Below are 112,283 nucleotides of genomic sequence, written 5' to 3'. Positions count from 1 at the left end.
CATTCAACAAATATTTATTGAAGCCCTACTGTGATCTTAACACTGATCTAGCTGCAGAATAGACACAGTGTACTTACAAACAAATGATTGGAACTCAATATAATGTGCATGATTAAGGGTTGGGGAGGGAATAGGGAGCAGACAGAGAAAGGTTTATTAGCAGCTAGAAGGATACTTAGCTGATATGGGCAAAGAGGGGATTCAGGAAAGGCATCCTGGAGCTGAGCTCTGATGGATAAGTAGGGGTTAGCTAGGCAAAGAGAAGTAAGGGGAGGTGGGAGACAGGAAGAAGAAACATGCATGCAGAAGGAATTCCTGTGCAAAGATCAGAGGTGAACGAGAACATGGCTTCTAGTGGACGAGAGGCATGTGGCAGAGAGTAGGAGGAATTTGCAGAAGAGGCTATTCAGGAAACCAAGAAGAGTACAAAAGTAGAGTGGTAGAAACCCTCAGACGATAGGTGTGTTAGGGAGAAACTAGGAAGACTGTTGGCACAATAGGAATAAGGAATTTGGTATTAGAAAATGGAGGAGGCAAGGATGTAAAGCTACATGAAGAGCCACCATAATCACTGTCACTCAGTGAGCAAAAGAATAATATCTGCCAGCACTTCGCTGGAGCCGGCTCTGTATCAGCCAAATGAAGAAAGTTTTGTTATCATCCCCATTTTGGAAATGTAGAAATAGGCCCAGAGAAAGTAAGGTCGCACAAGGTCAGAATGCTAGAAAGAGGCAGAACACGGATCCGAGCCGAGGCAGACTCTGGAGCGTGTGCCCAAAGTATATTCCAGGTTGGGAAGGACGTACCTCAAACACTTACTCTGCAGACTGCTCCGGTGGGAAGAGATCAGCACCAAGGGCTGCTATAGTTTAAGCTCTAGTCACCACAGGGTCAAAGACTTGAATTTGAATAATAATATCTACAATTTAAGTGCTTACTATGGACCACAGATTGGGATAAGTCTTTTCCCACTTATCTCACTTAATCCTTCCAATAACCCTGTTTTATTGGTATGTATTATCTCACTTAATTATCTCACTTAATCCTTCCAATAACCCTGTTTTATTGGTGAGGAATCTAAGGTTTCAAGAGGCAAACTAATGTAATAAATGTCACATAACTAGTAAGTGGTAGAGCCAGGATTCAAACTAGTCTCAAACTGAGAAAAGTCCATGCTCTTAACCAGCCTGCTACTGCTCAGTCTTTTTTTTTTTTTTTTTTTTTGCGGTATGCAGGCCTCTCACTGTTGTGGCCTCTCCCGTTGCGGAGCACAGGCTCCGGACGCGCAGGCTCAGCAGCCATGGCTCACGGGCCCAGCCACTCCGCGACATGAGGGATCTTCCCGGACCAGGGCACGAACCCGTGTCCCCTGCATCGGCAGGCAGACTCTCAACCACTGCGCCACCAGGGAAGCCCTACTGCTCAGTCTTAAAGGTTTTTGTAGCTTAGGAGGCCCTCAGAGTACATTGAATTTGTAATTGAGAAAACTGAGACTCAAGAGGGGAAGGGACTTGTCCAAGGTTGCAGAGGAAATAGTAAAGGTGAGAACAGGACCTGTCTATCCTGATGTACAGTGGTTCTCCCCACTAAACCGTACGACTTCACACAGTACAGAAGCGTCATCCAATGTCTTTCTTCCGGTGTTACAGACTCGGACATCTCGGATATCCCTGGACTCCCTTGGGAATCCCTCACAGACACCTTCAGACACCTGATCCACCAGGGCCCCCTCGATGAGGTAATTGTTGAGAGGCTGATTCAATCCATCCTGGAGTTTTTTAATGGTGAACTAAAGGTATGCACAGCAATTCTCTGAGTCATCCAAATTATTCTTCTGTTCCAACACATATTTTAAACATTTATTATATAAATAATTTATAGTGTAGAAGTTATTTATAAAAAAATTTGTAAGATTTATTTATATTTATACTGTCAACTGAAAAAGAAATGCACAGCCTACAAGTTAAGAGTTACGTTTTTTCGGAGGCCTTACTGAGGACTAGAGCCTGGGATGACAGTGTCTCTGACAGCTCTGAGGGACTCTTCCAAAAAAGTAAGGGAGGAGCCAGGATAAGAAGGAGTTTTTGCTGGAAAAAACAAACAAACATGTAGTGAAACATCAAAAGATGACTGCTAATCTCAAAAACAGACATCTCAAGTTTATGATTTTAGTGCTTTTCTACATAGGGGAAGATGTGGGACAGCTGATGGCTTCAGCATCCTTGGTTTACTGAAATGGCAGGTGACATTCTTTGTCCATAGTACTTTTATATTTATTTTTATATTTATAATAAATATATTTACATATTCTTATAAATTATATTTATGTTTATACTTATGTTTATAAAAATTATAAATTTCCTATAAAAGCAAAGAAAACTGTAATAAAAGTTACAGGTTAATCTTCCCTAATCCCCCTCTCCTAAGATAACTCCTGTTAACATTTTGGTATATATATTTTCAGACTTTCTTCTGTGCATACGAATGCATGTAATTATAGAAAAACACACGTCAGAGATGGTGGGAGGAAAAAATTTTTCTAGGTCAGTAACTATAGATCTGTATTATCCTACTTAATACAGTATTCCTTGTTTAGGTAAAACACTCGTTCATTCTATGGGAGCACATAACAGAAGAATTTATCTTGACCTAGGGATAAGGGAATGCATTTCTGAGGAAGTAACCCTTGAGGAGCTCAAATCTAAGGAATGAATAGGAGAAACTAGGGGAAGTTAGAATTGGAGGGAGTGTTCCAGAAATAGGAAATGAAATGTTTAACAACCTTGTGGCAGAAAGGAGCAGAGCATGTCTGATGAGCTCAGAGAAGCCTGGTACATCTTAATCACAGTGTCAACGGTGTCTGTCATTTGTCAACAGATACTTAGGTTGTTTCCATATTTACTGTGAATAATGCTGCAGTGAACATGGGAGTGCAGATACCTCTTTATCCAGATTTCATTTCCCTTGAGTGTATATACACAGATGTTTTTGGTTTGTGAAAATTCAACAAGCTTTACATCTTCTCTATGTGTAATGCCAATAAAATTTTTTTAAAAAGACTTAAAGCCAGAATGTTGGTCTTCATTTTTGACTTGGACTATTCTTTATACTTCATGTCAGCAGGGCTTTATAAAGGATTTCTTTGTAATTAATAAAGGGGATGGATTGCTGCAGTGAATTTTTAAAAAAAGTCCATTCTGTGCCTTGACCTAAATCCACAGCCAGCCAGGGAAATAGATGAATAAGAAGGTAATTTTATCAGAGTATCACAAATACCATGTCAGCAATATGCACATGTGGTTTATGGATACACTTAGAAGGATACCTGACCCAGCTTCAGGAGAAAATGCATGATCCAAGTCTTGAAGCATATATAGATTTCAGTCAGTAAACAAAAAGTGTAGAGAATTCAGAAGGTGAAAAGGCCCAGAAGCAAGAAAGGGAAGCATGAAACTTAACTGGGCTAAAGCTCAGAATGCTACCAGGCAAGGCAAAAGATGAATTTGAAGAGGTTGGCTGCCATCACATTGAGAAGGGCCTTGACCTCCATGAGTGCTGTTGAAAAGAGTTTCAGTAGGGAGTTACCTGATCAAATTTGCATTTTATAAATATGAAACTGGTGATAGCTGGACAAATAGATTGGAAGGGGGCAGAACTGGAGCAGTGGAACCCAATGTTGGCTTGCTATACTAATCCAGGTGAGAGTCAGGCCATTAAAGTCAGCTTCTTGCTATATTTGCTGCTTACTGTCCAGAGAGCTTATCAGTTTATACCATCTACATGCAGGGGAGAAAAGACTGGAAGAAATTTTCTCAAGATATGTAGAATTATTGGTGTCTTTTATTTTCTTCTTTATACTTTATTTTTTCAAAGTTTCTACGACAGATACTGTGTTTATAATCAGAAAAAGAGAATAATACAAAAGATTTTATTGTTCAAATCAGGACTTGCATTTTAATAGGAAACAAAGACTCAAAATAATGACTTTAATGACATCAGGAGAGCTGGAAGTAATAGCATCAGAGGTCACCTTTAGGACCTTAATCAGACAGCAGTACACAGGGTGGGTAGGTGGGGAAGCAAAGACTAAAGATGGGGAGAGCCATCATGGAGTGCTTGGTAAAATCTAGCTGAGAGGGAAAATGAGGGCCCAAACCCAGGCACGACCAGTGGACAAGGAATTTTATCCTCTGTAACTTATTCGTTCCTTATAATAAAAAACTAATCTTGGATTGAATGAGATGTCAGTTGTTTAAAACATTCCAAGAAACTTTTCAAAAGCCTTTACAACTATAAAATGAGATTATAATGCATAATTGTGTTTTTATCATTTTTCTACAAACTCAGAGTGAACCTGAGAAGCTGACATTCCTAAGATCTTTGTCTTCTCTCAGCCGAACTTTACCTTATGATGAAACCACAGAGTCATTCATTCTCAGCCACATAATAGACATTGTGCATATGCTAATTGTAAGTATTGTGACCTTATCACAAATTATCGGGACCATGCAAATTCAGTGACTTGGCTAACAAATTTTAGTGGCTTTACCTATATTATCAATTCCCTCAACCTCTTCTCATATCAGTATCTCTGCATAGAGGAGAAATACTCAGGGTACTCCACAAATATAGTCACCCTTGAAAACCAATTGAAAGAGGAGCAGAAAGGCGAGCAACAGCATTTAAATTTCTCAGTAAGGGGCTTCCCTGGTGGCGCAGTCGTTGAGAGTCCGCCTGCCGATGCAGGGGACGCGGGTTCATGCCCCAGTCCGGGAAGATCCCACATGCCGCGGAGCGGCTAGGCCCATGAGCCATGGCTGCTGAACCTGCGCGTCCAGAGCCTGTGCTCCGCAACGGGAGAGGCCACAACAGTGAGAGGCACGCGTACCGCAAAAAAAAAAAAAAAAAATTTCTCAGTAAGGACAATGCTGCATAATCAAGCAGTACTTTTGAGGCAGACTCTAATCAAATGCCTAGGTTCAAGTGCGGTTCTGCCTCTTTCTAGCTGTGTGAATTTGGGAAATTACTTAACTCCTCAGTGCCTCAGTTTCCTCACCTATAAAATGAGAATAGCTGTATCTACTTCACAGTGCTGTTGAGAGCATTATATAAATAAATGTAAGCCACATAACACGGTACCTAACACATATTTTGCATTTGAGTAACATGATTGTATCTTTTTTATTATTGTATTTTGTCCTATTTGCACTCAACTCCAGCCACACTCTGCCACTAACTCATTCATTCATTGCCTTATTAAGCACTTGACAGTTCCAGGCAGTGTCCTGGGAATTGGGGCGACAAAGACATAATCCCTGTTCCTGCAGCCAATCAATTGTCACAGGGACTGTAACAAAAGTTTAAATAGGTATAGTAAGGGCACAGAGGAATAGGTATGTGAGTGGTTACTTCCATGTCAAAGGATCCAGAAGGCCTTTAGAAATGAGGTGATGCACTTCGGCAAGCACTTAACTTTTTTTTTTTAATCGTTTTTTAAAATTATTTATTTGTTTATTTATTAGTTGTGTCAGGTCTTAGTTGCAGCACGCGGGATCTTCATTGAGGCATGTGGGATCTTTCGCTGAGGCACACGGGCTTCTCTAATTGTGGAGTGTGAGTTTTCTCTCTCTAGTTGTGGCGCACGGGCTCCAGAGTGCGTGGGCTCTGTAGTTAAGGCACACAGGCTCAGTAGTTGTGGCGCACTGGCTTAGTTGCCCCGCAGCATGTGGGATCTTAGTTCCCCGAACAGGGATTGGACCTGCGTCCCCTGCATTGGAAGGCGGATTCTTTACCACTGGACCACCGGGGAAGTCCTGCACTTAACTTTTTGATGCTTTGGTTTTCTTTTCTGTGTAATGTTCCCTTCAGTTTCTCTAGAGCTGTAAAATTCTGAATCTGAGATTTCTTATACACTTCAGAAAAATGAGCAGCTCACTTTCAACCCACAGATCTGTAAGGCTGATTACGCTGATGATTAGTTTTCAGAATTGAAGGTTAACCAGCTAACAGGTTTGTTAAGCAATAGACTGTATCAAAGACCTTCCGTACACAGAACACTGTGGTGCTTTGAAAAGGATACAAATTTCCTGGAAGTGTAATTCCTTGCCCTCCAAGGGTTTACAATTAGTTTGGAAGTGACTACACCAGATAAATAGGTTGAGAATGATTCCAAGAATACATCAAGGAGAACAGAACGATATAATGCAGATTAGAGAATGAGTGCAGATTTCTGCTTGGCTCTACTCCATGGAAAGAGGATTCTACGCAGTCATACAACTCAGCCAAAATGGCATGACTCCAAAGTCCCACTTCCACAAGAATTGGCAGCAGTGGGTTGCCACATGGTTCAACCAACCAGCTCAGAAGATCCACAAGGAAGTCTCAGACAACGAAAGCACACTGAATTTCCCCATGCTCTGCACCTGGACCTCTCCAGCGGGTAAAATACCCACCGTCAGGTATCAACCAAAGTTTGGTCTGGCAAGGGGTTCAGCCTAGAAGAATTAAAGATAGTTGGTGTCCATGAGAAAATTGCATGGATCATTGCATGATTGTTCAAGTCTGTAGCATCCCTGCAAGACCGTGTGCAGGGGCTAAATGAGTGCTGCTCCCAAGAACCAAGAGGAGAGGCAGTTCTGCTGAGGAGACAGCCAGGGCCATCATAAAGAGAGAAGAATTTTAAGGCATTTGCCAGTCTTCTCATGACCCATCCCAGTGCATGGCTCTTCAATATCCACATTAAAAGAGCTGAGAACAGAATGTGGAAAGGAAGGGAGAAAAATCTGTTACAGCACTTCGCCAAAGGAGATTTATAAATACGCGCATGAAGGAACTTCCCTGGCAGTCCAGTGGGAAAGACTCCACGCTCCCAACGCAGGGGGCCCGGGTTCAATCCCTGGTCGGGGAACTAGATCCCGCATGCATGCCGCAACTAAGAGTTCGCATGCCACAACTAAAGATCCCTCATGCCTCAACAGAGATCCCACGTGCTTCAACTAAGACCTGGAGCAGCCTAAATAAATATATAAATAAGCACATGAAAACATGCTCCATCATCATGATTAGGGAAAAGCAAATTAAAACCACAATGAGATTCAACTATACACCCACTAGAATGGCTAAAATAAAAAGAAAGGTAAATGTTGGTGAGGAGGATATGGCACAACTAAAACTCCCATACACTGCTGATAGGAATTTAAATGGCACAACCATTTTGGAAAATAGTTTGGCAGTTTCTTACAAAGTTAAATATATACTTACCATATGACCCAGCAATTCCATTCCTAGGTAAAATGAAGCATATGTCCATGCAAAGACCTGTACACCAGTGTTTCATAGCCATTCTATTTGGAATAACTAAACACTGGAAACAGCCCAAAGGTCCATGAACAGATGAGAGGATAAACAAATTTTGGTATATCCATATAATGGAATACTACTCAGCAATGAAAGGGAATGAACTATTAATACATTGTACAACTTGGATGAATCTCAAAATAATTATACTGAGTGAAAGAAGCCAGATAAAAGAGGATATACTTTGTGATTCCATTTATATAAAAGTCTAGAAAATTTAGGCTTATAGTGACATCACATCAGTGGTTTCCTAAAGGTAGGAGTAGAGTGGTTCAGGCAGGAGGGAGAATTTACAAGGTAACACAAGAGAACTTTGGGGAGTGATCCATATCTTGATTGTGGTGATGATTTCATGCGTGCATACTTATGTCCAAAATCATCAAAGTATACACTTTAAATATGTACAGTTTATTGTATGTCTGTTACCTCAAAATCAGAAAAGATGCAAACAGTATTTTGAGAACTTTAACAGAAAAGAGAAGAACTACAATGACAACTGGGATATAAAGTAATGACAAGATTTGAGTGAAATTAATCCAGATAGATCTTCTGATCTAAGCCTCAAAGGATGTGATGAATAGGGTTGAGAGAAGGAATCAGTGAGTAGGGGCTTTGATTGGTAAATTAATACCTGGTTATGCAAGGCCAGGGTTGTACATCCTGAAATACGGCAGAATGGCCGGGGGTGTGGTTTTTAGGTGCTGTTGTTAGCTAACAGCAGACACAGGCACCGGTACTACTGTTACAGAATTTTAATGTAGCCAGACTTGTCCTTAGTGCCTCTTAATTCTCCTCTGCCAGCTTGGGGCTCCACCCTAATTCTGCATTGAGGTCCTCCACCAAACCCTACCACTATGTTGTTGTTTGGTAAATAGTTAAATGGTGCACTCAGCATTGAAGAGTCACTGTGTTACTCGAGCACTGAGGCAGGAAATGGATGAGAATGATGTTTCAGGAAGACTCTTCAGTGATACGAACAATAAATGCTGAAGGAGTTCAGAGGACAGACAGTTTACAGTGGACTGAACTGATATGAAAATAATCTGTCCAGTTGGCCTAAAGCAGAAGGAGTTTGAGCTCCCTGAAGCAGAAGGATGGAGAAGAAAGGGAGCTATAGGAATCAAAAGACGCAATTTCTAGTTCTAGTTCTGTCAAGCACAACCTGTGTGATCTTAGACAAATCACTTTGCTTCTCTGAACCTCTAGCTCCACCCGGAAAATGGAGATAGTAATATCTGTATGGCTTTCATTAAGAACTTTGAGACAAATGTCTCATTTTGTTGATTGGTAAAGATTCTTCTTGAGGCAAGCAACAAAAATCAACTCTGGCTCACTTGAGTTAGAAACAAAAGGATGCTGGGATATCTCCCTTAGAGTCTAAGGAAGATGTTTAACAATCAAGTCTCTAAAGGAGTCTGTTCCAGGACACCTCCAGGAATTTCAAAGGCAGGGGCTGATCTGCCATCACTATGACCCTAACCTCTGGCAGCTCCCAGTCTGTGTCTGTCACTCTGTAATTCCAAATTCTGGGAGAGAGAGTCTGATTGGCCCAGACTGGGTCTCTTCTCCACTCCTGCGTCAATCAAGTGCGTCTGAGGGCAGCACTGTATAGTGATGACATGACTTCTGGGCATCCCTCCCTGTGTATTAGAGGCAGTTCCCAGAGAAGGGGTGATTGATTGCTATGGTCTGGAAAGTCACCTCCCAGGAGGTCCCTGCTACACAAATACTTTACAATCAAAAAATAGCCTCTCAACTTCTGATTCCCCACAGTAGTTAGCATAATTGTGAATATCTAATAAGCCATTCATACCTAACTGATTAAAAAAAGAAAACAAAAGGCATACTGAGTGAAGTAAGTCAGAGAAAGACAAATATATGATATCGCTTATATATGGAATCTAAAAAAAGGGTACAAATGAACTTATTTACAAAACAGAAGTAGAATCACAGATATAAAAAACAAACTTATGGTTACCAGGGGGTGGGGGGCAGGGATAAACTGGGAGATTTGGATTGACATATACACACTACTATATATAAAATAGGTAACTAATAAGGACCTACTGTATAGCACAGGGAACTCTACTCAATACTCTGTAATGACCTATATGGGAAAAGAATCTAAAAAAGAGGAGATATATGTACATGTATAACTGATTCATTTTGCTGTATACCTGAAACTAACACAACATTGTAAATAAACTACACTCCAATACAAATTAAAAAAAAAAAAAACGAAAGATTATTCTGACAGAAGTGGTCAAGTAGATTGAAGTCAGAAAGAATTGCAGGCCTGGTGGTTTAGCTAAGATGTACCGCCTTCATCCACATGTGAGGAGTATGGCTACAGGAATGGAGAATCAGAATCTGTGCAGAGCAGGGAGGAACTATCACTGTGATTGATTGGATGTGGGGAATAAATAAAGGAGTCATAAATCATCTATCTTATGAGCCCTGGGAAAGGGCACCATCAACAGCAATTGAAGGCAGAGAATGTATGTCCTTTGGACTGGGACAATAATGAGCTCACCTTTTAACAGCAAAATGCCAGGTTGTAGCTGTGATCTTAGTGGCGATGCCCTTGAGATGACTAAATTTGGGTGAGTAGAGGCCTGTCAGGCTGAAGGCAGAGTCTTATGCTTTATCCCTTCCAGACTATAAAACCATAAAAATAAGTAAGCTCCATGAGGAAATAAGGAAGAAAAGCAAGCAGGCCACCTGCAAGGTCTGACCAGAGTTGGAAAGTGAGGAGAGAAAGAGGAAACTCAGAAAGGGGCTCAAAAGAAAACCCAGTAATGTTTGCTGAGCACTGCCTCCTGGGCACCATGCTAAGTTCCAAAGGAGGTCTTTTTGGTGGCAGGTAAGAGAAATCTACTAGAGGCAGCTGAAACACAAAAGGGGAGATTTGTTCTTAGGTTAACTGAGTATTCCCTAGGATCCTGTGATAGGAAGAGCAGCCTGCTCCAGGAAGGGAATGAAACCAGAAAAAAAAATTTCCGAATGCTCATTGAGAACTTTCCATCTCTTATCTTTGCTCCTTTGCATGCATTTCCAACTCCCTCCCTCTCCCTCCCTCCCTTCCCCTCCTTCTCCCTCCTTCTCCCCTTTCCTCTCTTTCTCCCCTTTCCCTCTCTCCTTTCCTCTCTCTCTCTCTCTCTCTGTTGCCAAAATTTGTTCTCTCAGTTCCCCTGTCCATAGGGCAGTGTTCCCAAATTTTAAGTTGTCTCCTTTTAATAGACCAGCCAAACTGAGATTAAGGCTCCTTGTCTCAGTTCCAGATTCCTGAGAGACAGAATCTAGTGGACCTTGGTGTGTACTCCTAGACAGATGAGTTGTGGTTAGTGGGACACAATGACTTAGCAGAAATGTGGCTGTGAGATGCCCATTCCTGATGGCCAAGGGCAGTTTCCAGAGAGGCTGGGTAGACAATCCAGTAAGGCGGCCACTACAACCATTTACATTTGCTCTTCACATCAACTCCTGAGATGTAGCTCATCTCCTCCATACAGATAAGGAACTCAGGCACAGAGAAGTTAAATACTACACACAGGGTCACACAGAGTGAGAGGCAGAGCCAGTGCTCAAACCCAAGTGTGTCCAGCTCCAAAGCCTCTGTTTTTCCTATCACTCTGCAGGTTTATTCAGCCGTGCAAAGCTACTTTTTCTCTGCCAGTTTGGAATTTGGAACGTTGTTCCTTTTTTGGGACAACTAACTTAGAATAATATTAGGCACTAGAGGAGAAATGGCTGGTGTAGTAGAAAGAGGAGTTAGGATTCCTAAACTGGAAATAATCACTAGTAATGAAAATAATGACTAACAGACACTATCACAGTTACTGTGGGCCACTGGGTATTATGAATTAGTTCATTTAATTCTCACAACCAACCCATGAAGGTAAGTAGTACTGTTATCTCGTTTTACAGGTAAGGAAACTGAGGTACAAGGAGGTTACATAACTTGTATCAGCTCAAACAGCTAGTAAGAGGCAGAGCCAGGCCCCAGGAACTAAACTAGCCTGGCCACGGTCCTGCTGCCAGTCCTGTGAAGCCCAGGAGCAGGGCCTGCCGAAGGACCTGCCATTGTTCTTGCAGGCCATCCCTGTCTCCTGTCATCTGGCCTAATGGCTTGGCCCATTTCCGACTCTCTAAAGTTCTTTCCCTTTCATTGCAGACGCTGGTGGAGAAGGAGCCCCTGCATTCTCTCTTCAGCCCTGTGCGCTAGGAGATCTTTGTCACTATCACTAACTTCAGGTGATGCCCATATGCCCCCTACACGTGCATCCTGGTTTCTCGTTCAGGGTCAATACCAGAGCCAACAGATGTGTTTCATATTTTTAACTTCTGAAAACTATTTAGATAAGGTAGGGGAAGCCAAATCCATGTTTTTATGTAAGAACTTGGATTTCATTTGTTCTACCATCTATATCTCAAAGACCCACTGGAACCTCTGTGGAGTTCAGTTTTGTCCAGAGTATATTCAGTGGAAAGTTATTCGCATATACGCATCCTAACAGTAGAGGCCCATGGCCTGAGAAATTTGGAAGGGCTGCCTGCTGTTTACCTCTCTTAGAGATTAGTACTGCACATTAACTGACTAAAGGTCCCAAGAAGTCCTATAGTTAAAAGGTTTTGAGACTTGGGTCAGCCCACCCAAACTAACAAGCATTCAGCAGAACACACTTTGGAAGATCATGGTTGACTATACCAGATTGTAGCAGCTTCCCTCTGTGCTTGAATTGGAGGAAAGCCTGAAAGATGTCACTCTGGTGACATCTTGTGGATGGAGAGGGAAAGGGGACAAGGGTAGAGGCTCTGAGCCTGAAACTCTTCCTCTAACCTTTTGCAAGATTGGTTTATACAGAATGACAAACATGCCGTTTATCTCCTCCATCAGGATGATACACCATTCAGTCTCTCCTTCCCTTTTGGGTTACTTGGATTCCTGCTTATCAACTTCAAACCAAACTCCTCCAGCTTGCTATTCCCAATCTGTCTTTTCTTAGTTACCAAGATGTCTATTTGCTGTTTGGCTCTGAAGAGCGAGCTGACCTGTTCAGTCTTGTCATCAAAAGTGTAATTGCCCTCTGTAAAGACTCTTACCCAGCTGCAGGAAATCATGCCAGGTGGATCCTACAACTCTGAGGTAGCTCACACCTTGCTTTAGTAACTTGCCATCCACAAGGTCAGCTGATGCTGACCTTTTGAAAGTGCATTTGATTTTTTGGAACTAGCCAAAAAACCATTTAAGCCAAGTCTGGTGAATAAAATAAGTGGTTAAATTAAATAGCTTTTTTATTCCACTTTATTTTATTCTTCTTTCTTCTTCCCTTCATTCCTTCTTTCCCTGCTTTTGGCTTTAAAATAAGGTAGGAAGGACTTATAATAAGGTGGTTCAGTGGCTAAGACTCCGCGCTCCCAACGCAGGGGGACCAGGTTCGATCCCTGGTCAGGGAACTAGATCCCACATGCCACAACTAAGAGTTCACATGCCGCAACTAAAGATCCTGCATGCCGCAACTAAAAGATCCCTCATGCCGCAACTAAGACCCGGAGCAGCCAAAAAAATAAATATTTAAAATAAGGTGGGAGTGTTCATATGCTTAGCAGATATATAGGGTTATCATGTACTGATACCAAGCATCATGACAGGCAGCAGAAATACAGCAGTACGCTGTCTCATCAGGGAGCTTACCTTCTAGTGCAGAGATACAAACTACTAATAAATAAATATAATATTAGGTGGTAAGAAATACTATGAAAAAATAAAACAGGGAAAGAGGAGGATACATAGTACTGTGTTTGGGAGGCACAGGGGCTTTTTTTTTTTTTTTTTTTTGCGGTACTCAGGCCTCTCGGTGTTGTGGCCTCTCCTGTTGCAGAGCACAGGCTCCGGACGCGCAGGCTCAGTGGCCATGGCTCACGGACCCAGCCGCTCCGCGGCATGTGGGATCTTCCCGGACCGGGGCACGAACCCTTGTCCCCTGCATCGTCAGGCGGACTGTCAACCACTGCGCTACCAGGGAAGCCCAGGGGCTTTTTTTTTTTACATAAGGTGGCCAGAGAAAGCCTTCCTGATGAGATGACAGCTGCAGAGAGAGGGCGTGAATATCTCTGGAAGAGATTTTAGGCAGAGAGAAGAGGAAAGAAGTGCAAAGGCCTGGATTTCCTTCTGCAGCTGGTAAACTGGAAGGTGAAGCAACTGCCCAAGGAGACTTTGTTCCCCTAGGTTTCAAGGTGTCAGAAAGACTCACAAGTCAAACTTTGAAAGTGTTTTCTTGACCCATAAGTAATTTCTCAAATGTAGTGAGAGTCAGTTAACTGTGTTCCCAGTAAGGCTGAGGTATCCTTATTTTTTTTTTTTTTTTTTTTTGGTACGCGGGCCTCTCACTGCTGTGGCCTCTCCTGTTGTGGAGCACAGGCTCCGGACGCGCAGGCTCAGTGGCCGTGGCTCACGTGCCCCGGGGCACGAACCAATGTCCCCTGCATCGGCAGGCGGACTCTCAACCACTGCGCCACCAGGGATGCCCCTTCAAGGTATCCATTTGAAATGAAGATTTATTGTTTCATCTCAGGTCACACACTGCCTGCTAGTACTGTACTCAAAAGTCCTTCACCTCTGAGTAAAGTCGAAGATAACAAGGAGAGCCTTACAAGTGTACAGTGTTGGGGAACTTCACAGGGTGGGGGGCGGTCCTCACTAACCCTGTGCCTTTGCAGTGTCTCTACAGGCAGACGTTTCAGGCGTTCTCTGAGATGGCTCCAGAGTTTGGTGATAAAAGACCCACATTTGAAAAATCTTGACATCATTTTTAAGGTAAACAGGATATCAGGAGAGAACAGGAAACTATTGCTACTAACTGGTGAAAGTGGAAGAAGAAAATATGGAAGGATTAAGTTCTGGGAGACAGCATAATAGTGGAGTATCAGCTGTCCATTTTGAGTCAGACTTGGGCTCAAATTCTGACTCCCTGCCATTCATCGGCTATACATTCGCAAGGAATTTAATCTCTCAGTCTTTTCACCTTTAAATGGAGATAACAGTTACTATGAGTGTTGAATAAATGGCCTTCAATAAATGATTTAAGTGGTTGCTATAATTATTCCTTAAATTATTATTGCTTATTATTATAGAAGGGTTTCAATCAGTGACCAGGAGAACAGTCAGCCTCGTGAGTGAGTAAATAGGCAGCTGCCTACCCTGCGAGATTCAAAGGTTGTTAATAACCACCTGCCCTCACCTGTACCCGTTCCAGTAGCTGCCATTCCACCAATAGAGATTTATTCATTGGAGTGCATTCACTGCAGTTCAAGCATCTTGCTCACTTTGCCCTTTTTAAGATGCAAATATTCCAGAAAGGGATAACCCTTTAAACTATTATTAATAATTTGTGCCTTTATACAGGTGGACATTTGTCTTTGCCACACCAACCTTAACGTTATTTCTCATTCCTCTTCTATTTATATATCAACACTCCAACCAGATTGGGTTTCTCTCCTTTATCTGCTTGTGTCTTGTACTTTCCTGTCTCGGCAGCTTAATACAAGCCGTTTCTTCTACCTGAAATGCCACCCTCTTTATGAAGCTCCCGCTCATGAATATTATTTCCTCCATGAATCCTTCCCTGTTTCAGGCAGATGCAATTTCCCATCCTCAGAGTTCCTTTATAGCACATCATTAATTTTATTTCTTTCCAAAGTAGATTTCAGAAGGCTAAAAACATACAGAAGAATAGAATAAATAATTGAAGAAAGGTGGATGAAGGGAAAATAAGTCTAGACAATAAGCCCCTGTAGAAGCCTGACCACCTGATGCCCTAGATCTTTGTGCCTTGTTTGTCATCCCACTACTTTCATTTGCAAACAAAACTGGTTTATCATTTAGGAAGATATTTTCAGACATAGTAGTGACATGTGGGACTTCTCCCTCCACACTTTCTTCCAAAAGAATATAGGTGTTATCCCAGATCATCCTGATAAACCATTCAGGCCCCCTTTATTTTTCGCAGCACATGGACCCCTGGTTACAGTCAGTCAAAGACCATGAGCGGGAACAGGCCACAGCCAGCATGGCTCAAGTTCTGAAGTATTTATCCAGAAATCTCAGCCTGAAGGTAAGCAGCCCTTTAGTTGAGGATGAAGGATCCAGAGCCATCCTTTTACTGCCTATTTCCCCTCCTGTTTATGACTCCCCAAACTGGTGACTTCTTGGTGCTTACATAATAGCCCTTAGCATTATTCACATATCTGCTCCTCTCCCATAACTGAACAGCTTGAGGCCAGCTACTGTGTATTAATCTTGCATCCTCATGGGGATGCACAAGAGCTGGTACATAACAACAGAGTATACGTTTTCATATGAATGCGTAAATAAATGTAACCTGAAAATATCTGAGCGCCTTCAGTGGCCTAGTCTCTGTACATTGCTTTTTTTTTTTTATGTATCTATTTTATTTATTTATTTTTGGCTGTGTGGGGTCCTCGTTGCTGTACACGGGCTTTCTCTAGTTGCGGCGAGCAGGGGCTACTCTTCGTTGAGGTGTACAGGCTTCTCACTGCGGTGGCTTCTCTTGTTGCAGAGCATGGGCTCTAGGCATGTGGGCTTCAGTAGTTGTGGCACGTGGGCTCAGTAGTTGCAGCTCGCGGGCTTAGTTGCTCCCCGGCACGTGGGATCTTCCCGGACCAGGGCTTGAACCCGTGCCCCCTGCATTGGCAGGTGGATTCTTAACCACTGTGCCACCAGGGAAGCCCTCTGTGCATTGTTATATTTGAAGTAGTAAAGTCCAGCAGGCAAATATAAGTGTATGAATCAATTTAAATATCTCCCAGCATCAGATCAGCTCAGTGCTTTGTGACCACCTGGAGGGGTGGGATAGGGAGGATGGGAGGGAGACGCAAGAGGGAGGAGATATGCAGATATATGTATACGTATAGCTGATTCACTTTGTTATAAAGCAGAAACTAACACACCATTGTAAAGCAACTATACTCCAATAAAGATGTTAAAATAAATAAATAAATATCTCCCAGCACCTCAAAGAAAATGGTTCTATTGTACCTCTCTTTAAATCCCCTCATTTCCCTCTTTCACTCTCTCACTTCTCACTTGTTCTGAATCTTCTCCCATAACTCCCAAAAAGAATTCCCCAAAACTAGGATCCTCCCTCCTAATCTGTTCCTTTTTTCATCCGCAAATCTCTTTCTTCTTTCCCCAGTAGATCTTCTAGGCACTGGAGCCTCTTCTGTTCTCTATCCATCATTTCTCCAATCTGCATAATAAGGCCCAGGAACTGGAAGAGAAGTTGGGGGGTAGGAATACTAGGTCTTTATGCCAGAATTCCTTAGAGAATTTGCCCTTGATATAAATATTCTAACAGTCATGTTTAAAAGGACAGCATTCCACTAACTTTCTTATTTCTCCCATTGAAAGCATATCCAAACTTTCCACCTCCTATTGAAGCTCAGTCCCTCAAACTATGCTACTTCCCTTTTTCTCTGTTTAGTCAGTGATAGCAAGTGACTTGTGGCTATCACTGACTACCTTATTCTGTCCTCACTGACTACTCTATTGTTAACAACAATGCCTCCTTCTTCCTCAACCTCTAATTTTGGCTGCAGATTAAAGACAAGAGTTTCAAAAGACTCCTTCCTATACATAATCTCTCTCTAGGCCCTGCAGATCTTCCTTAACATTTTCTTCCTGGGGAGAATTGCTAATGTAAGGGTGCTTAACTTAGGTGCCATTGGGGTCTGTGAACATCTAGAAAGTTGTATGCAGAATTTTGTGTGGTGCAGTCCGAGGAAGGTCCATAGTTTTTCTTAAATCGACTTTATTGAGTTATAATTTATATATTAAAATTTATATACAATGAAATCCACCTAATGTAAGTGTATAGTTTTTTGCGGAGCACAGGCTCCGGACGTGCAGGCTCAGCGGCCATGGCTCACGGGCCCAGCCGCTCCGCGGCATGTGGGATCTTCCCGGACCGGGGCACGAACCCGCGTCCCCTGCATCGGCAGGCGGACTCTCAACCACTGCACCACCAGGGAAGCCCGACTCAAATTTCTTGATTCCAATTGTCTGTACCTTCTTCAGTAGCTCCCTAGGTAATAGCTTTAGCTGTTTCAAAGAAGAAAAGGAAAATACCAGTTTCTCTAAACTGAATGAGGAAATCGAAATGAGGAAAAAAGCAACAGGGATAATCTCGCCAAGACTGTTCCTGCTGTTGCTATCTTTGGGTGTTACATATATCCCTCTCATATGAATGACTTTTCCACCAAGACCTTCTGATTAAAAGGCTATTCTCTGGGGGGCGGTAGGGGGTAGGTTAAACCAGTGTTCATTTTTCCAACTTCTCTGGGAATACAGCAGAGCGGGATTAACATTATACATTCAGGAAACAAAAGTGATCCTAAGTTTTGGTTCTAGGTAGAATGAAGTGTCAGGACAGTCTCTTAGAGGAAAACTTCAAAGAAAACGCTATTCTGAAATATCTTCTTGTGACTAAATTGAGTGCCCTGGACATAGATTTTGATGGATAAATGCCTTAGAATTAACATTAGGTTAAATTGGGCTTTTTGGTTTTTAATTTCTTTATCTAAAGCCTAAGCGAGGTAGAAAAATCGTTAACTATCCTTTCGAGTAGGGCTGGCACTACTTTCTCTGTAGGGACTCAGCTTAAGGACCACCACGTTAGTTTTTCCTTTGAGGAACAAGAACCAGAAGAACAATGAGGGCTGGTCTTGCCCCTCCCCAACAACTATTAACTGCTTTTTTTTGACAGTTAGAAGGTTAGCTGGTGAGTAGTTTTTCCTAAGAGGGGCATGTGCAGACTAAGTAGCTGCTTAGGGCAGAACAAAGATGGGGAAAAAAAAAAATTTTTTTTTTTATAAAGAATTTCAAAATGAAATATTCATGCTGGGAAAAATAATCAGAACTTTGTTGTACTTTCTTACCCTTACTTTGGGGTTTGGAATTGTTTATATTTTGAATTACATTTGGAAGGCTGTATACTATCATCTTTTTAGTCTTGGAGCCTCTAAAGGTCTTCATCAGGCTCTCGACACATGCTCTGGGGAACTATGAAATACTAAACCACAACTGGGAAGCTAATCATAGAGGCACAGTGGGATCAAAACAGAAACAACCTTCATGATGTATCTGGATCAGAAATGAAGGGCAGAGTAAATCTATCTAACCACCCATACTTCATTTTCTATTCAAAAAAGCTCAGTTGAGTGTTAACACGGCAGGTCATTGGATAATAATGAAAAATAAAACCCAACATGTACCCTGAGAAAAAGTAGGGAGAGCATATCGACAAAAGAAAAAAAAAAAAGCATGCAGGTGAGGCTGGACCTGACAGATGTGTTTCAATGCTTAGCTGCCTAAATTGATTCAACTGGTAATAGGGGAGCCCTGAAGAGTCCTGAGAAAGAGACATGTTACAAATGCTCCTTGAGAAAGACTAGACTAGTAAGTAAACATAAGATGGATTGTAAGAGAAAATATAACATGTTGAAAGACAGCTAGAAATCTGGTGGAGGAGGAATCCACAAGACTTAGTAATTAGGTATAGAGGATGAAGGAGCAGGGGAGTCAGTGATAACAAAGAGGACAGCATGGGATGGGTTTTCTTTTTGGTGATTTTGGCAGTACTGTTTACTAAAAACCAATGATACAATAGCAGAGGGAGGAACACTCCCAAACTCACTCTACGAGGCCACCATCACCCTGATACCAAAACCAAAGATGTCACAAAAAAAGAAAACTATAGGCCAATATCACTGATGAACATAGATGCAAAAATCCTCAACAAAATACTAGCAAACAGAATCCAACAGCACATTAAAAGGATCATACACCATGATCAAGTGGGGTTTACCCCAGGAATGCAAGGATTCTTCAATATACGCAAATCAATCAATGTGATACAAAACATTAACAAATTGAAGGATAAAAACCATATGATCACCTCAATAGATGCAGAAAAAGCTTTTGACAAAATTCAACACCCATTTATGATAAAAACTCTCCAGAAAGTGGGCACAGAGGGAAGCTACCTCAACATAATAAAGGCCATATACGACAAACCCACAACCAACATCATTCTCAATGGTGAAAAACTGAAACCGTTTCCCCTAAGATCAGGAACAGGACAAAGGTGCCCACTCTCACCACTATTATTCAACATAGTTTTGTAAGTTTTAGTCATGGCAATCAGAGAAGAAAAAGAAATAAAAGGAATACAAATCGGAAAAGGAGTAAAACTGTCACTGCAGATGACATGATACTATACATAGAGAATCCTAAAGATGCTACCAGAAAACTAAAACTAAAACTAAACTACCAGACCTAATCAATGAATTTGGTAAAGTAGCAGTATACAAAATTAATGCACAGAAATCTCTTGCATTCCTATACACTAACAACGAAAAATCTGAAAGAGAAATCAGGGAAACACTCCCATTTACCAATGCAACAAAAAGAATAAAATACCTAGGAATAAACCTACCTAAGGAGAAAAAAGACCTGTATGCAGAAAACTATAAGACACTGATGAAAGAAATCAAAGACGATAGAAACAGATGGAGAGATATACCATGTTCTTGGATTGGAAGAATCAATATTGTGAAAATGACTCTACTACCCAAAGCAATCTACAGATTCAGTGCAATCCCTATCAAACTACCAATGGCATTTTTCACAGAACTAGAACAAAAAGTTTTACAATTCATATGGAAACACAAAAGACTCCGAATAGCCAAAGCAATCTAGAGAAAGATAAATGGAGCTGGAGGAATCAGGCTCCCTGACTTCAGACTATGCTACAAAGCTACAGTAATCAAGCCCAGGGTATTGGGCTTCCCTGGTGGCGCAGTGGTTGAGAGTCCGCCTGCCAATGCAGGAGACACGGGTTTGTGCCCTGGTCCGGGAAGATCCCACATGCCGCGGAGCGGCTGGGCCCATGAGCCATGGCCGCTGAGCCTCCGCGTCCGGAGCCTGTGCTCTGCAACAGGAGACGCCACAACAGTGAGAGGTCCACGTACCGCAAAAAAAAAAAAAAAAAAAAAGATGGTATGGTACTGGCACAAAAAGAGACATACAGATGAATGGAACAGGGTAGAAAGTCCAGAGATAAACCCATGCACATATGGTCACCTTACCTTTGACAAAGGAGGCAAGAATATACAATGGAGAAAAGACAGCCTCTTCAATAAGTGGTGCTGAGAAAACTGGACAGCTACATGTAAAAGAATGGTATTAGAACACTTCCTAACACCATACACAAAAATAAACTCAAAATGTATTAAACACCTAAATGTAAGGCCAGGCACTATAAAACTCTTAGAGGGAAACATAGGCAGAGTACTCTATGACATACATCACAGCAAGATCCTTTTTGACCCACCTCCTAGAGAAATAGAAATAAAAACAAAAATAAACACATGGGACCTAATGAAAATTAAAAGCTTTTGCACAGCAAAGGAAACCATAAACAAGACAAAAAGACAACCCTCAGCATGGGAGAAAATATTTGCAAACGAAGCAACTGACAAAGGATTAATCTCCAAAATATACAAGCAGCTCATGCAGCTCAATATCAAAAAAACAAACAACCGAATCCAAAAATGGCCAGAAGACCTAAACAGACATTTCTCCAAAGAAGATATACAGATTGCCAACAAACACATGAAAGGATGCTCAACATCACTAATCATTAGAGAAATGCAAATCAAAACCACAATGAGGTATCACCTCACACTAGTCAGAATGGCCATCATCAAAAAATCTACAAACAACAAATGCTGGAGAGGGTATGGAGAAAAGGGAACCCTCTTGCACTGTTGGTGGGAATGTAAATTGATACAGCCACTATGGAGAACAGTATGGAGGCTTCTTAAAAAACTAACAATAGAACTACCGTATGACCCAGCAATCCCACTACTGGGCATATACCCTGAGAAAACCATAATTCAAAAAGAGACATGTATCACAATGTTCACTGCAGCACTATTTACAGTAGCCAGGACTTGGAAGCAACCTAAGTGTCCATCGACAGATGAATGGATAAAGAAGATGTGGCACATATATACAATGGAATATTACTCAGCCATAAAAAGAAATAAAATTGCGTTATTTGTAGTGAGGTGGATGGACCTAGAGTCTGTCATACAGAGTGAAGTAAGTCAGAAAGAGAAAAACAAATACACACACACACACACACACACACACATATATGGAATCTAAAAAAAAAAAATGGTTCTGATGAACCTAGGGGCAGCACAGGAATAAAGATGCAGACATAGAGAATGGACTTGAGGACATGGGGAGGTGGAAGGGTAAGCTGGGACGAAGTGAGGGAGTGGCAATGACTTATATACACTACCAAATGTAAAATAGATAGCTAGTGAGAAGAGGCTGCATAGCACAGGGAGATCAGCTCAGTGCTTTGTGTCCACCTAGAGGGGTGGGATAGGGAGGTGGGAGGGAAGCCCCAGAGGGAGGGGATTTGCAGATATATGTATACATATAGCTGATTTATTTTGTTACACAGCAGAAGCTAACAAAACATTGTAAAGCAATTATGCTACAATGAAGATGTAAAAAAACAAAACAAAACAATGATATAGTTTAGTTACAATCCAAAAGAGGAAAAAAAAAAAAGAGTACTGCTTAAATTTGCTTTATTTCATAAGGGAAATAAGGGAACTCAAGAGTATTTTCCTTTTATCGTGGCTTCATTTCCAAGGCCTGCACTTCCTAATAATTCAATTCAGGACAGTCTGAGAATTACAACATGGCAAACGGAAAAGTCATAGACATGAGTGGTTAATTGGATGTAAAGGGTTACGGATCAGATGAATCAAAACATAGGAGGGGAAAATGGAAGGTTTTACATAGATAGGATATGACTTACTGAAAATCCAAAGTTAGAGCCCAGATTCACTCCTGAGGAGAAAACAACAGAGAGTGTTTCTCAGTTTTTGTTTGTTTGGTGGATGACCTTTGAGAGGTGTTTCTTTTGTTCTTGGATCATTTTCAAGCCAGCAATGCCCCTCAGTCCAAGTCTGGATGACCTGAAAGTCACAACAAAGGAAGAATCAGTATCTTGCACATGGCAGGCATTCAGTAAACATTTTTGGAATGAAGAAATGAAGGGTTTTCAGGACTTAGTATGCATGAAGTGGGACAAGAATCAGGAGAATCAAATCCAGCTGCAAAGAAGAAATGGGCTATAGTACGTATACTGTAACTCACTGAAAGCCCAACTACTTACTAAAGGGATGAAAAACGGGGCAATGAGTCTCAGGTTCTATTTGATTTATAATTCCTGAGAGCTGTTTCCTTTTATCTTGGTTTCTTTTCAAGGCCAGAATGACCCTCTGAAGTTCAGATCTGGATAAAAAAGAGATTGATTAGTTATGGCAAAGGCAAAAAACTTGAGGCTTCTCAGCTCTTGTGACCTTGTCCAGGACTAGCTACGAAACCCAGGATCTCATGGGGTAGACGTACTTTTACTGCATTTTTCCTCAAAAAATTCCAACCATGATGTCTGCATTTGACAGAGCCAGTGATATTTCTCAAGTTGTTCCAAACCTTCCCCACTCTCAACACCCGACTGTATGTTGCTATTTTGCTCTCACCAGAGCACCTAGCCGTTCTGCTTAATCTAGATGTGAGGTGACCCACTTCCAGACAAGAGCTGTGAAGAGGAAGGGCAGGCTCTGGATCCCCGGCTTGGCCACTTTCTCCGGAGCCTGACTATATTGATGACCTTTTTTTATTTTCAATCTCTGCCTGCTGCCTGTCTCTGATTACTCGCATGCTTGCGTTTCCCAGTCCTAGAAAATACCCTTCCATTTGGCTCTCCTCCACCGGACTACTTAAAGAGAAGTTTTTACTTCCTACTTCAACTTTCTGACCTTCCTCCCATTAGCCCCTCAATCACAGTAATCTGGCTTCCACTCCCACTGTGCTAAAGGCAGCTGTCTCTGGCAAAGGTCACTGAAAACATATGAAAGATAATACATGAGGTATCTTCTTTGAATTCCTCATCCTATCTGAGTTCTCTGTCGTGTTGGTAGTACTCTATGGAGTAATTCTTTCCTGGCCTCTGAATTACTTCTCCTTGTTTTTATACCTCTCTGGACAGTTTTTTTTTTTTCATTCACTCCTAAAGTTTTGCCCATCCCTGAAATGTTGGTGTTCCTAGAGGTTCTACCCCTGAGTCTCTTCTCATGCCAACACAGTCCCTGAGTGATATGAACCTGCTCCCTTAGCTTCAGGTACTGCCTGAAAATTCCCAAATCTTCATGTCTAGGCTGTCTCCACTCCTGGAGCTCTCTCTTAAAGAAGCACAGTAGGTTAATTAGAAAACAAATGAGCCAGTACAGGAAGACCTTCATTCATTTCACCTCCACTAATCCTGACATTTCTTTGCTGACAGGAAAGGAAGTTAGAAGGAGGGATGATAAGCCCTGTTACAGAACCCTTGGCACTGGAGATAGACCTCCCCTTAACGGCCCATAACCTCTAAGTAAAATCTCATGGGAGGTAAGTCTCTGTACGGACACTATGTGCCAACATCCCTTTCAGAAAATAATAATGAGATGGCCCTGAAGTCAGCTAGAAGAAAGCAGAGTTGGAAGTTCCACATGGGCGGTTCAGTTTGCGTCTGAATTTTTAGGGGGAGTTTGAGTTTTTACTCATTTGAGACCCAGCTTGCCACTGGTTCCCAAGTCCCACCCCTCCCCACGTGTGGAGAATGTAGAAGACTGGGAAATTGCCCAGGAGAGAGGGGCTACGTTCCAGGATCCAACAGCCTCCTTTTAAACTGCCTGCAAGCATCCCATACACAACAGTTCCAGAACTGATCTTATCCCTCTGGTTGTACTCCCATTCTAGTTGACAGTATCACCTTTCACCCTCTTGGCCCAGATGGAAACCTGGTATTGGAGACGCCTGCCCTTCAGTAGTGCCCCCTTCAGTTCTAGGACAAACTTGTCTCTCCAGACTGGCTCCTTTCTACGCCGGACCAACCTCCCACCATCTTCATACCTCTACTCTCTACCCCATGCACTCCACGTGTGACACTGCAGCCAGAGGAACCTGTCCAAAACACATACTGATCATTCACCTCCTTTCATTAAAATCCCTGATAATGTGCACGTTTTTACCTTTATAAGATCCTTTGCAACCTAACTTGACCTGTCTTCCATTTTCATCTCTGGTGACTCCTTCCCTCAGCCAAGCAACAAAGATTTTCTTTGTAATTTTTCAAACACACCATGCTAAGTACTGAGTGCCAACTACGAGTTGGTCACTCATCTATATACTTTGGAATACAGTGAACATGAAAGGAAGGCCCCTGTTCTCATGCAACTCACATTTTAGTAGGAAGAGCCAGCGAATAAACAAATAGGATAATTTCAGATAGTGATAAGATGCTATGAAGACAATGAAATGGGGTGGATGGGGGGAGATGCGGGTCAGCTATTTTATTTTATTCATTATTATTATTTTTTTGCGGGACACGGGCCTCTCACTGCCGCGGCCTCTCCCATTGCGGAGCACAGGCTCCGGGCGCGCAGGCTCAGCGGCCATGGCTCACGGGCCCAGGAGTTCCGCGGCATGTGGGATCTTCCCGGACCGGGGCACGAACCCGTGTCCCCTGCATCGGCGGGCGGACTCTCAACCACTGCGCCACCAGGGTCAGCTATTTTAAATACAGTGCTCAGGGGTGGCCTGACAAGATGACTTTTAGCTGAACTTGAAGGATGAGAAGGAGCCAGACAAGCAAAGGTCTGGCATAGAGTATGGGGGGCCGTTTGAGCAGCACGGGAAAAAGGCTCTGAGGCAAGAACTAGTTTGGCAGCTTGGCATTTCCAAGGTTCCAAAACAAAGCAGTGAGGTTGGATCTTATTATATACCTGAGGAGGGGGACAATGCCCTGGTGAGGCCAGATCACACGGGGCCTTACAGGCCAGGTCAAGAAGTCTGGATATTATTTTAAGGGCAAAAGGAATCTACTGAAGGGTCTTGTGTGAAGTACTGACGTGCTCTGATTTACCTTTTCAAATGATCACTCTGGCTCTTGGAGAAGGTGTTTTTGGTGAAGCGGAAGGGTAAGCCTCGAGACCAGCTCCACCCCTTCAGGCTTATGCTCAGGCCATTCCTAAGTCTGGAATAACAGTCTTTACTGGGTTCCAGGGTCCCAGTTCCCAGGAAGCTGAAAAAGTGGCTCCTCACTGCATTTCTTTCAGCCCAGGTCAAGCCTCGTCTAGCGATCAAGAAGAGATGGACAGGTGTCCCCCAATAAACCTTGCCTCACCAACCCTTCAGTCATTCAAAAGACCACTCACTAGGCGCTGGAGACACTGAGGAGAGGGCGACGAGGCCCTCCCCCGCCCTCGCTGTCGAGAGACTACTTTTTTCAGGTCCCTCCTCCATCTTCTAACTCAAGGGGCAATTCTCGATCAGACTATGGCGTCCCGGCGCAGTGACAAACCCAGGCCCGTGGGTTGGCCGGGCAGAAGAGAAGAGGTTTCCCCCTAAGATGAACGGGGCCGCCTCGCAACTGGCAGCGCAGCGGGGCCCAAACCGAAGAGCCACCAAGAAAGGGAGGCGCAGCCGGCTCCAAGGCAGGATATGGACTACAACTCCCAGCAGATCCTGCGCGCGGACCGCCGATCCCTCCGCTCCAAATTTGCCCTGCCGGCTGTGTGCACCGCTGTCCGCCAAGGGCCAAGTCCAGGTTTTCTAGGCCCCGGAGTCCGTCTTTTTATCACAATTCCGGAGAGGGAGGCTAGGAGCCCTGGAGGAGAAACGGACCTTTTTGAGGAGAAACGCGGATGCAGACCATCGAAGAGACGTCGTTCTGCGGCACCCGATTTTCGCGCGCTTTTGGCGCGGGTGGTTGTGGGTAGCGCGCCCAGGAGGGAGAAAGGAGTTGGGGGGTCTGTGACCGCGCCGCCCGCCGGGCCTGAGAGTATGGACGAGGACGATCCGCACTCTGAGGGGGCGGCGGTAGTCGCCGCGGCCGGGGAGGCGCTGCAGGCCCTGTGCCAGGAGCTGAACCTGGATGAGGGGAGTGCGGCCGAAGCCCTGGACGACTTCACCGCCATCCGGGGCAACTACAGCCTAGAGGTGAGCGGCGGCAGGTGGGGCGGCGAGACCGAGCTCGCCAGGCCCCACCCCCGCCCCGCCCCTACCCCACCCTATGGGGCGGTGGGAGTTTCCCCACCGGGAAGGGTCTCTGCCCAGCCCCGCGCCGAGGAGTGCGAAGCTGGAAGGGCGAGTGTAGATCAATCTCTCCATTTATTTTGAGGCGGGAAACCGAAGTCCGGAAAAGGAGTGGCTTGTCCAAGGTCACATGCCACTCAGGGGTCCCCTAGTCTTCAGACCAGTGCCACAAACGTCATGGGACTGCCCTTAAATCTGCTTAAACAGTTACTCTAATGGCAGAAGCTTACGTGAATTGTGTGCCCAGAGCTTTAAATATGTCATCTTACTTGGTTCTCGCCGCCACACCTCTTCGAACATGTTGTGATCCCCGTTACACAGATGGGAAAGCTGAGCCCCGAAGAGGTTAAGCGCAAGGTCGCACCGTTAGAGGTGGAGCCGGAGTTAGGAGTCTGAGCCATAATCTCTTCACCCTTCCGCCTCGAGGTGTGGGTTGCTCTTCCGGCAGTATTGCCACTGTACAAAAGTTTGATCAGAGCCAGTGTGCACACAATGCTTATCTCTCGGCCACAGTTTCCTCCTCTCAGATGGGGATAATTAGATTATCCAGATGCTAATCACAGTGTCTGTCTCTAAACAAAATAAATGTAGGCTATCATTAGATTTTCCCCAACCGTTCTTGCATTAAGTCCTCACAACAGCCCTGTGAACGTGGCAGGGCAGCGAGTATTAAACCTGCTTTCCAGGCAATATTATCAGAGGATTGTCTTGCCCAGGGTCGTTCTGCTAATTGTCATAGGAACCCAGACAAGCATAAGCCCAGTATAGAGGTAGAATTGTGATGGAATGTATTTGCAATTACTCCAGTAGCCTTATGGTCAAAGGTTTTCGTGATCCAAGAGGGCTGGACTCACCCAGAGTGCTCTGCTGACTCATCACCTGGTGAAATAATCGGTGGGCTCTAAGGCATAGAGTTGGAAATTTGGAGTTGAATGTGTGTGTGTGTGTGTGTGTGTGTGTGTGTGAGTGTGAGAGAGAGAGAGAGAGAGAGAGAGAGGAGAAGAGAGACTCTTGTATGTCTCCAGGGTAGGACTGGATAGACTGGATGAAGGACAGTGATGTGCATCTCTGGGTGACACGACTGGAAAGCTGAGGAAAGAATAAGAAGCTAAGGGAGATTATAAATTATGGTCTCTAGATTGGAAACAAACTTTTAAAGTCTGAGAAAGCATTTCTGACATCGAGTCCTCATTTGGTCTGTCACTGAAAAAGCACTGCTGAGTGCAGATGGAGGTCAAGGTATTAACCTGGGCACATCTTTCAGATTCTTGAATATGCCAAGCTTGTTCCTACTGCGTACTTTCTCCATGCCGCTCCCTCTGCCTGGAAACTTTTCCCTCACTCCCAACTGCAGAGAAAGTTGAAGAGCTGAATCTCCAGTTAGGCCGAGTTCATCAGGATATCTTAAATGTTTGACCAAAATCACAGCTGTGTGAATTGAGATTTTGTGAGTGTTTATTCTATCTAGAGTGTTTTATTTTCCTTTTCTTTTATGCTTTGTTTTTGGTGGAGGGCATTTTCATATATCTGCTGCTTCCTAAGAACCCCTCTGCCCAGCCCCTATCCCCTCTAGTCTACCTGACTAGCTCCTGCTTACCCACCCCACTTCCCCCCCGTACATTCTGGTGATTTTTCACCACTTAGCACTTTTGTCTCCCTCTGTGAACCCTTCCCAGACCCCCAGTCAAAATCAGTAACTACACTATATTCTCCCAAAACACTTTCTCTTAAATTCTTTTTAAAACATATATCTCACCAATTATAGATAATAGTATAATATCTGTTCCTCTTAGCTCTACACTTGGAGTACCCTGATGTTAGAAACTGTTTTTGTATTTCTAAGGCCTAGCGTAAAGGAACTAAATTAAATACTATAGGTGCTTTTTTTTTAAGGAAAAAAATCAAAGCAGTAATTTTGGTTCTTAAATTTTCTCTGTCTTAATAGTGTTTTCATCTAATAGCCTGTATCCAAAAGCTGTAGAGTACTTGGATGCTATACCCAAACAATTCGTTAATCAAGGCTTCTAAAAGTATTCAACCTTAAGCTTACCTGCCTCCTTTAATGCCTTGAGCAAAGGAGACTTTTCACTATAGTACTTTAGGGTAGGAACACTAGGTCTTAGCTTTATTGGTGGCTACCCATCTCTACCCACCCCTTTTGGATTATTACAAGAAATCTTTATCAATCATTTTATTCTTTTAGAGTCTGATCTTAAAGAGGATCTGCACAACAGTATTGTGTTGTGCTATGAGATTTGAGTCTAGTTCTTAATTTTATGTAAAACTCATCAGTGAAGTCATAAAGTGAATCTAGCTTGGATATCTCAAGCCTAAAGCAGAGAATTAAGTGTTGAATTCCCAAATGACACCTTTTTTGTAGCATTGTAAATTGAAGTGTCTGCTAAGATAGAGAGCCATACTTACTATTTTAAAGATTAGGGTAAATAATTCCCCAAATTTTTACCTCACAAAACTGACAGTCTCCTTTGTGTTGTGATGGGTGTTAATTTTTATATGTGTAATTCTCTTGCCATCTTCTACTCAGTTCTTTCCTTTCTCTGCCAAACTGGTTAAAAAAGAAACCTAAAACTAAAATGGTAGGAACTTCAGCATCATCAAGGCCATGACTGGTGTTATAATATTGAGAAAGCTAATGCTGAGAAATTGAAAACTCTTCAATAATATTAGATTTGGGGTATAGGTGAGAGATCTATCTTTAGATTAATACGGATTTAGCATGTTACACAGGACTAAGAGTAAGGAGTTTTATACCCATTACTGCAACCAACTAAGTTTTGTGACCTTGGGCAAATATCTTCATTTCTCTGGCCTGTTAATACAGGATGAATATTAGATCAGGTAATTCTAAGATCTCTTTTGATTCTAGAATTCAGGCGTTTTAACATAGTGTATCCATTTTGCTGTTTTATCTTTTGTCTGCCAGGGAGAAGTTATCCACTGGTTGGCATGTTCATTATATGTCGCTTGCCGCAAAAGCATTATTCCCACAGTTGGAAAGGGTATCATGGAAGGAAATTGTGTTTCACTTACCAGAATACTACGTTCAGCTAAATTAAGGTAAAGCACTTTGATTTTTCAAACATTATTTTATAAGTCCTAAATGTAATTTTGGGATTTAATTTCTCTTTATTTTAAATCATTTAGCTTCATCCCATTCGAAGTTTGTTATCCATATAGGTATCTTTTCCCAATTCTCACATTCTTTCTCTGCCTTTCTTCCTTAAATTCTAACTTACTTAAACCAGAGGCCTCTAAATCTTTTTAGATTTAGAGGTTCTAAATCTTTTTTCTCTGTAACTTTTTCATTAATGTTTTAAATTTGAGAATAATTTCAAGCTTTCAGAAAAGTTGCAGAAATAAGAAAACGACAAAGAACATCCATGTACCCTTGACCTAGACTCACCTTTTATTGATATTTTACTCCATTTGCTTTATCATTTGATCTTTTTCTGTTAAATAGTATTTTTTTCCTCAGCTATTTCAATTTAAGTGGTGTCCATTGTAGCCCTTTACCCCTAAATACTTCAGTGTGTATTTCCTTAAATAACTACAGTACAGTTATCAACGTCAACAAAGTTAACATTGATACAGTAATTTTGTATAATCTAGCATCTCTATTGTAGTTTTATTGGTTGATCCAGTAACATTCTTGATAGCATTTTCTTCCTTCAAGATCCAATCTTAAAAAAAAAATAATCCAATCTAGGATCAGGTATTGCATTCACTTGCCATGTCTTTTTAGTCTTCTTTAAACAAGAACATTTCCACAGCCTTTGTCTTTTATGACATTGACTTTTTTTTTTTTTTTTTTTTGCTGTACGCGGGCCTCTCCCTGCTGTGGCCTCTCCCGTTGCGGAGCACAGGCTCCGGACGCGGACGCGCAGGCTCAGCCGCTCCGCGTCATGTGGGATCCTCCCGGACCAGGGCACGAACCCCGTGTCCCCTGCATCAGCAGGCAGACTCCCAACCACTGCGCCACCAGGGAAGCCCCGACATTGACATTTTTGAAGAGTATAGTTCACAATCACCCTGCCCCCCTTTTTAATAGATTGTTCCTCGTTTTGTTTCATGTTTCCTTATGATTAGGTGCAGGTTTTACATTCCTAGGTGGAAAACTACATAAGTGATTTTGTGTCCTCAGTATATCACATCTAGAGGCACATGATATCCTTCTGCCTCTCACTGGTGATGTTAATTTTGATCATCTGCTAACGATGTTCTCTTGTTGCTCTACTGTGTGGTTGATATTTTTTCCCTTGCAAATACTAAGCAATTGGTGGGTCTTAGCTATAGCTTTTACTTGCTCTGGTATCAACTGTATGGAACTATTTGCCTGAATACCAAACAACAGAAATGGAGTGATTCAGATTTGGATAGTTGCTAATGTTCATAACGACTATTTGAGGTCATTGTCTATTTGCTATCCTGGGTTTCCAGGACAGAGGAGAAAGTGTAAAGCCCTATCCAGCAAGGGTTAAGTTTCAGTTCATGCTAAATTAAAAAAAAAAAAAATCTTCAGAACAATTTTGGTTTCTATAAATGGAAAAAGAATTAAGTCAAGACAATTTTTAAAACTTTAGTAAATATAATTTTTGTCATTCATGATAAAAACAAAATGAAAATATAACTAAGATAAAAGGAGTTAAGGTAATTTTTTTTAATTGAGCAAAACCTTGTCCATTGTCATATGATCTTTTTCTATTGATGGTTCTCATCACTGACCATACTAAATTTTTAAATCTTTGTAATAATAAGTTGTTGCGGAAACTGAACAGTACAAGCTCATGATAAAAATTTCAAATAATGAAAACAGTTCTGGAGGTATATAGTGGTAATGGTTAATGCCACTGACCTGTACACTTAAAAATGGTGAAAATGGTAAATTTTACATTGTATATACTTTTACCACAATAAAAGAAAAAAGGTTTAAAATTTTTCAAATAATACAGAAGAAGAATAGAAGATGTCTATAGAAGAATAGAAGAATAGAAAGATGTCTCTTTTTCCATCCCCCAGAATTTACCACTATTAGCAATTTACTGTTATTAAATTTTTAAGCAGGAAAAAATCTGTTTTTTAGTTTTTTGCATTTTATTTTTAAGCATAAATGAGATCATTGCTAAATGTATTTTTCTGTTGCTTTTCTTACTTTATATTCTGGAAATCCTTCTATATCACTATGTATAGCTCTACCTCATTAATTTTTTTTTAGTGACTGTGGGATATTTTAAGTTATAAGGATGTTTTATATACTTAGCCAGCCCCCTTATTGATGAGCATTTAGATTATATCCAGTCCCTTGTGATTACAGACAAATGAACATTATTGTAAGTGTGTATTTCAGATAAATTCCTAAAAGTGTAGTGATGAGTCAAAAGATACTTTTTTTTTTTTTTTTTTTTTTTGCGGTACATGGGCCTCTCACTGCTATGGTCTCTCCCGTTGTGGAGCACAGACTCCGGACGCGCAGGCCCAGCGGCCATGGCTCACGGGCCCAGCTGCTCCGCCGCATGTGGGATCTTCCCGGACCGGGGCACGAACCCGTGTCCCCTGCATTGGCAGGCGGACTCTCAACCACTGCACCACCAGGGAAGCCCAAAAGATACTTTTTAAAATGTGGATTGGTTTTAAAAAATTTTTTTAAGTGTCACATTCCTAATTGCTAAAAGAGCTGTTGACCAACATCAGTATGTTCATTCAGGCAAATAAAAAAGAATTTCAAGTGATGATTATTATTTACATTGATTTATAATAATTTGGGCTATTTTCAAAATTTCAACTTTAAATGTAATTTTAAATGACTATGTAGATCTTTATAGATATGGGAAAATATCCATCAAATATTGTTAATAAATTATACTGCAAAATACTGATTAAGTATAGATTTATACATAAACATGTAAAACTAGCAAATTTTTATTGAATATTTACCTGTGTGACAGACAATATGTGCTAATAGTTTGCATATCTTTATTAATTTAATCCTCACAGTAATTGTATTAAATAAATCTCATTTTAAAGATGAGGAAACCAAGTCACCAAGAGATTAAATTACTTCCCAGAGGTTATATACCTAAGAAAGTGGCGAGCCTCCCAAGTCATGCTGTATTACATATGTATCTATATACAAGTATACATTAGTATGTCTCCTTTTGAACTGTATCTATATTCAGCTTCAGTCTACAAAACAAAAAAAATTTAACCAAAGCAACTTCCAACTTAAAAAGAAAGTTTCATGTAAAAATTTATTCTGCTATTAAGGGTATTAAAAAATTGTATCTATTTTATAATTTGAATTTTCAATTCATTTTAATAAAACAGTTAGTTGTCTATATCTTATTGTTTTAAGTATTGAGAACTAATTTTTTACAAGTTTTTCAGTAACTTAAATCAAGACAACTTTCATTCATTCATTATTTTCATAGTATAATAGAACCTGAATGAAAAATGATTTTTCATAATTTTAATTGGAACATTGATGATACTAATTTTTACAGAGTAATTTTCTTTTTTATCTTTTGAGTGCCATTAAAATTAGGTAGTGTGCCACTATTGGAATGTATGTTCCATATTACCATCCCTACTCTATACTTTGCTTTTGGCAGCAGGGTTGGGGGGAATTGTATGTGTATGTGATAAGATATGCATTACATAAAATTTACCATTTTAACCAATTTTAATTGTACAGTTCATTGTCATTAAATACATTAACATTGTTGTTAAACCCTCACCACCATCCATCTCCAGAGCTTTTTCATCTTCCCAAACTTAAACTCCATACCACTTAAACAATAGCTTCCCTCTTCCTCCTCCTAGCACTCAACAACCACCATTCTACTTTCTGTCTCTCCGAATTTGACTGTTCTAGGTACCTCACATAAGTGGAATCGTACAGTATTTGTCTTTTTGTAACTGGCTTATTTCACTTAGCCTAATGTCTTCAAATAACAGCATAATATCTCCAAGGAAGGACACAACAAATGAATACTTAGCATAATGTCTTCAAAGAAATGGCTGATTCAGAAGCTGGGGCAGACCTATTTTTCTAACGAACCTGGAACAACTTATGCCAGAAAGTAAGGAAGTGCTCAAAAAATGTTGGGGACATGTCCAGGGGGCATAGGAGCTAGTTTGAAAAGGCTCCCATTTGTAATCATACCTGGGATAACTTGAGCATCAGAATGAATAGGGACAGTAATGGATTATAGCTCACTGAATAAAATCTATACTGATGATAAATAGGGGAGAAGGGAAATATCTTCCTTATATTAGAATGCCAACTAAATATTTGCATAATTGTAGAGTATCTCCCTATAAGTCACTTATCAATTACAAAGGGAAAAATAGTAACTTTGAAGTGGAAAACCTGGCAGATACCACCTAAATCAAGTGCAGAGTTATTATCAATGATGGGACAAATGGTTATGACCCACTGAGAAGGATATAACATCACTTATGTAGTACTCTGTCAAAAATACATAGCCTAAATCTAATAATGAGGGAAGCATGTAGGGACATACTACAAAATAACTGACCTGTCCTCTTCCAAAATGTTGGTGTCACAAGAGACAGTCTAAAGAACTGATGTAGACCGAAGGAAACTAAAAGGAAATAACACATAAATGCAGTTCATGCTACTAGATTACAACCTAGACTGGGAAATTTAAGATTGCTATCAAGAACATTCTTGAGACAATTGGTGAATTATAAATTTAAATATGAACTAATAGTATTTTATCAATATAAAATTTTCTGATTTTGATAATTGCACTTAATCATGTAAGACCTCTTTCTCAGGAAATAGAAACTATATTTTTGAGTAAATACATTTTCTCTTTATGAAAATAGAACAGTATTTATGAGTAAAGGGGCATGGTATCTACACCTTACTCTCAAATGCTTCAGAAAAAAATTATATGTATGTTATATTGGGGTTCACCAGAGGAACAAAACCAATAGAATGTGTTAATGTGTGTGTGTGTGTGTGTGTGTGTGTGTGTGTGTGTGTGTATACACACACACACATATATATGGAGAGAGAGCGAGCGAGCACACATGCAAAATAGCATGTACACACACATGCACAGGTTGGGAAGAGGAGAGGGAGAGGGATTTTAAGGAATTGGCTCACATGGTTGTGGAGACTTGGAGAGTCTAAAATATGGGGTAGCCCAGCAGGCTGGCAACCCAGGAAAGAGTTGCAGTTTGAATCCAAAGGCAGTCTGCTGGCAGAATTCCTTCTTACTTGGGAGGAGGTCAGTCTTTTTCTGTTAAGACCTTCAGACTGATTAGATGAGGCCCCCCTACATTATGGAGAGTAATCTGCTTTACTCAGAATCCACCAATCCAAATGTTTATTTCATTCCAAAAAATACCTTAATGGAAACACTGGCATAATGTTTGACTGAATATCTGGGCGCCCATACACATCTCCTTATGCCATACTTAATCTGCAAATAAAAGCCATAACAAGATCATACATTAGCCTAACATGAGATAAGTATACTTTGTACAACCCAAAATACCCTAACCCTTTCCCCAAAAGAGGATGCAAAATCCTTGGGTGATGTTTACTCTTCTTGATATCCTATAACTTAAATGCTCGGAAGTAAAGTTAACAATACTGTGGTATAAAGTCAGTACGTGCTATGTTATGTAACAAGTGGGTAAGAGAGGAAGGAATACAAAGATTTAATACACGCACACAAACATATTTGTAGCAAAATAAGAAATACTCGTTACAATTAGAGTCCTCGTTTCACTGGTCATGTGGTTGTAGTTGGTATTAATAACCTTCTTCCACTGCCCAGTCCATATTTCCTTTGCCTTCAGCAAGCACCTCAGCTGGTTGTGGTTTTTTTTACCTGGTGAGGTGACCCGGAATCTTCGTTCCTGAAGAGTCTGGGCCATTAGTAGTCCTGCCTGTTGGGTTGTTGTAGTTTTCCATTGACTTTAATCACAGGGGATGGTAATAGTAAGAGCTACCCTAAGGGATTCCTGTATTCTATTCTTCTTTACCTCCATTCTGGAGTAGCAATCCAATTTCTCCTTGGTCATCAGGATCAGTGACTCCAGCCAGCATAGTAACTCCCTTCTTTGCCTGTTGCTTTAGAGGCATGAGGAGCCCAAAGTGGTTGGATGCAGTCTTAACTTCTAGTTCAATGGATATTGTTGTATCTCTTGGTGGAAGCATTACTCTCTTTGGAACTAAGACCTCTAGGCCAACAGAGTATAATGTGACAGAGACAGGAAGCAAAAATTTTGCTAGTGGGTCAGTAGGGGTAATAGTGAGTGGTGCCACTCTCCCCCCACCTCTTGATTCCTGGACCTGTGAATCCTGGCTATGGAAGAAACAGCACTATACTGTTTGCTGATTCAGAGCATATACAGCCTCCTAAAGAACCTTGCTCTGCTGCTGGCTGATTGGGCACTCAGCAGTGACTGTAGGCAGGTTGGCTTTGGTCCAGATAGGCAGTGGAAATCCATGAGCCCGTATATAACTTTTCTAAAAAATTTTAATCTCATCCAAAAAACATCTTCACAGAAACATCCAGAATAATGTTTGACCAACTATCTAGGCACCGTGGCTCAGTCCAATTGACACCTAAAATTAACCATCACATGTGGATACATATACAGATGATGATTCGACTTAAGATTTGTGACTTGATGGTGTGATACTGTCTCATGATGCTGGGCAGCAGCAGTGAGCCATAGCTCCCTGTCAGCCATGCAGTCAGGATGGTAAACAACCAATACACTTACAACCATTCTGTTTTTTACTTTTAATAGAGTATTCATTAAACTACATGAGATAGTCAACACTTTTTTTTATCAAATAGGCTTTGTGTTAGATGATTTTACCCAACTGTAGGCTAATGGAAGTGTTCTGAGCATGTTTAAGGTGGACTAGGCTAAGCTATGATGTTCGGTAGGTTAGGTATATGAAATGCATTTTCAGCTTATAATATTTTCAGCTTACAGTGGGTTTATCGGGATGTAACCCCATGATAAATCAAGGAACACTTGTATACACATATATACACAGAGAGAGAGAGAGATGGATGACAAAGCAAATACACAAAATGTTAATTATCGGTGAATAAAGGAGTTCTTGTATACTATTCTTGCAACTTTTTTGTAAGTTTGATGCTATTTCAAAATAAAAAGATTAAGGGATAAAAGGGAATGTTTAAATACATTTATGGTACATTCATATAGTGTAATAAAACGCAGCTCTTAAAATTATGGAAGGAGTATTACATGAACTGATATAAAAAGATCTCCAGGGCTTCTCTGGCACAGTGGTTGAGAGTCTGCCTGCCGATGCAGGGGACATGGGTTCGTGCCCCGGTCCAGGAAGATCCCACATGCCGCGGAGCGGCTGGGCCCGTGAGCCATGGCCGCTGAGCCTGTGCATCCAGAGCCTGTGCTCCGCAATGGGGGAGGCCACAACAGTGAGAGGCCCGTGTACCGCAAAAAAAAAAAAAAAAAAAAAAGATATCCAAAATAAATTACAGGGGAAAAATGAAGTGCAGAATATTGTAGGTAGTATGGTATCGTATGAGTGGGAAAAACGTTTAAGTAGGTATATGTTTATAAATGCCTTAAAAAGCTCTGCAAGGACAAATAACTAATAACAATGTAATTAGTCACTAAGGCAAAGTTGATTGCTTTAGTGGAAAAAAACTGGGAGGGCGGTGGTAGCAGACATCATATATCCTTTAGTACCTTTTAAATTTTGTAATTATGCATATTACCCGTTAAAAAAAGAAAACCAAAAAGGAGAATTCTCACACACAGGGTATCATGATATACATTTTTTTTTTTTTTTTTTTGGCTGTGTTGGGTCTTCATTGCTGTGCGCAGGCTTTCTCTAGTTGCAGCGAGCGTGAGCTACTCTTCGTTGTCGTGCGCGGGCTTCTCATTGTGGTGGCTTCTCTTGATGCTGTGCACGGGCTCTAGGCATGCGGGCTTCAGTAGTTGTGGCTCACAGGCTCCACAGCGCAGGCTCCGTAGTTGTGGTGCACGGGCTTAGTTGCTCTGCGACATGTGGGATCTTCCCGGACCAGGGATCGAACCCGTGTCCCCTGAATTGGCAGGCAGATTCTTATCCACTGTGCCACCAGGGAAGCCCTGATAAAGATCTTTTAAAAAAAACTCAGATTTTTAGATTTCAATCAGCATGTCTGGAGTTTGAACACCTATGGACAACTAGCTAATGATTTCTTCCACCACCTTTTTTAAGAAAAAAATTACAAGTATCATTCTGTATATAGCCCTAGACACTTAAGTGAGCTTTAACACTACAAAATTTCAGTCTAAGACCATACTAACATGAGGACATAAAAAAAATGCACTCATAATTAAATAAGCCAGAAAGGTAGAGCCATTATCCATTAAGTGATTTTCTGGTTATGTACTACCTTCTTAGTTTATATTTGGAGGTAGAACCACACGTTGGAACACAAACATTTGAATTTTATTCCTGCCCTGTAACAGTCTGGTGCTTTGTGATCAAATTCCAGAATCCAGTATTGGGAGATTCTGTCTTTCCTCAAACTAGTTTTGTGAACTCATCAGTCTGTTGCCCAACATTTACTTTGTAATTTATATGCAGAGTATTGTCTAGGTGCTGCAGGGAATAAAAGAAGTAGATAGGTACTCCCTGCATAGTAGAAGGTATTTTATGTATTGACTACTAATTCAAAATCTACATTTCCACAGTGATTCTGGGAACCAAAGTAATTTCATAGCACTTGGAGTGAGGTTTTAGTTTTCTCTCTCTCTCTTTTTTTTTTAAAATAAAATCAGGCATTTTATAAAGATTTTTAGGCATAAGTAGAGTGTCTTCTTTTCCTTCCATTATATGGACTCATTTTAAATTTGCTTTTTTTCTGTTTTTTTAGTTTAATACAGTTTTTTAGTAAAATGAAGAAGTGGATGGACATGTCAAACTTGCCACAAGAATTTCGTGAACGTATAGAAAGGCTAGAAAGAAATTTTGAGGTGTCTACTGTAATTTTCAAAAAATTTGAGCCAATTTTTTTAGATATATTTCAAAATCCATATGAAGAGCCACCAAAGTTACCACGAAGCAGGAAGCAGAGGTGAGACACTTAATCCTCATATAATTGACATAAAAATTATGATACAAACTTATTAAGGGAATTTGCATTTTTAAAAGTCTACTTTTTAATTCCATTTAATAAAACATAGTTGTCTGTCCTTTGTGAATGAGATTTTATATGTAATTTGACTTTACTATTTGTTATATTTGCTGTTTCAATTTAAGTGACAAATGTGGAATGATATTTAGTAAGTCAGATAAAAAGTACATTTTTTCCCCCCTTTTAGGAGGATTCCTTGCAGTGTTAAGGAGCTCTTTAATTTCTGTTGGACACTCTTTGTTTATACTAAGGGTAAGGTGACACTTTCAGGTGTTTTACATTTCTACTGTGGGAACTTGGTGCTATTTGACCTGAAAGGTTTCTGGGTTTTATGTCTCTTTTCTTCTAAAGGTAATTTTCGTATGATTGGAGATGATTTAGTAAACTCTTATCATTTACTTCTGTGCTGCTTGGATCTGATTTTTGCCAATGCCATTATGTGCCCAAATAGACGAGACTTGCTAAATCCGTCATTTAAAGGTAAGACCTTATGTATTTTTGAAAACTGATTATCAATTTTTAGAAAAAGAGTTTCAAAAATTGACCATATTCTCTTTTCCCTCCATTGCTCTTTATACCCTGTCAAACTAGGGTTACCATCTGATTTCCATACTGCTGACTTTAGGGCTTCTGAAGAACCTCCCTGCATCATTCCTGTACTGTGTGAACTACATGACGGACTTCTGGTAGAAGCCAAAGGAATAAAGGAGCACTACTTTAAGCCATATATTTCAAAGCTCTTTGACAGGAAGGTACTATACTTACAATTAAATGACTCAGATTTTGGGGGGTCAGCAGCAGCAGCCTCAAGGGGAAAAGCAATATTTTAAGCAAGTTCTTAACATTATAGGACTCAGGGTCAAGATTCCCAGGTTTCAGTCTCTGATGTGATGTGGAGTTGTCCTGTGATTTTCTGTGATGTGCAAAACTGAGCTGTTGAAGAATGACCATCTGTATGTACTGTCAAGTAAATGCACTGTCAGAGGCAACTATAGGAGGTTCTGATAGAGAATTATAAAGAACAGAACATCAGAGTAAGCCTGATAAAGAATTATGAAAAGCAGGAGGTCAGAGTAAGTTAGTTTATTGCCACAATTTGAATAACTCGCTGACTGTTTATTAAAAGTAGGATGATGTATCAATATAACAACTGTAACTTTAATTCAATATGAGTAGAACAGAAAATCCCTTACAGTTGTGGGCTACCTACATGCATTCTGGATTTTTTTCTCAATAATTTACCTCGCTCTTTCTATATGTTTGAGTTGGCTTTTTCCTTTTTTTTTTTTTTTTTGCGGTACGCGGTTCTCTCACTGCTGTGGCCTCTCCCGCTGCAGAGCACAGGCTCCAGACGCACAGGCTCAGCGGCCATGGCTCACAGGCCCAGCCGCTCCGCGGCACGAGGGATCCTCCCGAACCGGGGCACGAACCCGCGTCCCCTGCATCGGCAGGCAGACTCTCAACCACTGCGCCACCAGGGAAGCCCTGGCTTTTTCCTTTGGGTCTCAATTTATTTCCCCAACGCTGAGCCATTTAATCCAGCTACGACTTGAGTTTTCTCTTTGGTTGGAAAAAAAAAATAGGAATATGGATTAGGTCATTATTATAGTTCCCCTCTTTGCAAATACTATTATGAGATTTTCCTCTGAGCATAAAGTCTTCCCTAACTGGTTTCTTCTCTTACACATACTTTTTAAAAAATATTTATTTAAAATATATTTTTAAAAAATTTATTTATTTAATTTTATTTTTTGGTAGATTTGGGTCTTTTTTTTTAATTTTATTTTTTATGCAGCAGGTTCTTATTATCCATTTTACACATATTAGTGTATATATGTCAATCCCAATCTCCCAATTCATCACACCACCACAGCCCCCGCCCCCCACCGCTTTCCCCCCTTGGTGTCCATACGTTTGTTCTCTACAACTGTGTCTCAATTTCTGCCCTGCAAACCTGTTCATCTGTACCATTTTTCTAGGTTCCACATGTATGTGTTAATATACAGTATTTGTTTTTTCTCTTTCTGACTTACTTCACTTTGTATGACACTCTCTAGATTGATCCACGTCTCTACAAATAACCCAATTTCGTTCCTTTTTTATGGCTGAGTAATATTCCATTGTGTATATATGTACCACATCTTCTTTATCCATTCGTCTGTCGAGGGGCATTTAGGTTGCTTCCATGACCTGGCTATTGTAAACAGTGCTGCAATGAACATTGGGGTGCATGTGTCTTTTTGAATTATGTTTTTCTCTGGGTATATGCCCAGTAGTGGGATTGCTGGGTCATATGGTAATTCTATTTTCAGTTTTTTAAGGAACCGCCATACTGTTCTCCATAGTGGCTGTATCAATTTACATTCTCACCAAGAGTGCAAGAGGGTTCCCTTTTCTCCACACCCTCTCCAGCATTTGTTGTTTGTAGATTTTTTTTTTTTTTTTTTTTTTTGCTGTACGCGGGCCTCTCACTATTATGGCCTCTCCCATTGCGGAGCACAGGCTCCGGACGTGCAGGCTCAGTGGCCATGGCTCACTGGCCCAGCTGCTCCGCAGCATGTGGGATCTTCCCGGACCGGGGCACGAACCTGTGTCCCCTGCATCGGCAGGCGGACTCTCAACGACTGCACCACCAGGGAAGCCCCTCCTCTGCAATTTTTTAGAAGAGTTTGAGAAGGATGGGTGCTAGCTCTTCTCTAAATGTTTGATAGAATTATGATTTTCTTAATTGTTTTGGGTTTGTTTTTGTAGGTCCTTTTCTTCTCTTGTGTTTCCCACTTAGGGAAGTTCCTTTAGCATTTGTTGTAGAGCTGGTTTGGTGGTGCTGAATTCTCTTAGCTTTTGCTTGTCTGTAAAGCTTTGGATTTCTCCATCAAATCTGAATGAGATCCTTGCCGGGTAGAGTAATCTTGGTTGTAGGTCCTTCCCTTTCATCACTTTAAGTATGTCATGCCACTCACTTCTGGCTTGTAGAGTTTCTGGTGAGAAATCAGCCGTTAAACTTGTGGGAGTTCCCTTGTATGTTATTTGTTGTTTTTCCCTTGCTGCTTTCAATAATTTTTCTTTGTTTCTAATTTTTGCCAATTTGATTCCTATGTGTCTCGGCATGTTTCTCCTTGGGTTTGTCCTGTAAGGGACTCTGCGCTTCCTGGACTTGGGTGGCTATTTCCTTTCCCACGTTAGGGAAGTTTTCGACTATAATCTCTTCAAATATTTTCTCGGGTCCTTTCTCTCTCTCTCCTCCTTCTAGGACCCCTATAATGCAAATGTTGTTGCATTTAATGTTGTCCCAGAGGTCTCTAAGGCTGTCTTCATTTCTTTTCATTCTTTTTTCTTTATTCTGTTCCGCAGCAGTGAATTCCACCATTCTGTCTTCCAGCTCACTTATCCGTTCTTCTGCCTCAGTTATGCTGCTATTGATTCCTTCTAGTGTATTTTTCATTTCAGTTATTGTATTGTTCATCTCTGTTTGTTTGTTCTTTAATTCTTCTAGATCTTTGTTAAACATTTCTTGCATCTTCTCGATCTTTACCTCCATTCTTTTTCCGAGGTCCTGGATCATCTTCACTATTATTATTCTGAATTCTTTTTCTGGAAGGTTGCCTATCTCCACTTCATTTAGTTGTTTTTCTGGGGTTTTATCTTGTTCCTTCATCTGGTACATAGCCCTCTGCCTTTTCATCTTGTCTATCCTTCTGTGAATGTGGTTTTTGTTCCACAGGCTGCAGGATGGTAGTTCTTGCTTCTGCTGTCTGTCCTCTGGTGGATGAGGCTATCTACAAGGCTTGTGCAAGTTTCCTGATGGGAGGGACTGGTGGTGGGCAGAGCTCAGTAAAACTTTAATCCGCTTGTCTGCTGATGGGTGGGGCTGGGTTCCCTCCCTGTTGGTTGTTTGGCCTGAGGTGACCCAACACTGGAGCCTTCCTGGCCTCTTTGGTGTGGCTAATGGCAGACTCTGGGAGGGCTCATGCCAAGGAGTACTTCCCAGAACTTCTGCCAGTGTCCTTGTCCTCATAGTGAGACACAGCCACCCCCCACCTCTCCAGGAGACCCTCTAACACTAGCAGGTGGTCTGGTTCAGTCTCCTGTGGGGTCACTGCTCCTTCCCCTGGGTCCCGATGTGCACACTACTTTGTGTGTGCCCTCCAAGAGTGGAGTCTCTGTTTCCCCCAGTCCTATCAAAGTCCTGCAGTCAAATCCCGCTAGCCTTCAAAGTCTGATTCTCTAGGAATTCCTCCTCCTATTGCCGGACCCCTAGGTTGGGAAGCCTGACGTGGGGCTCTGAACCTTCACTCCAGTGGGTGGACTTCTGTGGTATAAGTGTTCTCCAGTTTGTGAGTCACCCACCCAACAGTTATGGGATTTGATTTTATTGTGATTGTGCCCCTCCTACCATCTCACTGTGGCTTCTCCTTTGTCTTTGGATGTGGGGTATCTTTTTTGGTGAGTTCCAGTGTCTTCCTGTTGATGATTGTTCAACAGTTAGTTGTGATTCCGCTGCTCTCACAGGAGGGAGTAGGAGCACGTCCTTCTACTCTGCCATCTTGAACCAATCTCCAGCATTGGGTTTCAGTTGCGGCATGAGGGATCCTCCACTGCGGCACGCGGGCTTCTCTCCAGTTGTGGTGCACGGGCTCCAGAGTACATGGGCTCTGTAGTTGTGGCCTGTGTGCTCAGCAGTTGTGGCACACAGGCTTAGTTGCTCCACGGCATGTGGGATCTTAGTTCCCCGACTAGGGATTGAATCCCCTGCATTGGAAGGGGGATTCTTAACCACTGGACTGCCAGGGAAGTCCCTCTTGGACATCATTTTGTATTTAGTCTTATCTTTCAGCAAAAAAACAAGTATTTATTTATGTGTATATATACACAGTATATATTTTTGTGTGTATATCTATGTAAAATATCTTTTTGTAAAACTTTAATCTCCAGCAAAATAAACTTTTAAAGGAACTCAAGGATTATGTCTATTGTGCAAGGCACTAGTGGCCCCTGCCTATGATGACCATTCATCTTGGTTTGCCTGAATTATCTGGGTTTTGGCTGTTGTCTTGGCATAATTATTATAGTGTCTTCTTTCACTCCAAAAGTATCCTGGTTTGGACAGTGGTTCTCCTGACCATGGGCCAGATGCTTTATTTGGCCTGTTTAGGGTGTTTTAATTTTTTATTTCATTTTTCTTTTGTTCAATTTTTAACTTACACATAAAGATCTTTTATATGAAAATTTTTTAAAAATCAGAAGCTATGGCAATACCAGTTTGCAATTTCTACATGGTAACTGTTGTCAAGCTAAATGATGGCCACGTCTTTTGGCCACCTCTTTTAGGATGGGAAGCATGCTTTCTGCCATCTTCATTTATGTACGTTGATCCCTGACCCCTGAAATCATTTGAGTTTGCAACCCTTGTTATGTAGTAATCTAAGTATAGTGTGGATACACAGAAAATATTGATAACAGTGTAGTTTTCCTCTGTCACCAGTAACAGTACCTATATTCCTTTCAAATCTTTTGCTTGCCTGACATATATTATCATTCAGTAACTGTTAGTTTCCATTTTCCATAGACCAATGTTTAAAATTGGACAGCTTTCATGAGAATTACTTAAGAATTTGTTAAAACTTCTGCCTTGGGCTTCCCTGGTGGCGCAGTGGTTGAGAGTCCGCCTGCCGATGCAGGGGACACGGGTTCGCGCCCCGGTCCGGGAGGATCCCACATGCCGCAGAGCGGCTGGGCCCGTGAGCCATGGCCGCTGAGCCTGTGCATCCGGAGCCTGTGCTCCACAACGGGAGAGGCCCTCTACCGCAAAAACAAAAAGCAAACAAACTGCTGCCTTAGTTCAGACCTTGAGGTCTGTCAGTCTGCATTTTTAACAAGTTCCCCTACATGATTGTTATGTCACTAAAATTTGGAAACCACTGCTATAGACTACAAAGTATTTTCAAAACTTGACTTTAAATGTTTTTTAATATTTTATTTGCATACTAAATAGGATTCACAGGTCTGAAAGAAATATTTAGTAATTCTATTTTGTGTGTGTGTGTGTTATTTATAACTACCAATGTGAAAATTTAGATAAATGTAGTATTTTTGTGTGTATGTTAATATGCTTACTTACATGAAGTCACAAAGTGGGTTTTTTTCCCCAGATTTTAAAGGGAGAATGCCTTCTGGACCTTTCTAGTTTTACTGATAATAGGTAAGTGTCTAGCACTGATGGTATCTGGCATATCATAAGTTATCAATATGATTTGTTGCAGTTTGTTAAGTGAAATGTTGTATGAAGGTAACTTCTCCAAATTCAAGTTCCTTCTGCTTCCGTGGCTGAGTGGGTGTTATCACTAAGCCTTGCTGTCTTTAAGTACATTTATTTTAAGATCCCATTTGGTCTTAAAACAGCTGCTCTCCTAAGAAACTCATAAACAGACCCAATGACTTCTGTATTTGAGTTTACATTCTTTGTAAACTAATATTGGCAAATTAATCAAATATTGGCAAGTTCAGAATGTGCTTATATTTCAAGGCCACACACAATTGTTTCCTCAATGATCAGGTCTTAATTAGGTTCAACTAGTTTCCAGATTAAGTGTATATTCTTTTCACTCACCTTTCAAAGTAATTTATTGCCATGTATGTGAATGTGAAGAATGTCTGTGATCGGATAGAAACCTCTGATATTGTTAGATGGGCAAAGTTAATAAAAACTAGAAAGTCATGAGCTTTTCTAGTCTGTGGAGTCAAAATCTATCTTCAAGTCAAGATAAATCCATTGTGTAACTTAGTTTTGTTCTAGCAGCTTAAAATAATTCTCTTTTCAGCAAAGCAGTGAACAAGGAGTATGAAGAATATGTTTTAACTGTTGGTGACTTTGATGAGAGGATCTTTTTGGGAGCAGATGCAGAAGAGGAAATTGGAACTCCTCGAAAGTTCACTGGTGATGCCCCATTAGGGAAACTGACAGCACAGGCTAATGTGGAGTGTAACCTTCAACAACACTTTGAAAAAGTAATTAACCTAGCCTGGCCTCAGTCTTGAATGATCTTTTTCTCTGTGTGTGTGATTCTACTAACAGCAGCAGCATCTTTCAAGTTAAATCTTGAGTTTCTTCTGTTAACTCATATTTCCCATGAAAGCCTTAAAGGTAGCTTTCAAAACTGTGGCATTTAGTATTTTTACCTCATTTCTTGCAATTTTTCATATTTGGATATTTTCCCAGAATGCCTGGCTTTTCAGTAGAGTATGTGTCTTTGGATATGAAGAAGGATTTATGCTTTCCTCCTGTTTTTTCTTTGCATCACTTTAGCCAGTCTTCTCTTGATTTAAAATTTAGTTTGCTTTCCTACCCATGACGAACTATGTGCTCTTCCCAAACTTCAGCCATATAACTCTGATTTGATTGTTAATAGCCAAGGCTTAATTCTGTATTTATGTCTTAGGTAGGTTGGAGGATGAGGTCTAATGGAAAATTCACTGGTCCAGAAGATGGAAACCTAAGTTTTAGTCCCAGCTCTGCCATTACCTTTGTCAGCTTAAACAAGTTTTATAACTTCTCTGTGCCTATTGCCCCATATGTAAAATGAAAATGTGCCTGTTATATTTCAAATGAATGTTATGAAGATAAAATGAGATTATAGATAGAAAGCACTTTGGGAAAGTGTTATTCAAAGGTAGGATGTTATTAGCATAATATTGCTAAAATTTTGGTGGGTAACCAGAAGAGGGGGAGAAAGTAACCTATTAAACGTGAATAGAGAAGATGGCATATGTACTGAATTAAACACATAATGAGGAAGAAGGTAGCTTTTTAATCTCACATAATTTTCTTTTCTGACAGAAAACATCATTTGCACCTTCTACACCACTGACAGGACGACGATATTTAAGAGAAAAAGAAGCAGTCATTACTCCTGTTGCTTCAGCCACCCAAAGTGTGAGCCGGTTACAGAGTATTGTGGCCGGACTGAAAAATGCACCAAGTGAACAACTTATAAACATTTTTGAGTGAGTACAATACTAGTATTTTCCCAAATGTCTCTTTTAAATTAGATTCTGTATTCCATTCTGTTTTCAGTATTTCCGAATTCTGGAGATACTGGATATACATCTGGCAAGTTTTACTGTACCATTTCAATCACAAAGTATGTTGACCTAAAATCAGATAGAAGTACCTATTAAAAATTATATATAAATTTTATTTCGTATTATTATAGACTTTCAAGGTTAAATGTATCTTAAAGGTTATTTAGCTCCAACATTCCATTCTGGTAACACCCCTAATTTATGCATTACTGTTTTTCTTTTTACATTGTTTTTAAATGGGTTCAATATAAATGTCCATCAAATGGGAGACTGGTTACATATTGATGGTACAGCTGTAAAATGGAATTTTATGCAATTGTCTAAGAAAAAGAAGCATATTTCATAGTAAAGATGATAAAGTGAGGCCAGATTAGAGAACCTTATTTCCTAATACCTAATAACAGAATAGTAAAAATCAGCAGACTATCTATCAGCAGAAACCAAATGAGGAGAGGGATATGATTTCATGCTATAATTTTCCAAAGTGGTGGTCAGGAAAGGAAATGGTTGCTTCTGGTATGCCTATCCCCAAGAAGCGTTACTGGGGGGAAAGGGTGTGTTGATGGGATCTTTTTATTTATTTATTTATTTATTTTACTTATTTATTATTTTTGGCTGCGTTGGGTCTTTGTTGCTGCGCGTGGGCTTTCTCTAATTGTGGCAAGCGGGAGCTACTCTTCATTGCGGTGCACGGACTTCTCATTGCGGTGGCTTCTTTTGTTGCAGAGTGTGGCTCTAGGTGCGCGGGCTTCAGTAGTTGTGGCACGCGGGCTCAGTAGTTGTGATGCACGGGCTTAGTTGCTCCGCGGCATGTGGGATCTTCCCGGACCAGGCCTCGAACCCACATCCCCTGCATTGGCAGGCAGATTCTTAACCACTGTGCCACCAGGGAAGTCCTATTGATAGGATCTTGAAAATACTCATTAATAACCCAGATGTGGAGAGAAACAAATGGCATGAGTAGGCATATGAGTAAAAAGTCATAGAAACCTCCCCAAGTGAAAGTCCCTGTATACCACCAAGATAGCAGAAATATGAAAAATTCTCAGGACCTACCATTTTCCAAGATTCCTAGCTTATTTGGGGAGAGATCTTCATAGAACTAGAAGATATCTCTGACCAAGGTATAGTGAACCCTGGAATGGGGACATTTAACTAAATCTCAGAAGAGAAAGCAAAGCCCTGATCCTCTAACAAAAGCTGAACATAGCACATCTGTGCCCTCCCACTAGTCCCCAAACCTCAGTCTATAGAAAAGTGGACAGAAGAAGCCCCAGCCTCAACCACAGCTCAGAAGGTAAGCAGATTGCATGTAAAGTAGGAAGATTCATAAAGATCTACCCTCATAGCATTTGAATAAATAGATCTGAACTGAACTATCCATTTAGCATGAACAAGTTAAAAAGAAATGGCAAAGCATCTTGCAGACATTTTAAAGCACAAGAGAAGGAAGGAAGGAAGAAAACATAGAATGCAAAAGACAAAGAACCTAGAAACAAATAAATGGAAAGACATTCCATGTTTATGAATTGGAAGATTTAATATTGTTAAAATGTCCATATTACCCAAAGCAATCTACAGATTCAGTACAGTCCCTATCAAAATCCCAATGGCATTTTTACAGAAATAGAAAAAAAAAATCTAAAATTCATAAGGAATTTTGAAGGACTTTTTTTTTTTTTTTTTTGCGGTACACGGGCCTCTCACTGTTGTGGCCTCTCCTGTTGCGGAGCACAGGCTCCGGACACACAGGCTTATCGGCCATGGCTCACAGGCCCAGCCACTCCGCGACATGTGGGATTTCCCAGACCGGGGCACGAACCCGTGTCCCCTGCATCGGCAGGTGGACTATCTACCACTGCGCCACCAGGGAAGCCCTTGAAGGACTTTTATTAGCCAAAATAATCTTGAGAAAGAAGTAAAAAGCTGGAGGCCTCACATTTCTGATTTCAAAACACATTCCAAAGCTACAGTAAGCAAAACAGTATGGTATTGGCATAAAGACAGACATGTAGACTAGACATGGAATAGACTAGAGTCCCAAAATAAACCTTCACATATATCATTAAATGATCTTTGACAAGGGTGCCAAGACTACACTATGGGGAAAGTCAGATTCACTTAGTATCATATCTTCAAGGTTCATCCATGCTGTAGCATATGGCAGGATTTCCTTCTTTTTAAGCCTGAATAATATTCCATTGTATATATATACATACCACACTTCCTTTATCCATTCATTCGTCAGTGGACATATAGGTTGCTTCCACATCTTGGCTGCTGTGAGTAATGCTGCAGTGAACTTGAGTATGCAAATATCTCTTTGAGATATGCACATGCAAAAGAATGAAGATGGACTTTTATCTTACACCATGTACAAAAGTTAACTCAAAATTTGTTAAAAACCTAAACATGAGACCTGAAACTGTACAACTAGAAGAAAACATAGGTAAAAAGCTTTATGACACTGAAATGGGCAGTGATTTCTTGGATGTGACATCAAAAGTATAGGTAACAAAAGCAAAAATAGAAAAATGGGACTATATCCCACTTAAATACTTCTGTACAGCATTGAAAATAATTAGTAGGATGAAAAAGCAACCTACTAGAATAGAAGAATGCAATTGCAAACCATATATCAGATAAGGGGTTAATAGCCAGAGTATATAAAGAACTCCTACAACTCAAACAACAAAAAACAAAACAAAAAAACAACAAACACCTGATTTGAAAAAGGGGCAAAAGACTTAAATGGACATTTCTCCAAAGAAGACATAAAAATAACCAACAAGCATGTGAAAAAATTCTCAACATTACTAATCATCAGGTAAATGCAAATTAAAACCACAATGAGATATCACCCGTTAGAATGGCCACTATCAAAAAAACAAAATAATAAATGTGTTGGTGAGTATCAGAATTGGCACTCCATTGGTGGGATTATAAATGGTGTAGCTGATATGGGAAACAGTATGGAGATTTCTCAAAAATAGAATTTTTATGACCTAGCAATCCCACTTCTGGGTATATATCCCAAAGAGTTGAAAACAGGATCTCAAAGAGATAGCTGCACACCCAAGTTTATTGCAGCATTACCCATAAGAGCCAAGATATAGAACCAACCTAAATGTCCACTGTTGAATGAATGAATAAAGAAAATGTGGTATGTACAACAGAATATTACTCAGCCTTAAAAAGAAAGAAATTTTGTCATATGCTACAATATGGATGAATCTTGAAGACATTATACAGAGTGAAATAAGCCAATCACAAAAAGACAAATACTGCATGATTCCACTTATATGAGGTATCTAAAGTAATAAGACTGATAGAAACAGAAAGTAGCATGGTGGTTGCCAGGGGCTGGGGGAGGGGGGAAACAGGGAGTTGTTGTTCGATGGGTATAGAGTTTCATTTATGCAAGATGAGAAAGTTCTAGAGATCACTATACAATAACATGCACATAGTTGACAGTAATGTACACTTAAAAATTAAGAGGGTAAATTTGTTATGTGTTTTTACCACATAATAAAATTTTAAAAAGACAACCTATTTGGAAGAAAATATAACTCAAGAGGCACAGCTTTGCATTAGAAGAACTTGATAAGAATATAAAATGTTTTTGCCATATATGCTACATGGCACATGATGCTGCACATGATGCTGGTCTTTTTGAACATGGGACCGGGAATTCTGAACCCTGCACTAGTTATTTGGCTTTGGGCAAATCACATTGTTTCTCACAGTCTTGGATTTGTTTGTCATTTCTGAATTAAGACCTGTATTCTGTGTTTTATTGATAGAAAGGTAACAGAGTTAATAATATAAAAGTAACAGGATTAATTGCTTCTTGCCAAATGTCTTTTTTTTTTTTTTTTTAATTTAATTTTTGGCTGCGTTCGGTCTTCATTGCTGCAAGCAGGGGCTACTCTTCGTCATGGTATGCTGGCTTCTCATTGCGGTGGCTTCTCTTGTTGCAGAGTATGGGCTCTAGGCGCGCAGTCTTCAGTAGTTGCAGCACTTGGGCTCAGTAGTTGCGGCACGTGCACCCTAGAGCGCTAGTGCTTCAGTAGTTGCGGTGCGTGGGCTCAGTAGTTGCAGTGCACAGTCTCTCGGGCGCTCGGGCTTCAGTACTTGTGGCTTGCAGGCTCTAGAGCACAGGCTCAGTAGTTGTGGTACACAGGCTTAGTTGCTCTGCAGCATGTGGGATCTTCCCAGACCAGGGATCGAACCCGTGTCCCTTGCATTGGCAGGCAGATTCTTAAACACTGTGCCACCAGGGAAGTCCATCTTCCTTTTTAATGCTACATTTTTTTAATTTGTTATTCTTTTGGCTTTGATAAGAACTAAATGCAGTTTATTGTTCCAGCACAATATATACATAAATGCTGCCTATCATTTTCTTAAATCAGATGAAGAAATCTTTCTTAAATCAGGTTTATTGAAGTATAATTTATATACAAGAGTCATCCTTTTTACTGTACAGTTGTATGAGATTTGACAAATGTATACAGTTGTATAACCATCACCACCATGATCAAGACATAGAACAGTCCCCCCAAATTTATGCCCCTTTGTAGTCAATCCCTATGCCATCCCCAGCCTCTGGAAACCACTGATATGTTTTCTGTCCTTAGAATTTTGCCTTTTTAGAATTTCATATAAATAGAAGCATAATAGAGAGAACATTGACTCCCGTAATGTTGAAATTCCAAAACAATATGCCAAATGATTATATGTAAAGGCTGTAGACTGGTTTGAAATATGCTGTGTTTACATATCTAGGTTTACACCTGAGAATAGGACTTTGGTCACTAAAAACTAGACTAATTCTTGAATGAAGAAATGTTGGTACTCTGGAATTTTTTTTCTGTTAATTAGGTTCCTTTTGTATTTTTTAGGTCTTGTATGCGTAATCCTATGGAAAACATTATGAAAACAGTGAAACTAATAGGAGAGACTTTCTGCCAACACTATACCCAATCAACAGATGAACAGCCAGGATCTCACATAGGTAAGAAGACAAAACTGAAATTGATAAAGCATTGAAAGTAGATAGATTGTTCCAAGAAAAATAGAAACTCAAGTTTTTTCTTTCCCTGCAATTTTTAATATATCTGATTGAAGCTTATATAAGTTTTGTTCTTTAGTTCTTAACAGCTACGTTTATTTAGCACGTGTTTTCCCTTTGTTTCCCCCCGTAGATTTTGCTGTAAACAGACTAAAGCTTGCAGAAATTTTGTATTATAAAATATTAGAGACTGTAATGGTTCAGGAGACACGAAGACTTCATGGAATGGACATGTCAGTAAGTAAATTCACTCTCCCAGCGACTGGCGAGGTCTACAGAACGTAAGCTTGGAAGCAATGTGTTGAGAGCCTCTGTAGTTCATTGTGGGGCTCAGCAGTTAATGGCAAACTTACCCATGATGACATCTTAATTGGCCTTAGTTGTCTTTGGCACACCCAGTGCTAGCCACCTCTAGGCAGAAATGTGAAATATGTAAAATTTTTCTTTGATGCACCATCATTATCCTTTCCCTTTGGTCAGTTTTTTTGTCCTTCGTTCCTAGCTAGCTAATAATGAAATCCCCCAACTATTAAACCAACTGATAATTAAAATATCTAGCCATACCGCTCAGGGAGTTTTGAGGAATAAAATGTTGATGGCTTTTTTTTTTTTTTTTGCTTCATTTTCGTTGGACATTTGATCAAGTCTGATCACTCTCTCCAATAGCTATGTAAAGGAATTTTTCTAAGAAGTCAAACTTATCATATGATCTTTGTTTCCTCCTCCTCTCTCTTGTCACTCTTGAAGCCTTCTGACCTTCAATTCCAGTAAGAACAAGTTGATGTTTGGAGGTGCTGCTTAACTAGTGTAATAAAATTTCTCTGTGTTTGCACCCTGGAAGTTTTCCTCTATGTTGGTTCCCCATTTTTCCTGGATTCCACGTCTTTCTTTTTCATGATTTACTAATACTTGATAGAGCATATGCTCCCATAGCTTCTGGAGAAAGAAGTAAATTTTCAACTTTTTATTTTGAAATAATTATAGATTCACAGAAAGTTGCAAAAGTAGTACAGAGGGATCCCATGTATCCATTTGCCCCCAGTGGTTACATTGTACATAGTATATCAAAACCAGGAAATTGACATTAGAACAATGTTTGTGTCTTGCTCTTTACCCTTATATCACATGTGTAGATTAGGTAACCACCACCAAAATCAAGATACAGAACTGTTCTTTCGCCACAAAGATCTCCCTCATACTACCCCTTTTTAAGTGACACTCAGTCTCTTTAGCCACTAATTTATTTTCCATATCTAAACTTTTATAATACACTCTTATGAGTTCTTTTTGTTTATATTTTTTGAGGTTTATTTTATGACCCAGGATGTGGTTTTTCTTGGTAAATGTTTTGTGCACTTGAAAAGATTGTGTGCTGTTGTTTGGGTGGAGTGTTCTGTAAATGTCAGTTCTATCTTGTTGGTTAATGGTGTTGAATTCTTCTGTATCCTTGCTAATTTTTGGTTTAGTTCTATCAGTTATCGAGAGGAGAGAAAGGTATTGATGTCTCCAAATAAAATTGTGGATTTGTCTCTTTCTCCTTTCAGTTCTATCAGATTTTTTTTTAATTCATATAGTTTGAAGCTCTGCTGTTTGATGCATAGACATTGAGGATTACTATGTCTTCTTGGTGAATTAATCATTTTATCATGACAGAACATCCCTCTCTGAGTCTGGTAATTGTCTTTGTTCTGAAGTCATCTGGCTGATGTTTATACAGGCATACCTAGTTTTATTGTGCTTCACTTTTTTGTGCTTCACAAATAGTGACTTTTTAATAAATTAAAGGTTTGCAGCAACCCTGCATCAAGTCTATTGGTGCCATATTTCTAACAGCATTTTCTCACTTCATTTCTCTGTGTCACATTTTGCTAATTGTAGCAATATTGCAAACTTTTTCACTACTATTGTATTTGTTATAGTGATCTGTGATTAGTGATCTTTACTATTGCAAAAAGATTACGACCCACTGAAGCCTCAGGTGATGGTCAACATTTTTTAGTAATAAAGTAATTTTTAATTAAGTTATTTTTTTAGACATAATGCTATTGCACACTTCATAGATTATAATATAGTGTAAGCATAACTTTTACGTGCATTGGGAAACCAAAAACATTTGTGTGACTTACTTTATTGCGATATTTGCTTTATTGCATATTCACTTTATTGCAGTGGTCTGGAACCTGGTATGCCTGTATATCTTTTTCCATTCTTTTTTTCTAAAACTAATTAATTTATTTATTTTTGGCTGTGTTGGGTCTTCATTTCTGTGCAAGGGCTTCCTCTAGTTGTGGCAAGCGGGGGCCACTCTTCATCGTGGTGCGCGGGCCTCTCACTATCGCGGCCTCTCTTGTTGCGGAGCACAGGCTCCAGACGTGCAGGCTCAGTAGTTGTGGCGCACGGGCCTAGTTGCTCCGCGGCATGTGGGATCTTCCCAGACCAGGGCTTGAACCCGTGTCCCCCGCATTAGCAGGCAGATTCTCAACCACCGCACCACCAGGGAAGCCCTCTTTTTCCATTCTTTTACTTTCAATCTACCTGTAACATCCTTTGAAATTAGTTTCTTGTAGGCAGCATATAGTTGTCATGTTTTTTGTAATCTACTGTGTCAGGCTTTTTGTTTTAATAGGTAAATTTAATTTACCCATTAAATTTAATTATTAATTTGTTAGGGCATAAGTCTGCCATTTTATATTTTGTTTTCTGTTTTCTTTTTCCTACCTTCCTGTGGGTCAATTTGAACATTTTTAGACTGTGTATCTTTGTATAGATTGTTTCTTTACTGGTTGCTGTAGGTATTACATTATACATACATAATTTCACAATCCAGTGGTATAGACATTTTATCAGCTCAAGTAAAGCATGGAAACCTTACCTTGCCTTAAGTGTCTTTTTTAAAACTGCATGAATGTCTTTATTTTATTGTATTTTTTTATTTTTTGGCCACACCACGCGACATGTGGGATCTTAGTTCCCTGACCAGGGATCAAACCCACACCTCCTGCATTGGAAGCGTGGAGTCTTAACCACTGGACCGCCAGGGAAGTCCAGAATGTCTTTATTTTAGATTCACACTTGATTAATAGTTGTCTTTGTATAATTTTATGATTTTAAAGGCATTGCTCCATTATCTTCTAGATTCCAGTATTGCTAGTTAGAAATCCAGTGGCATTCTAATTCTTTGTATTGGTATGTGACCTGTTTTTACTTTCTGGAATCTTAGTTATCATTCTTTTATCACTAATGTTCTGAAATTTATAATAGAGTGCCTTAATCGTGGGTCTTTTCATTCATGTGTTGGGCATTCCTACAGAGTTCCTCTTTTAGTCCAGAAATTTACGTCCTGCAGTTCTAGGTCATTTTATTGCATTATTTCTTAGATAATGTATTGCCCACAATTTTATCTTTCTGGAGCTTTTATGATTCAGATAAAGGACCTTCTGGATTAATCCTCTTATTTTCGATTTCTTTGTCTTTTTGTGCTACTTCTAAGGATATTTACTCAATTTTTCACCATCCAATTCTGAAGAATTTTTTATTTTAGCTGTATTTTCATTTCTAAGACTTATTCTTTGAGGTTAATTTAGATTTCTTTGAGGTTTTCTTCTGATGCCTGCATTGTCTCTGTTTCCTCTGAGTTTCTTTTCCATTTGTTTTGATCTTTGTTTTTCAGTTGGAGGCTTTCCTCAAATGTTGGATTATTCCTCAAATGTTGGATTACACCTTTGTCTTTCAGTTGGAGGCTTTCCTCAAATGTCTACTTTCTGAATGAGTCACTAAAAATGAGACAGTAATAAACCCTGATGTTGACAAAACAGTTTGGCTCAAAGCTCTGTGTGCAAGAGTGAGAATAAAAGTCCAGTAGCCTCAAGTGATCGTGTAGTATAGGGACCCTCAACTGTTGGTGTCTTTAAGACTTCTCTGGAATATTTCAGTTTCTTTAGAAAAGTATCTGCCTGGCTGTTCGTGTTATAGAGCAGAGCAAGGAAGGGAAACTTGGTCTCACAATTCAGTCTGCAGACTTTCACCTAAAACCACGGTCTCTTCTATACCTGGTGTTCTCAAGCTCTGATTCTCTCTAGTTCAGTTTCTGTAGAGAATAATTCTCTAGATCCTTGTTGGGATAGACTAAAGACCTATCATCTGACTCCTTAGAGTGGATGTTGGGTGGGGACCTGAGGACTTCTGACTACCATAAACTTAAAAATCACCCATCCATGTCAGCCCCTGCCTAACCTGTACTTTTCATTCTGCCTGTGCCTTCAGTTGCTGTGTTTTTCCCGAGTAGAGTGCAGCAGATTCATTTGTTTTAAGTGTCTCTCTTCAGGCCCTTATGTTTGACCATCCTACTTTCTGCTGAGTAATTTGTCATCCTTTCATCCAGTTTCAGTTTTCATATATGGTTTGCGGTTACAATTAACTCCTTGTTCTATCCAAGATATTTTCTATTGCTTATTCTCTTTGTTGATTTGGAATGGTATTTGAAAGAAGGATGGCAACAAACACCATTTATAGAACTGAAAACTTATGTTAAATTTTAAACTCAGTGGTGAAATAGGACTTTATCTTTTGTTTGTTTGTTTGTTTGGCCACGCCACGTGGCATCGGGAGCTTAGTTCCCTGACCAGGGATCGAATCCATGCCCCCTGCAGTGGAAGCATGGAGTCTTAACCACTGGACTGCCAGGGAAGTCCCAAGACTTTATCTTAGTAAAATATTTCTTTCTCTGAACTTTTAAAAATCTTAGCTGTGATTACTACACCTTTGATTTTAGTGTTTTGATTAATAAACACTGCCCTCATGTTGACAAAACAGTTGACATAAAACTGTCATTTAAATAAAGGAGCCCAATTCTTATGCTTTTCTCTTGGCAGGAATATTAATTATTTTATTATTTACTCCAGTTTCAAAGTAGATTGTTGCTTATGCCTCATTTGAATTTAACATCTGTCACTGAGCAAGACTGTATCTCATAAGAAAACTATCAGTTTAAGAACTCAGATTTTTATCTCTGGTAATCTAGTATAATATAATGTACACTTATATAAGTTATGGTTTATAACTTACATAAGATATGTTATTTTTTCTTGTTTCTATAGTCTTCTTTACATAATGGCAGAGGCTAAAATTGAGAAATTTATTAAACTGTGGTCTTTCTCTTCCCCAAGGTTCTTTTAGAGCAGGATATATTTCATCATTCCTTGATGGCCTGTTGTTTGGAAATTGTGCTCTTTGCCTATAGCTCACCTCGTACTTTTCCCTGGATTATTCAAGTTCTTAATCTGCGACCATTTTATTTTTATAAGGTGAGATGAGAGCAAAGTTCTGTTATGGTGTGCCTCAGGTAAACATTCTGTTTGTCTTAATGCTGAAGAAGTGAGCTGTAGTGATGTCTGGAAAATATTTCCAGAGGTATTGTGAAAGCATTCCTTTTAGGGTGGAATCAAGGACAAAAGGGAGAGGAAGAGAGGGGATCAGTAAATTAAGCCAATCTCATAGCTTCAGTTTTTCCATCACTGACTTGCAAATGTGGCCAGGAACTAGGTCGTTAAGTTTGAATTTCCATATTATGAATGAAAATCATAATCCTGTTAAATAGATGTGTGATGAAGAACAAAAACTCTTTCTCTCAGGAGAAAGAAAAGGTCTAAAATTAATTGTGGTCATGGTCTAGCTACTGAGGCTGTAATAACAGATGGTGCTCCTTCCCCAAATTTGAGCTAATTCACTGTGGATGAATCTTAACTTACTTACCCTTTTTTACCTGCTAGAACCTTTTTCTTACAGAATACAGAGGTCACAGCTGCAGTAACTAATGTTACCTGATGTCTGAATTTAAGACTGATGCTATTATTATACTGGTTGGCATAATTTAGTTAATATTTTGTCATCTGTGTTACTTGAAAATTATTGATTATAGAAAAGTTAGTTTGATGAGTTAAATTTTTATACCTAAAGTTACAGAAATGCAGATCACTGAAAACCCTATCCATTTTAATTGTTGATTGAGTGGAATTTAAATTCTTTTTAGTTTTGTAAGGAAAATTGCTTCTCTATATTTACTTTAATGTTTATGTATGTGTTTCAGATTTTCCATTAGGAAATATATGTAATTTTATCTGAGGAAAAAGTTTAGTTTTTGCCCTCACCTAATAACAATTCATTGTTTTTTGTAACATCCTTTTTTCATTCAAGAAGTTAAATGCTGTTGTTGTTGTTGTTTTTTAATAAATTTATTTATTTATTTGTTTTTGCCTGCGTTGGGTCACGGGCTTTCTCTAGTTGCTGCCAGCAGGGGCTACTCTTTGTTGTGGTGCGCCGGCTTCTCATTGTGGTGGCTTTTCTTGTTGCTGTGCATGGGCTCTAGGCACGCAGGCTTAAGTACTTGTGGCTGGCGGGCTCTAGAGCACAGGCTCAGTAGTTGTGGCGCACGGGCTTAGTTGCTCCACAGCATGTGGGATCTTCCCGGACCAGGGCTCGAACCTGTGTCCTCTGCATTGGCAGGCGGATTCTCAGCCACTGCGCCACCAGGGAAACCCAATGCCGTTGTTTTTTAACCACATAAATAATATATACTCCTTGAAGAAAAACAGAAAATACACACAAATGTAGATATTAAAGTCATATATTATAATCCTAATTACAAATAATAATCACTATTAATATTTTTATATATATGCTTACAGACTTTGCTCTAGATATTTACTCTTATTAAAATGGAACTATAGTGTATATAAGCAAAGTTCCTTTTAAATATGTTATTCATTCTTTCTTTTGAGCTGTTGGGAGGAATAGTCTGAGAAGGGGCAGTGAATTCAAAATAGCATTGGACTGGGAACCCAAGACCTGACTTCTACCACTGTTGGGCTGTTGACCACTTTCACCTATCATTGCCTCTGTTTTCCATGTGTAAAATAAAACATGAAAACCAGAAATGTACGTGCAAGTATTTTGAAAATCTTAAAAACTTCTTTATAAATTAAAAATATATTAATAAGCCATAGAATTATGGTTCAAAGATATTCTTGGTTCTGTGTCATTAATAACAGCAGAGCTAGCCATACATGTCAGCCTAGTCTAGAACTGACTACTTGAGACCACATTACTTTCTCAGTTTTCTCTTCTCCAGGTTATTGAGGTGGTGATCCGCTCAGAGGAAGGACTCTCCAGGGACATGGTGAAACACCTGAACAGCATTGAAGAACAGATTTTGGAGAGTTTAGCATGGAGTCATGACTCTGCTCTGTGGGAGGCTCTCCAGGCTTCTGCAAACAGAGTTCCTACCTGTGAAGAAGTGAGTTAGGGCAAGGCTAATAATCCCATCATTTTATGAAAGCAGCTTTATTGAGACGTGATTCCCATACCATACAATTCACCCATAAGTATACAATTCAGTGGTTTTTAGTATATTCATAGGTATGTGCAGTCATCACCACAGTCACTTTTGGAACACACCACCTCAACAAGAAACTTTACGTATCACTTCCCTAACCTCTGTCTTCTTGACCTAGCCCCTAAGCAACCAAGTAATCTACTTTCCATCTCTATTGATTTCCCTGTTCTGGACATTTCATGTAAATGGAATCATACAATATGTGGTCCTTTTAAACTGACTTCTTTTTTTTTTTTTAAAAACATCTTTATTGGAGTATAATTGCTTTACAATGGTGTGTTAGTTTCTGCTTTAAAACAAAGTGAATCAGCTATACATATATCCCCATATCTCCTCCCTCTTGCATCTTCCTCCCACCCTCCTTATCCCACCCCTCTAGGTGGTCACAAAGCACTGAGCTGATCTCCGTGTGCTATGCGGCTGCTTCCCACTAGCTATCTAGTTTACATTTGGTAGTGTATATATGTCCATGCCACTCTCTCACTTTGTCCCAGCTTACCCTTCCCCCTCCCCATGTCCTCAAGTCCATTCTCTACATCTGTGTCTTTATTCCTGTCCTGCCCCAAGGTTCTTCAGAACCTTTTTTTTTTTTTTTGATTCCATATATATGTGTTAGCATATTGTATTTTGTTTTTCTCTTTCTGACTTACTTCACTCTGTATGACAGACTCTAGGTCCATCCACCTCACTACAAATAACTCAATTTCGTTTCTTTTTATGGCTGAGTATAACTGACTTCTTTTATTAGCATAATGATTTTAGGTTCATCCATGTTGTTGTATGTATCAGCACTTTGTTCCTTTTTACAGCTTACTAATATCCCATTGTATGGATATAGCAGTTTGTTTATTTATAAACTTGTGTTGTTTCCACCCTTTGACTATTATGAATAATGCTGCTATGAACATTCATGAACAAGTTTTTGTGTGGACATACGTTTTCATTTTTCTTTTTCTTTCTTTTTTTTTTTGTGGTACGCGGCCTCTCACTGTTGTGGCCTCTCCTGTTGTGGAGCACAGGCTCCGGACGCCCAGGCTCAGTGGCCATGGCTCACGGGCCTAGCCGCTCCGCGGCATGTGGGATCTTCCCGGACCGGGGCACGAACCGTGTCCCCTGCATCGGCAGGCGGACTCTCAACCACTGCGCCACCAGGGAAGCCCTTCATTTTTCTTGAGTATATGGCTAGCAGTGGAATTGCTGGGCCATATAGTAACTCTTTTTAAGCTTTTGAGGAACCGTCAGACTGTTTTCCAAAGTGGCTGCACCATTTAACGTTCCCACCATCAGTGTATAAAGTTTCTAATATCTCCACATCCTCTCCAGTGCCTATTATCTGTCTTCTTGATTCTAGCCATCCTAGTAGGCATGAAGTATTATCTCACTGTGGTTTTTTTTTTTGCATTTCCCTGATGGCTAATGATGTTCAACATCATTTCATGTGCTTATTGGCCATTTCTTTATCATCTTTGGAGAAATATCTATTCAGATCCTTTGCCCATTTTTTATTTGGGTTGTCTTTTTATTATTGAGTTATAGGTTCTTTATATATTTTAGATACACTCCTTTATCCGATATATGATTGGTAAAACTTTTCTCCCATTCTGTGGGTTGTCTTTTTACTTTCCTGATGATGACCTTTGAAACACAAAAGTTTTAAATTTTGATGAATCCAGTTTATTCTTCTGTTGCTTGTGCTTTCAGTATCAGATCTAAGAAACCATTAATCCCATCATTTTTAATTTTTTAAATATCCATATAAAGAATTAAACACTTTTAATTAGTAGTATTTACAATAAAAAGATTAAAAGCTTCTACCTAATGCACACAAATTGCACATTTAACAGTTTAGTATCATGAGAAATTGAGTTTTTTCCCTTCACCTCTGTGTTATTCTTTTTTAACTCCTGTCTATACATCCTACTTTGCTTTTCTGTGTCTCCTTATACTTCATTAATCTTCTTGAGTTTTTCTCTAATCTCAAACAACTGAAAGAACGATTTAGGAAGAACTGAAAAGATGATTTCTTAAAGCCTCTCTTCCATGCTTCTTTGGTCTTTTGCAGCAGACTATGATTAATTGGGCAATCTTCAGTATTCATCAATATTTCCATTATGGAATCCATTGGGAAGTGGGAAAAAAAAGCTATGAACTTAAAAGAGAAGGATTTGGGTTGAAGCCCTTGCTGTAATATTTAGTAGTACTGTGTCCTTGGGCAGATTTCACATTTTTGAGCCTCAATTTTCTCATCCATAAGTGAAGAATAGCAGTGCCTACCTCATAGGTTTACTTCTAGTGGTCAGTAAACTTTACTAGATATATTATAAGATTAAGTGAGTTGAACTCTTTACATATCTTTAACAATGTTAACTATTGAGCACTTTATGCAAGCTGTTATATTTTGTGAAGGACAGGGAAATAAAACAGTAAAAAGTTAAGAAGACTTTCTTTCTCATTTTTTCTGTTATGTTTTGATCAGTGGGTTTATCTGTGTGTAAAGCAGAGGGTTTTTGTTTTCTACAGGTTATATTCCCAAATAATTTTGAAACAGGAAATGGGGGAAATGTACAGGGACATCTTCCCATGATGCCAATGTCTCCTCTAATGCATCCAAGGGTCAAAGAAGTTCGGACTGACAGTGGGAGTCTTCGAAAGGGTAGGTTCAACATTGGTAAAACAATGAAAAAATAACAAACATCTTTTTTTAGAGAAAATTTCAGGTCTTGCCTAACGTATTATTAAGAAATACAATTTTTTTATCAAGATTTGAAACGGGATTAATGTTTATGCCAATACCCCGTGTGGCTCATTGTATACTTTTTTATATTAAAGTAATAAGATTTCCACTCTGATTTTGAATCTAATCTATTTTTTAAATTGCAATGTCTATTATTGTGGAAATAGTATTTTGGCTTTTTCATAAATATACACAACTTTTCCTCAATGCTAATGGAAAACTATTTAAGCTAAATACCTACTTTTCCAAATGTGATAAAAGTTATATTCTTTATCTCTAAGTCTTTATAGAAAAATAAATGTTTAAAGCAGAACAAAGAACTCTTTGGGATATTAAATTCATCTAATAAATTACTTATCTATGCTCTCTCAAAATAGTTCATTTGAGCCTTACTAATAGGAAGATTTTAGTGCATTATTCTTTATTTTCTCTTGTGGTGTAGCAAACTGATGTGTGCATCTTCTGGATTATTTAACTCTTGGATTTTTAAAAATCACTTAAAATCTTCTGATGACAATATCCCTGAATAAACCTCAGATGTACAAGTATTCAGGTTATATAGTAAGGTAGCTCAAGACCCACTTTTGGACTATAATTGTGTGTGTCTTGCTTTACACGTAGTATAAGGTCATGAAAATGTGCACACTGTGCATGCAAAACAGTCTTCATTAAGCAAGGGGAATAATTAGGATTGTTTTATGACCTTTAAAAATCTTGTCAAAGCTAAAAACTCTCTTACTGTCAATTATTAATATTTAAACAAATTTAAAAATAGTAAAAATATTTACTTAGTACACTACAATTGGAAACATTGAGAATGAAAGTGTTTTGTTTTTTAAAGTCATAAAGAATAGTTTAAATGGTGCTTGCCACTTTCTTCTCATATAACTTACAATACTGAGTGAGCTTCTTTCCTGTGCCTTGGTGAACTGTCGTGTTCCTTTCTAAGTTTGGACCAGCTCTTAACATTTTATCCTTTGTGCTTTCAGTGTTGTGAAATATTTCTGAAAGTTCCTTTAAAGTGAAGTTTTTTGCCATCATAACTTCCTGTTGGATGTCTTCATCCTATTTATCTTAACAACTTTTCGCATTTATATCAATAAGTCTCATCTTCACACAGCTCTTCTGGCTGTATATCTAATCTCTTGAATAGCAGCAGTGTCAACATTCCTAGGGTCAGCTATTTCTTCTATAACTTCATTAACAATTTTAATTTCACTTCCAGCATTATCACTTTTCAATTCTTTGTTGAACTTTCACTTTTTTGGGGGGGCCATTCCTTCTTTCATTTGTCTATTTTCATTCGTCTATTTTGTAAAATGCGGGTTTATCACTGGGAAATAAGGAGACAACATAACCATATGCTTTGCTGCCTGCATGAATTGAACCAGCAGATTTGCCCTGAACAATCACCAACAGACTTTGAAAGAAGTAACAGGATTGGTCACTGATCATGATGCACATCTATTTTTCACACAGTGATTTATGTAAATCCTCATGGGAAAAGTTTGTAGTTTATGCAGTTACTCACAGTTAATATACCATGGCAACTGAAATCTGAACCTTTTTGTTAAGGCTGTCGTTAATTTATGCTATGATAACTGAAACTCATGCATACTTTAACTGTACAAAGCATGAACTCTGTGCGTATGCATGTGTGTGTATCTGACTATAATGTGTATGTATGTATAATATATATTATATATATAATATATGTTATGTGTGTGTGTGTGTGTGTGTGTGTGTGTGTGTGTGTGTGTGTGTGTGTTTGCAGCCTGGCTAGAGATATCAGAACTAAGATCATGAAGAAATGGTCACTAAATGTAATTCTGTCCTGGTGGTGGAATTTTGAGTGTTACCTTTTTCATTACAGTTTTTTGGTATCGTTTGAGTTTTTTCAGTGAGCTTTTAAAAATTGAGATATAATTCACATCGCATAAAATTCACCCTTTTAAAATATACAATTCAGTATATTTACAAGACTATACAACTATCACCATTATCTAATTCCAGAACATTTTTATCACCCCACCCCCCCCAAAAAAAAAACCTGTATCCAACAGTAATCACTCTCTATTTCCTCCTCTACCAAGACCCTGGAACTACTAATCTATTCTTTGTCTCTATGGATCTTCCTTTACTGGACATTTCATATAAATGGAATTATATAATATGTGACCTTTGTGATTGGCTTCTTTTACTTATCATGTTTTCAAGATATATATGTTGTCGCATGTGTCAACACTTCATTACGCTGAATAATTCTTCATTGTATGGATATACTGTATATTGTTCGTTCATTCGTTTGTTAATGGACATTTGGATTATTTCCACTTGTTGGCTTTTATGAATAACGCTGCTGTGAACATTCAGGTGATATATTATTTTTATAATTAGAAGAAAACGGTATTTTCTTATAGGGGTTCAGGCAAGAGAATCAAATAATGGAAAATCCTTAGAAAACAATAATATTGAGCCTTGACTCTGGGAGAAAAAAGACAATTTATTAACTTATATATTTGTTAAATTTTTATTGTCTACTGCAGCTTTTCCAGTACTGTGCTAGGCAGAGCATCATTTCAAGGGGCTTGCAGCTAACTTCATGGCTATAACATGAGTTTTCCCTTGAAATGTCAGCTCTGAACATTCCAAGTCAGATTCAAGGGCTGCATTGATTTTCTTAGATATAAGGTATCCAGGTAGACTTCTGTTAAGGGGTAATGGGAGCTACAATAGAACTTTCCACTTTTTTACTAAGACTGGGAGTCAGAGTTGCTTTTATAACCTCCAGAATTATGGAGAGATTTTTATTAAACCATGACTATTCCTCACTTACCTCAGTAATACAGAGAGCTGTCAAATTATTGCCAGAGGTAATTTTTATACCATTTAAACATGTTTTGAAAATAGATGACATGGCTGTCTAATTATCTAGTAATTGTAAAAATAATTAGTGAAATGTTTTTACTTTAAAAACATGTTATATACCTGTAAAGAAACAGTGGGTTGAGGGAAGTAGGGGGGAAATGGTGGGAAAAGATGTAGGATTGGCTAGGAGAGGCTTTGCACCTAGTGGAGATGGAAAGGAGAGCAGTTTCTGCAGAAGGATAGCACTGGAAAAGAGGTTTAATCCATACTTTACTTTCTTTTTGATCAACACACTAATGCCTCAGATTAAGGCAAGTTAAGCAGAGTCATAACACTTCTACTCATCTTTATCTTCTAGTGGACTTATAAAAGATGATTCTGCCTCTACTAAATCAGAAAGCCACAGCTACTGCCTTAAACTATTTGAAGTGTGGGCATGTGGTGAAGGCAAAATTGTGAACCAAATCACTGATTTTTCCTTCTAATCAGGAGTTATTTACTAGATAAGATTGGGAGACAGAAGCTAGTTGGACTACTGAAATTTAGCAGTCACCACATTCTACTTCTCACCTTCTACTTTACCCTTAATATTTTGCTTCTTTAATATAGGCAGAGGTTCAAGAAACCAGGAAGGTGAGCTCTCATTATTTTATTATTTTATTTTATTTTATTTTCCTTTTTTTTTTTTTTTTTTTTTTTGCGTTACGCGGGCCTCTCACTGCTGCGGCCTCTCCCGCTGCAGAGCGCAGGCTCCGGACGCACAGGCTCAGCGGCCATGGCTCACGGGCACAGCCGCTCTGCGGCATGTGGGATCCTCCCGGACTGGGGCATGAACCCGCGTCCCCTGCATCGGCAGGCGGACTCCCAACCACTGCGCCACCAGGGAAGCCCCATAATTTTATTTTAATATTTACTTCATTCTTCTCTCTCCCACTAGACTCGATTATTCCATGAGGACAGAGGCCATGTTATTAGCATAGTAACTCAATCTCTGTTTGTTGAATGAGTGAGTAAACCTGACTTATTATTTTGGAATACATGTCAAACTGTTATAAATTTTTCTCTTTATTAGATACGCAACCATTGTCTCCAATTTCTGTCCATGAACGCTACAGTTCTCCTACCGCTGGGAGTGCTAAGAGAAGACTTTTTGGGGAAGACCCCCCAAAGGAAATGCTTATGGACAGGATCATAACAGAAGGAACAAAATTGAAAATTGCTCCTTCTTCAAGCATTACTGCTGAAAATATATCAATTTCACCTGGGCAAAGTCTTCTAACAATGGCCACAGCCATAGTAACAGGGACAACAGGACATAAAGTTACAATCCCATTGCATGGTAACATTTTGATGCATTTATTTTATATTTTTTCTGAGTTGGGTGAAAATTTAAGAAATGTCTTATTGGACTGATCACATGGTCTTATTATTCCAGTATTTTTTCTTGAACCTATATACTTTTTTTTCTCTTTGGCTGCGTTTGGTCTTCGTTGCTGTGCATGGGCTTTCTCCAGTTATGGGGAGCAGGGGATACTCTTCATTGCAGTGCGCGGGCTTCTCATTGCGGTGGCTTCTCCTGTTGCGGAACACGGGCTCTAGGCGTGCGGGCTTCAGTAGTTGCAGCACACGGGCTTCAGTAGTTGCAGCACACGGGCTTCAGTAGTTGCGGCGCGAGGGCTCAGTAGTTGCGGCCCGAGCGCATGTGGGCTTCAGTAGTTGTGGCACATGGGCTTAGTATTTGTGGCTTGTGGGCTCTAGAGTGCAGGCTCAGTAGTTGTGGCGCACGGGCTTAGTTGCTCCATGGCATGTGGGATCTTCCCAGACCAGGGATCGAACCTGTGTCTCCTGCATTGGCAGGCAGATTCTTAACCACCTCGCCACCAGGGAAGTCCCTGAACCCATACTTTTTTTTCTCTAAGAGCAGTTTTAGGTTCATGGCAAAATTGAGCCTTCCTTGTCATCAACATCCTGCACCAGAGAGACACATGTGTTACAACTGATGAACTTTCATGGACACATCATTATCACCCCAAGTCCATAGTTTGCATTGGGGTTCACTCTTTGGTGTTGTACAGTCTATGAATTTTGACAAATGTCTAATGACACATATCTACCATTATACTGTTATACAGAATAGTTTCACTGCCCTAAAGATCCTCTGTGCTCCACCCTTTTGTTTTGTTTTGAACCTATAGAGGCATTCCTAGTATTATTGCACTTTGCTTTGTTGCACTTTACAGATACTTTTTTTTTTTTTTTTACAAATTGAAGGTTTCTGGCAACCCTCTGTTGTCATATGATGATTAGCATTTTTTAGCAACAAAGTATTTTTTAATTGAGTTATGTACATTGTTTTTTAGTCATAATGCTGTTGCACACTTAATAAACTGCAATATAGCATAAACATAATTTTTATGTGCACTAGGAATCCAAAAAATTCATGTGACTCACTTTATTATGATACTCAATTTATTGTAGTGGTCTGGAACCAAACTCGCAATATCTCTGAGGTATGCCTGCACTGTTTTTTGAATTTTCACATTTTATAAATTTACAACCCTCTTTGTTAGGACTTATTTTATTTTCTTATCTGAGTTTTACAAATAAGTGCATTGAGGAAGAATTTTGTTTATTGATTAAAAACATCTCCTTTAGAGCTCAAAAGAACAATTTTATTGTTTCAGAGCAGAAATAGAAAATAAGAGTATCATAACCTAGAATTACTATTTTTGTGGCTTTCTTCTAACATATTCCTATGCATAAATAGATAGATAGATAGATAGGTAGGTAGATAGATAGATAGATAGATAGTAAAGGAAGGAAGGGAGGGAGAGAGGGAGGAAGGAAGCAAGGAAGGAAGAATTGACAACTTTTCTGGGACACACTTCTAAAACTAAGAACTCTTGCTTGTACATTCAGGTATTGCAAATGATGCTGGAGAGATCACACTGATACCAATTTCCATGAATACAACTCAGGAGTCCAAAGTCGAGAGTCCTGTATCACTTACGGCTCAGTCATTAATTGGTGCTTCTCCAAAACAGACCCATTTGACTAAAGCACAAGAGGTACATTCAGTTGGAATAAGCAAACCAAAGAGAACTGGGTCCTTAGCACTGTTTTATAGAAAGGTACGTGTTTTTATAGCATCTAAAAAGGTCTCCTTTAATCAATGCAAGAAAGATTGAGTAACAGAGGGCAGCTTTAGCCTTCTTTTTTTGTGTGTGGTAAAATATACATGAAATTTACTATTTTAACCATTTTTAAGTGTACAGCTAAATGTCATTAGTACATTCGCATTGTTGTGCAGCTTCCACCATCATCCACCTCCAGACTTTTTCATCTTCCTAAACTGAAACTGTGTACAGTTTAAATAGTAACTCCTCATTTCTTCCTCCCACCCCCAGCCCCTGGTAGCCATTATTCTACTTTCTGTCTCTATGAATTTGACTACTCTAGGTACCTCATATAAGTGGAATTATATAATGTTTGTCCTTTTTTGACAGGCTTATTTCACTTAGCATAATGTTTTCAAGGCTCTTCCATATTGTAGCATGGTCAGAATTTCCTTCCTTTTTAAAACTAATATTTCATGGTATGTATATACCATATTTTGTTTATCCATTCATCTATAGATGGACATTTGCGTTGTTTCTACCTTTTGGTTATTGTGAGTGAATAGTGTTGCTATGAACATTAGTGTACAGGTATCCAAGTCTGTTTTCAATTCTTTTGGGTACATACAGAAGTGGAATAGTAATTCTAAATTTAATTTTTGAGAAAATGCTATGCAGTTTCCCACAGTGGCTGCACCATTTATATTCCTGCTAGCAACATACAAGGTTTTCCACAATATTGTGAAATACAAGTGTTTTTCTCTTTCTGACTTACTTCACTCTTTATGACAGTCTCTAGATCCATCCACCTCACTACAAATAACTCAATTTTGTTTCTTTTTATGGCTACGTAACATTCCATTGTGTATATGTGCCACATCTTCTTTATCCGTTCATCTGTCGATGGACACTTAGGTTGCTTCCATGTCCTGGCTGTTGTTAGTAGAACTGCAATGAACATTGTGGTACATGACTCTTTGAATTATGGTTTTCTCAGGGTATATGCCCAATAGTGGGATCGCAGGGTCATATGGTAGTTCTATTTTTACTTTTTTAAGGAACCTCCATACTGTTCTTCATAGTGGTTGTATCAATTTACATTCCCACCAGCAGTGCAAGAGGGTTCCCTTTTCTCCACACCCTCTCCAGCATTTATCGTGTGTAGATTTTTTGATGATGGCCGTTCTGACCGGTGTGAGATGATAACCTCATTGTAGTTTTGATTTGCATGTCTCTAATGATTAGTGATTTTGAGCATGCTTTCATGTGTTTGTTGACAATCTGTATATCTTCTTTGGAGAAATGTCTGTTTAGATCTTCTGCCCATTTTTGGATTGTGTTGTTTGGTTTTTTAATATCGAGCTGAATGAGCTGCTTGTATATTTTGGAGATAAATCCTTTGTCATTTGCTTCATTTGCAAATATTTTCTCCCATTCTGAGGATTGTCTTTTCATCTTGTTTATGGTTTCCTTTGCTGTGCAAAAGCATTTAGGTTTCATTAGGTCCCATTTGTTTATTTTTGTTTTTATTTCTATTACTCTATGAGGTGGGTGAAACAGAATCTTGCTGTGTTGTATGTCATGGAGTGTTCTGCCTATGTTTTCCTCTAAGAATTTTATTGTGTCTGGCCTTACATTTAGGTCTTTAATCCATTTTGAGTTTAGTTTTGTGTGTGGTGTTAAGGACTGTTCTAATTTCATTCTTTTACATGTAGCTGTCCAGTTTTCCCAGCACCACTTATTGAAGAGGCTGTCTTTTCTCCATTGTATATTCGTGCCTCCTTTTTTAAAGATAAGGTGACCATAGGTGCGTGGGTTTATCTCTGGGCTTTCTATCCTGTTCCATTGATCTATACTTCTGTTTTTGTGCCAGTACCATATTGTCTTGATTACTGTAGCTTCGTAGTATAGTCCAAAGTCAAGGCGCCTGATTCCTCCAGCTCTGTTTTTCTTTCTCAAGATTGCTTTGGCTATTCGGGGTCTTTTGTGTTTCCATGCAAATTGTGAAATATTTGTTCTAGTTCTGTGAAAAATGCCATTGGTAGCTTGATAGGGATTGCATTGAATCTGTAGATTGCTTTGGGTAGTATAGTCATTTTCACAATGTTGATTCTTCCAGTCCAAGAACATGGTGTGCCTCTCCATCTGTTTGTATCCTCTTTGATTTCTTTCATCAGTGTCTTATAGTTTTCTGCATACAGGTCTTTTGTCATCCTTAGGTAGGTTTATTCCTAGGTATTTTATTCTTTTGTTGAAGTGGTAAATGGGAGTGTTTCCTTAATTTCTCTTTCAGATTTTTCATCATTAGTTTATAGGAATGCAAGAGATTTCTGTGCATTAATTTTATATCCTGCTACTTTACCAAATGCATTGATTAGCTCTAGTAGTTTTTTGGTAGCATCTTTAGGATTCACTATGTATAGTATCATGTCATCTGCGAACAGTGACAGTTTTACTTCTTTTTTCACAAGTTGGATTCCTTTTATTTCTTTTTCTTCTCTGATTGCTGTGGCTAAAACTTCCAAAACTATGTTGAATAATAGTGGTGAGAGTGGGCAACCTTGTCTTGTTCCTGATCTTAGTGGAAATGGTTTCAGTTTTTCACCATTGAGAACAATGTTGGCTGTGGGTTTGTCATATATGGCTTTATTATGTTGAGTTAAGTTCCCTCTATGCCTACTTTCTGGAGAGTTTTTATCATAAATAGCTGTTGAATTTTGTCAAAAGCTTTTTCTGCATCTATTGAGATGATCATATGGTTTTTATTCTTCAATTTGTTAATATGGTTTATCACATTGATTGATTCTGTATGTTGAAGAATCCTTGCATTCCTGGGATAAACCCCACTTGATCATGGTGTATGTTCCTTTTAATGTGCTGTTGGATTCTGTTTGCTAGTATTTTGTTGAGGATTTTTGCATCTATGTTCATCAGTGATATTGGCCTATAGTTTTCTTTTTTTGTGACATCTTTGTCTGGTTTTGGTATCAGGGTGATGGTGGCCTCGTAGAATGAGTCTGGGAGTGTTCCTCCCTCTGCTATATTTTGGAAGAGTTTGAGAAGGATATGTGTTAGCTCTTCTCTAAATGTTTGCTAGAATTCTCCTGTGAGTCCATTTGGTCCTTCGCTTTTGTTTGTTGGAAGATTTTTAATCACAGTTTCAATTTCAGTGCTTGTGATTGGTCTATTCATGTTTTCTATTTCTTCCTGGTTCAGTCTTGGAAGGTTATACCTTTCTAAGAATTTGTCCATTTCTTCCAGGTTGTCCATTTTTTTGACATATAGTTGCTTTTAGTAATCTCTCATGATCCTTTGTATTTCTGCAGTGTCAGTTATTATTTCTCCTTTTTCATTTCTAATTCTATTGATGTGAGTCTTCTCCCTTTTTTTCCTGATGAGTCTGGCTAGTGATTTATCATTTTTGTTTTTCTTCTCAAAGAACCATCTTTTAGTTTTATTGATCTTAGCTATTTTTTCCTTCATTTCTTTTTCATTATTTCTGATCTCATCTTTATTATTTCTTTCCTTCTGCTAACTTTGAGGTTTTTTTGTTCTTCTGTCTCTAATTGCTTTAGGTGTAAGGTTAGGTTGTTTATTTGAGATGTTTCTTGTTTCTTGAGGTAAGATTGTATTGCTATAAATGTCCCTCTTAAGAACTGTTTTTGCTGCATCCCATAGGTTTTGGGTTGTCGTGTTTTCATTGTCATTTGTTTCTAGGTATTTTGTGATTACCTCTTTGATTTCTTCAGTGATCTCTTGGTTATTTAGTAGTGTGTTGTTTAGCCTTCATGTGTGTGTATTTTTCACACCTTTTTTCCTGTTATTGGTATCTAGTCTCATAGCATTGTGGTCGGAAAACATACTTGATATGATTTCAATTTTCTTAAATTTAGCAGGGCTTGAGTTGTGACCCAAGATATGATCTGTCCTGGAAAATGTTCTATGAGCACTTGAGAAGAAAGTGTATTCTGTTGTTTTGGGATGGGATGTCCTATAAATATCAATTAAGTCCATCTTGTTTAATGTATCATTTAAAGCTTGTGTTTCCTTATTTATTTTCATTTTGGGTGATCTCTCCATTGGCGAAAGTGGGGTGTTAAAGTCTCCTACTATTATTGTGTTGCTGTCGATTTCCCCTTTTATGGCTGTTAGCATTTGCCTTATGTACTGAGGTGCTCCTGTGTTGAGTGCATAAATATTTACAAATGTTATATCTTCTTGGATTGATCCCTTGATCATTATTTAGTGTCCTTCCTTGTCTCTTGTAACATTCTTTATTTTAAAGTCTACTTTATCTGATATGAGAATTGCTCCTCCAGCTTTCTTTTGATTTACATTTGCATGGAATATCTTTTTCCATCCCCTCACTTTCAGTCTGTATGTGTCCCTAGGTCTGAAGCGGGTCTCTTGTAGACAGCATATATACGGGTTATGTTTTTGTATCCATTCAGCCAGTCTATGTCTTTTGGTTGGAGCATTTAATCCATTTACATTTAAGGTATATATCAATATATGTGTTCCGGTTACCATTTTCTTTATTGTTTTGCATTTGTTATTGTAGGTGTTTTCCTCTCTTGTGTTTCCTGCTTAGGGAAGTTCCTTTAGCATTTGTTGTAAAGCTGGTGTGGTGGTGCTGAATTCTCTTAGCTTTTGCTTGTCTGTAAAGGTTTCAGTTGCTCCATCAAATCTGAATGAGATCCTCGATGGGTAGAGTAATCTTGGTTGTAGGTTTTTCTCTTTCATCACTTTAAATATGTCCTACCACTCCCTTCTGGCTTGCAGAGTTTCTGCTGAGAAATCAGCTGTTAACATTACAGGGATTCCCTTGTATGTTATTTGTTGCTTTTCCCTTGCTGCTTTTAATATTTTTTCTTTGTATTTAATTTTTGATCATTTGATTAATATGTGTCTTGGCGTGCTTCTCCTTGGATTTATCCTGAATGGGACTCTCTGTGCTTCCTGGACTTGACTGACTATTTGCTTACCCATATTAGGGAAGTTTTCAACTATAATCTCTTCAAATATTTTCTCAGTCCCTTTTTTTTCTCTTCTTCTTCTGGGACCCCTATAATTTGAATGTTGGTGCGTTTAGTGTTGTCCCAGAGGTTTCTGAGATTCTCCTTGATTTTTTTCATTCTTTTTTCTTTATTCTGCTCTGTGGTAGTTATTTCCACTGTTTTATCTTCCAGGTCACTTATCTGTTCTTTTGCCTCAGTTATTCTGCTATTGATTCCTTCTAGAGAATTTTTTATTTCATTTATTGTGTTGTTCATCATTGTTTGTTTGCTCTTTAGTTCTTTTAGGTCCTTGTTAAACGTTTCTTGTATTTTCTCCATTGTATTTCCAAGATTTGGGATCATCTGTACTATCATTACTCAGAATTCTTTTTGAGGTAGACTGCCTGTTTCCTCTTCATTTGTTTGGTCTGGTGGGTTTTTACCTTGCTCCTTCATCTGCTGTGTATTTCTCTGTCTTCTCATTTTGCTTAACTTACTGTGTTTGGGGTCTCCTTTTCGCAGGCTACAGGTTCATAGTTCTCGTTTTTGGTGTCTGCCCCCAGTGCGTAAAGTTGGTTCAGTGGGTTGTGTAGGCTTTCTAGTGGAGGGGACTGGTGCCTGTGTTCTGGTGGATGAGGCTGGATCTTGTCTTTCTGGTGAGCTGGACTGCATGCAGTGGTGTGTTTTGGGGTGTCTGTGACCTTATTATGATTTTAGGCAGCCTCTCTGCTAATGGGTGGGGTTGTGTTCCTGTCTTGCTAGTTGTTTGGCATAGGGTGTCCATCACTGTAGCTTGCTGGTCATTGAGTGGAGCTGGGTCTTCACGTTGAGATGGAGATCTCTAAGAGAGCTTTCGCCATTTGATATTATGTGGGGCTGGGAGGTCTCTGGTGGACCACTGTCCTGAACTCAGCTCTCCCACCTCAGAGGCTCAGACCGGACACCTGGCCGGAGCACCAAGGCCCTGTCAGCCACATGGCTCAGAAGAAAAGGGAGAAAAAAAGAAAGAAAGAGAAATAAAATGAAGTTATAAAAATTAAAAATATATTATTAAAAATAAAAAATTAGAAAGTAAAAAAAAAAGAAGTGAGAAACCAAACCAAAAAACAAATCCACCAATGGTAATAAGTGCTAAAAATTATACTGAAAAAAAAAAAAAAAGACAGAACCCTAGGACAAATGGCAAAAGCAAGGCTATACAGACAAAATCACACAAAGAAGGATACACATACACACTGGCAAAAGGAGAAAAAGGAAAAATGTATGTATATTAAAAAAAGGAAGAGAGCAACAACCAAATCAATAAACCTATCTACCAGTGATAATAAGCTCTAAATTCTAAACTAAGATAAACATAAAGCCAGAAACAAATTTGATGCTGAAAGCAAACCCCAAGTCTATAGTTGCTCCCAAAGTCCACTGCCTCAATTTTGGGATGATTCGTTGTCTATTCAGGTATTCCACAGATGCAGGGTACATCAGTTTGATTGTGGAGATTTAATCCGCTGCTCCTGAGGCTGCTGGGAGAGATTTCCCTTTCTCTTCCTTGTTCGCACAGCTCCTGGAGTTCAGCTTTGGATTTGGCCCCACTTCTGCGTTTAGGTCGCCTGAGGGCGTCTGTTTCCCTCCCAGGCAGGACGGGGTTAAAAAGTAGCAGCTGATTAGGGGGCTCTGGCTCCCTCAGGCCAGGGGGAGGGAGGAGTACAGAATGCGGGGCAAGCCTGCAGCGGCAGAGGCCAACATAATGTTGCAACAGCCTGGGCATGACGTGTGTTCTCCCGGGGAAGTTGTCCCTGGATCTCGGGACCCTGGTAGTGGCGGGCTGCACAGGCTCCCGGGAGGCGAGGTGTGAGTAGTGACCTGTGCTTGCACACAGGCTTCTTGGTGGCTGCAGCAGCAGCCTTAGCATTTCATGCCCGTCTCTGGGGTCCACGCTGATAGCCACGGCTCGCACTCGTCTCTGGAGCTTGTTTAGGTGGTGCTCTGAATCCCCTCTCCTCGCGCACCCTGAAACAATGGTCTGTTGCCTCTTAGGCAGTTCCAGACTTTTTCCCGGACTCCCTCCCAGGTAGCTGTGGCTGACTAGCTGCCTTCAGTCTGTGTTCACGCAGCTAGCTCCAGTCCTCTCCCTGGGATCTGACCTCCGAAGCCCGAGCCTCAGCTCCCAGCCCCCACCCGCCCCGGCGGGTGAGCAGACAAGCCTCTCAGGCTGGTGAGTGCTGGTCGGCACCGATCCTCTATGTGGGAATCTCTCCGCTTTGCTCTCTGCACCCCTGTTGTTGCGCTGTCCTCTGTGGCTCCAAAGCTTCCCACCCGCCATCTCCACCAGTGAAGGGGCTTCCTAGCGTGTGGAAACTTTTCCTCCTTCACAGCTCCCTCCCGGAGGTGCAGGTCCCATCCCTATTCTTTTGTCTCTGTTTTTTCTTTTTTATTTTGCCCTACCCAGGTACGTGGGGAGTTTCTTGCCTTTTGGGAAGTCTGAAGTCTTCTGCCAGTGTTCAGTAGGTGTTCCATAGGAGCTGTTCCTCATGTAGATGTATTTTTGATGTATTTGTGGGGAGGAAGGTGATCTCCACGTCTTACTCCTCCACCATTTTGAAGCTATCTCCTTACTGCAGTTTTGATTTGCGTTTCCCTGATGATTAGTGATATTGAGCATCTTTTCATGGGCTTATTGGCAATCCTTTTACCTTCCTCAGCGAAATGTCTATTCAAGTCCTTCGCCCATTTTTTGAGTTTTTTATTGGTGAGTTGTAAAAGTCCTTTATATTGTCGAGATGTTAATTCCTTATCAGATACATGATTTGCAAATATCTTCTCCCATTCCATGGGTTGCCTTTTCACTATGTTATATATTAGTGTCTTTTGACGCACAGAAGTTTTTAATTTGATGAAGTCTAATTTATCTATGTTTTGTTTTGTTGTCTTGTTCTTTTTGGTGTCATATCCGAGAAATCATTGCACATGCCAGTGTCATGAAGCTTTTCCCCTATGTTTTCTTGTAGGATTTTTATAGTTTTAGAAATTACATTTAGGTCTTTGATCCATTTTGAGTTAATTTTTATATATGGTATAAGGTAAGGACCCAGTTTCATTCTTTTGCATGTGGATATCCAGTTTTCTCAGTAAGTCTTGTTGACAAGACTGCCTTTCTCCATTGAATGGTCTTGACACCCTTGTCAAGTTACTCATCACTGTATATGTGAGGGTTTATTTCTGGGCTCTGTATTCTATTCATTGGTCTCTTCTTGCCAGTACCACAGTTTTAATTAGTGTAACTTTTGTAGTAAGGTTTGAAGTCAGAAAATGTGAGACCTCCAACTTTGTTCTTCTTTTTCAAGATTATTTTGACTATTCAGAGTCCCTTGACATTCCATATGAGTTTTAGGATGGATTTTTTTCTATTTCTGCAAAAAAAAAAAAATCTTTAGGGTTTTAATATGGATTATACTGAATCTGTAGATTGCTTTCAGTAGTGTTGACATCTTAACAATATTAAGTCTTCCAGTCCATGAACATAGTATGTCTTTCCATTTATTCATGTTTTCTTTAATTTCTTTGAGCAATGCTTTGCAGTTTTCAGTGTACAAATTTTTGCCTCCTTGGTTAAGTTTATTCCCAAGTATTTTATTCTTTTTCATGCTATTGTAAATGGAATCATTTTCTTAATTTCATTTTTGGATTGTGCATTTTTTATGGTTTAGGAATAAAAGTGATTTTTGTGTGTTGATTTTGTATCCTGCAACTTTGCTGTATTCATTTATTAGTTCTAACATTTTTTATGGACTCCAGGGTGCTTGGGTTTCCTACACATAAAGTCATGTCATCTGCAAACAGAGATGGTTTTACTTCTTTTCTAATTTGAATGCCTTTTATTTCTTTTTCTTGCCTAATTGCTCTGGCTAGAACTTCTAGTATGGTGTTGAATAGAAGTACTGAAATTGGGCATCTTTGTCTTGTTCCTGATCTTAGAGGAAAAGCTTTCATTGTTTTACTTTGAGTATGATCTTAGCTATGGATTTTTCATATATGGTATTTATTATGTTGAAGTAGTTTCCATCTATTCCTAGTTTGTAACAAAAGGGTATTGAATTTTGTCAATTGCTTTTTTTCTGCATCAAATTTTGAGATGATTATATCATTTTTCTCTTCATTCTGCTAATGTAGTGTATTACACTGATAGATTTTCATATGTTAAACTATACTTTCATTCCATGAATAACTCCTACTTGGTCATGGTGTATAACCCTTTTAGTGTATGATGTTCCATTCAGTTGCTAGGGTTTTGTGGAGGATTTTCACATCAATATCATAGATATTGGTCTGTAGTTTTCTTAGAGTGTCTTTGTTTAGCTTTAGTATCAGGTGATGTACCTTTAGCCTTTTTTAAAAACATATTTGACATTCTAAAAGAACAGTATGATCTTGATGAGCTAATGTTTGGACTCAGACTCATAGAGTTTTAATTCCATTTCCTGCCGGCTTGTTTTACATAACTTTGATTAAGCAATTGGCCATCCTGTGGAATTTACAGGAACTCCATTGTGTTATATTGCTTTAGATTGGAGTTTATTGTGGGACAGGTACATTGCATCTTATGGATAAGTTTACATTACTGAGGATTCATTATTAAGATTGGTGAGATACTGCTGGGAGTCTACATAATTTTTATCATAAATCTAGTTTTTTACCTTTTACGAATTGACCAGTTCTCATTATAATGCCTAGATTATTTTAGTATTAATGCAAAGATTTAACATAGAAATAATTTCAGCTTATCCTGCCTAGCTTTTATAAGCACCATAAAGCTTCTGATAACATAGACATGTTAGTCAGATATTTGTGACCAAACATGCCGCTTCTCTAAAATAAATTCCAGAATTGGAAGATACCTCTCCAGTCTACCCTGTAACTAGTGGCTATTTAGCCCATTCTGAAAAATTGTAAATGAAAAAAAAGGCACTGTTTTTTGTTTCTTTTTAGCATTATGATTAGGGTTTAAGGCTTAAAATTTTTAAGAAATTCATGTTTGTTTTTTCAAATTATCTCTTCATGCAAATTTAAGTTTATTTCCTCTATCTAGTCTTTCTTAGAATAATTCTTGAGACACTTGCCCTTTTTTCCACCTCCCACTGCTTTCTCTACTCTGTCCCACCGTCTCCACTCCTGCCTACATCTTGTGCCTAAGGCCTGTTTTAAAAACAGAGCTCCAACTGTAGTATTTTCCCCATTCATTCCCTATTTTTAATTTTCAAAATGACAAATTGCTGCCTTTGATAATGAATCTAAGATTGACAAAAATAAGGCTTTATTTATGAATTTTTAGTTCTGAATTTATTTCAGAATCTAGCTTGTCCTTTTCCTTTTAATTATAGCCTACTTAGAAGCTAGAAAAATTTTACCCTAAAAGGAAATTGAAGCGTCCATATCTATAATGAGTTCAAAATAACCATTTCTTGAGTAAATTGCAGATGTTATCCATGCTGAACTCAGTGTGATGCTGATATCCTATGCCTGAGTAGAATTTACTGTGAATTTTTTGTTAGAAGCCTTCCAGAGTATGTGTACCTTTAAGGCATTGGATTAGCTTTGTAAAAGATACTTAACAAGTATTACTTTTAAAAAAAATTTATTTATTTATTTTTGGCTGCATTGGGCCCTCATTGTTGCACACGGGCTTTTCTCCAGTTGCAGCGAGTGGGGGCCACTCCTCGCCACAATGCGTGGGCCTCTCATTGCAGTGGCCTGTCCTGCTGTAGAACATGAGCTCAACAGTTGTGGCTCGTGGGCTCCAGAGTGCAGGCTCAGCAGTTGGGCACATAGGCTTTGCTGCTCCGCAGCACGCGGGATCCTACTGGACCAGGGCCCAAACCCGTGTCCCCTGCATTGGCAGGCAGACTCCCAACCACTGCGCCACCAGGGAAGCCCCACAAATATTACTTAATGACATTCTTAATCCTTCTACCTAGGACTGTATCTGTTATCTTCTATCACAAATGTAAAGTTCCAGCATCTTTCCCACTGCTCTGACCCCAGTGGTTCCCGTTTATCTCTTAGCCAGCAAGACCAGAAACAAAGGGTTGGATGCAGAAAATGAGTTTGTTATAAAATGAATCACTGGTGGCTTTGGAGTCAACCCTTATCTCTCTTTCTATCAGATTAGTGTATTGGACGGCTAAAGTTCATTTTTCAGCTTTAATTTGTGGATTTTTTTTCCCTCTCAAAAGATACTTTGCTATAAAGAATGCCTTACTCTTTTTCATTTTTTTTACCCTGAACATTTAGATTTAAAGACTTAGTTCAAACAGAATAGTCTAGTTTAGGAATATCACAGTAGGATTACCAGTTCTTAAGATAATAAAACATAATGCTTTTTGGATGATCAGAAATCATTTTAGAATCTTTTAGGACCTTTGGGGCATTTGCATTAGTATCAGTTCATATAAAGACTCTATATATGAAAGGTTGAAGGTATTGAACTGAATTTACTCTGACATACTTAAAAACAACAACTTGACTGAGAAGGACAATACTATATGATATTTATTTGTGGAATCTAAAAATCAAAAACAAGCTCATAAATACAGAGAACAGGTTAGTGGTTGCCGGGGGCGAGGGGGTGGGTGAAATGGATGAAGGGAGTCAAAAGGTACAGACTTCAAGTTATAAAATAAATAAATCATGGGGATATAATGTATAGCGTGGTGACTATAGTTAGTAATGCTTATTCCATATTACAGTTGCTAAGAGACTAGATCTTAAAAGTTCTCATCACAAGAAAAAAAAATTGTGTTAACTGTGTGGATATTAACTAGACGTATTGTGGTGATCTTTTCACAACATATACAAATGTTGAATCATGTTGTACACCTGAAACTAATGTTGTATGTCAGTTATACCTCAATAAACAACAACAAAATCTGGTATCTCGTTTGCTTAACATTCCTTTCATGTGCTCATAAAAACAATGTAGACTATTGGGGAAATTTTTAAATGATTTTGCTTTCTGACTTATTTTGGAGTCAAACATTTGAGTGTATTATGTGACATTTTAGGCTTTCTAGTCATTTTACCTGAACCAAAAAAAGAGAGAGACTTCTGAATACTTGAAAAATTATGTATTCATAATGATCATGATGCTGGTAAATCAAACCATTTAATTTTAGTATTTCTCACTTTACATAGTTGACAGCATAGAATAATAGCATATAACATCTTTACCAAAAAAATGTTTAAGGTAGTTTTCCAAAGAAAATTTTGTTTTAATATATTTTCTTTTGCCAGAGCAGTGAACTAGTACTATAAAATAAAAATTTTATGTAATTTAATGCATCAGCAGCCTTAGGTGTTTATTAATGTTGGCCTAAAAGCCCATGTTCATGGTAAGACATAAATTTGAGAAATTATTTACTTGATTTTTTGCATCAATGTGCTATCTTTCATCTTAGGTCTATCATTTGGCAAGTGTACGCTTACGTGATTTATGTTTAAAACTGGATGTTTCAAATGAGTTAAGAAGGAAGATATGGACATGTTTTGAATTCACTTTAGTTCACTGCCCTGATCTGATGAAAGACAGACATTTGGATCAGCTCCTCCTTTGTGCCTTCTACATCATGGCAAAGGTAACGTATAAGTTGGGGGAAGCTCTTTGCCGTAGTTACCTGTATTTGAGGCCTGAGGTGAAAATCTGTTGCACTTGATTGTTAGTTTGCCTTAAGTGCTACAAGCCAACAGTGGTAAATTCCAGCTACTGTATCTATTTCTATGGACTCTTCATTACTTTCTTTTTTTTATTTTATAAATTTATTTATTTTATTTATTTCTTATTTTTGGCTGTGTTGGGTCTTCGTTGCTGTGTGCGGGCTTTCTCTAGTTGCAGAGAGCGGGGGCTACTCTTCCTTGTGGTGCGTGGGCTTCTCATTGCAGTGGCTTCTCTTGTTGCAGAGCACAGGCTCTAGGCCTGCAGGCTTCAGTAGTTGCAGCACGCGGGCTCAGTAGTTGTGGCTCACGGGCTTAATTGCTCCATGGTATGTGGGATCTTCCCGGACCAGGGATCAAACCCGTGTTCCCTGCATTGGGAGAGGCAGATTCTTAACCACTGTGCCACCAGGGAAGTCTTTCATTTACTTTCATAGTAATCAGCCTTCTTGCTTCATAGGAATACACTGGTTGTAAAAAAAAATTGGAAAAGATCTTAGAGACCATTTTTGGTAAAATGGTTCTCCACACTATTAATGGAGAACCATTTCCACCATCACCCCGTGACACCTCTAATCTTGTACTTTAAAGTAAAATGATCGTTACATTTTAGGCGAGTAACTGAGGCCCAGAGGTGAAAGTAACTTGGCCAAAGTTACACAGTAAGTGACAACCTATGTTCTCCTGATTCAGAATCTGGTATAAAATAGCTTCTATACTTTATTGCTTTCCAGTGATTTATTCTGTTGCCTCAGAAGAGCATTTTACTTTCTAGTTGCTACAATATGTTTTAAGTCATAAAATGGCATATCTTACTTGTCTTTAAAAATTCTAATAGGTCTGAAACAATCATCTGTACCTTTGGTCTTGATCATATTGGCCACACTACCAGTCCTAGCAGATGTAGATGTTACAACCTAATTTTTCAGCTTTTTGAGGCAGAGGACATGTTCTCAAACTCCTTTGTGACTTCCTTCTCACATTACATCTTTAAAATCTCTATACAAAATAGGTATTAATAAATGTTATTAACTAATCTTTTTTTAAGCTGTTACTATTTTTATTATTTCTCTTAAGGATACCAGAACCCTAAAAAGCAGCATTGGGTTTATAACTTACAGAGAGTTACAAATATTTCCTTCTGTGGTTACAGTTTTTATACATTTATTCCACAACAACTAGATAACATACAGCACGAAAAAGACCACATAGTTACTCCCCTTTTATAGTCACATTCTACATTGGCATCCATACTAATAATCCTTTATATTGGTATCACTCTTTCCTCTTTTAAAACCACACCAATTTGCATACCTCATTTATTTTACCATTCCAAGAATCTCTAGGGTTATTAGGACTCTGTGCTTTCACTGCCGAGGGCGCAGATTCAATCCCTGGTCAGGGAACCAAGATCCCACAAGACACATGGCATGGCCAAAGAAAAAGAATCTGCAAAGTCAAAACAGTAACAATAACAGCAACAACAAAACCAAAAGTTGTCCCAGAGCTAATAATATCACTGGGGTTCCCAGCAGAAGCAAACTACTTTGAGGTATGAAACACTCAACCCTGAAGCCATTCAGTATTCACACAAATTAAATCCTTATTAAAACAGAACTAAAAAATCCAAAATTATAAAACAATCAAGGAAATAAGCCAATGTGAGTATGTCAACAGATAAAATTTAGAGCAGGTTAGATATTCAAAAATTTCAGGTAATGGAATTATTGATCTCAAATTATGCAATTATATGTTTTAAATGATTCAATGTATAAAGGAAAATTCTTTTTATGAACAAAGGCCAAGTCACTTTAAAAAGGACCTGAAAGATGTCAAAAAGAACTGAATGAAACTTGTAATGGAAACAAATTCCAAGCCAAAAGACTCAATGGATTAGAATGTAGAGCTGAGGAAACGAAAAAACAGCATATCACATAGAGATGGAAAATACAAAAAATCAAGAGACATAGAGTTACGAAACATTTTTTCTTGTTCCCTACCTCTTTTATTCTCTTCTCTTGTGATTTGATGACTAACTTTAGTGTTGTGTTTCAATTCCTTTTTCTTTTTTGTATGTGTATCGTAGATTTTCAATTTGCGGTTACCATGAGGATTTGATATAGCAATCTATATATAAACAAGATTGTTTTAAATTGCTGGCCTCTTAATTTCAAATGCATTTCCAATATCCTGCATTTGTGTTCTCCCCTTCTTGTAATTGCTGGTTTTGATATCATATTAGCATGTGGATGATTTCCTACCTTTACTGTATGTTTGCCTTTACTGGTGAGCTTTTCCATTCGTAAGTTTCTTGTTTCTAGTTGTAGCCTTTTCTTTTCTGCTTAGAGAAGTTCCTTCAGCATTTGTTGCAAAGCTGGTCTGGTGGTGCTGAATTCTCTTAGCTTTTGCTTATCTGTAAACCTTTTGATTTCTCCATCAAATCTGAATAAGAGCCTTGCTGGTTAGAGTATTCTTGGTTGTAGTTTCTTCCATTTCATCACTTTAAATACATCATGCCACTCCCTTCTGGCCTGCAGAGTTTCTGCTGAGAAGTCAGCTGATAACCTTATGCAAGTTCCCTTGTATGATAACCTTATGCAAGTTCCCTTGTATCATTTTTCTCTTGTTGCTTTTAGTATTTTTTCTTTAATTTTTGTCAGTTTGATTACTCTGTGTCTCGGTGTGTTCTTCCTTGTGTTTATCCTGCCTAGGACTCTCTGCCCTTCCTGGACTTGGGTGACTGTTTCCTTTCCCATGTTAGGGAGGTTTTCAGCTGTTTTCTCTTCAAAGATTTTCTCAGGTCCTTTCTGTCTCTCTCTTCTCCTTCTGGGACCCCTATAATGTGAATGTTGATGCATTTAATGTTTTCCCAGAGGTCTCTTTGACTGTCTTCATTTCTTTTCATTCTTTTTTCTTTATTCTGTTCCACGGCAGTGATTTATACCATTCTGTCTTCCAGGTCACTTATCCAATCTTCCACCTCAGTTATTCTGCTATTGATTCCTTCTAGTGTATTTTTCATTTCAGATATTGTATTGTTCATCTCTGTTTCTTTGTTCTTTAATTCTTCTAGGTCTTTGTTAAACATTTCTTGCATCTTCTCTATCCTTGCCTCTGTTCTTTTTCTGAGATCGTGGATCATCTTCACTATCATTTTTCTGAGTTCTTTTTCCAGAAGGTTGCCTGTCTCCACTTCACTTATAGCTGTTCTTCTGGGGTTTTATCTTGTTCCTTTATCTGGGACATATTCCTCTGCCGTTTCACTTTGTCTGACTTCTTGTGATTGCGGTTTCCATTCTGCAGGCTGCAGGATTGTAGTTCTTCTCGCTTCTGCTGTCTACCGTCTTAAATAATCATTTGTGTTTTTTTGAAAACTACCATAGCTCAGGCTTTGCCATTTCTGTGGAGAACATCATTATGGAGAACAGGTTTAGTGCTAATGGACAGTGAAGGAGAAGAAAAGAGTAATTTAAGTGAACTCTGTGATAATAAATAGACTAGAAGGGATTCCTTTATGGATCACTAATTTATTTTCTTTCTTTTGGCCACCACTGTGACTTTTCTAAGTGTTAAAACCCTATAGTCTGTTCTGAACTATTAAAAGCCTAATCCTGTAATACCCTCTGTCTTATTGTGAATCACAAGACATTTTCTATCCTTTAGTATGTGGTTAATTTTAAATAAGTACTTAAAAACTAATACAACTGGAGACTGCAAGGGATTCAGCAGATCTGAGTTTTCTTATATCATTCTTTTTTATAAAGAAATGCATTTTTGGTAGTTATATCATAGCAATCTTAGTGCTTTTGATTAATGAAACTATTAGCTGAGTCTCCACAGGCCACAAAGCCTGAACTTTTTTTTTTTTTTTTTTTTTTTTTTACTTTTCATTTATTTGTGCTGCAGTGGGTCTTCGTTGCTGCATGTGGGCTTTCTGTAGTTGCGGTGAGCGGGGGCTACTATTCGTTGCGGTGCTCGGGCTTCTCACTGCAGTGGCTTCTCTTGTTGCAGAGCATGGGCTCTAGGCACATGGGCTTCAGTAGTTGTGGCACATGGGCTCAGTAGTTGTGGCTCACGGGCTTTAGAGTGCAGGCTCAGTAGTTGTGGTGCATGGGCTTAGTTGCTCCGCGGCATGTGGGATCTTCCCGGACCAGGGCTCGAACCCATGTCCCCTGCATTGGCGGGTGGATTCTTAACCACTGCGCCACCAGGGATGTCCCCAAACCTGAACTTTTAAGGTAGTAAAAGTCATGAATGGTAGTGGATTTTAGTTATTGAGTGGCCTGGGGTTAATGGCTTTCTGCAAGACTCCTCTCAATGCTAACCTGTAATTGAAGTTTTTGTTCAGAGCCATTTTTCTTTTAAAAGCAGTTGATAAATGCAGTTCTTATTTTCCTTAGGTAACAAAAGAAGAAAGAACTTTTCAAGAAATAATGAAAAGTTATAGGAATCAGCCTCAAGCTAATAGTCATGTGAGTTACATTATTTTTCCTCCTGTCCCAAAATAGATTTGTACTATTTCTCTGCTGACAAGTCATGTAAAAGGTAAACTTCTTTTCTAGTTTTACTATAGATTTTTTGGTTTAATGGACACCATTAAACTCGAGACAGTTTTAATTAAAAAACAGTTTCAGTGGAAGCCAAAAATCTTGCTGTTTCTGACTAATCTATATTATTTATTTATTTATTTATTTATTTATGGCTGCATTAGGTCATCATTGCTACACATGGGCTTTGTCTAGTTGCGGCAAGTGGCGGCTACTCTTCGTTGCGGTGTGCAGGCTTCTCGTTGCAGTGGCTTCTCTTGTTGCGGAGCACAGGCTCTAGGCACACGGGCTTCAGTAGTTGTGGCACACAGGCTCAATAGTTGGCTCACAGGCTCTAGCGCGCAGGCTTAGTAGTTGTGGCGCACGGGCTTAGGTGCTCCACCGCATGTGGGATCTTCCCGGACCAAGGATTGAACCCGTTTCCCCTGCATTGGCAGGCGGATTCTTAACCACTGCACCGCCAAGGAAGTCCCTATATATTATATATGCATATACTTCTCACACGTTCTCTTATTCCATTTGTTCATTTATTTGAGTAGGGACATTTTTCACTAATGAAAAATATTTATAATAATAATATTCTTTAATCATATAAGACTTGATTCTCTGATGATGTTTAAATCCAGTGAAATTTGAGGATATATTAAATTAAGTCTAGCTTCTTTTTCCATCTGATAAGAATCTTAATGTTTGCATCTTTGAATAGATATCAGGCATTTCTGATATAATAGCCCTGGTGAGAATTCTGTACAGTCTTTCAGTCATGGAAATATAAAATGTTGGCGTGACCTGGCACATAGTAAGCATTTAATAACTGTTAGCTCTATATTATTGTTATTATTGTAGCTGAAGAACACAGGATTAGGTTACCTTAAGGCCTTGGTCATTCAAGAACCTGATTGCTCTGCTCTAAAGGAGCATAATGGCCTCTTCTCTGGCCCAGTGATCTGCCACCTTAGACAAAAAGAGAGATGTGGTAGCTCAGATATCCCTGGCCCCAGTACCAGTAGCCATACCCCCTTCTATCAGAGCCCCACAGATAGTTTCACTTCTTTACTTAAGCCCCAGATACACTGCTAGCAATATAGAGATATTAGAAGAGCCAAGTATAGGCATTTCTTACACCCTGTGACAGGGTGGAAGAGGCCTGGTTTCCAGGCCTCTTCAGAAAAATCCCTTAGGAACAGAGCTTAGAGAGGTTCAGAGTATCCCTTAAGATCATTAAGTTAATGTGGGTCAAAAATGGTTTAAGCCACAGCTTCCTAAATATTCTCTCAATACCGATATCCATAGGATGAGGGGGAATGGATCATTCCTTTCAGCTACCTTGGAGGTTAAAAACAGTTTAGGGGCAGGGAGGGGAACAGATTTTCATGTGGCCATGTGAAAGGAGATGGGTGTGGGATGGGAGCAGGAAAACAAGCCCCAGTGAGATCAAATGAGTCTCATGTAAGAAATTAAAAAGAAGAAGGAATAGGTTCATATCTTTTAAGTTGCTTTTATTTGGCAAAATCTTCTCATCAGTGTTTAGTTGCTCCTTACTTAATTCTTCTATTTTGTAACCTTCTGCAGTGGTTATATTTCAGGTGGTAAGCTCTGCTTCAGTATCCCCTCTTCTAAGATGTTTGCCGTAATCTGCATTTACCAAGGGCTACTAACATCTTGCCCTTGATTATCACCCGTACAGACAAATACTTTTTAATTGGCTTGATATCTTGTTCTTATTTTGGTTTTGCTTAACCTGTGCCTCTTTGTGACTCAGCAGTCCTTTTTGTCCCCTCTGATCTATATAGGTTTACAGAAGTGTACTGTTGAAAAGTATTCCAAGAGAAGTTGTGACATACAATAAAAACCTAAATGGTGATTTTGAAATGACAGATTGTGGTAAGTTGCCCAATTTAAGATTCTATATGTAGTACACTGTTGGTTACATTGTATATAATACAGTGGATGTCCTGGAGTTAATTGTGTAGGTGGGGTGGATAATGCATATGTGTTGGAAAGAAGCAAATGACTTTGAGATAAATATGGGTCAGGTACCTCCCTCCACAGAAGTTGTGTATTGAAACCATTAATTTATCGCATGTTAACTGTGTTTTAGAAGTTTTCTAGTATACTTATACACATTAATAAAAACTCATAAAAGACAATAAAATTCAAAACTAAATCTGAATGACAGGGAAAGTAAGATAGCTGTCAGTGATTTGCCTGTGGAGAACATTAAGGAAATGTCCTGTTCATTAATAAGTGTATAGGTATTCTGCCACCATCAGCAAAAGCAAGGTCGCCACCTTGTTACTACCATCATGCTAAGACTTCAGGCACTAGTAATTTTTTTGAAAGAAAGAAGAATCAAATGTTCAGTATTCATATGTTGATAAGTTGTAAAAATGCCTTTTCAGCCCATCTCTTTTCCTTGTCTCATCTGTCTCCTTTTCCTTGTCTCACTTTCTATCACTTAATGTATATATATGTGTACATGTGTATATAAGTACTGTAATTTATTTAATTTCACAGTGTGGGACTTTTAGCTTGTTTCCAATTATACACAGCTTTGCAAGGAACATCATTGTAGGTTGATCTTTGGTCCACATCCTTAGGGTAAATTCTTAGAGAAAATTGACTGGGTCAAAGACATTTTTTTTTAATTACCCAAATATCCATGATAATTATGGTGTCTACTGGGATCTGAACTTTTAAGATCTTAACAAAAAATTCTTGAATAATAATGTCCTAGAATCTGATCCCATCTAAGGTTACACAGGCCAAACTCAGTTCTTTTTACATAGATAAATTATCCCTGAGCCTTTTCAAGGCAATGAGAAGAAGTACATTAGGAAGTAAACCTGACAAAATACAAAAAAAAAACCTACCTATTTTTGTTATACATGTTGCTCACCTGTCCTGGGTGGTTTTTCTGTCCTTGCAAAACCAGGCATCAGGTTAGCTGGGAAACTGTGTGTTCTGTGAGAAACAAAGTAACTGCTAGCGAGTGTTTGGGATACAAGGAGCAGTGAAGTTCAAGACAGAATTTGTTAAGTTTGATGATAAAGCTTGAGGTAACTGAAGGTTAGCTACTCTCTCTACAACATAAAGGTTTCAGGTCCAGTTCTGTTCTATATACATTTATTAACTAGATATTTATTAGCAGGCAAACAAAAAACCATTCTTAAGATCCTGTCCAGTGGTGATGGCACAGAGCAGGGAGAGTATCCAGTGATAATAGACTGAGGAATTCCGGCACCAAAAAAGGGACAAAGTTATTGAGGAGGATACAGTCTCGCAAGTCTGTGTTCAGATAAGACAAGTTCCAGTGCCTGGAGCTGTGGCTAGATGCTACGACCTAGACTTGGACACACCAAAGAACACCACCTTGGGAAGAAGAGTTCTGGTTCTATAAACAAATTCATAATTAGGAATAAAATAATTACTATTTAAAAAAACACACAGTTTATGCATCCTATGCCACCTGACCAACCACCTCCTCACATAAAAGGTTCACTCAAAGTAGATGCCAAGATTCCAGAGCAGGATTCTGTTAAACTTAAAGCCAAGATCAAGCAAACAACATGCGTCAGAGTTCAGGCCTGGGCATCATTCGTAATAGTAAAGCCCCACAGACCTCACTGGATCTCTCATGACTATCATGCTGTTGCGGGTAGTGTCTCAAATATGTTAATCAATCTTTTTTATTTTTAATACATATGTATATTCTTTTTCATATTTTTTTCCATTATGGTTTATCATAGGATATTGAATATATTTCCCTGTGCTACACAGTAGGACTTTGTTATTTATCCATCCTACATACAGTAGTTTGCATCTGACTTTGTTATTTATCCATCCTACATATAATAGTTTGGCATCTGCTAATTCTACTCCCGATCCTTCCCTCCCCCACCCCCACTTGGCAACCACAAATCTGTTCTATACATCTGTGAGTCTGTTTCTGTTTTGTAGATATGTTCATTTCTGTCATATTTTAGATTCCACATATAAGTGATATCATATGGTATTTGTCTTTCTCTTTCTGACTTACTTTGCTAGTATGATAATCTGTAGGTCCATCCATGTTGCTGCAAATGGCATTATTTCATTCTTTTTTGTGGCTGAGTAATAATCCATTGTGTCTATATACCACATCTTCTTTATCCATTCATCTGTCGATGGATATTTAGGTTGTTTCCATGTCTTGGCTATTGTAAATGAACATATGAGTGCATGTATCTTTTCAAATTATAGTTTTGTCTGGATATGTGCCCAGGGGTGGGATTGCTGGATCATATGGCAACTCTATTTTTAGTTTTTTGTGGAACTGCCATACTGTTTTCCATAGTGGCTGCAGCAGTTTACAGTCCCACAAGCAGTGTAGGAGGGTTCCCTTTTCTTCATACCCCCTCCAGCATTTTTATTTGTAGACTTTTTTTTTTTTTTTTTGGCTGCGCTGCGTGGCTTGCAGGGTCTTAGTTCCCCAACCAGGGATCGAACCCGTGCCCCCTGCAGTGGAAGCGCAGAGTCCTAACCACTGGACTGCCAGGGAATTCCCCATACATTGTCTTTTTGTTTATGTTTCCCTTGCTGTGCAAAAGCTTATAAGTTTAATTAAGTCCCCTTTGTTTATTTTTGCTTTTATTTCTGTTGCCTTGGGAGACTGACCTTAAAAAACATTGGTATGATTTATGTCAGAGAATGTTTTGCTTATGTTCTCCTCTAGGAGCTTTATGGTGTCATGTCCTAAATTTAAGTGTTTAAGCCATTTTGAGGGGTTTTTCTGTGTATGCTGTGAGGGTGTGTTCTAACTTCATTGGTTTGCATGCGGCTGTCCAGCTTTCCCAATACCACTGGCTGAAGAGACTGTCTTTTCCCCATTGTATATTCTTACCTCCTTTGTTGAAGATTAGTTGATCATAGGTGTGTGGGTTTACTTCTGGGCTCTCTGTTCTGTTCCATTGATCCATATGTCTGTTTTTGTGCCAGTACCATGCTGTTTTGATTACTGTAGCTTTGTAGTATTGTCTGAAGTCTGGGAGGGTTATGCCTCCTGCTTTGTTCTTTTTCCTCAGGATTGCTGTGACAATTCTGGGTCTTTTATGGTTCCATATAAATTTTAGGATTATTTGTTCTAGTTCTGTGGAAAATTCATGGGTTATTTGATAGGGATCATATTACATCTATAGATGTAATATTTGCTTTGGGTACCATGTCATTTTAACCATATTAAATCTTCCAATCCAAGAGCATGGAAAAAAAAAAAAAAACAAGAGCATGGGATATCTTTTCATTTCTTTGAATCATCTTCAGTTTCCTTTATGAATGTTTTGTAGTTCTCAGCATGTAAGTCTTTCACCTCCTTGGTGAGGTTTATTCCTAAGTTTTTTTTTAATGCAATTTTATTTTTTTTAATTAATTTTTATTGGAGTATAGTTGCTTTACAGTGTTTTGTTAGTTTCTACTGTACAGCAAAGTGAATCAGCTATGTGTATACATATATCTCCTCTTTTTTGGATTTCCTTCCCATTTAGGTCACAGTAGAGCATTGAGTAGAGTTCCCTGAGCTATACAGTAGATTCTCATTAGTTATCTATTTTATACATAGTATCAGTAGTTTATATATGTCAATCCCAATCTCCCAATTCATCCTACCCACCCCCCTTTCCCCTTTGGTATCCATACACTTGTTATGTACATCTGTGTCTCTTGCTGCTTTGCAAATAAGATTATCTATACCATTTTTCTAGATCCCACATACATACATTAATATACGATATTTGTTTTTCTCTTTCTGACTTACTTCACTCTGTATGACAGTCTCTAGGTCCATCCACGCCTCTACATAAGACCCACTTTCATTCCTTTTTATGGCTGAGTAATATACTATTGGATATATGTACCACATCTTTATCCATTCCTCTGTTGATGGACATTTAGGTTACTTCCATGTCCTGGCTATTGTAAATAGTGCTGCAGTGAACATTGGGGTGCATGTGTCTTTTTGAATTATGGTTTTCTCTGGGTATATGCCCAGTAGTGGGGTTGTTGGGTCATATGGTAGTTCTATTTTTAGTTTTTTAAGGAACCTCCATACTGTTCTCCATAGTGGCTGTACCAATTTACATTCCCACCAACAGTGCAAGAGAGTTCCCTTTTCTCCACACCCTCTCCAGCATTTATTGTTTGTAGATTTTTTTAAGTGAATTGTGGGGTTTTTTTTGTTTTTTGTTTCTTTTATTTTATTTTTGGCTGCATTGGGTCTTTGTTGCTGTGCATGGGCTTTCCCTAGTTGAGGTGAGCGGAGGCTACTCTTCGTTGCGGTGCGTGGGCTTCTCATTGCGGTGGCTTCTGTTGTTGCATAGCATGGCCTCTAGGTGCATGGACTCAGTAGTTGTGGCTCACAGGCTCCAGAGCGCAGGCTCAGTAGGTGTGGCACACGGGCTTAGTTGCTCCGCGGCATGTGGGATTTTCCTGGACTAGGGCTCGAACCCTTGTTCCCTGCATTGGCAGGCAGATTCTTAACCACTGTGCCACCAGGGAAACCCTGTTTGTAGATATTTTGATGATGGCCATTCTGACCCATGTAAGTTTGTAGTTTTGATTTGCATTTCTCTAATAATTAGTGATGTTGAGCATTGGTCATTGATGGAGATATGCCTAACAGAAGCCCTATAGTAGCCACCTGTGGAGAATGAGCTACCTGATTAAAACACTAGCTGGATACTCATGGACTGTGCATTCATTATCATATTAGCAGAGCACCCCAGACTGGCATTCTTTTTTTTTTTTTTTAATATTTATTTATTTACTTGGCCACGCTGGGTCTTAGTTTCGGCACGCAGGATCTTCATTGCAGCATGTGGAATCTTTTTTAGTTGTGGCATGGGGCATCTAGTTCCCTGACCAAGGATCAAACCCAGGCCCCCTGCATCAGGAGCACGGAGTCTTAACCCCTGGACCACCAGGGAAGTCCCCAGACTGGCATTCTTGATTAGAACATTTGAGAGACCCAGATTATAGCTTAATTAAGTAACACAAACATAATGCCCAAGTGTATGATAGTAAATTGAAAACTTTACAGTACTTCCTCAGAGGCTTGTTTTCAGAATTAAAAAAAAAATGATGCATGTGTGTGGTGTTTAATACAAGGCCTGCTCATAGTAAGGCCTCAGTAAGTAGTAGTTATTATTTATTATTTTGTTTATAAGCAATATAAAATTTATTGTATTTTATTCATGAGTATATGGCTCTTTAAATGTCTTTTTTTTTAAGCTAATTTTTCTAAGGCTATATTCCTTACATAAAATCCTTTAAATGTTGAAAACTAGGTCACACACACAAAAACAGTTAAAGCAAATCCTCTCAAGGGACAAAAATTCTGTTTCCATGTGAGATGTATAACACTGATACCTGCAAATTGATAATTAAGTGACTTTATTCACATTAAAACTATTTTATAGTCACCAGATAGACAACCAAGATACGGATGGAGCACATTTTCTTTCTAGACTGTTTAATCTAAACAAGATTTACTTGGTTTTAGATTATAATGATGCCCTTTAGAGCTCATGAGAAACTGCCAAAATGATCTAAAACCACTGTAGTAGTTTTGAATTGGTGTGTGGTCAGTGGCTCTTGCATAACTGGAGCTAAATGGCACTGCCCTCTCAATCCAAAAGCCAGTCTGAAATATTACTGCACACTGTTAACGGTGAGGAGCAAAAACGGTAAGGAAGGACGTGGTAGGAGAAATATAAAATAAATACTAAATGCTTACTCCAGGGGAGTGCTGCTGTGCTGATCAAGCCCATCATATCTCAACCTGACCCTTGAATTTATAAATAAATTGTGATCTTCTTTCTTACTTTCATCTTAAAATAATTTTTCTTCTTTACTTTCTCCATTTTTAAGTGGTAAGAATCACTATTTATGCCTCTTCTCAGACTGAAGCCTAATGACAGTATACAAAGAAACCAGCATCAGTCACTTGAGCAGCTCCTCTGGGGGTGATGGATGGGGGTTTCATTAATTTGTGCATCCCAAACAATTTGGGCGTGCCCATCCTCTGAAACCAGTTCCCCTGAGAAATGGGTATCTACGGTGCCCTCAATGTCTTTTCCCCTGAATGCATTTATATTGTCCTGGGATATAAAATTAAGCATGTATTATGGTTGCAGTTGTTGGCCACCTGCAGCCCTGGGGTAATTTGCCTTCTCCCTTCCCACTTTCACTTCAGATCCTTGGAAAATTCTGAAGCCAGAGATCCAGGCTAAAAATTTCAGCATGTCTCTCTGGAGCTCTGCAGATAATATCTCCTTTTTTCTAAGGGCTAGTCTCATTCACTGGTACTTTATATAAAACCACATTTTAATTGCTTGACAGTGTTGTATGATAATCCAAAAAAGACATTCCTCTTATTCATGGGAACAGTAGGGAAAATTATGAAACCATAATAGTTCATTGGTTCGTTTCATGAAGTATATCAAATGTATACCATGTGCCTCAAATTATGTTAGGCAGAGGTCCCTCCTGCCCTCTGAGGGGAAACAGATTTGAAACAATTATAGCACCAGGCAGGGAGATCTCATTCTCTTTCCCAGTCTTTCATAAGTTCCATCTCCTAATGTATATGTGATAAGATGGTCACCGGCCTACTGAGGCTTTGATTTCTGAGTGCTAAAGTCCTTAAAGAGGTGGGAAGGTAGAGATCTTTTTCCTGCTTAAAGGACAACTGACATCTTGTTTTCTGTTTTGAAATGAAAAAATACTAAACAGCTAAATGAAAAATAGTTAAATAAAATCATGTTTAGTTAGAATCCAAGGTCCCAGAGAGTTTTAAATGTTTGGTTCCTTCAAATTAAGTATAGCTCCTTACCTTATGTAACTATTAACAACTGGAAATGGAATAACACAGAAACATGAAGAAGTAACTGCCTCCAGAAATTTCTAATCCAAGGAGGACATATAATAATTTTAATTCATCTGTATAACAAGAATAACCTACAACAGCTGTTATTAAGCCATTGTTTACTGCCTTGGGACAGTGTCCCCCAGGATGGTAGTAACTGTTGTGGGGAAGAGCGACTGTACGTAGAAAATTTGAGAAGTATGGAATTAAAGTGAACATGTGTTTTTTTCTAATTGCAAAAGTTCTCAGAACCTTTAATATACTAACATGTATTCTGAATTCCTAAGAGGAGGATATACTACTATGCAACATTTTTTCAACTTATTTGATCACATAGCTTTTTTCTGCCCTATTAAGATGCTGCAAAAATAGCAAGAGTAAAAAAGACATCCAAATGGAGATCCCTATGGAGGTTCCCTGTGGCTGCCTGGCCCTTGGACCATGTTTGAGTTTTTCTGGTTTTCCAAAGGTGGAAGCATGTTTCTACCCATGTTTTCAGAATTGAAAATGAGAAAGTTTTTTCACATGTTGAATTCTTTTTAATTGCTGGTAGTTTTCTTAGCTCCTGTGCATAGATGATTCTTGTAGGTACAAGGAGAAGATGGTTTGTAATACTCTTTCCCAAAAAAGAAGAGGATAAAGTTCTGCCTGGTGTCACAAGCTACTCCAGAATTACAGTAATAAACAGGAAAGCACCAGAATTACAGTAATAAACAGGAAAGCACCAGAATTACAGTAATAAACAGGAAAGCACCAGAATTACAGTAATAAACAGGAAAGCACCTTGGGGCAAGCTATCATTTTACAACTGAGGACGCCAGTTATAGACAGCACTAAGGTTCCTGTTGTGCGTGGGAAAATAAGACTTTTTGAACACCTGTCACCTGCCATGTATTTGCAGAAAAATAAACATAAGCAATTCACCTTGCTTCTTCCTTAAACTATGAGGATACACTTTACCTTTTAGAGTCTTTCCACCTTTTTCAAAGAGTCAGTATGAATATCTGCAGGCTTTTGTTATCTGAAACTCAGGGTTTGCCACTGCTACCCATACTCTGAAGCTCAGTTTAGGTAAACTTCAACCCAGGGCTGGTGCCCCTCTAAGAGCCACCGGTGACAGTGAGCTCAAAAGGTAGGGTTGTGAAAACATTCTTGCTGAAGTGATATCTAGAGAATAGAGTACCAGCTTAAGTTTACGTGTTTGCATTTCTATGATTCCAATCTAATTTATCCATAATATAGATGGATTTCTGAACCTTTTCTAAAAATATTAATTGTCTTACATAAAGATGTGGGTTTATTTGGTTTTTTTTCCTTTTATATTGTAGAGAGAGTTGTGATTCAAATCGCCAACTTATAGATTAAGGTACACCTATCACAACACTGAATTCTTTTTTTTTTTTTTTTAAATATTTGTTGGACTATAATTGCTTTACAATGTTGTGTTAGTTTCTACTGTACAACAAAGTGAATCAGCTGTATGTATACACATATCCCCTCCCTCATGAGCCTCCCTCCACCCTCCCCACCCCACCCTTCTAGGTCATCACAAAGCACCGAGCTGATCTCCCTGTGCTATATGCAGCTATCTAATTTACACTTAGTAGTGTATATATGTCAATGCTACCCTCACTTCGTCCCAGCCTCCCCTTCCCCCACTGTGTCCTCAAGTCTGTTCTCTACATCTGCATCTTTATTCCTGCCCTGCCACGAGGTTCATCAGTACCATTTTTCTAGATTCCATATATATACGTTAATATACAGTATTTGTTTTTCTCTTTCTGACTTACTTCATTCTGTATGACAGACTCTAGGTCCATCCACTTCACTACAAATGACTTGGTTTCATTCCTTTTTATGGCTGAGTAATATTACATTGTACAACACTGAATTCTTTTAACAGATTTGGAAGATGCTACAAAAACACCTGACTGTTCCAGTGGACCAGTGAAAGAGGAAAGAGGTGATCTTATCAAATTTTACAATACAATATATGTAGGAAGAGTGAAGTCATTTGCATTGAAATACGACTTGTCAAATCAGGACCATGTGGTATGTTTTATATTTTACTACTTTATTAACATCTGTACTCATAATTGGATTACTATGAGTTTATTTTGCTAGTAAGTGTTTCAAAGCTAAAACCTTACTGATACATTTTATAGGAGAAAACATAGTAGTAATTAGAGTGATTAAGGCTGTGATACAACAGAGACCAGAGGAAATCATGGAAATTTTATCCACACTGTGATTATGTTGTTAGAAATTATGAATGCATATGGGCAAGGACTAGATGGGAACATGGAAAAATGAAAACAGTTCTGGTGGTTTTTTCCTTTGTTTTTGATTCCTATTGTTATATCTCTGAGATAAGTGTTTTTCTCAAGATAAAAAGAAAAGGAAATAAATAGGCTTGAATCAATAATAGAAGCAACACTAAGAAATTTTTATTCAGACTCTAGATTTGACAGTACCAGCAGGCCTTTCAAAGTATTATCAGTGTATAAGCTGAAGTTGGTTCACAGGAGACCAGACTTCAGTTATAAGAAAGAGGAATCTAGTAGAAGCTGCATCCAGGCAGTAGCCATATATGTGTCTATGTATCTCTCTATATTTCTGTCTTTGTCCCTTTCAAGGAATATGGTCTATGATTATCCTCAGAAGCCATGACTACTCAGTCTGTTCCCTCAGTTCCACCACCCGCACCATGTGCTATACTGTGAATATATCTATTATCAGCCAATTAAAAAACAAAACTAGGGCTTCCCTGGTGGCGCAGTGGTTGAGAGTCCGCCTGCCGATGCAGGGGACACGGGTTCGTGCCCTGGTCCGGGAAGATCCCACGTGCCACGGAGCGGCTGGGCCCGTGAGCCGTGGCCGCTGAGCCTGCGCGTCCGGAGGCTGTGCTCCGCAACGAGAGAGGCCACAGCAGTGAGAGGCCCGCGTACTGCAAAAAAAAAACAAAAACAAAACTAGTTTTCCTAGCTTCAAGTGAAGATGCTGAATGAAATATTAATTAAGGAGTCATCTCCATTCTTGGAATAGAAACATTGTATAGATTATTAAAAGTGAGTCCCTTCTCACTTTAAATCTTTTGCATTTCAGTATAAAGTCTTAACCATTTCATTAAGAGATTTGTTCCATATTGGGCTCATCCTGCTGGCCCACAGAATGCTCTGCCTCTCTTTTATTTTCTGTGCTACTAATTTGGTTGTGGGTATGTGCGTGTGGAGAGAGATTCTTATTGCAAGTGTTAGGACATAGATTACTCTTTGCTCCACTTTCTGAGCATTGACATAAGGTTCCTATGCTCCTGGCTTACTGCTTCTGGTGTCTTGCTCAGAATTCTTCAGAATTTCCTGAAAGATCCAGGAAAATAAATTTTAGTTTATCTATTAGTAATTGTTGAAAAACAAGGGTTAATGAACCATTTTTTGATTTTCTTCAGCCATAAATAACCTCTTACAGTATAACTGACTCCTAACTAGGAGATAGCAATAAGAATAAAAACATGGGCTTCCCTGGTGGCACAGTGGTTGAGAGTCCGCCTGCCAATGCAGGGGACACGGGTTCGTGCCCCGGTCCGGGAAGATCCCACATGCCGCGGAGCGGCTGGGCCTGTGAGCCATGGCCGCTGAGCCTGCGCATCCGGAGCCTGTGCTCCGCAATGGGAGAGGCCACAACAGTGAGAGGCCCGCGTACTGCAAAAAAAAATAAAAAATAAAAAAAGAATAAAACCAGGGCTTCCACCAAATGAACTTTCACTTCAGTGCAGTGGTTAAGAATCCGCCTGCCAATGTAGGAAACACAAGTTCGAGCCCTGGTCCAGGAAGATCCCACATGCCGCGGAGCAACTAAGCCCGCGTGCCACAACTACTGAGCCTGCGCTCTAGAGCCCACAAGCCACAACTACTGAAGCCCATGTGCCTAGAGCCCATGCTCCGCAACAAGAGAAGCCACCGCAGTGAGAAGCCCATGCACCACAATGAAGGGTAGCCCCCTCTCACCACAGCTAGAGAAAAGCCCATGTGCAGCAACGAAGACCCAATGCAGCCAAAAATAAATAAATATATATATATATTTTTTAAAAATAAAAACATGGCAAAGAAAAAAAAGTTCCATGTTGACCCTTCACCTGGCTTGGGGCTGGGGTGGGACAGGGTGGATAGTGCAGAATAAAAATGGTGGGATTCAAAAAAAGAAAGAAAACCTTTTATCTTATAAAAACTTTACTTTTGTATTATTTCAGATGGAAGCTCCACCACTCTCTCCTTTTCCACATATTAAGCAACAGCCAGGCTCTCCGCGCCGCATTTCCCAGCAGCACTCCATTTATGTGTCCCCACACAAGAATGGGTCAGGCCTTACACCAAGGAGTGCTCTGCTCTATAAGTTCAATGGCAGCCCTTCTAAGGTAAGTTGCACACAAACTTTACTCCAAAACAATGGTGTACATGTGTTAAATACTGGATTTCAGATTTCCAATTAGTAATCTTTAATCTTACCCCTTTTTTTGCAAAGTTACTGCTAATAAATATGAACTATTACTATGGCAAGTTTCCTGTGATCAAGAGCAGTGTATTCAGTTGAGGTAGTTTAATCCTTTACGATTGATGTGGTATCGGGGGAGTTCAGTCCAAGAGCCCAGTGTGTCCCTGCTCAAGCACGATCTTGAGAAGGACCAGTAAGGCAACACCTGCAAGTGGTCAGACATGGGAAACACTGTGTAAAGGAAGGCCTTAGAAGTGAAAGTTCATTTGGTGGATGGCAACCAGGATAGTGAAAGGTCTGAAAACAGAGGCCTCTTCTTACTTACACAGACAGCTCTATGGTTATCTCCATCTTTATTCCCATACAATGATGAAGATGTGATAGGGACATGATTGCTGTTTTCAGATAATTCAAGGGCTATCAAGTAGATACACTCAGTATGTCTCCAGAAGCCAGAATCACTACTAACTGGAAGAAACTGTAGTGGGACAGATTGTAACTCAGTCCAAATACATGGCAGCTCCTTAACTCATTAGTTTCTCATTTAGTTCCACAGACATCTATTAAGTTCCTGCTATGCTTAGCAAACAAAGTTGACTGAGATATACTGCACAGGCTTGCATTTCTTCTTTATAGAAGTTGATTTTATATGAGGACTTTTAGAAGAAATTCTTGCATAAAATCAGAAATGGGACCAATTGAATTGTAAGGCAGTGATTTCACAGTCATAGGTCAGAATCTGGGGAGCTTGTTGAACACAGATACCTGTCCCATAGACTTCCTGTATCACAGAGCTCTGGCAGGCAGGTCTCCTAGACTGTTGTGATGCACAGCTTTCAGGAGCAACTTCTCTAAGGCTGCCTTACAGATGAGCAACATCAGCATCACCTGGGAGCCTGTTAGAAACGCAGACTCTCAGGCTTACACCAGCCCAACTGAATTTGAATCTGCATAGTAACAATATTCCCCAGACGATTAGTAAGCACATTAAAGTTTGAAAAGCACTGCTTCAGGAGGAGGATCTCAAACTTTAGGGAGTATCAGAATCACCTGGAAGGCTTGATAAACTATAGATTGCTGGGCCCAACCCCCAGAATGTCTGATTCAGTAGGTGTAGGGCGAGGCTTGAGAAATTGCATTCCTGATAAGTTTCCAAATGCTTCTGCTGCTTCTGGTCTCATGTCCACATTTTGAAAACTACTGCTATAAGGTAAATCCAATTTTTAAAATCACCTGAAAAGATTAGTTCTAATCACCCTTATTAGGTTGGCCTAGATTCAAAAAATAATCTCTACCCCAGTGTTCAGCTTTGGATAGAGGATAAAGGGCAGGAAAAAGCAGTTAGCTTAGTTCTTGGCTGCTGTTTCTCCCTTTTCCCCTTTTACTCACACATGTCCTCTATTTTTGCACAGAGTTTGAAAGATATCAACAACATGATAAGGCAAGGTGAGCAGAGAACCAAGAAGCGAGCAATAGCCATCGATGGTGATGCAGAATCACCTGCCAAACGCCTCTGTCAAGAAAATGATGACGTTTTACTTAAACGACTACAGGATGTTGTCAGTGAAAGAGCAAATCATTAGTGCCCTTCCCATTTCTATGATAAAAGCACTTTCAAGTTGTTTTGCAGAAAGTTGGGGCTCTATCTTTCAAAACATTCAGCCCTGTAGGTAGTAAATATCACTGAGTTACAAAAAAAAGTTACACCAAAGTTGGGTTTTTTTTACATTTATCCAAAATGTAGTTGACAGATGTATTTTGAGTTGGATTGTAAAGGAATGTTTTAAGTGCCTTTTAAACATATTAATAGTCATAGAATTGTTAAAATATTTGTTCCTGGGTTTTTCAGGTGAAGTAAGGAGAAACCTCATAATTTTTTGGCTCACTTTTTAAAATAATTAAATGTCTTATTCTTCTGGGCTTTGTAATATGAGGGTGAATAATCTGTTTTTGGTAAGTGTCGTTTGAGGGGTTTGTGTTCCTAATTTAGTATTAAGTAGGGGTTGGGTTCCATGGCATCTGGGCCAGAGGATGATGCCCAGCCTGTCTCTGACCCAGTGTGGTAGCTCCACATCCAGGTGCCAAGACCATTGTGGGTTGTCCAGACACTTCTCGTGCCCTTCCTCTCCTTGAGCAGAAGCAGATTTGTACCTGAACCCCTGCACTACCCCCACTCCTTGCTTTCCAGCCCTAAGCCCTCTTAGCCTGGTGTCACAACCTGATAAAAGAGATACTTGCTCCTTTTTAAAACTACTATCATTTTGTTTTCCAAACCATTAACTTAGTTATGTATGATTATATCATGTCATATAATTCTCAAAATAGGAAGCTGCTTCTCAAGCCAGTAGAGTAAAATACAGAAAAGAGTTGTTAGAAACCATATTCCTACTAGTGAGGTAGCACCATGATAATATGTGAGATACTGTTTTTGAGGTTATCATGAGATTGGTCATTCTCAATGTATAATTGATTCCCTAAGAATAGTTGAAACCTTTTTCAAAACCACATTAATGTCACCTCATGCCATATTACTTCCCCCTCTTTGTTCTCAGTATCATCGGTGCATTATGAGTTTCCCATTAGGGTTTGATCACTGGGCCCCTTAAGGGTGTTTTCCGGGGCTTGGGGTGCAACTTTCCAAAGAGTCAGCTGTTCGGTATTCACTTTTTCTAGTGAGTTTCCAGAATCTGGAAGGACATGGATAAGCCATTCTTAATTAATTTTGAGAAAATCTTATCAAATGTATGTTTTTTAAACCACAGACCTTATTTTTTTAAATGCAAAATATTTAACAAGTATTTAACTTAACCGGGGCTTCCCTGGTGGCGCAGTGGTTGAGAGTCCGCCTGCCGATGCAGGGGACACGGGTTCATGCCCCGGTCCAGGAAGATCCCACATGCTGCGGAGCGGCTAGGCCCATGAGCCATGGCCGCTGAGCCTGCGTGTCTGGAGCCTGTGCTCCGCAACGGGAGAGGCCACAACAGTGAGAGGCCCGCGTACCGCAAAAAAATATATATATATATATATATATTTAACTTAACCTATGTCTAACCGTGGCTAATTTGAATTAGTCTGAGATTTGAGTATGAACTAGTAATTACGATTGTTAGGAATTTTATTTTTAAATTTTAAGACGAAAAGTGATTTTGGTCACATTTTACTTTTCTGAAAATTACATCCTCATTTTTTTGTGTAGTATCTACACATGTTATAAGCCAAATAACATCGTCTGTTTGAATCCTTGTATATATTTTTATGTAGCTATGAATACTGTGTCATTTTCATCATCGTTATTAATGTGCAGAATGTAAATGAGCATTTGTACGTTGTCTTTATAAGAAACTCTGGACATGTTTTTATCAGTTTTCAAGACTGAATATCAATGTACATAAAATGGTTAATAAAATACTGGAGTTTTTTGAGATTATTGAAAAAACTACACTTGAGCTCTTCTGTGTGATGAGATGCAATTGTGCAACCATCTAGAATCTGTATCTCTTTAACTATCTGCTTTATATCTTTTAAATATCTTAGTGTAACTTAAAAGTTAATGTTCCTGGTGCTTTCTAGGAGCTAGGAAGAGAATGGGGAGTGAATGACTGCTTGATGAGTATAGGGTTTTCTTTTGAGGTGATGAAAATAATTTTGGAACTTGATATAGGTGGTGATTGTATAACATTGTAAATTTATTAAATGACACTAAATTTTACACTTTAAAATAGTTAATTTTATGTTAGGTAAATTTCACCTAAATTGAAAAAGTGCCATAGACACATATAAAAAAACAGAATTAGGGCTTCCCTGGTGGCTCAGTGGTTGAGAGTCCACCTGCTGATGCAGGGGACGCGGGTTCGTGCCCCGGTCCAGGAAGATCCCACATGCCGCGGAGCGGCTGGGCCTGTGAGCCATGGCCGCTGAGCCTGCGCATCCGGAGCCTGTGCTCTGCAACGGGAGAGGCCACAACAGTGAGAGGCCTGCATATCAAAAAAAAAAAAAAAAAACAATTATTTCAAAGCCTTGGAATGGACCAAATTATGATTCTGAATCAAGGAAAAGGCTTCTCTCTTAGGAGTGCTTTCAGGTGTATTTCTTCATTTGAGGATCACAGCTTAAAAGTTTTTTGGTTTTTTTTAACATCTTTATTGGAGTATAATTGCTTTACAATGGTGTGTTAGTTTCTGCTGTATAACAAAGTGAATCAGCTATACGTATACATATATCCCCATATCTCCTCCCTCTTGCGTCTCCCTCCCAACAAAAGTTCTTTTCTAATTAAGATTTTTATGTAGTTAGATTATGTTAAATCAAAAAAAAATTTTTTTAAAGAAGGTAATATCCTGCTTGTTTTTATTTTGTTGCTTACAGTACTTTCACTAAGTCAACAGATATTATTGGCTGTTTACTGTATGCCTGGCCCTTTGCTAGGTGCTAGGTATATAAAGGTGAACCAGGCATAGTTCCTGTCCTCAAGATATAATATTTGTAGCCTATTAATATACTGGGGTAAATATAGTAATACAAGTCTACACAAAGACGGATGGTGTTAGCACAGAGAAGGGAATGATTCACTCTGCCTGAATGAGTTTGTCAGGGAAATCTAAAATCACTCTAGGGAATTCCCTGGTGGTCCAGTGGTTCCGACTCCACACTTCCACCGCAGGGGGCACAGGTTCGATCCCTGGTCGGGGAACTAAGATCCCGTGTGCTGTGCGGCACAGCCTTAATTAATTAATTAACTAATTGATTAACTCTAAAGTGGGGGCTAAGTGGTAATTTAGTCGTTAGGGATGAATAACTCTTTGCCAGGGCAGTAGAAGACAGCATAACCAGTAGAAAGTCCCAGAGACTTGAAAGTACTATAGGTGTAGGAATTTCAGATAGTTTAGTGAGGCGGGAGTAAAGTGTACATATATAAAAGTGCAGTGCAAAGCAGAGCTAGAAAGGGACCTTTCTAGTTGGGCTTTAAGCCAGGCTAAGGAGCTCAGGCTTGGTCATTTCCAGTGGTTCTCAACATTGGCTGCAACTGGGGAGTTTTAAAACACACATCGGTGAATGGGTTTCTACCCCAGAGATTTCTGATTTAATTGGTTTGAGGAACAACCTAGTATTAGGATTTTTAAGTACTCCCTAGGTGAGTACCTAAGGTTGAGAACCACTGCTCCAGGTCATGGGGAGCCACAGAGGAGGTTTTGTTTTCTGTTTGTTTGTTTTTTGCGGTACGCGGGCCTCTCACCACCGTGGCCTCTCACGCTGTGGAGCACAGGCTCCAGATGCACAGGCCCAGCGGCCATGGCTCACGGGCCCAGCCGCTCCGCGGCATGTGGGATCTTCCCGGACTGGGGCACGAACCCGCGTCCCCTGCATCGGCAGGCAGACTCTCAACCACTGCACCACCAGGGAAGCCCAGAGGTTTTAATTTTATGTGGATAATGACAAAATCTGAATTTATTTATTTATTTATTTATTTTTGTGGCCAAGCTGCACGGCGTGCCGAATCTTAGTTCCCCAACCAGGGACTGAACCCAGGCCCAGCAGAGAAAGCACCGAGTCCTAACCACTGGACCACCGGGGAATTCCCTAATGTTTATTTTGGCAGTTCCTTAACTTGCCCAAAGATAAGGATACCTGAGACACATTTTAACAATGCAGGCTCCTAGGCCCCACCCTTGACCAATGGAATGAAATCTCCAGGAGAAGGACTTAGGAATTTTGTTAACCTCTGTTCCAAGTGATATTAACCCTCAGGCAAGTTAGAGACTTTCTGGCAGTTCTTCTCAAACTTTAAGAGCATAGGAATCAGCAGGGATTGTTAATCTTGTTAAAAATGCAGAGCCTGGGGTTGGGCCTGAGATATTGCTTTTCTAACAAGCTCTTATACCTAACACCAGTGCTGCTGGGCTAAGGACTATGCTTTGAACTGCAAGTTTTAGAAATCTGGAATCTATGCAGAGGATTGATTAGAAGATGTTTATTTAGACTGACACGGGAGACAAGTTAATGGTTCTTAACTTGGTTAATTTTGCCACCTTCAGGGACATGTGTCAATGACTGGAGACATTTTTGCATTTTTGGTTGTCACAACTGGGCATGGGAGGTTGGTGCTACTGGTGTGTAAGGGTAGAAGCCAGAGATGCTGCTAAACATCCTACAGTACACTGGACAGCCCCCACAGCAAAGAATTTATCCAGCCCCAGTGTCAGTTGTGCCAATTAAGTAAAGACCTGGGCAAGAAGAGCTATATGCTTTACTGTACGGGTAACGGGGATAGAAAAGGAACCACCAAGGGTCACCCAACTCTGGGCAGGTATGGGGTCCCAGTTAGGGATAGCTTCATAAGGAAGATGACTTTCCAGGAAAGATTAATGCTAATAGATTCCAGGTGGGGTAACTAATACACATGTGGGATTATTTGGCATCAATGACAGACCCTTAATATAAAAGAAAATGTTCCTGAGGTTTCAGATTCTGCATGTAGGCAATGGTTCCATCAAATTTCCCCGTGGTAAGAATCACCTTTGAGGACTTATTAACTATGCAGATTTAAAAGTGTAGTATACAAACAGTTTTGTTAAGCATCCCAGGCTATTATTCTTATCTGGGAAGCTTGGAATGTACCTGTATAATGGCCAAGAGTATAGAGATCCAGGTTCAAACATCCACCCTGACGCTGTCTCACCAAACCAAGTTGGGCTTATTTACTTACTTCAGTTAGGTCATCATCACTTCAAGAAATAATTGATTAATTATGGAAAATAGCATTCATTGTATAACATTCAATATATGTAAGCAAAAAATAAAAACTATATTCCCACCAACCAGAGGTCACCTGTTCAAATTTTTTTTAATTTTTATTATTTTTTCACATGAAGAAAATTGTGTAAATCTTAGGTTTTATATTATGATGAATTTTTTCCAGCTTCACTGAGGTATAATTTACATAGAATAAAATGTACCCAGTCTAAGTGTATAGTTTGTATAATCATAATTATATATGATTGTATAACTACCACTACAATCCTCATTTTATTGTGCTTTGCCTTATTGTGATTCACAGATACTGCGTTTTTTTTACCAAATTGAAGGTTTGTGGCAACTCTGCATCAAGCAAGTCTATTGGCGCCATTTTTCCAACAGTATTTGCTCACTTCATGTCTCTGTCACATTTTGGTAATTCTCACAATATTGCAAATTTTTCATTATTATATTTATGGTAATCTGTGATCAGTGATTTTGACGTATGATATTATCATTGTTTTGGGGTGCCATGAGCCACACCCATATAAGATGGCAATGTTGTGTGTGTTCTCACTGCTCCACTGACCTGCCATTCCCCAGTCTCTCTCCCTCTCGTTAGTCCTCCCTATTCCCTGAGACACAACAATATTGAAATAGGCCAAGTAATAAGTCTAAATGGCCTCTAAGTGTTCAAGTGAAAGGAGGAGTCAATCGATGTGGGAAACTTTACTGTTGTCTTAAAGACCTCGCCACAGCCACCCCAACCTTCAGCAACCACCACCCTGCTCAGTCCACAGCCATGAACATCAAGGTAGGACCCTCCACCAGCAAAAGATTACAGCTCACTGAAGGCTTAGATGATGGCTAGCATTTTTTGGCAAGAAAGTATTTTTTAATTAAAGTATGTACACTGTTGTTTTAGACAATGCTATTGCACACTTAATAGACTACTGCATAGTGTAAAAACAACTGACTTTTGTATGTACTGGGAAGCCAAAAAAATTTGTGTGGCTCACTTCATTACAGTGGTCTACAACTGAACCTGCAATATCTCTGAGGTATGCGTATATAGAACATTTCTATCACTTTAAAAAGTTTTCTTTTTCCCTCTAATATTCCCCACCCTCTGCATATCCTCCCTACCACTTACCCAGGCAGTTGTTGGTCTGCTTTTTGTCACCATAGGTTTGCCTTTTCTAGAATTTCATATAAATATATGTATGCACAGCATGTAATCTTTTGTATTTGAGTTCTGTCACTTAGTATAATGTTTCCGAAATTCATTCATGTGGTATGTATAAATATTTCTTTTTATTGCTGAGCAATTTTCCATACCTTGGTTATACTCAATTTGTTTTATCTCATTACCAGTTGATGGACATTTGGGTTGTTTCCAGTTTGAGGCTATTAATAGTTATGAACATATGTATGCAAGTCTTTGAACATATAATTTTATTTCTCTTTTATTCCTTTATGAGTTGCACTGCTGGGCCAAATGGTAAGTACGTGTTTAACTTCGTAAGATATACACGTCTTTTTTCAAAGTGGATCATTTTGCATTCCCACCAGCAGTGTGTAAGAGGTCCATTTGCTCCACATTACAGCCCCCCCCTTTTTTTTAATTAAAGTATAGTTAACTTAGAATACTGTGTTAGTTCCAGGTGTACAGTAAAGTGATCCAATCATATATTTTTTCAGATTCTTACCAATTATAGTTTATTACAAGATACTGAATATAGTTCCCTGTGCTGTACAGTAAATCCTTGTTGTTTATTTTATATATAGTAGTGTGTATATGTCAATCCCAATCTCCCAATTTATCCCTCTGCCCCACCCTTTTCCCCTTTGGTAACAATAAGTTTGTTTTCTACATCTGTGACTCTGTTCCTGTTTTGTAAATATGTTCATTTGTACCATTATTTTAGATTCCACATATCAATGATATGACATTTGTCTTTCTCTGTCTGACTTACTTCATTTAGTATGGTAATCTCTAGGTCCATCCATGTTGCTGCAAAAGGCAATATTTCATTCTTTTTTGTGGCTGAGGAATATTTCATTGTATATATATACCACATCTTCTTTATCCATTCATCTGTTGATGGACACTTAGGTTGCTTCCATGTCTTGGCTATTGTAAATAGTGCTGCTATGAACATTGGGGTGCATGTATCTTTTCGAATTAGAGTTTTCATCTTTTCTGGATATATGCCCAGGAGTGGGATTGCTGGATCATATGGTAACTCTATTTTTAGTTTTTTAAGGAACTTCCATACTGGTTTCCATAATGGCTGCACTGTAGCCACCTCTTGATGTGAATCTTCCTAGACTTTTTCAATGCATATTGAAAAAATCGTTGTATTTTTAAGGTAAAAATGGATCATATATGTCACTTAATATATCATCTTTGCAATGTCTAAATGTTACCTTTCTGACAATTTTAATGCTTGTGTTCCAATAAATTATTTATGTTATCATTAAACAAGGAAAGATTAGCACAGTCTCTACAGCCACCACAGGAGGTGTCCTCAACAAGATGAAGCTCACCATCCTGGACCCCTCTTCTCAGGCCAGTGAGTGGGTGGCCAAATACATCAGGAACTGCATCATCCAGTTTAGCCAAGGGCCAGACAAGTACTTCACCCTGGGGCTCCCCACTAGGAGCACCCCACTTGTCTGCTACAAGAAGCTGATTGAGTACTATAAGAATGGAGACCTGTCCTTCAGATATGTGAAGACTTTCAACATGGATGAGTATGTGGGCCTTCTTTGAGACCACCCAGAGAGCTACCACGCCTTCATGTGGAACAACTCTTCAAACACATTGATATCCACCCAGAAAACACCCACATTCTGGATGGGAATGCACCTGGCCTACAGGCTGAGTGTGATGCCTTTGAAGAGAAGATCAAGGCTGCGGGAGGGATTGAGCTGTTTGTTGGGAGGCATCGGCCTTGGTGGACACATTGCCTTTTACGAGTTGGGCTCCAGTCTATTGTCTAGGACCATGTGAAGACACTGGCCATGGACACCATCCTGGCCAATGCTAGGTTCTTTTTATATATATATATATTTTTAATAAATTTATGTGTTTATTTTTGGCTGCGTTGGGTCTTTGTTGCTGTGCATGGGCTTTCTCCAGTTGCAGCGAGCCGGGGCTACTCTTCATGGCGGTGCACGGGCTTCTCATTGCAGTGGCTTCTTTTGTTGCAGAGCACAGGCTCTAGGCACACGGGCTTCAGTAGTTGTGGCACGTGGGCTCAGTAGCTGTGGCTTGTGGGCTGTACAGCACAGGGTCAGTAGTTGTGGCGCACGGGCTTAGTTGCTCTGCAGCATGTGGGATCTTCCCGGACCAGGGCTCAAACCCGTGTCCCCTGCATTGGCAGGCGGACTCTTAACCACTGAGACACCAAGGAAGCCCTTGCTAGGTTCTTTGATGGAAATCTCACCAAGGTGCCCACCATGGCCCTGATGGTGGGCATGGGCACTGTGATGGATGCTAGAGAGATGATAATCTTCATCTCAGGTGCTCACAAGGCGTTTGCTCTGTATAAGGCCACGGAGGAGGGAGTGAACCATATGTCTGCCTTCCAGTAGCATCCCCACACGGTGTTTATGTGCGACGAGGATGCCACCCTAGAGTTGAAAGTGAAGACTGTCAAGTATTTCAGAGGCTTAATGCTTGTTCATAACAAGTTGGTGGACCCCTTGTGCACTATGAAAGAGAAAGGAACAGAGAAAAGCCAGTCTTCTAAGAAACCGTACAGTGATTAGCCTGTGCTAATCCTAGTGTCAACTACCTCACTGGGACAGGCGGGTCTTTCTGGAAATTGTCTTTAGGAGGACAGAATTGTATTGCTTTAATCTAGTGTGGTTACTAGTTGAATGGGTGAACTTGTCGTTCTTGGCTGTTCAGCGTGGAGTCTAGTCATGGAATTTAGCTACTTATTTGTAACTTAATGAGAAAAAAAATCACTATATAATTTTGACGTCTGTCCCACAGATTAGGGGTTTTTAGCTTTTTGTTGTGCCTCTAACACTGTTCAGATGTACAATATACTCCCATCAGGAATTTCTGTCATTACATATACTGATCTCAGTTGAGAGAGAGTTTGGGGCTTATGTTGGACAAAACCGCTTCGGAGAGTCTTAAGAGCCCCTCTTGGGAAGGCCTGCCCCTTATTTGAGAATCAGTGTTCCAGGTTAAGGAACAAACTCTCTCAATGTCTAAAGTCACTATAAGGAAGTAGTCACTCTGGTCAGTAACAAGTGCCACAGGAAGAAAACTATCCCTTACGTTCTTTCCCCAGCTGTTTTTTTCTGCTCTCTCAGTTGGCCCTTCCATGAACTCAGAGGCCTCCTTGGGGAAGGATTTGGGTGGGTGGGGCTAAAGAGAAAGAGAAAGTTTTGCTGATGAACTCGGAGCCTCAAGCCACATCAAACTCCTATCCCTCAGGGACCCTCCAGCACCAGGAGGAAGACAGAAACCCTTTTCCCAAGAGAGTCCTGTGTTTTGTTCCAAGGTCTCACCGTGGCACCTCTCTTATACATATTCATTCATAAGTAGGACATCCATGGGAGCAACAGACACAGCCAAGATTCGATGTTATGTTCAGCCAAGGTGATGGGGTCAGGGCAAGCAGCTCAATTATGAGTTTAGAAACAACACTAGAGTGACGTGTTTCCTGTGTCCCTGAGAGTTGAGTGCCAAGAAGCAGACCCAAGTGCTTCTAAAGTTGACTAATATCCTTTCCCCACTTAAAAAACTGCCCTTCTAACACTCCTGGGTTCATGTGGCGTGGTCTGATGTTCCCAGAACATCAGGAAGTATGCTTTTGCCCTTTTATCCTTCACCTCTTGTTCACAAGATGAGTCTATTGCTCTGTTTTTTTTTTTTTTTGGTACTCTTATGCCTTGATGGTTTGAATGCTGCCTCCTCCTTCTTCCAATTTTTGTGCCTCTTTGAAGCTGCTGCTGCCTCTATTTCCGGGAAAGATCTTTCAGAGCCTGGCTCAGGCCTCTCTTTAACTGCTGTGTTTGGTACCAGTGTTTCATTTTTAGGTTTTATAATGTGATTGTGCTGTCATTCTGTTTTAAGCTAATGGATCACTGGACTTGTTTACAATGTGACATTTTCTTTTAAATCTAGTATTTTCAAGAAAAAAAATACAGGAAAGATTAAAAGGTTTTGGAATTTTGTTATTTCTTTGCTGAATTTGTTTCAGATACTGGCATTTGGAATTAATTTTGTTTAGTGAGTCTAATGTTCGCAAAGTTAAGAATTAGGCATTATTTAATCTATAACATTATGATGCAAGGTTGTTAAAATACTAGATATTCATTACACAGTGGAGTACCCCACAGGCTCCTTACTTCATTTGCGTTCTGCTCAAGTGTCAGGTCACAGCACTTCCCAGCCTTTCCTATACTCTTAACATGTTTTATTTTTCTTCCCAGAATTTATAATCTACTCATGTATTATCTGAATCCACCACTAGTAATTAAGCTCCATGTAGGTGGAACATTTTTTCTGTAGTTTTCCCAAAGTGCAGAATGATGCATTGAAGGAAGTATGGGCTTGACATTTGTCAAATTCGTGAATTGAAGAAAGAAGCTTAGGGACACTTTTTGTTTTTATTTTGGGGGATGGTTTGTCTTGGTTTTGGAGGGTTTTTTTTTGCCGCACTGCGCGGCATGCGGGATCTTAATTCCACCACCAAGGGTCAAACCCGTGCCCCCTGCAGTGGAAGCGCAGAGTCCTAACCACTGGACCACCAGGGAAGTCCCAGGGTTGCTTTTTTTTTTTTTTTTTTTTTTGCGGTACGCAGGCCTATCACTGCTGTGGCCTCTCCCGTTGCGGAGCACAGGCTCCGGACGCGCAGGCTCAGCGGCCATGGCTCACGGGCCCAGCCGCTCCGCGGCATGTGGGATCTTCCCGGACCGGGGCACGAACCCGTGTCCACTGCATCGGCAGGCGGACTCTCAACCACTGCGCCACCAGGGAAGCCCCCAGGGTTGCTTTTTATAATAATTATATCTCACATGTATTAAGCATTTTCTATGTGCCAGACTCAATTCTCATAAAGCCCTGTAACAAAACTTTACAGAGGAGGAAATTAGAGCTCATAGATTTTAAGTAACTTGCCCAAGGTCTCAAGAGTCAAACCCAAGCACTCTGGCTCCCCAATTTTTTTTTAATTCAATGAAATTAGGGGGGTTTTGTGTGGCAAAATATGTATAACATAAAACTTACCATTTAATCATTTTAAGTATATAGTTCAGCGGCATTAACATTCACATTGTTGTGCAACCAATCTCCAGAACTTTTTCAAAAATCTTGCAAAACTGAAACTCTATACCCAGTAAACAACAACTTCCTTTTTCCCCTCCCTTCCTGCCCCTGGCAACCACCATTCTACGTTCTGTTTCTATTATTTTGACTACTTTAGATACTTCATCTAAGTGAAATCATACAGTATTTTTGCTTTTGTGCCTGGCTTATTTCACTTAGCATAATATCCTCAAGGTTCATGCATGTTGTAGCATGTGTCAGAATTTCCTTCTTTTTAAGGGTAATATTCTATTGTGTGTATAGGACCACATTTTGTTTATCCATTCACCCTTAGATGGACTACAGCTCAATCTTAATCTGTAAGCTATACTGTGTCTTTTGATATTAATCTTGAGTTGACAGATTTATATCCTCCGTATTCTGGGAAGTCCTGGGCTGTCTTCCTTAAGCTTCTCTCTTCCTTTGCCATGTGAAACATTCTCATTTCTTGTTTCTGTTTTGGAGCAGATCTTCTCACATGCATCACACACAGAGGAAACTCAGCTTGTTGAAAGATTTCCTTTCAAAAAG

At 39.5% G+C, this 112,283-nt stretch overlaps 1 protein-coding gene, 2 long non-coding RNA genes and 1 pseudogene across 10 annotated transcripts; 2 read left to right on the top strand and 2 right to left on the bottom strand.

Moving 5' to 3' along the window:
- Window positions 1–17,154: 17,154 nt before the first annotated feature.
- On the bottom strand, window positions 17,155–26,915 carry LOC109552661 (uncharacterized). 2 transcript variants are annotated; one of them, XR_002179539.3, is made up of 4 exons: window positions 26,604–26,915; window positions 25,431–26,174; window positions 22,278–22,437; window positions 17,155–17,476 (listed from the first exon to the last, which is right to left on the bottom strand). It is a non-coding gene; the product is annotated as an uncharacterized lncRNA (long non-coding RNA). The 2 variants fall into 2 exon arrangements; XR_012326286.1 differs by lacking the exon at window positions 26,604–26,915 and adding an exon at window positions 22,638–22,756 and having other exon boundaries at window positions 25,431–26,035.
- RBL1 (RB transcriptional corepressor like 1) lies at window positions 26,351–108,522 on the top strand. Of its 6 annotated transcripts, XR_012326284.1 has the most exons (23): window positions 26,351–26,506; window positions 29,547–29,680; window positions 38,533–38,733; window positions 38,981–39,045; window positions 39,145–39,273; window positions 39,385–39,545; window positions 44,943–44,992; window positions 45,612–45,798; window positions 46,628–46,794; window positions 51,774–51,886; window positions 52,077–52,180; window positions 57,109–57,246; window positions 59,055–59,234; window positions 61,854–61,986; window positions 66,008–66,274; window positions 67,855–68,066; window positions 80,497–80,673; window positions 85,150–85,221; window positions 87,090–87,180; window positions 96,099–96,247; window positions 98,445–98,609; window positions 100,099–107,790; window positions 107,908–108,522. XR_012326284.1 is itself a non-coding variant. In XM_019950756.3 (22 exons), exons 1-22 carry the CDS (start codon window positions 26,351–26,353, stop codon window positions 100,267–100,269), a joined length of 3,207 nt encoding a protein of 1,068 aa, XP_019806315.2. In that variant the 3' UTR covers window positions 100,270–108,522. The 6 variants fall into 6 exon arrangements, 5 of the variants coding, with proteins under 5 accessions (XP_019806315.2, XP_019806314.2, XP_019806317.2 ...); XM_019950756.3 differs by having other exon boundaries at window positions 59,070–59,234; window positions 100,099–108,522; XM_019950755.3 differs by having other exon boundaries at window positions 100,099–108,522.
- LOC117308282 (uncharacterized) lies at window positions 80,496–83,267 on the bottom strand. 2 transcript variants are annotated; one of them, XR_012326287.1, is made up of 4 exons: window positions 83,011–83,267; window positions 82,750–82,876; window positions 82,064–82,198; window positions 80,496–81,216 (listed from the first exon to the last, which is right to left on the bottom strand). It is a non-coding gene; the product is annotated as an uncharacterized lncRNA (long non-coding RNA). The 2 variants fall into 2 exon arrangements; XR_012326288.1 differs by lacking the exon at window positions 82,750–82,876 and having other exon boundaries at window positions 83,011–83,261.
- On the top strand, window positions 107,958–109,776 carry LOC101320963 (glucosamine-6-phosphate deaminase 1-like; annotated as a pseudogene).
- The last annotated feature ends 2,507 nt before the right edge of the window (window positions 109,777–112,283 follow it).

This window comes from Tursiops truncatus, chromosome 15 (genome assembly GCF_011762595.2).
Source record: "Tursiops truncatus isolate mTurTru1 chromosome 15, mTurTru1.mat.Y, whole genome shotgun sequence".
Classification (NCBI taxonomy): domain Eukaryota; kingdom Metazoa; phylum Chordata; class Mammalia; order Artiodactyla; family Delphinidae; genus Tursiops; species Tursiops truncatus.
Note: the sequence above shows the minus strand (reverse complement) of the source record. Positions and strands in the feature narration are given on the sequence as shown.

Excerpts from the sequence above, each read along its gene's own strand:
- RBL1 (XM_019950755.3), top strand. The coding sequence starts at position 26,351 with ATGGACGAGGACGATCCGCACTCTGAGGGGGCGGCGGTAGTCGCCGCG. Across the intron at positions 44,993-45,611 it reads TCTAGTTTTACTGATAATAG|CAAAGCAGTGAACAAGGAGT; the intron begins GTAAGTGTCTAG and ends TTCTCTTTTCAG. Across the intron at positions 87,181-96,098 it reads TTTTGAAATGACAGATTGTG|ATTTGGAAGATGCTACAAAA; the intron begins GTAAGTTGCCCA and ends TTCTTTTAACAG.